Source organism: Gorilla gorilla, chromosome 2 (genome assembly GCF_029281585.2).
Source record: "Gorilla gorilla gorilla isolate KB3781 chromosome 2, NHGRI_mGorGor1-v2.1_pri, whole genome shotgun sequence".
Classification (NCBI taxonomy): Eukaryota; Metazoa; Chordata; class Mammalia; order Primates; family Hominidae; genus Gorilla; species Gorilla gorilla.
This window is the reverse complement of record NC_086017.1, coordinates 171,615,907-171,760,085: the sequence shown is the minus strand read 5'-3', so window position 1 is coordinate 171,760,085 and position 144,179 is coordinate 171,615,907. Positions and strand designations below refer to the sequence as shown.

Below are 144,179 nucleotides of genomic sequence, written 5' to 3'. Positions count from 1 at the left end.
AAAGTTCCAGGATATATGTGCAGGGCAGGGGGAACCACATAGCTGACATCAGGAGGGAAAATGAGGATGCCAGGAGCTACGAAGACACTCTCTGAAGCAGACACCCTAAGGGTTCTGTGAAGGGTCTGAAGCCTGGGGCCCCCATATGCAGGTTTCTTACATAGGTAAACATGTGCCATGGTGGTTTGCTGCATCTTTCAACCCATCACCTAGCTATTAAGCCCCATTGCCTAGGTATTAACTATTTATTCTGATGCTCTCCCTACCCCTGTGCCCTGACAACAGACCCCAGTGTGTGTTGTTCCCCTCCCTGTGCCTATGTGTTCTCATTGTTCAGCCCCCACTTGTAAGTGAGAACATGTGGTGTTTGGTTTTCTGTTCCTGTGTTAGTTTGCTGAGGATAATAGCTTCAAGCTCCATCCATGTCTCTGCAAAGGACATGATCTCATTCCTTTTTATGGCTGCATAGTATTCCATGCTGTATATGTACCACATTTTCTTTATCCAGCCTATCGTTGATGGGCATTTGGGTTGATTCCATGTCTTTGCTATTGCAAATAGTGCTGCAATGAACATATACATGCACGTATCTTTGTAATAGAATGATTTATTTATATTCCTTTGGGTTTATACCCAATAGTGGGATAGCTGGATCTAATGGTATTTCTGAAACCGCCTTTGCAAAATTATAGTTGAGGAAATTATGCCAGTGAAGGAAATCAGACCTAACCAACTCCTATCTTGCTTCTAACCTTTAAGCTGTCCTTGTTTATTCCTGGGCATAGGCCAAACTAACTTTGGGAAGGAATTCAGTTCATGGTTTGACTCTGAAACAAAATAGATAACAGTCCTTTCCCAAAAAGACCCCTTTCTCACCTGAGGACCAGTCTGCCTTTGCAGGACTAACAAATTAGCTACAGGATTAGAAATTACAGTTCAGGGGTCATGCAACTTCTGGCTCCAAGAGTCTGAACCTCCCCAGATTCCTTCTGGGGAGAAAATCACTATTGTAAAACCTCAGAACAGTGCTTGAGATATTTTTCAGACCCTGTACTTGATGGATCAGCTGAGACCACCTAGACCGGTAATCTGGCTCAACCAGTTCTGCCATCCCACCCAGAAACAGAACACAGCAAGAAAAACTCACTTCGACCCCCTATGATTCCACCTCCAACCTGACCAGTCAGCACTCCCCACTTCCCAAGCCCCTGTCCGCCAAATTATCTTTAAAAATTCTGACCCCGAATGCTTGGGGAGACTGATTTGAGTAATAATAAAATTCCAGTCTCCTGCACAACGGCTCTGTGTGAATTACTCTTTCTCCACTGCAATTCCCCTGTCTTGATAAATTGGCTCTGTCTAGGCAGCGGGCAAGGTGAACCCACTGGGCGGTTACCTTTCTGGTTCTAGGTCTTTGAGGAATCATCACACTGTCTTCCACAATGGTTGAATTAGTTTACAGTCCCACCAACAGTGTAAAAGCGTTCCTATTTCTCCACAGCCTCACCAGCATCTGTTGTTTCTTGACTTTTTAATAATCACCATTCTGACTGGTGTGAGATGGTATCTCATTATGGTTTTGATTTGCACTTATTTAATAATCAGTGACATTGAGCTTTTTTTCACGTTTCTTGGCCACATAAATGTCCTATTTTGAGAAGTGCCTGTCTATGTCTTGTTCTAACTTTTTAATGGGGTTGTTTTTTTCTTGTAAATTTGTTTAAGTTCCTGTCAGTGGTAGTTTAATGGGAATAGGATTGAATCTATAAATTACTTTGGACAGTATGGCCATTTTCATGATATTGATTCTTTCTATCCATATGCACGGAATGTTTTTCCATTTGTTTGTGTCTTCTCCAATTTCCTTGAGCAGTGGTTTATAGTTCTCCTTAAAGAGGTCCTTCACTTCCATTGTTAGCTGTGTTTCTAGGTATTTTATTCTCTTTGTAGCAACTGTGAATGGGAGTTCATTCATGATATGGCTCTCTGATTGTCTGTTGTTGGTGTATAGGAATGCTTGTGATTTTTGCGCATTGATTTTTTATCCTGAGACTATGCTGAAGTTTTTTAATCAGTTTAAGGAGCCTTTGGGCTGAGATGATGGGGTTTTCTAGATATAGGATCATGTCATCTGCAAACAGAGACAATTTGACTTCTCTTCCTATTTGAATACACTTTATTTCTCTTCCCTGATTGCCCTGGCCAGAACTTCCAACACAATGTTGAATAGGAGTGGTGAGAGAGGGTGTCCTTGTCTTGTGCTGGTTTTCAAGGGGAATGCTTCCAGCTTTTTAGCAATATATCTTAAGTGTTCAGAATCATGAAAAATAAGAAACTTACAGCATGATGTTCCAGATAATGGAAGCATGCAACTTCTCAGGTCCCCACTCCAGACCTACTGAATCAGAAAGTCTGGATGGAACACAGCAATCTGTTTTAATAGCACTCCAAGTGTTTAAGATTACAGTAATGTTAGAGAACCACTGCTTTAGAGCACTGGAACTTTTCTTAAAAAGTACTCATTATATGACACTATTTCTATAATAAATTACATACTTCCTTACCTTCTGGAACAGAATGTACTAAACATAAAGTGCTCTTTTCTCGTGGGGCCAGTCACCATGATGGACATCATTTCTCATCCAGTGCCATTGTAACAAGTAGCACCCCAGACAGAACACCCAGGCGCCATGCTGCCAGGGCCACAGTCCATCTGGGCAACTGACTGCAACTGTCAACGTGGGTCCACTCAGTGCTGATTGTTATCTATAACAATATTGGAGGAGTTCTTCGGTTGGGGCTTTATAAAAACAATTCAAGGATCAATTGAAACTGGCTGAACCATAGTATAAAATAAACCCAAGCAGTTCACGAATTATACCCACACCTAATACTACAACAAACACTGCGCAGAGGCATTCTGGTGTCATATTCCGTTGTCTCTTTGCAAAAGAAGTGGTGGAAATTCTTAGGTAATTCTTAGGAAATGTTTCTGTTCTTAACTGGATTTCACTTCCTAGATTATCCAGGCTTTACTGACTCAGCTCAAAGTAACACACTCTGTTCTTGTCACATATCAGTTTGCCCGACAATGAACGCTTTCTTACAACTCATTTAAAAGAATTCTCAAAATCGTCATCTACAGTTGCTCAAAAGTTCGAATTTTTAGCAAGACATCTCCCTGGTTCATAGGTTTAGCTTTTCTTGAATACATTGTGCTGAACCTGCAACCACCTTCTTATGCCTTGAGATGAGCACTGTTTTCCACATTCACAGCTCTTTGTCTATCAGTACTTCTGTGTTCTCCCATACTGAGGCTTTCAGTGAGATTTATATTCAGTTCCTTTTGGGAAGAAATAGCTTCCAGATTGAGTCCAACCTGAACAGGATTTCCATAGATCCATGGATCTGAGGGTAGATGCATATGAAAATTTCACAGATATTGCCAAAATGCCTCTCAGAGGAGTTACACCAATATTTCCCAGAATTGTAGAAGGTGCCTGTTTTCCTGTAGCCTCACTGACAGAGACGGAAATTTCTTTTTACTATAGATATCTTAGGGTCTTATGACACCCTCATATGACAGTCACCATTAGAACAATTTCTAGCTTCTCTCTTTAGATGTTGACCCTTTCTCTCCAGTGCAGTTTTCTTTTTCAATTTAATTCAAAGAATTGAATTGAGAACTTACTTTGAAACTAGTTCTCACAAGTGTAAAATCAAAGAACTTGCAACCTTGCTATGATATTTGTAATAAACTCTGTTCTTTTTTTACTTTGAAGACAAGTCAAGAGTTTTAAAACTGAGATTTTCAGAAGGAAAATCTCACCCATACCTGACTTACATGATATTGAAACGACACTTTGGAATTTGAGTTTAAACATTAGAGTTCATGCTGGAATTAGTTAAGACTTTTGAGGTTTTGGGGATGGGATAAATATATTTTACATGTGAGGACATGGATTTGGGGGGGCCAGAGGTTTTGGCTGAGTGTATGTCCCCCCAGATTCATATGTTGAAACCCTACCACTTAATGTGATGGTATTTGGAGGCCATGTCTCTGCTGATTAATAGGATTAGATGACATCATGAAGATGGAGGCCTCGTAATTGGGGCTAGTTTCCTGATACGAGTCCATAGAGAGCTAGCTTTGTCCTCCACCATGACAGGACACAGTGAGAAGATACCCTTCTTTGAATTAGGAAGCAGATCCTCACCAGAAACAGAGTCTGCCAGTGCTTTGATATTGGACTTCCCAGCCTCCCAAACCATAAGAAATAAATGTTTGTTGATTAAGCAAAATAAACCAAGCAATATCAGAAGGAAAAGAAAATTCTAAGTGATCCCACTCCTATTTGTTTTACAGAATTTGGAGTCCTACAGTATCTGTTTCCATATTCCAGGACATCTCTTTGTTTCCATTCACAGAAAAACACTGTTATTTATTGGGAGTCAAGAGGCTCCCTACCATGCAGCATAGTCTTATTCTTCATTTCCAAGACAGCTGATGTTCAAAAGTCAACTATCTAACACTATATGACCTGGAAATTTATTTGTTTAAAAATTACCTCTCATTCAAACATTACTTTGAAAGTCCACATCAACTAGACTCCCTTAATTATCAGGTTGAGTTCAGTTTCAAGGGTCTTAGAGTAGTACATTGATTGAAAGTCCTTCTCTTTATATTTATTCATAAAGTAAATCTGGGGTTTTTGTTTTTCATCATTTTACTTCTTAGACAAGAAGGGACTGTTTAAGTTATTTTAATTTCTGAAAACATTTATTAATTCAGATAATTACAGGTTAACTTGTATTCACTTTTTAGAAATAAAAAAATTACCTTATTATTGCAGTGGCCTCTTATATCAGAATTTAAAATATAATAAATCAGTCCTGGTACGATGGCTTACACCTGTAATCCCAGCATTTTGAGATGCCAAAGCAGGTGGATCACTTGAGCCTAAGATTTCGAGACCAGCCAGGGCAACATGGCAAAAACTCTGTCTCTACAAAAATACAAAAGTTAGCCAGGCACAGTGGGGCACACCTGTAGTCCCAGCTACTTGGGAGGCTGAGGTGGGAGGATCGCTTGAGCCCAGGAGGTAGAGGTTGCAATGAGCCAAGAGTGTGCCACTGAACTCCAGCATGGGTGACAGAGTAAGACCTTGTCTCAAAAAACAAAATAAGGTAAAATATAATAAATCAATGATTATTTGAGAAATACAAATTTAAGTCACAGTGGGATCTTTTACATCTATTAGACTGGCAAAAATCAGAAGGCTAGATAACGCAAGAGTGCAGAATGGTGCAGCCATACTGGCAAGCACTCTGCCACTTCTTGATTTGATTAAGTATGCTCCATAACTCAGTAGTTCCAATCTTGAGCATGAATCTAAAGAACTTTCATATAGATCCATAAGGGGACATGTATGAAGATATTTGCTTTAGCATTATTTGTGGTGACAAGAAGTTGGAGGCAAACTAGTGGTCTGTCACAGGGAAAGTGGACAGATGAACTTGCAGATGCACACTATGGAGGTCTACACAACAATTAAACCACGGATTAAATGGATACGTAGGAAAATAGATGGATCCTAAAAACATAATGCCTTACTACTTCATAAAAACATTAAGGAATATAATAGAAGATAGATCTAAATGTAAAACACAAGCTAAAAAAACTGGGTGGGAGGAAGTGGGGATGGTTAATAGGTACAAAATATAGTTAGATAAAATAAATAAGATCTGGTATTTGATAGTGCAAGGGGGTGAATACAGCCAACAATAATTTATTGCACATTTAAAAATAACTAAAAGAGTATAATTGAATTGTTTGTAATACAAAAAAAGGATAAATGCTTAAGTTGATGGAGACTTTACTTACCCCAATGTGATTATTATGCATTGTATGCCTATATGAAAATATCTCATGTATCCTATAAATATATACACCTACTGTGCACCCACAAAAATAGAAAATTAAAATAAATACATAATTAGAAGCTCTTTTTTGTTTTTGTTTGTTTGTTTGTTTGTTTTTTAGAGACAGAGTCTCGCCATGTTGCCCAGGCTGTTCTTGAACTCCTGGGCTCAAGTAATTCTCCCACCTCAACCTCCCAAAGTGCTGGGATTACAGGCATGAGCCACCCTGCCCAGCCAATTTCTCTTTTTTTTTTTTTTAACTGCTAAAAAATAACATAGGCAAGGACTGGACATGGTGGCTCACACCTATAATCCCATTTCAGGAGGCCAAGGCAGGAGCATTGCATGAAGCCTGGAGTTTAAGACCAGCCTAGGCAACATATTGAGACCCTGTTTCTACAAAAAAAATTTTAATTAGCCAGGTGTGATGGCACAAGCCTCTAGTCCCAGCTACTTGAGAGACTGAGGTGAGAGGATTGCTTGTGCCCAGAAGTTGGAGGCACCTCTACACTGCAACCTTGGCAACAGACTGAGACCCTATATCTATAAAAACTAAAATAAAATAAAAATTATGATAACAGGCAAAAATCTACTCAATCTTCTGTTTGCAATGACTTTTAGATATAACAAAAAAAGTAGAATCCATAAAAAAAATTGATAGGTAGGACTTCATTAAAATATAAAATTCTCTTCTCTGTGAAAGATGCTGTTAAAACAATGAAAAAACAAGCCACAGACTGGGAGAAAATATTTGCAAAACACATATCTGATACAGGACTTGTGTTCAAAATGTACAAAGGACTCTTAAATTCAACAATAAAAAACAAGCGACTCAGTTGAAAAATGGACAAACAATCTGAACAGACATCTCACCAAAGAATATATGCAGATGGCAAATAAGCATATGAAAAGATTCTCAGCAGTCTGTGTTATCAGGGAAATACAAATTAAAACAACAATGAGATAACACTACATACCTATTAGAATGGCTAAAATCCAAAACACTGACAACACCAAATGGTAGCAAGAATGTAGAGCAACAGAAACTCGTTCATTGCTAGTGGTAATGCAAAATGGTGCAGCAATTTTGGAAAACAGTTTAGAATTTCTTACAAAGGTAAATATACTCTTACCACACAATCCAACAATAGCACGCCTTGGTATTTACCCAAGTGAGTTGAAAACTTATGTTCCTACAAAAAACCTGCACACAAATGTTTATAGTAACTTTATTTATAATTGCCAAAACTTGGAAGCAATGGAAATATCCTTGAATAGGTGAATGGATAAACAAATTGTGGTACATCCACACAATAATATATTACTCAGTGATAAAAAGAAATGAGCTAACAAGCTATGCAAATATATGGAAGAATCTTAAACATACATTGCTAAGTGAAAGAAGCCAATCTAAAAGAATGATGTACGATATGATTCCAATTACAGCAGGTCCTCTAATAACATCATTTCATTCAAAAATGTTTGGCTACAATGTTGATGAGAAAAAAAAAAATTGATTCCTGGCCTAGGCCACTGTCCATGTGGAGTTTGCAAGGCTTCCCCATGTCTGAGTGGCTTTTCTCCATGTACTCTCATTTCCTCTCACATTCCAAAGACATGTACATTAGGTGAAATGTTGTGTCTGAATGGTCCCAATCTGAGTGAGTGTGGGTATGAGTGTGAGTGTGCCCTGTAATGGGATAGAGTTCTGTCCAGCATGGGCTCCTGCCTTGTGCCCTGAGCTGCTGGATTAAGTCCTGGCTACCTGCAACCCTGAACTGGAATGAGTGGGCTGGAAAGTAAATGAATGAACAAATGAATGAATGCAAATTATTGTCAAATAAAAATTTGTAAAGTATACAATAATTACACAAATGCACAACAATAAATGATTCAAGACAAAAGCTCTCAGTGAGCTATCATTTTTGCTGTTTGTTTTTGAACTGTGTGATGACAGGAGGTGCTCCTTACAGTTTTTGCTTTGCAAAATTATTTAATTTAGCCCATGACCACTATGACTGCCATCACTCATTGATTCACCAAAAATTGGATAAATAATTATCTTACTTGTTTTTATTACTCTGTCTTAAGTGTATATGTAGCTCACATTTCTTTCTATATTTAATATTAGAAGTGTTTGGAGTCTTTATTTAGAAGTTTAGTGATTTTTTGTGTGTGTGACCAGAAATACACCTTAGGAACTTAACTCTTGTAAATATCAATTACCCTATGGTAAAACTGGTTTCGGTATAGGTCATTTTGCTTAAAGTCACAGTTTCCAAGAGCCTCTTGACAACATTAAGTGGGGACTTAACTGTATACAACATTCTGGAAAAGGCAAAACTATGGAGACAATAAAAAGGTTAGTGGTTGTCAGGGCTTTAGAAGGGGGAAGAGAGATGAAAAAGTGGAAAAAGATTAGAGAGGGAGGAGCCAAGATGGCCAAATAGGAACAGCTCAGGTCTACAGCACCCAGCGAGACTGAGGCAGAAGATGGGTGATTTCTGCATTTCTATCTGAGGTACCGGGTTCATCTCACTAGGGAGTGCCAGACAGTGGGCACAGGTCAGTGGGTGCGTGCACCATGCGCGAGCCAAAGCAGGGCGAGGCGTTGCCTCACTCAGGAAGCGCAAGGGGTCAGGGAGTTCCCTTTCCTGGTCAAAGAAAGGGGTGACAGACGGCACCTGGAAAATCGGGTCACTCCCACCCGAATACTGCGCTTTTCCAACGGGCTTAAAAAACGGCACACCAGGAGATTATATCCCGCACCTGGCTCTGAGGGTCCTACACCCACGGAGTCTCGCTGATTGCTAGCATAGCAGTCTGAGATCAAACTGCAAGGTGGCAGCGAGGCTGGGGGAGGGGCACCCGCCATTGCCCAGGCTGGCTTAGGTAAACAAAGAAGCCAGGAAGCTCGAACTGGGAGGAGCCCACCACAGCTCAAGGAGGCCTGCCTGCCTCTGTAGGCTCCACCTCTGGGGGCAGGGCACAGACAAACAAAAAGACAGCAGTAACCTCTGCAGACTTAAATGTCCCTGTCTGACAGGTTTGAAGAGAGCAGTGGTTGTCCCAGCACGCAGCTGGAGATCTGAAGACGGGCAGACTGCCTCCTCAAGTGGGTCCCTGACCCCTGACTCCCGAGCAGCCTAACTGGGAGGCACCCCCCAGCAGGGGCAGACTGACACCTCACACGGCCGGGTACTCCAACAGACCTGCAGCTGAGGGTCCTGTCTGTTAGAAGGAAAACTAACAAACAGAAAGGACATCCACACCAAAAACCCATCTGTACATCACCATCATCAAAGACCAAAAGTAGATAAAACCACAAAGATGGGGAAAAAACAGAGCAGAAAATCTGGAAACTCTAAAAAGCAGAGCGCCTCTCCTCCTCCAAAGGAACACAGTTCCTCACCAGCAATGGAACAAAGCTGGATGGAGAACGACTTTGACGAGCTGAGAGAAGAAGGCTTCAGATGATCAAATTACTCCGAGCTACAGGAGGACATTCAAACCAAAGGCAAAGAAGTTAAAAACTTTGTAAAAAATTTAGAAGAATGTATAACTAGAATAACCAATACAGAGAAGTGCTTAAAGGAGGTGATGGAGCTGAAAACCAAGGCTCGAGAACTACATGAAGAATGCAGAAGCCTCAGGAGCCGACGGGATCAACTGGAAGAAAGGGTATCAGCAATGGAAGATGAAATGAATGAAATGAAGCAAGAAGGGAAGTTTAGAGAAAAAAGAATAAAAAGAAATGAGCAAAGCCTCCAAGAAATATGGGACTATGTGAAAAGACCAAATCTATGTCTGATTGGTGTACCTGAAAGTGATGGGGAGAATGCAACCAAGTTGGAAAACACTCTGCAGGATATTATCCAGGAGAACTTCCCCAATCTAGCAAGGCAGGCCAACATTCAGATTCAAGAAATACAGAGAACGCCACAAAGATACTCCTCGAGAAGAGCAACTCCAAGACACATAATTGTCAGATTCACCAAAGTTGAAAAGAAGGAAAAAATGTTAAGGGCAGCCAGAGAGAAAGGTCGGGTTACCCACAAAGGGAAGCCCATCAGACTAACAGCGGATCTCTCGGCAGAAACTCTACAAGCCAGAAGAGAGTGGGGACCAATAGTCAACATTCTTAAAGAAAAGAATTTTCAACCCAGAATTTCATATCCAGCCAAACTAAGCTTCATAAGTGAAGGAGAAATAAAATACTTTACAGACAAGCAAATGCTGAGAGATTTTGTCACCACCAGGCCTGCCCTAAAAGAGCTCCTGAAGGAAGCACTAAACATGGAAAGGAACAACTGGTACCAGCCACTGCAAAATCATGCCAAAATGTAAAGACCATCGAGACTAGGAAGAAACTGCATCAACTAACGAGCAAAATAACCAGCTAACATCATAATGACAGGATCAAATTCACACATAACAATATCAACTTTAAATGTAAATGGACTAAATGCTCCAATTAAAAGACACAGACTGGCAAATTGGATAAAGAGTCAAGACCCATCAGTGTGCTGTATTCAGGAAACCCATCTCACATGCAGAGACACACATAGGCTCAAAATAAAAGGATGGAGGAAGATCTACCAAGCAAATGGAAAACAAAAAAAGGCAGGGGTTGCAATCCTAGTCTTGGATAAAACAGACTTTCAACCAAAAAAGATCAAAAGAGACAAAGAAGGCCATTACATAATGGTCAAGGGATCAATTCAAGAAGAAGAGCTAACTATCCTAAATATATATGCACCCAATACAGGAGCACCCAGATTCATAAAGCAAGTCCTGAGTGACCTACAAAGAGACTTAGACTCCCACACATTAATAATGGGAGACTTTAACACCCCACTGTCAACATTAGACAGATCAATGAGACAGAAAGCCAACAAGGATACCCAGGAATTGAACTCAGCTCTGCACCAAGTGGACCTAATAGACATCTACAGAACTCTCCACCCCAAAGCAACAGAATATACATTTTTTTCAGCACCACACCACACCTATTCCAAAATTGACCACATACTTGGAAGTAAAGCACTCCTCAGCAAATGTAAAAGAACAGAAATGATAACAAACTATCTCTCAGACCACAGTGCAATCAAACTAGAACTCAGGATTAAGAATCTCACTCAAAACCACTCAACTACATGGAAACTGAACAATCTGCTCCTGAATGACTACTGGGTACATAACGAAATGAAGGCAGAAATAAAGATGTTCTTTGAAACCAATGAGAACAAAGACACAACATACCAGAATCTCTGGGACGCATTCAAAGCAGTGTGTAGAGGGAAATTTATAGCACTAAATGCCCACAACAGAAAGCAGGAAAGATCCAAAATTGACACCCTAACATCACAATTAAAAGAACTAGAAAAGCAAGAGCAAACACATTCAAAAGCTAGCAGAAGGCAAGAAATAACTAAAATCAGAGCAGAACTGAAGGAAATAGAGACAAAAAAAACCCTTCAAAAAATTAATGAATCCAGGAGTTGGTTTTTTGAAAGGATCAACAAAATTGATGAACCGCTAGCAAGACTAATAAAGAAAAAAAGAAAGAAGAATCAAATAGATGCAATAAAAAATGATAAAGGGGATATCACCACCGATCCCACAGAAATACAAACTACCATCAGAGAATACTACAAACACCTCTATGCAAATAAACTAGAAAATCTAGAAGAAATGGATAAATTCCTCAACACATACACTATCCCAAGACTAAACCAGGAAGAAGTTGAATCTCTGAATAGACCAATAACAGGATCTGAAATTGTGGCAATAATCAATAGCTTACCAACCAAAAAGAGTCAAGGACCAGATGGATTCACAGCCGAATTCTACCAGAGGTACAAGGAGGAACTGGTACCATTCCTTCTGAAACTATTCCAATCAATAGAAAAAGAGGGAATCCTCCCTAACTCATTTTATGAGGCCAGCATCATCCTGATACCAAAGCCTGGCAGAGACACAACCAAAAAAGAGAATTTTAGACCAATATCCTTGATGAACACTGATGCAAAAATCCTCAATAAAATACTGGCAAACCGAATCCAGCGGCACATCAAAAAGCTTATCCACCATGATCAAGTGGGCTTCATCCCTGGGATGCAAGGCTGGTTCAATATATGCAAATCAATAAATGTAATCCAGCATATAAACAGAACCAAAGACAAAAACCACATGATTATCTCAATAGATGAAGAAAAGGCCTTTGACAAAATTCAACAACCCTTCATGCTAAAAACTCTCAATAAATTAGGTATTGATGGGACGTATTTCAAAATAATAAGAGCTATCTACGACAAACCCACAGCCAATATCATACTGAATGGGCAAAAACTGGAAGCATTCCCTTTGAAAACGGGCACAGGACAGGGATGCCCTCTCTCACCACTGCTATTCAACATAGTGTTGGAAGTTCTGGCCAGGGCAATCAGGCAGGAGAAAGAAATAAAGGGTATTCAATTAGGAAAAGAGGAAGTCAAATTGTCTGTGTTTGCAGACGACATGATTTTATATCTAGAAAACCCCATTGTCTCAGCCCAAAATCTCCTTAAGCTGATAAGCAACTTCAGCAAAGTCTCAGGATACAAAATCAATGTACAAAAATCACAAGCATTCTTATACACCAACAACAGACAAACAGAGAGCCAAATCATGAGTGAACTCCCATTCACAATTGCTTCAAAGAGAATAAAATACCTAGGAATCCAACTTACAAGGGATGTGAAGGACCTCTTCAAGGAGAACTACAAACCACTGCTCAAGGAAATAAAAGAGGATACTAACAAATGGAAGAACATTCCATGCTCATGGGTAGGAAGAATCAATATCGTGAAAATGGCCTTACTGCCTAAGGTAATTTACAGATTCAATGCCATCCCCATCAAGCTACCAATGACTTTCTTCACAGAACTGGACAAAACTACTTTAAAGTTCATATGGAGCCAAAAAAGAGCCCACATCGCCAAGTCAATCCTAAGTCAAAAGAACAAAGCTGGAGGCATCACACTACCTGACTTCAAACTATACTACAAGGCTACAGTAACCAAAACAGCATGGTACTGGTACCAAAACAGAGATATAGATCAATGGAACAGAACAGAGCCCTCAGGAATAACGTCGCATATCTACAACTATCTGATCTTTGACAAACCTGAGAAAAACAAGCAATGGGGAAAGGATTCCCTATTTAATAAATGGTGCTTGGAAAACTGGGTAGCCATATGTAGAAAGCTGAAACTGGATCCCTTCCTTACACCTTATACAAAAATCAATTCAAGATGGATTAAAGACTTAAACGTTAGTCCTAAAACCATAAAAACCCTAGAGGAAAACCTAGGCTTTACCATTCAGAACATAGGCATGGGCAAGGACTTCATGTCTAAAACACCAAAAGCAATGGCAACAAAAGCCAAAATTGACAAATGGGATCTAATTAAATTAAAGAGCTTCTGCACAGCAAAAGAAACTATCATCAGAGTGAACAGGCAACCTATAAAATGGGAGAAAATTTTTGCAACCTACGTATCTGACAAAGGGCTAATATCCAGAATCTACAATGAACTCAAACAAATTTACAAGAAAAAAACAAACAACCCCATCAAAAATTGGGCGAGGGACATGAACAGACACTTCTCAAAAGAAGATATTTATGCAGGCAAAAAACACATGAAAAAATGCTCACCATCACTGGCCATCAGAGAAATGCAAATCAAAACCACAATGAGATACCATCTCACACCAGTTAGAATGGCAATCATTAAAAAGTTAGGAAACAAAAGGTGCTGGAGAGGATGTGGAGAAATAGGAACACTTTTACACTGTTGGTGGGACTGTAAACTAGTTCAACCATTGTGGAAGTCAGTGTGGCGATTCCTCAGGGATCTAGAACTACAAATACCATTTGACCCAGCCATCCCATTACTGGGTATATACCCAAAGGATTATAAATCATGCTGCTATAAAGACACATGCACATGTATGTTTATTGCGGCATTATTCACAATAGCAAAGACTTGGAACCAACCCAAATGTCCAACAATGATAGACTGGATTAAGAAAATGTGGCACATATACACCATGGAATACTATGCAGCCATAAAAAATGATGAGTTCATGTCCTTTGTAGGGACATGGATGAAATTGGAAATCATCATTCTCAGTAAACTATCGCAAGAACAGAAAACCAAACACCACATATTCTCACTCATAGGTGGGAATTGAACAATGAGAACACATGGACACAGGAAGGGGAACATCACACTCTGGGGCCTGTTGTGGGGTTGGGGGAGGGGGGAGGGATAGCATTGGGAGATATACCTAATGCTAGATGACGAGTTAGTGGGTGGAGCGCACCAGCATGGCACATGTATACATATGTAACTAACCTGCACATTGTGCACATGTACCCTAAAACTTAAAGTATAATAATAAAAAAAAAAAGAAAGAAAAAGTGGAACAAAAGGGGAATTTTAGGGCTGTGAAACTACTCTGTATAAAACTGTGATGGTAAATACAAGGTATACATTTGTCAAAACCCATTGAACTAAATAACACAGTGAGCCCTAACGTAAACTATGGACTTTAGTTAATAATAATTCATCAATATAGGTTCATCAACTATAACAAATTCACCATACTAATCCAAGATGTTAGCAATAAGGAAAATTGCCAGAGGGCCAGGGTGGTATATTATACAGGATCCTTCTGTGCTTTCTGCTCAATTTTTCTATAAACCTAAAACTGCAATAAAATATAAATATTAATTTTTTAGAAGTAAAAACAGAATGAACTATATAACAAAGTGCTGTTTTTATAACTGAGAAAGACATGCACAGAAAACAACAAAACATATTTTACAAAAACACATAAAAAAGAAGTTATTCATTAAATATACTAGAATTGTGGTCTTTAGGGAGGTGGAGTATGGCAATAAAATATATTTAGCAAAATAAGAGAGGAATGTTGACATTGCATGAACCAATAATGATAACATACCATGAACTGAATATGACCAAATTTGTCCTGTGAATTTGAAATCCAAAAAGAAAAAAAAAAAAAGCAATGGTTCTCAATTTGAGCCAGAATATAGAGCTTAGAGAAGCTTAAAAAGAATGCACATGCTTCAGCTGCATTTCATACCTACCACATCAGAAACTCCAGACTTGGAGGCCAAGTTTGTGCATTTTGCAAAAGTTCCTATATTAGCCAGGACACTTTGAGCTACAGAAACCCAACTTGAATAAGTATAAGCAATGAAAGCTCAGGACTATACTGGTTTTTTCAGCTTGGAAGTCTGGGGCATAGTCCAGCTTCAGGGACAGATGAATCCAGGAACTCAGGCAATGTCCTCATGCTCTCTCTCACAGCTGCCTGTCTCAATCTCTTCTACTGAAGGCAGGTTTTCATCCATGTAGAGAAGAAACTGTTTACTAACATTCCTGGTCATGTGGTCGTCTCTGTTCTCTGAGGGGAAAGAGAGGAGTGAAATGGAGTGCTGTAACTGACAACCGTCAAGAGCCAAGGGAATGCAGTAGGAGTTCCCCAAAAGAAAAGACAGATTAAGCACACCAAACTAGAGATAATCATCATATCCTCCCAATTTAATTCAGAATGACTCAAACATTCACTTGTAGGACACACTGGATCTTCATGATTTAAAAAAAAAAAAAAGAAAGAAAGAAAAATTGCTGGAAACATTTTTGTTTCCCACCCTCCTCTCTTGCTCAACCTGGGCTCTGCTGTCATGTTCTGTCTGGGAACTCACACCATCCCCTGCCCTAGGAATGTAAAACAAACATCTGTTTAAACTTGCTGTGTGTCTGGCTTACAGCTTTCTTTAGTAGGCTTGGAATTTTAAAAATGAAGGTATTTAGGACACCTGGGTGTGCTGTGCTTTTCCATATATATTATCTCATTTAATTTTCATGATACAGATAATGGTCTAAGACAAAGACCAGATAAGTTAACTTATCCAAGGTCAGAAAATATAAAAGTGAGAATTGGAATTTAAACCCAGGCTTTAAATCTCCAAATCTCATGCTTTGTCCAATGTGCAACAGCTTCACAGATAACATTAATAATAAAAATAATTATTATAATAAAAATTGCTAATAGTTTTTAAGTCCTTTCTATGTGCCAGGCAATGTTTTAGAAATATTATCTCACTAATCCTCACAATAGGCTATGAGGAAGATACTATTTCCCCCATTTTATAGCTGGGAAGACTGAAGCTCAGGTAAGTTATTATCCTAATCACATAGCTACCAGTGGTGGAGCAAGGAGGTAAAGCTAAGTGCATCTCAGAAAAAGGCCAATTTCAAAAGGTCACATGTTGTATGAGTTCATTTATATGGTATTCTTAAAATAACAAAGTTATTGAGATAGAGAACAAATTAGCAGTTGCCAGGAGTTAGGCATGGTAGAAGTGGAGGAGGAAGAGTGACTATACAGGGATGGCACAAGAGAGATCTTTGTGGCGATGGAATAGTCCTGTGTTTCGACTGTGGTAGTGGTTATATAAATCTACATGTGATGAAATGATATAGAATCCTGCACATACATAGCACCAATGTCAGTTCCCTGGCTTTGATATTGTATTATAAATACAAAAGATGTAATCAATGGCAATGAGGAAAACAAGATGGGACCTCTCAACACCAGGCGTCTCTATACTAACTTTGCAGCTTCCTGTGGATCTATACTTATTTCATTATTTGAAGCTGAGACTAACAGTTGAGCCAGATATAATCCCTTGGAAACTGACATGCCTATACAAAAGTAAGGAATTATTATTATTGATCATACTAATATGGAAGTGTCAGTTCTCTAAGAAGATAATTTCAAATATATTTTGCTTCCAGCTATTTATTTATTTATTTAGAGAGACATGGTCTCACTCTGTCACCCAGGCTGGAGTGAGTGCAGTGGCACAATTATAGGTCACTGTAACCTCTAACTCCCAGGCTCAAGCAATCCTCAGACTCAGTCTCCCAAATAGTTAGGACTACAGGCATGTTCCACCACACCCAGCTAGTTATTTTTTTTTTTTTATTTCTATAGAGACAAAATCTTGCTAATTGCTCAGGCTGGTCTTGAACTCCTGGACTTAAGCAATCCTCCCGCCTTGGCCTCCCAAGGTGCTGAGATTGTAGGCATAAGCCATCATGCCTGGCTGCTTCCAGTTTTTTAATGCATAATAAATGTAGGCAACTTGCTTTGCTCCATGTGTGTGTACTAGACTCACCGAAGCACCTCAGTAAATTTGCATGGCCCCACCTTCTACCCCCTACTTCTGCTACTTGAACTACCATCACCTATCTCCTAACACTACTTACTCAGCCTTCCTTGGGAATGAGGGTTGAACCTCAGCACAGTCTCCATTAGAAGGAGCCAACAGATAAATTTCTTCTCCAGCCATGGTTTACCCTGGCCCCAAGGATTTTGTATGTCTTCTCCAGAGAAGTTCCATGTAACTGAGCAAGTTGTGTTCTTTGAGAGTTTGTGGCCAGCTTGATAACATACCACGTTGTATTTTCTTTCCTTCCTTCTTTGACTCTTTTCCATTTTCTCTCACCTTTCCTACCCTGGAATTTTACTTTCAGTAAACTTTTAGCAGGTAAAGTTTGCCTCAGGTTTTGTTTTCTAGGGAACCTCGGCTGAAACAGTGTGTTACTGAAAAGATATGCGCAAATTAAATTTTGTTAAATTGAATTATATTTTAAGTGCACATAAAGAGATTTTCTGCTTAAGATTTTTTAATGGAATGAGAAGATTTTTGTTATTATAAATAAATTATCCTGTCATAGTTACTTTTTTTGTAAGGTTAGATTTTTTTTATCTAAACTTGCTAGATTATCTACCTCAGTTAGTTTTTCTTTTAAATGGGAAATTCATTTAACAGATAAATACTACACATATTAACAGTGTAATCTACACAGATTTTAACCCATAGAGTAAAATATATGGGATTCCATCAGGGTTACAGGTGACAGGCAAATGGCTGGTACTGAAACAAACACAATTTCTATATATACACATATATTTTAAATGCTCTTCCCAGTAAAAATGAACACACTCAATGCCCAAATTTTGAACCCTAATACCATTCTCTAGTAAATGGAATCAGGGCTCCTTAGAGAAATGGCTGATTCTAGGGCTGGGGCAGGGAAAATGCAAAATAGAACATCCTATAATGCTCAAAAAACAAATGTATGACGGCATTCAAAGAGATATGGGAGCAAATGTGAAAGTGCTCCCAAAACAAACCTGAAAAGATGTGAGGGCAAGACCAGCCTGACCAACATGGTGAAACCCCGTTTCTACTGAAATTACAAAAATTAGCTGGGCATGGTGGCACGCGCCTGTAATCCAAGCTACTCAGGAGGCTGAGGCAGGAAACTCACTTGAACCCGAGAGGCAGAGATTGCAGTGAGCTGAGATCGTGCCACTGCACTCCAGCACGGGCGACAGAGCAAGACTGCATCTCAAAAAAAAAAAACCAAAAACAAAAAACATAGTGTTGGATTATAACCCAAAGTATAGAATAAATGTCCAGAAGTTCATGCCGATTTAAAAAAATGATTAAATAAATAAATAAACAAACAAGGGAGAAGAGATAAATCTTCCTTCCACTAGAATTCCAAACAATTTTTGTAGATGCTTTTCTTCTAGGAGGCGAAGCTGAATCCCTTTTTCCCCACTTGAATATGGGCTGAATTTAGCAATTTGCTCCTAAAGAATGGAGTATGGACAAGGAAGGAGAGTTACTTTACAGTGGAGAAGTTGGACAGATACTGCCTTAAGCAAGTGATCAAAGTTAACACAACCAGTGTTGAGTCAAATTGGTAATATTTATTCATGCTTTGATACGATAAGGATGGTACTTCATCTCTGCGGTCATCCTCCCCAAAACCTATCTCCCCAGTCTAACCAGAGAAAAAATCAAACTGAGGGACATTCTACAAAATATCTCACTATTACTCCTCAAAACTGTCAAGGTCATGAAAAATAAGAAAAACCCCGATAAAGGCAGGCTAAGGAGGCATGACTACTAAATGTAATGTATCCTAGACAGGGTCCAGAACAGAAACAGGACACTTGTGGAAAAACTAATGAAATCCAAATAAAGCCTGGGGTTAATAACAACGTACCAATGTTAGTTTCTCCGTTGTGACAAATGTACTTTATAATGTAAGATGCTAAGATTACCCAAGAGGGAAAACTGGGTGAAAGTTATACGGGAACTCTTGGTATTTTCTTGCAACTTTCTTGTAAATCTAAAACTACTGTAAAATAAAAAGTTTAAAAAACAAAAAGGCTCAAACTTACCAGGTTCTCGTATCATTAAAAAAACAGAAACTAGAAAGGAGAAATGTTTCAACAGGTTCAGTAGGAGAGAAGAAAATATGTATTGCTTATTTTTCACTTTAATTGTTGTAAACTTCCTTTTTAAGAATAGTTCTATGATGGCATTAGTTAAATATTGTAAATGAGTAAAGAAGATAGAGAGGTAAAAGAGGATAAAAGCCACAGCCAGAGATTAGTGTGAAGGCTGAAGATGCCAGCATGAGGGTTCAGGGCTGCCGAGCAGGCATAGCAAGCTCAGGAAGCCCACGGTGGGGCTGAGCCAACAACCTGCTCAGCCTCCTTCTCTGTCAACATCAACCTTGCCCAACACTGTAACCCAGTTGGCATGAGCTCAGTGATCCAGAAAGAGACATTTTTATGTAGCAGAGAAGTCATTAAAATCTGGAAATGTGGTGTCTGCTTCCTCTCCATATCCCAGATTATCCAGAACTGCCCAGGTCAAAATCTAGCCATTGGTGAGTGGGGAGAAGCTAAGCCACTCAGGGAAAAGTTCTGGCAAGATTCTGTTTGCCCTTTCCTCCTCCAGGGGCTCACCATGGTGCCGTCCAATTTTCTCAGATGAAAGATAGTTAGAAACAGACAATTTGCAGCATAATTTTCCCTTCACGGATGGTGGTACTGATTCATATCCAAAACCTACCTGGGAAAAATAATTATTCCCACTGTTAACACTGATTTTAATAGATCCCTGTGGCTTAAGTGACACAAATTCTACTCTAAAGGCAAACATTAAATAAAAATTAAAAACATCGCTCACATTTACTTCCACATTAGAAACCAATAATTATATAAAGCCTTAATTTAAAAATATGTTAGCTGATTTAATTATATCAAGCCAGTGAGACAGAATAGATATTATTTCCATTTTACAAATCAGAAGAAGTGAAGAACTGAGTAATTCAGTAAATGGTTAAAGAGCATACAACTAGATAACCCAGGTTATCTAGCCTCAGTTCTTGACACTACCTGCCACTCCACCTGGCTTTCATGCTGGTCACTTCATACTTTCAGCCTGCCCGGCACTGTCAGGTCCCTTTATAAGCTCAAAGTCCAGCTTGAATAGGATGAAGGTAGATTGTGGGAATAAGCTGTGCCTTTCCCTCCAGCAGGAGAGCTTAACCTTACAGCTCTCACTGTCCTCATCATGTGTCGTTAAGCAATGGGAACTGGCCTTTTTTGCAACTTTACAAAAAACACTCCATTTACAAAAAGCACTGAGTTCCAGGTGCTGGAATTCCTCCAGGTGGAGGAGGTTTCTTACATGACGTTTAAAACTTTCCCCTAAAAATGATATGATGTTTGAGATTGTGAGATTTGCTTTAAAATAATCCATGAGGGAGCAGAGGAGGAAAGGGGTACCAATGAAACAGGGATGGCTGTATGTATGTAGATATGGCATATATACATAGGATATGGGAATGGCCCTATAACATAAATGCCAAAGCCAAATGATAGGTACATCAGGCTTCCTCTACTATGATATCTCTACTTTTGTATAATTGAAAATTTACAGAATAAAAAGTTAATAAATTAACAAGCAAACAAATGAATAAATAAATAACACCAAGACTAGACTCTGGGGAGAAAAAAATCAAGTATCTAAAATTTGAAGAACATAACTGCCATCAGTTAGGGTAGGCTGACCCATTTTAATAAACAGACTTTGAAAAATGATCACTCAAATGGAATAGAGGCTCATTTCTCTCTAACAAAATGGTTCAGAGTAGGTGTCCCAAACTAGTGGGGAAAGGCTGTGCTCCATGAAGTCATTCAGGGACACAATCAGACAGGGGTTATGCCATCTCAATATGTGGCTTCCGAGGTCACTTTGTTACCATCCTGGACCGTGAGGAGGAAAGGAGCACAATGCCCAGTCTCCTGAAAGCACAGTTTAGAAGGGCATGTATTATTTCTGTTCACATTCCATTAGCAAGAGCTGAGTCACATGAAACATTTAGCTGCAAAGCAAGCTGGCCAATGTGGCTCATGGCTTGACAGACTAGTTACAGCTGCAGTGGAAGAAAGCACAAATTTTGGTGGAGAACTAGCTGTCTCTGCTACAATAATCTAATAAATTTGCCTATTAACATAGGCAGAAATCAATTTATTATAAAGCTTATGAAATTTAAATTTCAGGGCCTCTCACTTATATGGGTCTCTTCCAAGGGCCTGTGAGGGGTCTGTATTAGTCACCAATTTTTGTATAACAAATTACTCTAAACATACCAGCTTAAAACAATAAATGTATTCTCTCACACTGTTTCTGAGAGTCAGTAATCTGGGAGCAACTTAGCTGAGTGGCTCTGGCTGAGGATGTCTCAAGAGATTACAGTCAGGTTGTCAGCCAGGGCTGCAGTTATCTGAAGGCTTGACCAGGACTGAAGGATCTGCTTCCAAAATGGTCCACTGACTTGGTTGTAAGCTGGAAGCCTTAGTTTCTCACCACACAGGCTTCTCCCCAGGGCTGTCTGAGGTTTCAGACAACATGTTAACTATGTTCTCCCAGAGTGGATGATCCAAGAAATGTAGAAGTCATCATGTCTTTTATAACCCAGCCTCAGAAGTGACATATCATCACTTCTACTGTATTCCATTGGTCTCACAGACCAACTGCAATACAATATGGAAGAAGAACCATACAAGGGTGTGAATATCAGGAGAGGGATAATTGGGGAAAAACTTTATAATTGGAGGCTGGAGTACATGGTCATATGTTTTTGTAACATTTGCAAATGTTAAGATATTTCTATAATATTTTTCTTAACAACTGTCTTGCCCAAATTGTTTAAGCTTTTGGTCCTACAAAACATGAATTCTATTCTTCTGTTGTCTTGCTTGACACTTTTCAAATGGCTTTAGAACTCAGTGAAACTATTCCACAAACCAAAGTTATAATAACTAAATTCTGAATGGAATGAAGCACTTTTTAAAAATGTTTGTTTGGGTTACTGTTAATATTATCCAGGTTGTGCACTGTTGATTTATTAACAATGCCAGATGAGAACTTAGGAGATCTGGATTCTAATCCAGATTCTATCTCTAATAAGCTAGGTGGTCTTCCTTTCATAAGATGCAGTCTGCTTTCCAGTCTGGCTTTTTTGTCAGTAATGAGGGTTTGCATTCACTGATCTATATAGGTCAGCTCTTTAAAACTCTGTGAATTAATAATATGTCTCTCTATGCCTCAAATTCCTCATCCATAAAATGAGGATAACAGTACCTACTTTATAGAGCTACAGTGATGATTGAATAAGGTAATCTACATGAAGTGTCTAGAATATGCCCAGCAAGCAACAAATGCTCAATCAATGTTAGCCATTCTTACTATTTTACCCCTGGAAACTCGCCAATCTCAGGAAGCCTATTTTGAATGCTTTTATAGTATCATAGTAATTTGTAATCTCGATTTTTATCTTGAATGATTGTGTACATTTTTGTAAGTTGGCAAAAGACAATAGGAAGCAATGTCAAGGATACAGAACATTTAGAACTCTCATACATTTATCAATAGAATAAATTGTTGTAATGACTTTGGTAAAACATTTGGCAGTGTATCTACTTAAGCTAAACATATGCGTAGCCTATGATAAAGCAAATTCTCTTCTTGCTACCAACCTGAAAGAAATTGGTGCTTACATCTACCAAAAGACATATATAAAAATATTTATAAATGCTTTATTCATAATAAGTGAAATTATTCATAAAAGGTGAAACAACCAAAATGTCCTTTTACAGTAAAATGGATAAAGTATAGTGTATTCATACAATGGAATGAATATAGCAATGAAAAAATACTAGTGTCACCAAAATGATGTTGAGTAAATGAAAAAAGCACAAAGAAATTGCATACTTTATAATTCCATTATGTAGAGTTCAAAATCAGGCAAACAAATCTGTGCTGATTGATAGAGGTCAAAATAACGATTACCTTCGGGAGGATACTCATTGGAAGAGGGAGCAAGGGAGCCTTCTAGGGTGCTGGAAGTGTTCTATACATTGATCTGACGGGGGTTATATAGGCATATACATAAGCAAAAATCAATCAAGCTTTAGATTTAAGATTTATACTTTTTATTGTAAGTTGTACCTCAATAAACCTTTTTTTAAGTTGATAATGGTATAAAGAAACACTGCTGGAGAGTGATTTAGATTTATTCAACTGTTGCATTTTAGCTAATGCTAAATTGTTACAATTATGGCTACTGGGCAGCAAGTACTGAACAATTATTTAACTATTACTCTCCTATCATATGCTACCCTATTAATTGTGTCAATTGTTCACTCATTTTACAAATACTTAAGTGCCAAGTACTCTGCTAGGTGATGGGACCATTAACAATGAACAAAATAGTCATAGCTCTTGCCTCCACAATGCTAGGTGCATTGAGATGAAATAGAAAAGTAAATCAAGCGTCACAATTGCATGTCACAAATGCGTTATAGGGAGAGTGGAAGGTACCTTGCCTGCTGTTTGAAGACAAAGCAGGAACAAAAGCCCAGAGGAGAAAGACTTGTTGAAGAAAATAATATCCAAGTTAAAATCAGTACCATTAGAGAGACATAGAGAATAATTTTATGGCACACTGTTCCACAGGCTCAAGAGAACATGGCATATTCTAGGACCTGAGAAAAGTTAAATATGGTGGACATAAAGCATGTTGGACAGGGAGCAAGGAATGCAATAAATGATGCTAGAGAAGCCAGCCCATGGAAGACACTGCAAGCCCTGTGAAAAGGGTAAAGGTATTCCATGGACAGGGAAAAGACATGACTCAACATGTAAACTGGATGTATTAGTCTGTCTTCAGTGTGAAGAATTAGCTAGAGGAAGGCAAGATTGAAGGAATAGAGACTGGTTGGCAGGCTGTGGCAGTAAACTAGACTGGAGATGACGGTATCTAAAACTAAGACAGTACAGGAAAATTGAGACATATTAATAGCTTGGAAGTAGAAACAGCAGGGCTTGAAGACTGACTAAGCAAAAAAGAGATTGACAGTTGATGTCCAGTTTTTGGCTTGAGCAACCCTATGGACAGTGGTGCCATTCACCAGTACAGGAAATACAATGTAAGAGAAGTTTGCTAATTTGAGATATTTTGAGGAGGTAAGAGTAGGAAGCTGATGAGTTCTGTTTCATCCATGCTGTGTTTAAAGTGCTTAGGAGCCATTGAGTTAGAGATACTTAGACTGCAGCTGGTGCTTAGGAGAGGTGACTATCCTGAAGAAATAAATTTGGAAGTCGGCACTGTGCAGGTATTAATTAAAGGCGCTTAAGTAGAGAAAATCTAAAATCACCCTGAATAATATGTAGAGTAAGAAGAGAAGCAGATTAATTATAGAACACTGAGGAATCCTCATTAAATGATCAGCAGCAGCGAAAGAGGGTCCCTTAAAGAATACTGAGGAGAAACACAGAGAACGAGGAAACCAGAAGACTATGTACACAGAAGCTAAAGGAAGAGAGAGTCTTCAAAAAAACAAAAGTATTAGGTGGGCAACAGGATCAAATGGTGCCAAGAGGTTACACAAGGAATGTCTTCGTGACCTTCACAAGAGCAGTAGCAGAGGATGTATATGCCAAATTTGAGTGGCTTAAGGACAGAATGTGAGATCAGGAGATCTGATTGTCAAACATCCACAACATCCACTCCTGCCCACCTCAAAACTGGGGGGTCCTATTCCCCCTGCTGTTGACTAGTTTAGAAACATGTTAATTAGAGCCCTAGTTTCAGACAGAGTACATTCTCACTAGTTTAAGTGGAAAGGGATTTATTACAGGGTATTGGTTAGCTTAGAGCATGTCTGAGGGAGCCCAGAAACCAAACTTGAATGTTGCATAGCCAACACAGCCAGAAGAAATGATCAACCACACCATGGGAACTTTCCAGCAGATACGTCCCTGCTGCCACCACCTGCTGCTTGATACCCATGAACCCAGGATCTGGTGGAACCTCTCCAACAGCTGCAGTAGAAAAAAGCCTCTATGACCATGCCTGCCAGAAGAACCATGTGGCCTCTGCCTTGTGATGTTCGCTTCTGCCTGCCAAGTCTGTTGGAGGATGGGGGTCTGCCAGCAGAAACCATGAGCAACCCCAGCTACACTTCAAGAGAGTCTTGGAAATATAGTCTAGTTTTCCAGCTTCTAAAGCCCAGGAAGCCATGTAACAATGGGATTGGAAAGGTGTGGAATGAGCCAATCAGTAATATTTGCTGCTGTCTATCCCTTTGACTCACCATCCATTCACCCTTCTTCCCATGTTAAAATTTCAAACCACAAATTGCAACAACATGTTCTTGCTTTTCATAATTTAAATATTTCTTATACAAAAGAAGCTACATTCATTGTCTCCCTTTGAGATACAGAATCTCATCAATTACTCCATGTATCTTTGGGTAATGTTTTTTCCTTTTCATGCTAAGTCACAACTCAGTGTTGATATTCTGAAATCTGTAGACTAAATTGTAAAGTTAAACACAAATGAAAAGAGCAAGGGAAAAAAAGAACGCAGCAAGGAAGGAAATAAGGTAGGTACTACAGATCATGAGACCATAGCTAGGATTTATAACTTCCTTCCTCAACTACTTATTCTATGCTCCCTTTGCCTTCAGCCAAAAGCTTACATGAATCATTTACCTGATGAGATTATCTAAACTTCCTTCCTAAAAGGCCTTTTATGACTCTGACATATAGATTCCTAAGATTTTGCATTGGCTTTTGCCACTAGACATGGTAGTAGCAGAAGGCAAATGATGCCCTAGATTCCAAATATACTCCTCCTGGCATTCATTGTCTGGTAGAAAGTCTTCCCATTTAAAATAAGAATCAAGCACCCTAGCCAACATATGCAATCTTTTTCTTCCCTTGTTCATGAAGCATGATGAGTCCAAAAAGATCAGGTGTCAGTCTCAACCTCCAGTTCAATGTAACCACTTTTGTGTCTCCTGATGGACCCATTCTTCCCTTGAAAAATAAGACTGTTAGACAAGCAGAATTAAAAGTTACAGGGACAGGAAACAAGAATTTAGTGGGAGATGTCACTCCTACTTCACATCCATTTGCTCCTGAACCAATATATTGTGGCCATGGAAGATGATATGCATTTGCTGCATCCGGAGTGCTAGCACTACAACCCTGCAAGGTCATATTTCCCGGCTGGTACCTAAACTGGGTCTCCCAATTTACCTTCTATCTTTCTAAATGCCTTTCCACTTCTGGGTGATGGGATACATGGTGAGATTGGTGAATTTCAACAGAATTAATTAGCTCAATGCTTTACTTCATTTGCCAATAAATAAATTACCAGGTCAAAAGCAATCATTAATGGGATATCAATGAATTAGTTAGTAGATCTATGGATAATGACGCAGGTAAGAATTTTGCATGCAGGGAAAAGAAACCTGTATCTATAGTATACACATGTTGCAGTAAGAAAAAACTGCTGCGCTCTCCATGATGGAAGAAGACCTGTGTAATCAACCTGCCACTAGATGGCTGGTTCCTATTCTGGGTCTTGGGATTGGACCAGGGCCTCGGATATTCATCACTGCAGCAGTTATCATTGGTACTCAGGAGTTGAACTAGCCGTATAAGCCCTAATGGGGGAAGTCAATGTTGAATCTATGCATAAACTCCTTCCCTGCTACTGTAGAAACTTTTTAAATGAGCCTATTGAACACTTAGATGTCTGAGGAAAAGCCTTTTGTCCACTTAGTCATTGAGAATCTCCTCTACTGAAGGAGTCGTTTGACAAGTATCCCCATGGTACCCTGTTATTTTCATACTGTGGGCACAATTTAAAAACGTCCATCTATGCACTTCTTCCCCTGTATCTTCTTATCACAATCTTTCAATCTTGTTCATTCTGTGACCTGACTTAACTCAGCCCATGAATCAACATAAATCCATGCCTCAGACCATCTCCTTTCATACAAAATCAACCACAAGATGTTCCTTCCAAAACTCACATGTGCATCTGCTTACCAGAAGCCTGTTCCGTGAGAAAACCCTTACAATGATTTCTTTTTCCCTGAGAAGAGGAAGCATGGTCATCTGCTGGAAGTGCAGAGGAAGGTGACAGGATCAGAGATTTGAGAATTCAGGTTTAAATTAGCCACTCATGAGAGTGGTTGATTTGGAAAACAAAAAAAGGATTGGTGGGGGCAGTTTTGAAGGTGCCAAATTATATGGTTATATGATTTTTCTCCAGAAGCCTACTGTAAGTCACTGAAGACACAAAAACCACCACAACAAACAAATGCAACATGTTTATTGCAACCTCAAGACGAGTCATTCACCTGAGTTTAAAAATAATCACTCGAGGCCGGGCGTGGTGGCTCACGCCTGTAATCCCAACACTTTGGGAAGCCAAGGTGGGCGGATCACGAGGTCAGCAGATCGAGACCATCCTGGCTAACACGGTGAAACCCCGTCTCTACCAAAAATACAAAAAATTAGGCGGGCGTGGTGGCGGGCGCGGTGGCGGGCGCCTGTAGTCCCAGCTACTTGGGAGGCTGAGGCAGGAGAATGGCGTGAACCCCGGAGGCGGAGCTTGCAGTAGCCAAGATCGCGCCACCACACTCCAGCCTGGGCGACAGAGCGAGACTCTGTCTCAGAAAAACAGAACAAAACAAAACAAAACAAAACAAAAAAAACTCATTTACAAAGCAATTTACTGGTAATTCTTGCTAAATCAAAGTTATTATTTAGATGTTAGATTTTTAATAGCAGTTTTTTGTCTAAGGTATAATAGTAATGTATAAAAATTATTTTTCCAAGTAAGTGCTATTTGAAATAATCATTGTCTTAGCCTGTTTGTGCAGGTATCACAAATTACCTGAGGCTGGGTCCTTTATTTTTTAAAAATTTATTTCTTTACAATTCTGGAGACTGAGAGGCACAAGGTCAAGATGCTGGCAGGATCGCTGTCCCGTGAAAGATGGTTCCTCATAGATGGCGCTGTCTGGGTGCTGTCACATGGCGAAAGAGTGGATGAGAACAAACCCACTCCCTCAAGCCCTTTCATAGGGCCCCAATCACATACATGAGAGCTCTGCCCTTATGACTTAGTCACCCCCTGAAGGCTCCTTCTTTTAATACTATCATATTGGTGATTAAGTTTCAACATATGAGCTTTGGAGGACATATTATTTATTCAGACCATAGCAACTATCTTACAAAATCAATAAAATCTCTTGATAACAATAGTTGCCTGTAGGGAGGGAAACTAAGTGACTGAAGGACAAGAGTGGAAGGAGATTACTTTCACTAAATACCCCTTTGTAACTTTTGAATTTTATGCCTATACATAAAAATACCTATAAATAATAAAATAATATCTATAAAAAGCCCCTTGATGTGTCCTGCTTTACCCACAAGTACACCCCTCTACCAGGTGCTGACAGGGCAAGGCTCTATGCAACTGTCATCCACCCTATACCTACACCAAATGACACCTAATTGGTGATTTTCTAAGCCATTTGCTCAGCATCAGCTAACCAGAAAGATATTTTCCAAAATATCTATGGTAAGAATACAGATTACTTATTTTTTCCTTGTATTTTCCAAACTTTTGATGATGCTCATAGTCAGGGAAAATGCATCATAAATCTTTTGTCATGTGTTTGTTCATTCATCTTCCCATGTATTTGACCAAATTTTATTGAGTGTTGTGTGTGGATGTGTTATAGAAATTCATACGTTCTGTGTTCTAGGAAATGCAGAGCTAAAAAGAGGAAGCCTCTCATTGTCTTGGTCTCTTTTGAATGAAGCAGAGTGTAAATAAGGAATGATTCCTGCCCTCCAGGTATTTCAGACAGATATATGGAAAAGCACCTAATAAAACAGAATGATTTAAAAGCTATACGCAGCTAGCAATGTGCTATGGGAGTAAGAAGAAGAAACAATCCTATGCATATCAGAAAATGTTTCACTGGACAAAAAGCCATCTGAATTAAGTTTTGAAGGAGGATTAGAATTTTAGAGAAGAGAACAGGATGGAAAGTGCATTTTGCATTGAGGAAACAGCATGGGCAAAGGCATGAAAATGCATGGCAAGTGCCTGAGTCTGTTCAGGGTGCTATAACAAAATATCACAGACTGAGAGGCTCATAATCAACAGAAATGTATTTCTCACAGTTCTAGAGACTGGGAAGTCCAAGATCAAAGCACTGGCAGATGCAGAGTCTGATGAGGGCCCACTTTCTTATTCATAGAAGACACCTTTCACTATGTCCTCACATAGTGAAAAGGGTGGCTAGCTCTGTGGGGTCTTATCTTTAAGGGCCCTAATTGCAATCATGAGGGCTCCACCTTCATTACTTAATCAACCCCCAAATGCCCCACTTCCTAATACCATCACCTAGTTAGGATTTTTATATATTAATTTTGGGGAGATTTAAGCATTGCAGCAAGTTTGGGAAGATGGTTGCTACCCAGTGAGATAAGAATGCAGTGTGCAGCCTGGCATGGTGGCTTACGCCTGTAATCCCAGCACTTTGGGAGGCCAAGGTGGGTGGATCACCTGGGTTCAGGAGTCCGAGACCAGCCTAGCCAACATGGTGAAACCCTGTCTCTACTAAAAAGACAAAAATTAGCCTGGCATGGTGGCAGGCGCTTGTAATCCCAGCTACTCAGGAGGCTGAGGCAGTAGAATCGCTTGAACCCAGGAGGCAGAGGTTGCAGTGAGGCAAGATCGTGCCATTGCACTCCAGCCTGGGGGACAAGAGCAAGACTTCACCTCAAAAAAAAAAAAATGCAGTGTGCATGGAAATATTTACGGGAAAGGATGCCAGAAAGGAATGGATGAATCATGTTGCCTTGAAGAGTGAGGCATGTACTGGGAAGACCCTGAAAGTTTGTGAAAAGAAAGAAACAACTTCCACTTATGTTTCAGGACAATGTCATGTTTTAGGCAGTATGATGGCATTAAGATCATTGGCTTTAAAGTTAAGCATACCTAAATTTTAATCTTTTCTTGTACTTGCTAACAGTGTCATTTGGGGCAAGTCACTTAACTTTTCTGTTTCTTAATTTCATCAGGTCAGACTACAGTTGACAAATGAAAGTAATCAATACTCAAATAGCACACAGTAGATGTTAAATAAATTATAGGTATCACTCTTTCTATGGCAATGTGGAGGGTGTATTATCAAGGTAAGAGATTGAATGCACAGACTATTCCATGGACTGATGTGGAGTCTTGGTGAGAGGTGTTGAGGGCCCAAAATAAATAATGACTGTGGGAATAGAAATGAGAGAACAACCATAAGACATTGGCATCTAGTGGACAGAGCTAGGGATCCTACAATATATAGGACAGCCCTCAACAACAAAGAATTACCCAGCCAAAAATGGCAGTAATACCAAGATTGAGAATCCCTTTATTAATGGAAAGAGGTCAGAGAACAAGTTGTATGACCTTTCTTTCCTTAGGAAAATTGTTTTTTTGAGACAGGGTCTCACTCTGTTGCCCAGGCTGGGGTGCTGTGGCTCAATCTCGGCTCACTGCAACCTCCACCTCCTGGGCCCAAGTGATCCTCTCACCTCAGCCTCCAGAGTATCTGGGACTACAGGTGCACACCACCACATCCAAATAAGTTTTTGTATTTTTTGTAGAGATGGGGTTTTGCCACATCGCACAGGCTGGTCTGAAACTCCTGAGCTCAAGTAATCCACCCGCCTCAGCCTCCCAAAGTGCTGGGATTTACAAGCATGAGCCACTGCATCCAGTCCAATAATTGTTTTAAATTATGAAATATTTAAAACATATTTGCAATATAATAAACAGACACCTACATGCTTACCACCAAAATTCAATGCATATTCATAACATAGTTCTTCTACATCAAGGAGAAAGAAATGGAGCTGTGAGTTTGGATAATCCTTGAGAAGCACTCCAGCCCTCTGTGACTGAGAATCAACTGTATCTGATGGAAGAGTACTTACATATCCTCAGGTAAAGATCTTTCATTTCTCCTTCACAGAACCTTAAAATGTAAATTTTCTGAAAGGAATAATTTGTTAAGAGTAAGAATTTTCTATTCAGCTCTTTAAACAACAATATTAACAAATATTATTAAGATAGCATAATATCTAGGAAAGAAAGAAAAATTGAAGTTTTCTATGACAAAAGCTTTCAATCAAAGGGGCTTAACACTTCATAGGGACTCCATGGTTTTTAATTAAATGGAAGCAGAGATGAGAACCCAGTCTACTCTCACAAGCCTTTCATAGCTCCATCAAAATCTGACATTGGGCTAGGCATGGTGGCTCACACCTGAAATCCCAGCACTTTGGGAGGCCGAGGCAGGCCGATCACTTGAGGTCAGGAGTTCAAGACTGGCCTGGCCAACATGGTGAAACTCCATCTCTACTAAAAATATAAAAATTAGCTGGGCATGGTGGTGTGCACCTGTCATCCCAGCTACTCAGGAGGCTGAGGCAGGAGAATCGCTTGAACCAGGAAGCAGAGGTTGCAGTGAGCTGAGATCACACCACTGCACTGCAGCCTGGACCACAGAATGAGACTCTGTCTCAAAAAAGAAAAAAGAAAAATCTGACATTGGCAAATGATTCAGTTTCAGTGCCTGCAGTCTGTATATTTTGCCATGCATGTTATTTCCCCCATAAGATGCCACAAACATAAATGAAAAAATTAAGTGGCTCCTTCAGGCTTTTAGTGACCATTACCACTTATGAGATAAGTAGAGATGTACAGACACAGGGAGGTCAGACAGACTTACACACCAGCCAAGGCATTGTTCCTGTACTAGGCTGCTTCAAATTCACACCACAGCCCAGTTACAAGACCTACATATCAAGATCCTTTGAGTCACTCTTGGGCAGATGGTACTACAGATGTAAAATCTGCATAAGCCAAGGATTCTTTGTGTCTTTATTAAATCGTAGCACCTACCGTGACTTCTGTGATGGGTAATTTTATGTGTCAATCTGACTGGGCTAAGGGATACCCAGATAGCTGGTAAAACATTTCTGGGTTTATCTGTGAGGATTTCTGGACGAAGGGCATTTGAATCAGTGGATTGAGTAAGAAAGATCCACACTCACTGATGTGAGCAGGTATCATCCAATCCATTGAGGGCCCAAATAGAACAAAAAGGCAGAGGTATTAGGCTGGCCGCAGTGGCTCATGCTCACATATAATCCCAATGGGAGGCCAAGGCAGGAGGATTGCTTGAGGCCAGAGTTCAAGACTAGTATGAGCAACATAAAGAGACCCCTGTCTCTACAAAAAAATTGAAAAAATTAGCTACTTGGGTGGCTGAGGCAGGAGGATTGCTGGAGTCCAGGAGTTCAAGGTTGCAGTGAGCTATGATCACACCACTGCACTTCAACCTCAGTGACAGAGTGAGGTAGAGTGTCTCTAAAAAAATTTTTTTTTAAAGAAAAGCAGAGGTAGAACAAACTCACTGTCTTTAGTTGAGACATCCATCTTCTCCTGTCCTTGGACACTGGGCCTTTGGACTCTGACTGAGACTTGTGCCATTGACTTCCCTGGTTTTCAGATCTTTGGGCTGAGATAGAGCACCACCAGCTTTCCTGGACCTCCAGTTTGCAGATAGCAGATTATGGGACTTCTCAGCCTTCATAAGTCAATCCCTTATAATAAATTTCTTTCTATACATCTATATGTATACTATTTGTTCTATTTCTCTGAAGAACTGTAATAAAGCTTCCTTCTTTGATCCACGTCTGCCTAGGTACTCAGATCTTCTATTTACATGTGTATTTGTGATATGCATTTTCAATCAGCTGCCTCAAGCAGATTTTTTTGTGGATTATTTTATATCTGTGGTTTAACATGCTCATGTAACTATCTAAAGCTGTACTGTCCACTACACTTGTCAATAACCCACATATGATTACTGAGCATGTGAGACATGGCTAATCTAAATCAAAGTGTGCTCTAAGTATAAAAAAAATAGGATTTTGAAGACCCAGGGGGAAAAAGGAAAAAATATCTCATTAATTTTATTACATTGATTACATGTTGAAATTATTTTTGGTATCTTCAATTAAATAAAATATACTACTAAAATCTGTCTCATCTGGCTTTGTTATTTTTTAAATGTAGCTTGAACTTGCATTATATTTCTATCTGTAGAGCTTACCCTCCACACTTAGGCATTTTAGGATCAGATACACTCCATTTCAGACATACCTCTGATATGATATACATGGTGTGGAACTGAACATTCAGACAACATTTTTTAGAGAAATATCTTTAGCTATTACATTATTAACAGATGATATTGTGTTAGATTACCCTGTGCTAGAATGGGAGATGTCCTATTCATGAGAGAGGTTCTATCAAGGAAGAAGTAGTTGTAGCCATATTTCCCTAGCCAGGAACTGATGGAATCAATTATTAAAGGTCTTACTTCTGAATGTGTACATACATATGACCCCTGGAGGTAGAAGGGATAATCATAAGGATTCTTAAGATAAAAGTCATACTCGATTGATTTTTTTTTTGTAGGTAAATAATTACATGTAAGAAGAGGATGCCATAATATCTACTTTTTCACAAAGCTTTGACCAAGTTTTGTGCTGAAAGTTTTCTCATCCATAAATGGTTGGGAAAAGAGTGTGAGATAAAAGCACTTCAGTTAAGAATAGATAACTTGGAATCAACCCAAATGTCCATCAATGAAAGACTGGATAAAGAAAATGTGGCACATATATACGATGGAATACTATGTAGCCATAAAAAAGGATGAGTTCATGTCCTTTGCAGAGACACGGATGAAGCTGGAAACCATCATTCTCAGCAAACTAACACAAGAACAGAAAACCAAACACCATGTGTTCTCACCCATAAGTGGGAATTGAACAATGAGAACACATGGACACAAGAAGAGGAACATCACACACCAGGGCTGTTTGGGGGTGGGGAGGTAAGGGAGGGATAGTAGGTGATGGGTTGATAGATGCAGCAAACCACTATGGCACGTGTATCACTATGTAACAAAACTGCATATTCTGCACATGTACCCCAGAACTTAAAGTATAATTAAAAAAAAGATGCATTCGTTATCTATTGCTGCATAACAATATTACTATAAACTTAGTGACTTGAAACAACACACATTTATTATCTCAGTATCTGTGAGTCAAGCATTCAAGTACAACTTAGCTGGGTTCTCTGCAGGACTAAAATCAAGATGTTGGCCAAGGCTGGATTCTCATCTGAGTTTGACTGGGGGAAGATCCACTTCCATACTCACATGGTTATTGGCAGTATTCAGTGCTTTTTAGGATGACAGACTAAGGTTCTCAGTTTTTTACTAGATGTTGGCTGGAGGCTGCCTTCAGTTTCCTTGTTACATGTCCTCTCCACAGGGAAGCTCACAACACAGCAGCTTGCTTCTTTAAAGGCAGCAAGAGAGAAAGCCTCTCAGCAAGAAGGATGTTACAGTCTTAATTAACACAATCACATACATGTAACCAAGTATATTCTATCACCTTTCTGTATTTTATTGGTTAAAAGCAAGTCGCGGGTCACATACACACACACTCAAGGGAAGGGGAAAGTGTGAAGGCCATGGGGTAGAGAGAATGAGGCCCTGTTAGAGTCTGTTCTACAGATAGAGAACTGGTTTAGGGATAAAAATTAGGCGAAAATGTCATGGTGGTGTCCGAAGTATCTGTGTTAGGGTCATTTTAATTAATATTTTTCAAATGATTTGGGGAAGAAGAAAAATAACAAGATTTCCCAGTTTCCCAACAGAAATAATTTTCTAAATAGTGACATGTTGTGACAATGGGAATAAGCAAAGACTGGTCAATGGAAATCATGAGCTGTGGCAGTAGCAACACCATTGACAAGTGGGAAGTGGACTTATGTCCGAGAACCAAGACACAGAAGCAATAACTAGAACTGCACAACCACCTTGGTGGAGTCAAAGTTAAGGTGCGTCAGGGACTGGGGGCATTCAGGAAATGCTACCCAATAGAGTTTAAGAATAGCAGAGAAAAACATGCTGGCCAGCCCTGAAGCAAAAGGAAAGTGGGTGCATGGTAAAGGTTCTCTTCTTACAGAGATTCAAAAAACCTTCCAGTGAAAGGCCAGAGAAGATATGTAGACTCTGTGACTGTCTTAAAAGAGAGAGAAAGGGAAAAACTTGCTAAACCATAGTATATGGTGTCAATGCTCAGAAAAGATAACTCATTAATCTTTTACAGGTTCTGAATTAATTAAAGATATTTTAATACCCAAGATCTCACACATTAAAACTAAACCATTCTATGTTTTAGTGAGTAGCTGCCCTCATTTGCTTTCAACAATTATTTACTGAGCAGTTATTGTGCTTGGAAACACACTAGAAGCTTCAAATACAGCATGAGCAAAAACAGGTGAGGTCTCTGCTCTCACAGAGCTTACAGTAATGGGAAAGATGAACACTGGATGAATAATTATACAAATAATGACATAATTATTACTGGTAAGTATTATAAAAAAATGAGAATAGAGTGCTTTGAGGAAAACATATTAGGGGGATCCAGGACTGAAGGCACAGTGACATTCAAGCTAAAACTTGAAGGATAAGTTTCCTGCCCAGAGATGGAGAAAGCAGAGGCCAGCAGAGGAAATGTGTTAGAAGACCCCAAGAGAAAAGAGTTTGAGGTTCACTGAAGGAGGAGGGAGGGTGACATGGCTGGGTCATGGAGAGCAAGAGCTCAAAATGACAGTAGCAATCACATAGAGCCATGTCAAGGATGTTTGAATTTCTCTTAAGAGCACTGAGAAGCCACTGAAAGTTTTAAGCAGAGAAATGACATAATATGATGTTTCCTTTAAACTGTCATTCTCGTAGTTACTGGGGACTAGACGGAAGAAAGGGCAACTGTGGACACAGAACAGCCAGTAAAGTTTTCACAGTCATCCAGAGAGATACAAGGGTGGTTTGGATTAGGCAAATGACAATGAAGATGGAGAGAAGTAGATACATTTAATAAATATTTTAAGGTAGAAAGGTCATTGATTGGACGTGAAGTACCTTTCACAGGGAGATGGAATTTTCAAGGATGACAGCCAGGTTTCTGGCATGAACAATTGGGGAACAGTTACCATTTATTGATAAAAGGAAAAAGTAGATGGGAATAGATTTGGGGAGAAATTCAAGAGGCTTCAGTTAAAAGATGAAAGATGCTTCTTTCTCTTGCTTATGGTAGTAAAAGAATGTTGTAATTAGGTAATAATTGCACTATATGACCTTTGTTTTTCCATAAAAATACACATCAAGCATTAGGAGGTAGAATACATTTGGTACAGAAACAGACCAGGATGTTACAGGGCTAGCTTTGGACTTTTCCTACTACTTACGAATAAAAATGCTAATGACATCAATTTATTTTGGCAATGTTCTCTCATAATCAATTCCAGCAAGTTAGTGCTAAGCAAACCAAGCATTCTCAGTTGACCAATCTTACCCAATTCAGTAGCTGCCAAAAAGTAAAACCTTTGGTACCAGGACCAAACAACTCTTTTAGAGTTTGTAGAACACAAATTAAAATCATGAACAACCAAACATTCTGAACTCCTGTCCAATAATTAATACCTGTGGATAACAGGCAACTGTTTTTTATGCAAGAATAAAGCCTATTCTGTCAATGTTATTACTGCAATATTTTACCATCAAGGGGATGTTCAGATTATGAATGTATTTTCTGTATTAACATTTTATAAAACTGATTTGTCCAAGGGTATATATATATATATATATATATATATATATATATATATTTTTTTTTTTTTGCTTTTCCATGTTGTTTGGCCTCTCAGATCTAACACTATGAGACTGTAAGAAACTGTGCTGTGTCTTATCCACCTTTGACCTGCAGTGGATATTCACTGAATATTTGCTGGTTAGAGAAATGAATGTTTATTGTGTGGATTGTAAACTACCATTGAGATTAACAATGACTCTAAAAACGTAAAAATTAGACAGATGAATTCAATATAAGTATGTCAAGATAAATGAATCGGAAGAAAATAATTCAGATCACACTAATAAAATATTGGGTTCTGAGCTATTCAAATACAACCAAAAATAATCCAGAACATAAATAACTTTTTCACAGAAAATATCTATCCTACGTTCTAAGATAGTAGCTTAATGCAATGAACTGTAAAGGGAGATTGATTTTAGAATTTAGTATTCAAATATCAAAGACAAGTGGGTATTGACCATGAGAAGACAAGGAATTTCTTATATGAAAAAAAAATCAGATAACAGTGAATACAAAGATAAACATTTACAATTAGGTTTATAAAACTAGGAAATGAATTTCTCTGGTAATACATCTATCTCTGAAAAATCCTATTTAACCAAAGACAATTACTTTAAACAGTCATTCAAATTATATGACATTGAGGGAAAAGGAATATTCCATAAACTATAAATTAAACTCAAATTGTTTCAAATCTCTAATGATCGTTATACTTATTACCATTTGTTTCCATAGTTTGGTTTCTTTAGTTTGGTTAAATTGTAACCTGAGTGGTACCTATTCAATGATCCACAACAGAGAATTCTAATTTTTATTGTGCAATCATTTCTAAACCTTGGATCCTATCCATTTTACATGCAACATCAGTGAAGACTCTTAGGAAACCAATGCTATGTGACCCTTTCCAACAGTGCAGAGGTTTATAGCCCAATTTGTTTTGTTTTGTTTTGTCTAATCTTTAAAGACTAAGATTGAGTTGCAAAAAGGATTAATTCGTCACCTCCTTATCAACCTTAGCCACAGAAACTGTGATAGTCTCTTCAGAAGGAAACTTGCAGATTTAGGAATAGGTCTGAATAGGTCTGAAAGGAAGATTTACTTTTCACTGGATAATCTTGTTTTCTGTTTGCTTGTTTGAGATGAAGTCTCACTCTGTTGCCCAGGCTGGAGTGCAGTGGTGCAATCTCGGCTCCCTGCAACTTCCACCACCCGGGTTCAAGCAATTCTCCTGCCTCAACCTCCTGAATAGCTGGGATTACAGGCACTCACCATGACATCAGGCTACTTTTTGTATTCTTAGTAGAGATGGGTTTCCCCATGTTGGCCAGGCTGGTCTCAAACTCCTGACCTCAAGTGATCCACCCACTTCTGCCTCCCAAAGTGCTGGGATTACCGGCATGAGCCACCACGCCTGGCCTGTTTGATTTTCTTTATGTATTTATTTTTACCACATGCATGTACTACCTTACAATCACCATAAATCACAATTTAAAAACAATAACAACAACAGAATTAGTTACATGAAAAACACCCAAAATTACATAAACAGTTTTTTGTATCTCTTTTGGAGATAGTCCGTGTTTTTTCCAAAGTTCTACAGAATGTACTGATATTCTAACTATAAAATTCTCTGTTACGTCATCTAAAAACAAAGCTGAATGTCTATATAGTCAACAGAAACAAGTTAATTCTCTGCATTCCCAGGGTCATGATGCCAAAAATAAACTAAACTCTCCAAAATTCAAATCTCTTTAATCAAAAGTTTTGATTCTACCCTAACGACTCTTTGTTCAAACTGCTAACAAAAATAAAATGGGCTGAGTTGAATTGAGTTAAATTGTCTCTTCTCATCTCAAACTCCAAAGAATGTACCATGAGTTGGGAAAATGCATGTTTTTTAAAAAGCAGAGAATCTAAACAAGTCATGAAAGGATTGAGTCACCAGGTAAGAAAGGATGGCTACGTGTAACACTGAAGTTAATGTGCTAGGAAAACAAAGCAGGTGAAACTCACCCTGGGTCTAGAGTCCAAATTCACCCAGAAATGAGCCTCAGACAAATTGGCTAATGCTATCTGCACTCATCTGTGGCTCGGTTGTACTAGCAAATTACCTTATTAATAAATAATAAGCAAACAGATCTAGGTCACCTACATTTCCTTTCTTGGTGAAGTAGGTCCACTTTAGGGTTCCAAAGTCCAGATCAGAAATTGTTTTGAAGATGTCTGAGTCAGGACCTAGGACTCACACGGCCATCAAAATCTGGTTTAAAAATGTCCTATCAGCTCGATGTTGGCTCAAAGAAATGGCACAAGTTATGAAAAATTTTAAAACAACTTGCTGACAAAGCCACCGTTTTTCCCTTAAGATTTTTCAGCATTCATTTAACTTGATATTTTCTGCAAAAAATTTTAGGGATAGGAGAGTTTTCTGAGACTATCTATAGCACAGCCTCTGCACATAGCTCAAATCTCTCACCGATTGGGCTTAATATCCCGTATTTGTGGCTTTCAACCAGGATTGGATGGGCTTGGCCTGAGTACTATAGTTTGGAAAATCTGCCACAGTGATTTGAATACATGGAGTCGGCACCTATTTACCTCCAGTGTGCACACTCACAGATGCACACACACTCAGGATTTATGTCACTATATCTCAGGTTTTATCCTATTCCATTGTAGTGCCTTCTCACAATAGAATAACATATCCACCATGGAACAGACTTTATCGAGCTTGAATTTCTTTCTGAAAAAAGTCAAGATAGGACCTTTCTTTCTGTTGCCTAGGCTGAAGTGCTGTGGTGCCATCATGGCTCACTGCAGCCTAAAACTCCTGCGGACAGTCCTCCCACCTCAGCCTCGAGAGTAGCTGGGACTACAGGTGTGTGCCAACCAAGCCCAGCTAATTTTTTTAATATTTTGTAGAGAAGGGTCTCACTATGTTGCCCAGGCTGTTCTCAAACTCTGACCTCAAGCAATCCTCCCACCTCTGCCTCCCAAAGTGCTTGAATTACAGGCATGAGTACAATGCCCTGCCAAGCTGAATTTTCTTGGTTTGTAAAACAAGTCATATTGAATAGGCTTTTTAAAATTACACATGCTCTCTCACCTTGAGAATGATTTGCTGTAAGTTTACCATTCAGTGTTTCTGCTAACAGCATCCTTTCTGTCACCCAAGCTGGAGTGCAGTGGCATGATCTCGGCTCACCATAACCTCTGCTTCTCAAGCTCAAGCTATTCTCCCACCTCAGCCTCCAAAGTAACTGGGACCACAGGTATGTGCCACCATACCCAGCTCATTTTTGTATATTTTTTAGAGACTGTGTTTCGCCATGTTGCCCAGGCTGGTCTCAAACCCCTGAGCTCAAACGATCCACCAGCCTCGGCCTCCCAAAGTTCTGGAATTACAGGCGTGGGTCACCGTGCCTGGCCTGCTAACAGCATCCTTTTCTTAAACGTATTCCTCACATCTTTACGATGCCAAAATTCCAATTTATAATAATGTATATGTGACATTACAAAAGGTTGTTCTGTCTACTAAATTTGGGGTAAGTTTCTACATAAGCATAATGTCTCCATAATACATTGTGACATTTGTTGCCCCATATTAAATTCACTTTTTTGGTTTTGGCTTCCAAAAAATTGTATTCACTTTGCACCAAATCACATTTAACGTAGTAAGGAGCCACAGTCTTTGGATTAAAAGTACAGGGCTTGAGATTTAAATTTTAATTTTCTACTGAAGCAGCCACAACATTCTAAAATTAATTTTTCATATTTTATTTAGTTATCTTTACTACAATCAATCAACAATATTTATTATTTTAAAATATTTTAAAGCCACTTTTAAAAGTAAAGAAACTCAGCTCCTTCATTAATAACACTGGAGGCAGCTCCAGTAGGGCCTGAGGTGTGGTTCTCAGTAGAGCCGGCCCCTCGAGTGGGAACCCAAATTCTGCTACTGTAATTTTTAATCCGTTCTTGATTTCTGCCACTTCATTTTTGAATTTGAATTAATTTTATTCTTTCATTCATTATATAATTTTCTTAATGTCTTTTACTTCATTTTGAAATAATGCAGTACTTTGGACCCGTTTTTTGAGTATGTATTTTTGGCATACTTTTATTGTATGTATAGATGTTATTTTACTCTTTATTCTTTTTTTCTTATACATCCCTAATCCAAAAATCTGAAATCCAAAATGCTCCAATATCCAGAACTTTTTGTGTGCCAACCTGATGCCACAAGTAGAAAATTCTATACATAAGTACTTACCACACAAACTTTGTTACCTGCACAAACTCATTTAAAATATTGTTTAAAATCACTTTCGGGTGATGTGCCTAAGGCATATATGAAACATAAATAAATTTTGTGTTGAAACTTGGGTCCCATTCCCAAGATATCTCATTATGTATATGCGAATATTCCAAAATCCAAAAGAACTCTAAATCTGAAACACTTCTAATTCCAAGCATTTCGGATAAGACATACTCAGCCTTAACAACTTTGTATGGAATCCGACCTCAATATTTCTCTGTTGTTCATTTTCATGTGAATTTAGTTTTCCAGAACTTTAAGGAGGAAGGTTGATTCAGACAGCTTTTATAACCTCGATTGTTTAAAATATGACAGTTCACTCTCAGAGATTCCCTGACTCTATTCCCCTCTCCCACTTTAGTCTGGGCTTCTCTTTCCTTCCTCATTGTTCCTATCCTGCTACATTTTGACTGCAATCTCATCCATTTCTTCTCACTATGAGGTCCTAGCCTGGAAGTGAGACTGGTGGGTCAGTTTCCAAAGTTCATGAGATTAAGCCACTCGGGATCCTATAGGCCTTACCTGAAGATTCCCCCAGTTCCTTAGCTCTTCCATCCACTAACTATGTGACCTTGGAAAAATTATTCTACCTCTCTGGGCCTCTATTTCCTCATTTGTAAAGTGGAGCTCAAATAATAAGATAATGAATTTTCATTTGAGATGCTTAAAACATTGTTCACATTAAGCGAGCACTTTCTGAAGGTTTGTTTAATAAGCAAAATATTCGTCTAATCCTTATCTATTAATTCACCTTGAAGTTGTAGAAGCTCTCAGGTAAACTGATCTAAACCATCTGCCTCCTCAGTGCCTCAAGGAGCCTACTCAGGTGTTAGCCATAGTTAAAGCTTTAATTTACCCTATCAACATGTTTCACATTATTGGGAGGATTATTTTTTATTAATAATTAAAATTTTTGTTTGTACCATACTATGAGATTGAGGCTAGAGATTGGGGCTATGGGGGTGTGTAGGTGTTTTTTGTTTATTTGTATGTTTTTAAATTTTTGTCTGTTTTTATTTTATTAATAACAGCAAAATTTAAGTGTATGATATAGTATTGTTAACTATAGGCATAAAGTGTATTTTTTTTTTGTTTTATTGATGCATAACAGATGTACATAGTTTGAGGGTACATGTGACAATTTAATACATTCATACAGTTTGTAAAGATTATATCAGTGTATTTGGGATATTGATCACTTTAAATATTTGTCTTTTATGTATGCTAGAAACATTCAAATTATTCTTTTCTAGCTATTTTAAAATATACAATAGATTATCGTAGACTATAGTCACCCTACTGATCCCCTAACACTAGGTCTTATTTCTTCTATCAACCTATATATTTGTACAGTTTTACCATTTATCAACTTCTCTTCATCCCCCCCCCCATTACCCTTCCCAGCCTCTAGTAACCATCAATCTACACTCTATCTTCATGAGATCCACTTTGTTAGCTCTAACATATGAGTGACCACATGCAATATTTGTCTTTCTGTGCCTGGCTTATTTCACTTAACATATGACCTCCAGTTCCATCCATGTTGCTGCAGATGAAAGGATTTCACTCTTTTTTATGACTAATATTCCATTGTGTATATATAGCACATTTTCTTTATCCATTTATCCATTGATGGGCACTTAAGTTGATTCTGAATACTGCCGCAATAAACATGGGAGTGCAGATGTCTCTTTGATATGTTGATCTCCTTTCTTTTGGATATATACTCATCAGTGGAATTGCTGGATCATATGGTAGTTCTATTTTTAGTTTTTTGGGGAACCTCTATACTGTCTTCCACAGTGGCTGCACAAATTTACATTTCCGCCAACAATGTATGTGGGTTCCCCTTTCTCCACATCCTCAACAGCATCCATTATTCCCTGTCTTTTGGATAAAAGCCATTTTAAGTGTGGTGAGATGATATCTCATTGTGGTTTTGCATTGCATTTCCTTGATTATTAATGATGTTGAGTATTTTTTCATATGCCTGTTTGCCATTTGTATGTCTTTGGAGAAAGTCTATTCAGATCTTTTGCTCATTTTTCAATCAGATTATTTGGATTTTTGCTAGTAAGTTGTTTAAGCTCCTTATATATTTTGATTATTAATGTCTTGTCAGATAGGTGGCTTGCAAATATTTTCTCTTATTCTGTGTATTGTCTCTTCACTTTGCTGATTGCTTCCTTTGCTGTGCAGAAGATTTTTAGCTTGAAGCCATCCAATTTGTCCATCTAATTAAATTTAAATGCTTCGGCACAGCAAAAGGAACTATCAACAGAGTAAACAGGCAACCTACAGAATGGGAGAAAATTTTTGCAATCTATGCATCTGACAAAGATCTAATATCCAGCATCTACAAGTAACTTAAAAAACAAACAACCCATTAAAAAGTGGGCAAAGGACATGAACAGACACTTCTCAAAAGAAGATGTACATTCCCCCAACAAGCACATGAAAAAAAGCTCAACATTACTGGTCATTAGATAAATGCAAATCCAAACCACAGTGAGATACCATCTCATACCAGTCAGAATGGCAATTATTAAAAAGCCAAAAAATGACACATGCTGGCGAGGTTGTGGAGAAAAAGAAACACTTTTACACAGTTGGTGGGAGTGTAAATTAGTTCAACCATTGTGGAAGACAGTGTGGCAATTCCTCAAAGACCTAGAACTAAAAATACCATTCGACCCAGCAATCCCATTACTGGGTATATACCCAAAGGAATATAAATCATTCTATTATAAAGACACATGCATGTGTGTGTTCATTGCAGCACTGTTCATAATAGCAAATACGCGGAATCAACCTAAATGCCCATCAATGATACACTGAATAAAGAAAATGTAGTACATACACTGTTCTACAATAGCAGCACTGTTCACAATAGCAAATATGTGGAATCAACCTAAATGCCCATTATTATACACTGAATAAAGAAAATGTAGTACATATACACCATGGAACACTATGCAGCCACTAAAAGAAATGAGATCATGTCCTTTGCAGAGACATGGATGGAGCTCGAAGCTATTATCCTTAATAGGTACTTAATCTTTTTTTTATATACTTTAAGTTCTAGGGTACATGTGCACAACGTGAAGGTTTGTTACATATGTATACATGTGCCATGTTGGTGTGCTGCACCCATTAACTCATCATTTACATTATGTATGTCTCCTAATGCTTTCCCTTTTTAAGGAACCTCCAAACTATTCTCCATAGTGCTTGTACTAATTTGTATTCCCACCCACAGAGTACAAGTTTTCCTTCTTCTCCACATCCTTGCCAGCATTTGTTATTGCCTGTCTTTTGGATATAAGCCATTTTAACTGGGATGAGATAATATTTCATTGAAGTTTTGATTTGTATTTCTATGATCATCAATGATGTTGAGCACGTTTTCATATACATGGTGTCAGTTGTATGTCTTCTTTTGAGAAATGTCTATTCAGGTCTTTTGCTCATTTTAAAATCAGATTATTAGATTTTTTTCTATAGAGTTGTTTGAGCTAATTATATACCCTAGTTATAAATCCCTTGTCAGATGGGTAGTTTGCAGATATTTTCTCCCATTCTATGGGTTGTCTCTTCACTTCGTTGATTGTTTCCCTTGCTGTGTAGAAGCTTTTTAACTTGACATGATCCCATTTGTCCAATTTGGCTTTGGTTGCCTGTGCCTGTGGGGCAACCAAATACTCAAGAAGTATTTGCCCACTCTAATGTCCTGGAGAGTTCCACCAATGTTTTCTTTTAGTACTTTCATCATTAGATGTCTTAGATTTAATTATCTAATACATTTTTATTTGATTTTTATAGACAGCAAGATATAGGGATCTAGTTTCATTCTTTGTGTATGAATATCTAGTTTCCCCAGCACCACTTATTGAAGAGACCATCCTTTCCCAATGTATGCTCTTGGAAACTTTGTCAAAAATTAGTTCACCATAGATGCATGTATGTATTTCTCAGTTCTCTATTATTTCCCACTGGTCTATGTGTCTGTTTTTATGCCAGTACCATGCTGTTTTGGTTATTATCCTTCTGTAGCATAATTTGAAGTCAGGTAATGTGATTCCTCCAGTTTTGTTCTTTTTACTCAGGACAGCTTTGGCTATTCTGGGTCTTTTGTCCTTCCACATAAATTTTAGGATTTTGTTTCTATCTCTGTGAAGAATGCATTGGTATTTTGATAGGAATTGCATTAAATCATTAGATTGCTTTGGGTAGTATGAACATTTTAACAATATTGATTCTTCCAATTCATGAACATGGAATGTCTTTCCACTTTTTTGTGTCCTCTTCAATTTCTTACATCAATGTTTTACAGTTTTCATTCTAGAGATCTTTCACTTCTTTGGTTAAGTTAATTCCTAGGTATTTTATTTTATTCGTAGTATTTGTAAATGGGATTACTTTCTTGATTTCTTTTCCAGATTGTTTGTTATTGGCATATAAAATGCTACTGATTTTTGTATGTTGATTTTATATCTTGTAACTTAACTGAATTTTTTTTATCAGCTCTAATAGTTTTTTGGTAGAGTCTTTAGGCTTTTCCAATGCAAGATCATGGCTATTTGCAAACAAGGATAATTCAACTCCTTCTTTTCCAGTTTGGATGCCTTTTATTTCTTTCTATCGTCTGATTGCTGTAGCTAGGACTTCTAGTACTATGTTGGATAACGGTGGTGAAAGTCAGCATCCTTGTCACGTTCCACAGGAAAAGCTTTCAGCTTTTTCCCTTCAATATGATGCTAGCTGTGGGTCCGTCGTATATGGCTTTTATTATGTTAGAAATACACTCCTCAGTATATATCCAATATACCCTGTTTTTTTTAGAGTTTTTATCATCAAGGGATGTTAAATTTTATCAACTGCTTTTCAGCATCAATTGAAATAATCATATGGTTTTTGTGCTTCATTCTGCTGATATGATGTATCACATTGAGTGATCATATGTTGAACCATCCTTGCATCCCTGAGATAAATCCCACTTGGTCATGATGAATGATCTTTTTAATGTTGTTGAATTCAGTTTGCTAGTATTTTGTTGAGGACTTTTGCATCAATATTCAACATAGATATTGGACTGCAGTTTTCTTTTTTTTGATGTGTCTTTGTTTGGTTTTGCTATCAGGGTAATACTACCTTGTAGAATGTGTTTGGAAATATTCCCTCCTCCTCTATTTTTTGGAATAGTTTGAGTAGGATTGGTATTAGTTATTCTTTAAACGTTTAGTAGAATTCAGCAGTGAAACCATTGGGTCCTGGGGTTTTCTTTGCTTAAAGACTTTTTATTATGGCTTCAATCTCATTGCTTATCATTGATCTCTTCAGGTTTTGAATTTCTTTATGGTTCAATCTTGGTAGGTTTTATATGTGTAGGAATTTATGCATTTCTTCTAGATTTTCCAGTGTATTGGCATATAGTTGCCCATAGTAGCCATTAATGATCCTTGGAATTTCTGTGGTATCAGTTGAAACATCCCCTTTTTCATCTCTGATTTATTTGGATCTGCTTTTTTTCGTAGTCTGGCTAAAGATTTGTCAATTTAGTTGAACTTTTCAAAAAAGTTTCCTTTTTGTGTTGAAAAGTTGTTTCATTTATTTTTGTATTGTTTTCTTCATTCAAATTTCATTTATTTCTGCTCTGATCTTTATTATTTCTTTTCTTGTACTAATTTTGGACTTGGTTTACTGTTGCTTCTCTAGTTCCCTAAGATGCATTATTAGGTGGTTTATTTCAAGTTTTTCTTCTTTTTTGATGTAGACATTCATAGCTATAAACTGCCCTCTTAGTACTCCTTTCACTGTATCTCATAGGTATGTTGTGTTTTCATTATCATTTGTTTCAAAAAATTTTTCAATTTCATTCTAAATTTCTTCATTGACCCACTGATCATTCAGGAGCATATTGTTTAATTTCCATGTATTTGCATATTTTCCAAAATTCCTCATTATTAATTTCTAGTTTTATTCCATTGTGGTCAGAGAAGATGCTTGATATTATTTCAATTTTTTGAATGTTTTAAGACTTGTTTTGTGACCTAACATATGGTCTATCTTTGAGAATGATTCATGTGCTAAGGAAAGCAATGTGCATTCTGCAGTTATTGGATAAAATGTTCTGTAAATATTGATTAGGTCCATTTGGTCTATAGTGCAGATTAAGTCTGAAGTTTCTTTGTTGATTTTCTGTCTGGAAGATCTGTCCAATGCTGAAAGTGGGGTGTTGAAGTCTCCAGCTATTATTGTATTAGAGTCTATCTCTCTCTTTAACTCTAATAAGAGCTAAAGCGAGCTTTATATATCTGGGTGCTCCAGTGTTGGGTGCATACTTACTTGCAATTGTTATAGTCTCTTCCTGAATTGACCCTTTCTCATCATATAATGATGTTTTTTGTCTCTTCTTATAGTTTTTGTCTTGAAATCTATTTTGCCTAATATAAATATAGCTACTCCTGCTCTTTTTTTTAGTTTCCATTGACAGGGAATACCTTTTTCCATCCATTTATTTTCAGTCTGTGTGTGTTTTTATAGGTGAACTGTGTTTCTTACAGGCACCAAGCCTATATTGCATCTGGTTTTCTGATCCATCCAGCTATTCTATATTTTTTGATTGGACAGTTTAGTCCATTTACATTCAATGTTATTATTGACAAGTAAGAACTTACTCCTGCCATTTTGTTATTTGATTTTTGCTTTGTGGCCTCTCTTCCTTATTTTATTCCTTCTTGTCTTCCTTTTAGTGAAGGTAATTTTCTCTTATGGTATGATTTCATTTCTTGCTTTTTATTTTTTGTGTATCTGTTGTGTGTTTTTTGGTTTGAGGTTACCATAAGACTTGCAAATACAATCTTATAATCCATTATTTTAAGCTGACAACAACTTAACACTGTTTACATAAACAAACAAACTAGCAAAAAGAAAGTAAAAGCTCTACACTTTTACTTCATCCCCATGCTTTTTAACTATTTGTTATTTCTATTTATTGTACTGTCTATGTCTTGAAAAGTTGATGTAGTTATTATTTTTAATTGATTCATCATTTAGTCTCTCTACTTAATAGTTGTTTACACACCACAGTTACGGCGTTATAATATTCTGTGTTTTTTCTGTATACTTAATACTACTAGTCACTTTTGCACCTTTATATTATTTCTTATTGTTCATTAACATCCTTTTCTTTCTGTTTGAAGTACTCCCTTTAGCATTTCTTATAGGACAGATCTGGTGTTGATAAAGTCCCTCATTCTTTTGTTTGTCTGGGAAACTATTTACTTCCCCTTCATGGTTGAAGGATATTTTCACCAGACATACTATTCTAGGGTAAAAGTTTTTTTCATTCAGCACTCTAAATGTGTCATGCCACTCTCTACTGGCCAGTAAGGCTTCCACTGGAAAGTCTGCTTCCAGATGTATTGGAGCTCCATTGCATGTTGTTTGTTTCTTTTCTCTTGTTGCTTTTAGGATCCTTTCTTTATCCTTGACCTTTAGGAGTCTGATTGTTAAATGCCTAGTAGTTTTCTTTGGGCTAAATCTGCTGGTGTTCTGTAACCTTCTTGTACTTGGATATTGATATCTTTCTCTAGGTTTGGGAAGTTCTCTTTTTCCTTTGAATAAGCTTTCTACCCCTATCTCGTTCTCAGTCTCCTCTTTAAAGCCAATAACTCTTAGATTTGCCCTTTTGAGGCTAATTTCTAGACCTTGTAGGTATGCTTCATTACTTTTTATTGTTTTTTCTTTTGTCTCCTCTGTGTATTTTCACATAGCCTGTCTTCAAGCTCGCTAATTCTTTCTTCTGTGTGATCAATTCTGCTATTAAATGACTCTGATGTGTTCTTCAGTATATCAATTGCATTTTTCAACTCCAGAATTTTTGCCTGATTATTTTTAATTATTTCAATATCTTTGTTAAATTTATCTTATAGGATTCTGAATTTTTTCTCTGTGTTATCTTGAATTTCTTTGAGTTTACTAAACACAGCTATTTTGAATTCTTTGTTTAAAATGTCACATATCTCTGTCTCTCCAGGATTGGTCTTTGGTGCCTTATTTAGTTTGTTTGGTGAGGTCATGTTTTCTTGGATGGTGTTGATGCTTGTAGATGTTTGTCAGTATCTGGGCATTGAAAAGTTGGGTATTTATTGTAGTCTTCCCAGTCTGGGTTTGTTTGTGTCTGTCCTTCTTGGAAAGGCTTTCCAGGTATTTGAAACAACTTGGGTGTTGTGATCTAAGTTGTATCTGTATTAGGGGAAACTCAAAGCCCAGTAATGCTGTGGTTCTTGAATACTCATAGAAGTACCACCTTGGTGGTCTTGAATAAGATCTGGAAGAATTATCTGGATTAACCAGGCAAAGACTCTTGTTCTCTTCCCTTTATCCCAAACAGAGTCTCTCTCTCTCTCTCTCTGTGCCAAGCCTCCTGGAGCTGGGGGTGGGGTGACACAAGAAACCCCTGTGGCCACCACCACTGGGACTATGTTGGGTCAGACCTGAAGCCAGCACAGCACTGGATCTTGCTCACGGCCTGCTGTTACCACTACCTGGCTACTACCTATGTTTGCTCAAGCACCTAGAACTGTACAATCAGCAGGTGGTGAAGCCAGACAGGCTTGTGTCTCTCAAACCATGACACCCTTCCCAGTCCTCCCTCTGCTTTCCATAGGCAGAGGAGTCTCACTCTGTGGCCACCACTACCACAGGCCCACAGGGAATACTGCCAGGCTTCCACCAATGTTCACTTAAGGCCCAAAGACTCTTCAGTCAGCTTGTGGTGAATGTTGCCAAGCCTGGGACTCACCCTTCAGGAAAGTAGGCTCCCCTGTGGCCCAGGTCAGGCCAGAAATGCCATCCAAGAGCCACACCTGGAATTAGTGTCCCCAAGAGCCTGCCTGGTGCTCTACCCTCCTGTGGCTCAACTGGTATCTAAGGTGTGAGACAAAGTTCCCTTTTACTTTTTTCCCTCTGCTTTTCTCAAGCAGAGGGAGTCTCTCATTATAGCCACTACAGCTGGGAATGTGCTATGTCTCATCTGAAGCTGGCAATTCTCAGTCTCAACCACAGCCCAGAATACCTGGATATTGCTACTAGTTATTCAGGGCCCAAGTGCTCTTTAGTCAGCAAATGATGATGGGTCCTGCCATGGCTAGGTCCTTTTCTTCAAGGCAGCAGGTTCTCTTCTGGCCCAAGGTGTGTCTAGAAATGCTGTCCAGGAGCTAGGGCCTGGAACGGTGCTCTCATGACTATGCCCATTACCCTATCCTACTGTGGCTGAGCTGTTATCCAAGATGTAAGACAAAGTCCTCTTTGTTCTTCCCTCTCCTTTCCTCAAGTGGAAAGAAGGGATCTCTATCAGACCTGCAAGTTGTTCAGCCTGGGGTTGGGGGAGGAGTGGTGCAAGCATTCCTTTAGCTGCCCTGGCTGGTGTCTCAGTAGGTCATGTGCCCCCACCAGTCCACTGGCTCTGAGCCCAGCTTGGCACTAAGACCCACCTAGGAGTTGTATTCCTTATGGCCTAGAATGTCTTTCAAGTTTATTTAGAGCCCCAGAACACTCCAACACTCAATGAAAAGGCTTACCAGAACTGAGTTCAATGAAAAGTCTCACAATCACTGCATTCTCCCTCCCCAAGCACACAGATTCTCCACACCATGCAGCCACTGCTGGGGGACCAGGAAACAGCAATTAAAGACTGTTAAAGACTGTTTTTCCTGATCTTTTCAGTGCCTCTTTCAGTAATGTGAAGTTAATACAAGGTACTGTGAGTGCTCACCTAATTTTTTGGTTCTTATGAAAGTGTTGTGTGTGTGTGTGTGTCTGTGTGTGTAGATGTTAAATTTGGTCTTCCCATGCGGGGTGGGCAAGACAATTATTGCAACCTTCTCTTCTGCCATCTCACTCCATCCTTCTGCCAGTAGTAAGTGTTAGAGTCGGACATGTGATGCCTCTAGTTTTGTTATTTTTGCTCAGGAGCGTTTTGGCTATTTGGAGTGTTTTGTGGTTCCATATAAATTTTAGAAGTTTTTTCTATTTTGTGAAGAATGTCACTGGTATTTTGATAGAGATTGCATTGAATCTGTAAATTGTTTGGGTAGTATTGTCGTTTTAACAATATTAATTCTTCCAATCCACAAGCATGGAATATCTTTTGTTTGTGTCCTCTTCAACTGTTTTTATCAGTGTTTTATAGTTTTCTTTGTATAGATCTTTCATTTCTTTGATTAAGTTGATTCTTAGGTATTTTATTTTATTTGTAGCTATTTTAAATGGGATTGCTTTCTTGATTTCTTTTTCAGATTGTTCACTGTTGCCGTATATAAATGCTACAGATTTTTGTGTGTTGATTTTGTATCCTGCAACTTTATTGAGTTTTGTAATAACTTCTAACAGGTTTTTGGTGGCATCTTGAGGTTTCTCTAAGTATAAGATTATGTTATCTGTGAACAAGAGTAATTCAACTTCTTCCTTTCTAATCTGGATGCCCTTTATTTCTTTCTCTTCTCTATTGATCTGGCCAGGACTTCCATTACTATGTTGAATAAAAGTAGTGAAAGTGGCAATTCCTGTCTTACTCCAAATCTTAGAGGAAAGGCCTTCAGTTTTTTCCATACTAATGTTAGCTGTAGGTTTGTCATACATGACCTTTATTATTTTGAGCTATGTTTCTTCTATGCCCAGTTTGTGAAGGCTTTTGTCATAAAGGAATACTGAATTTTATCAAATATTTTTTCAGCATTTATTAAAATAATCATATGGTTTTTGTTCTTGGTTCTGTTAATGTGACGTGTCACATTTATTGATTTGTGTATGTTGAACCATCCATGCATCCATGGGATGAATCTCACTTGATAATGGTGAATTACCTTTTTGATGTGTTGCTGATTTTTTTAGTGTATTTACAGATACATTTTAGAAAACTAGAAAGTCAAATTCAACAACACATCAAAAAATTAATTAGATTCTTCTTAAGATATTTAGAACACCAATTTTTGAGAATAAATTTCATTTATCTGGGAAAACACAGATCATAGGTAGCCCTGGAGCTAAGGAATCGCTTTGATTTTTAGTAAAATTTGCAAGTCCACTGCTTTCTGATCAACCTTGCACTGCTCTGTAATCTCCTTTTCTTTTTCCTTTGTTGATGATCTCACCTTCCCAGTGTCTGGGCTTCCACAGCTTCTTCTTCTTGAAGTAAGTATGAGTAAGATGTTTTAGGATTTTCACATTGCTGATAACAATTTTTGTGGAGGTGGCAATGACAAATTTCTTGTGTGTTCTTCATAGAAGAACTCAATTGAGAACCAAAGATCCAGTCACAAGTGAGAAGCCACTGCCCAGCTGCTTCACGAAAACCACCCTCTTGCCTCTGTGGTGCCCAGGGGGGATGGACAGAATGGTCCTGGGAGTGATGCTGCCTCGCAGTTTTCTCCGTGCTGACTGAAAGATTTTTGGCTGTGGCTCAACAGCGTTCAGGGCACATCTTCAGTAGGATAATAGCTATGCATTTTGCAAAGTGTAACCACCTGAGTACCTTTAACTTTGTCACCACCAACTGCTTTTGTATTAAACCAGTTGCAAAAACCTTCTCCTTTTTCTTTTCAATCTTTGATTTACCGGCTGAATACTTCCTCTTGTACATAACCTTTCCACAATACATAGCAGATTGGGAATATCTGCCAATTTCTCTGATGAAGACAGGACTTCAGTTGCAATGAGGCTTCCCCTTTTTGGCCTTTTTTTACCCTTTTTCACCTTGCCATTAGTAACAGCCTTCTTGGCTTCAGGTTTCTTCTACTTAGTATCCAGCTTCTCAACTTTTTCACCCATCGTCTTGCAAGATGGGAAAGAGAACTTGCTAGTACTTTCTTGAGGACTTTTTTTCCTGTGTCGATTTTCATAAGGGATATTGGCCTGTAGTTTTCTTTTTGTTGTGTCCTTCTCTGATTTGGTATCAGGGTAATGCTGGCCTCATAGAATGAGTTTGGAAGTATTCCCTTGTCTTCCTTTTTTTTTGAAGAGTTTGAGTGGAATTGGTATTAGTTCTTTAAATGTTTAGTAGAATTCAATAGTGAAGCTATGAGGTCCTAGGCATTTCTTTGATGGTACACTTTTTATTACAGCTTTGTTCTCATTACTCATTATCGGTTTGTTGAGGTTTTCTATTTTTTCATGGTTCAATCTTGGTAGGTTGCTGTATCCAGGAATGTATCCATTTCTTCTAGGTTTTCAAATTTGTTGGCATATAGTTGTTCATAATAATCTCTAATGATCCTTTGCATTTCTGTAGTCTCAGTTGTTTCTGATTATTTATTTAGCTCTTCACTCTTATTTCTTCTTAGTCTAGCTAATGGTTTGGTGATTTTGTTTATCTTTTCAAAAAAATCCTTTTTGTTTCATTGATCTTCCATAATTTTTTTAGTTTCAATTTCATTTATTTCTGCTCTAATCTTTATTACTTCCTTCCTTCTACTAATTTTGACTTGTTTTTGCTATTCTAGTTCCTTGAGGTGCATCATTAAGTTGTTTATTTGAGGTTGTTCTACTGTTTTGATATAGGTGTTTATTGCTATAAACTTCCCTCTTAGTACTGCTTTGTTTTATCCCACAGATTTTGGCATACTGTATTCTCCTTTTCATTAACTTCAAAAATTTTTAATTTCCTTCTTAATTTATTCGTTGATCCATTTGTCATTCAGGAGCATGTTGTTTAATTTCCACTTGTTTGTGAAGTTTTTGAGGTTTATCTTATTATTGATTTCTAGTTTTATTCCACTGTGATCAGAAAAAGGTAATTTTTAAAATTATTTTTATTTATTATTTTTTTTTAGAGACAGGGTCTTGCTCTGTTGCCCAGGCTGGAGTGCAGTGGTATGATCATGGCTCACTGCTGCCTGAAGCTCCCAGGCTCAAGTGATCCTCCCACTTCAGCCTCTCAAGTAGCTGGGACTACAGGCAGGTGCCATCATTCCTAGCTAATTTTGTTTATTTTTTGTAGAGATGGAGTCTCACTATGTTGCCCAGGCTGCTCTGAAACCCCTAGGCTCAAGTGATCCTCCCATCTCAGGTTCCCAAAGTATTGGGATTGTAGGGATGAGTCACCTCACCTGGCCAGGAAAGATACTTGATATGATTTCTACTGTTTAAAATTTGTTCAGACTTGTTTTGTGGCCTAAGATATGGTCTGTTCTGGAAACTGTTCCATGTGCTGATAAACAGAATATGTATTCTGCAGCAGTTGGGTAAAATATTTGGTAAATAAGTTAGGCCTATTAGGTCTAGTGTGTAGTTTAACTCCAATGTTTCTTTGTTGATTTTCTGTCTGGATAATCTGTTCATTACTCACAGTAGAGTATTAAAGTCCCCACTATTATTGTATTGTGATCTATCTCTCCCTTTAGATATATTAATGTTTGTTTTATATACTTGGGATCTCCTGTTTTGGGTGCATAGATATTTATAATTGTTAAATCCTCTTGCCGATTTGACTCCTTTATTATTATATAGTGACCTGCTTTGTTTCTTCTTACAGTCTTTGATTTGTAGTCTGTTCCATCTGATATAAGTATAGCTACTCCTGTTCTTTTTTTGTTTCCAGTTGCATAGAATCTCTTTTTCCACCTCTTCACTTTCAGTCTATGTGCATCTTTATAGGCAAAATTGGTTTCTTGTAGGTAGCATGTAGCCAAGTCTTGGTTCTTTATCCATTCAGCCACCCTGTGCCTTTTAATCAGAGAATTGAGTCAATTTATATTCAGTGTTATTATCGGTAAGCAAAGACTTACTAATGCCATTTTGATTCTTATTTTCTGGTGGTTTTGTACCTTCTCTCCTCTTACTTCCTTTCTTGCTGTCTTCTTTCATGGCTAAGTGATTTTCGCTGGTAGTATTTTTAATTCATTGTTTTTTATTTTTAGTGTATCTATTATAGGTTTTTGTGTTGTGGTTACCTTGAGGATTATAAAAAGCATCTTGCAGATGTAAGAAATTATTTTATAGAGATGGCAACTTATCTTAGATCACAAAAAATAGAATAAAAACAAAGAAAATAATTTTTAAAAAATTTACATATTAACTCCATCCCCCTCCCCCTCTTGACTTTTAGTTGTCTCAATTTATGTGTTTTAAATTATCTATCTCTTGACAGGTTACTGTAGCTATTATTGTTTTTGACAGATTTGTCTTTTGGGCTTCATACTAGAATTATGAGTAGAATGCATACCACAATTACAGTATGAGAGTATTCTGAGTTTGTTCATGTACTTAGATTCACCAGTGGGTTTTATAGTTTCAAATTTTTTTTAGTTTTCTTTTCTTTTTGTTTTGTACATTAGTACAAACAAATTGTTTCAGGTTGAAGAGCTCCCTTTCATATGTCTTGTAAGGTAAATCTGATGGTGGTGAGTTCTCTCAGCTTTTGTTTGTCTGGGAAAGACTTTTGTCTCCTTCATGGTTGAAGGATAAATTTGCTGGAGACAGTATCCTTGGATGGCAGCTTAAAAAAAAAACTCCCTCACTTTAAAAATGTTATTCCACTCCCTCCTGGCCTATGTGATTTCCATTGAGAAGTCTGTTGCCAGATAAACTGGAGCTCCTTTATATGTTATCTGCTTATTTTCTCTTGCCACTTTCAGCATTTTTCCTTTGTCGTTGTCCTTTGAGTGTTATTATATGCCTTGGGGTAGTTTTATTTTAATCAAATCTGTTTGGTGTTCTCTGACCTTCCTGTACCTGAATACTTATGTCTTTCTCAAGTTTTGGAAAGTTTCATTTTATTATTGCTTTGAATAAGCTTTCCACCCCATGCTATTGCTCAACTCCCTCTTGAACACCAATAATTCTTAGATTTGGTCTTTTGAGGCAATTTTCTATATCTTGTAGATGATCTTTGTTGGTTTCCTTTTTTTCTCCTTTCATTGTGTATTTTCAAATAGCTTGTCTTTGAGAGCACTGATTTTTTTCCTCTGCTTGATCCATTTGGCTGTTGAGAGCTTCTAATGAACTTTTCAGTTCAGCAAATGTATTTCTGAGTTCCAAGACTTCTGTTTGATTTTTTTTATTATTTCAATCTCTTTGTTAAATTTCTCTGATAAACTTCTGAACTGCTTTTCTGTGTTATCTTGGAAATCACTGAGTTCCTTAAAACTGCTGTTTTAAATTATTGGTCAGAGAGTTCACATATTACCATCTCACTGGGGTCAGTTACTGGTTCCTTGCTTTGTCCATTTGGGGAGATCATCTTTCCCCATTTGCTGTTGTTTCTTGTGGATGTACATCTGTGTCTTTGCATTGAAAGATTATTTATTCCAGTCTTCTTTGACTAGCTTATTTTGGTTTTTATTAGATATATTTGCTCAGAGGTTCTTAACCACTAGGTTGCTTCTTCCTTTTCAGTTCTATGTGGCTCCTTAAGCCCAGCTTCACCTCAGTTATAGTAAACAATCACAGCACTGCCCTTCCCAAACTGGGGAAGTCCTAAAGAAGATATTTTGGCAGTGTGGAAGGCTGGCTAGTGGTTTGTGCCCAGGGGACCTGTGGAACAAATCTCCTACAGCATGTTGCTGCTGAGCAATCATTCTCATCTGGTGTCCCCTTTAGCTGAGTTACACAGCAGAGTTTTCAGGGCTGCATGGTAGTACTGCCTCCTCCCTTTGTCTCTGCCTATTCTCAGGGATATTTCTCCCTTTAGGCACTCACAATGTGCCCTGTGGTTAAAGCAGGCACAAGTCTCCTGCCAGGGAACCCAAATTGATGAGGAAGCTGGTTGTCCACTTCAGTCTCACTTTTTCCAGTGTAGAAACTGTGTCGGGGAAGAATTTTCGCACCCTTATTGCTGGGCCAAATGTGGGGCGGGACATCATAGATGTGGAAGTTCTATTCTCTCTCTTCTCAGACTTTTTTCACTTTTCTGTGGGCGCAGGAACTGTCTCATCTTCATATTTGAGTTCTGGGATATTGCTAGTGATAATCTTGGAGCTGTACATTTGTTTTTAGTTTTCTGTGGGGGAGAGTGAAGCCAGCTTGCTGCTATGCCACCATTTTGGATCTACGCATTATGTTGGTCTTTAACAAAAGATTCGAGAGAAAGGAAAGCTGTTTAGTGTTATCTTATTAAGAACACAAATGCTGTTCATCTCCAATGTTGAGTGGGAAGAGGTATTTCTCATTATATCTGTTCAATTTTCCCTTTTCTCTAGGCTTTCTAGGGACTTAGAGGTAACTTTATTTGCATGTAATCAAATAAAACTTCTCAACATCTGATACTATTAGCAACGGTGGCAAACAATCCGTTTAGAAAGTCTCTGGAAAACCTTTTCTTAAAGGTTCAGAGTATTGTTAAAGGTTTCTGATATTTTAATTTTTTACAACTTATGATTCAATGCTGCAAATTTCTATTATCTATGGTCGGAATACACCACCTCTCTAACCTGTTGGATCTCGTCATTTCCTTTTTTTTTTTTTTTTTTGAGACAGAGTCTTACTCTGTCACCCAGGCTGGAGTGCAGTGGCGTGATCTCAGCTCACTGCAATCTCCGCCTCCCGGGTTCAAGCAATTCTCCTTTCTCAGCCTCCCGAGTAGCTGTGATTACAGAAGCATGCCACTACGCCCGGCTAATTTTTGTATTTTTAGTAGAGATGGGGTTTCCCCATGTTGGCCAGGCTGGTCTCGAACTCCTGGCCTCAAGTGATCCACCCACCTCGGCCTCCCAAAGTGCTGGGATTACAGGCGTGAGCCACCGCACCCGGCCTTGTCTTTTCCTTTTTAAGCATTTTTTCTCTGTTTTAGAACATATAGATACAAAAAAACTAACCAACCATATTTTTAGTATTTAGGTTGCCAAAAAGTATTTATCTATATCATCCTGGGATTTGTCTGGAAAAAAATATGATCAAAAAAAGAAAGGAGGTATTCATGACAACTAAATGTAATGTGTGATGTTGGTTTGAATCCTGAACTTGAAATTTTTTTTTCTTCTTTTTCTATAAAGAATATTTTTGGGAAAATTGATGAAATTTAAATGATGTCTATAGATAAGAATTTCATGTCAATTTTCCTGATTTAGATAATTAGACTGTGATTATGGAAGAGAATGAACTTGAAGCATTTGGGGTAGAAACATCATGTCTGCAACTCAACTCTGAGAGTTCAGAGAAACAGAGAGAGGATGCAAGAGTAAATGTGTAAAATGTTAACATTTGGGGAACTTGGATGAAAGGTATATGGGAATTCTTTGTACTATTCTTTTACAACTTTTTTGAAAGTCTGAACTTGTTTTAAAATAATTTTTTTAAATAGTCAGGGATTAAGAGCAGAAAGTAAGGTCAGTGTCCTGAAGATCTCTTTGAGCACTTACAGGATCCCTAAATGGTACACATGGAAAGTAAAAACCTTATTAGCTTAAAAGAAAAGTTGGGAGCTTAGAGTACCTCATATTTGGCTAAAAAGGCCAATCCAAAATTACTACCTAAAAGGTACTCACTTTGATAGGTACAATGATGTTTAATTTAATACACTGCCATTCCATATTAGCAGAATCAGTGATATCCCAGTGAGCTAATAACACAGGCCAAGACCATTAAAAATTGCAGGGACTATCAGATTAGCAGAGATGCAATTGAGTTATTATGCTCAGTTAGCATGTGGGGCAACAAACATGCTTGTACACTACTGGTGGGATTTAGATAGGTATAATCTGGTATAATCATTCTGAGGAGCAACCCAAAAGTATTATCGCATTTTAAAATGTTCATAAAATGTTCTTACCCTTTGACTCAGCAATTCTACTTCTAGAAACTTATTCTAAGGAAATAATAGGGCAAATCCACAAACAAGTATATTCAAATATGTTCACTCTTTGTCACAGCAAAGAACAGGAAACAATATATGTCCATCAGTAGGAGACTGGTTAAATAAATTATGGTTTATCTATACCAGACAATATTCTTCAGAAATCACAAAGTATGAGATAAATTAACAGGAAGCAATGTCCCTAATGTGTTAAATGAAAAAAACAGGTTTCAGAATGGCATATGTACTATGATTCTATTTACATTTACCTTACTTGTTATATTAGTCTGTTTTCATGCTGCTGATAAAAACATAACTGAGACTGGACAATTTACAAAAAAATAAAAAGAGGTTTTTGGGACTTACAGTTTCACATGGCTGAGGAGGCCTCACAATTATGGCAGAAGGCAAGGAGGAGCAAGTTACATCTTACGTGGGTGGCAGCAGGCAAAGAGAGAGCTTGCGCAGAGAAACTCATTTTTTAAACCACCAGATCTCATGAGATCCGTTCACTATCATGAGAACAGCACGGGAAAGACCCGCCCCCATGATTCAGCCATCTCCCACTGGGTCCCTCCCACAACACGTGGAAATTATGGGAGCTGCAAGATGAGATTTGGGGGGCGACACAGAGCAAAACCATATCACTTGTTTACATTTAAACTGGAAATATTATATAGACAGTTTTAAGGAAAAAACTGAAGGAATGCATGTGAAAAAAGAATTGTGGGTAGGTAAGGAGTACAAGATACATATGCTACACTATAGGTACACTGATACATGGTACTACGTATATGCTACACTAAATATGGCAGACTACATATTTGTAAGGACCAGTGCAAAATGAAAATGTTGAGCCACCAATTTAAAAACAGAATTTCTAAGACAGTGACAGCAGAGTTTTAAGCCATGCATGGAGCTCTGTTTGGCTGTATGAGTCACATGTCCATAAAGCCAGGCCTGACTATACACAACACTATACCCTTAGATATATGCTGTACTATATATTACACTATAAATTACACTCAGTATATACTAAGATATACACTACAGTAAGGGGTTGCATATGAGTGGTGGGTAGAAACACACATGTGGTTTATCCTTCCCTTTCCTTCTTTGTTATTATCTTGAGTAATAAAGTCAACACAAATTGTATTTAAATTATCCCTAAAAGGAGTTAGCATTTTAAGGGTGCCAAGATCAACGATTTGCCAGAGTACCCTTTGGATCACTTCACATATCACAAGAGTGCCTCCAAGAGGACTGACTGAAATCCAACGAGGAGACAGAGATATATGGCTCTGCTCACATTTCAAAACAGAGTCTATAATCCTGGTGTGTGGTATTACTAAAGACTTCTGTGGCAAAATTTAACTACTCTTAAAGAGTTTTCCGTTCTAATGACTATCTCAACAATAAATGGAGGGTAATTTTTTCCTCTTTTCGTGTCACAAGTAGAAGCATAAGAAAAAAGTGAGAAGATAAATATAAAACAGCAGGTATTTCTTATCTCTAGAAATTAAATAGTTCTTCTAGGTCACTTGGGTACTGATATTTTTCTACTGCTCTAAATGGCTCTATGATATTCTTGACTTAACCAAATAGTAGTGTTACTAGTTGTTAATTGACTTGATCTGTCTACAAGTTAAACGTTTCCTCTGATGCTTCTATTTATAAGCAGAACTAAAAACCTGGGAAGTCTAATTTGGGATCAGTATGGTAGCTATGTTCTGCCATGTAGAACATCAAGTTTGATTAGGCAGATCTTAGGTTTGTAGCCAAAAACAAGGGCATAAGACATTCTAATATCTAATGGGCTCTAAAGATGATCTAACACTTACCAGGCTCTTATTCTCATTAGTTATATGAATAGCAACCTTTAACAGGCCCTAATGAAAGTGTTGGGATAAGCATGTAGGTGAAAGACAAGTGTTTCCAGGATTCAACACTGTGGGAAAGCAGGAAGAAAAACATTAAAAGATTTGTTGTTAAAGATTTTGTCTGAAGTCCATCATAAGGTAACCAGTGGTAACTAAGCATAAATGGCACAGCAGGAACTATAAAACTTTGACTTCATAGGCATCTGGAGAATCTGTTGAAATTCTATTTGAGAAGTTCTCCAAGAGACTTCAGGGTTTTTTATAACATGGTGACAGACTATAAATAGAAATCTGATAAATCCTATGAGGTGTGTATTTCAAGACTAAATCCCATGCCCTAGAAGTGTTCAATCTTACACTATCTTTTAATTCATGTTACACAATTATAATCATGTGTGTATACATGGTACCATATATTACATATAATCTATGCTCAGTAATAAAGAAAAACAACTAATAAACACATCAGAATCCTACTTATATGAGATTATCCAAGGCAATCATCTGTTTTAGGACATTAGTCTGTCTTCATTAAAATTATTAAAGACACTTATATTCATGAGAATTAATTTTCACCAGTCTGATTAGCACTCTAATTATTCTCACATTTCGAAACAGAACCCATAATTCAGGTGTGTGGTATTACTGAAGATAGAATTATATCATTTTCACAAATACAAAAAAGAGCTCTACTTAATGCATTTGCCCTTTGTTATTTCCATAGATATTTAACTGCTTTTACTCTAAATATCTAAATATTACAATTACTTTTTGTTTTAGATGATTAGATGCACATGTGTCTTTCAAGAAAAATGTTCTAACGGTATCCTCTAAAGGCTAATGGGCTATGACTCAAGAAGTATTGAGGTTGGAAAAACCACCTGATGGGAATATTGAAGTGAAAATTCAAGCACAAAATGGATGATTGATCTAGGTAATATTTATACTTTCTCCCAACTCTGAAATATCACGAATATGAAACAATTCTTACAAGTCTTGAACAGGGCAGAGGCATTGGGAATGAAAAGTAGGCAAATGTGAGAGACTCTGTGAAGATACTTAATCATTACAATTTGGCATTGATTGAGTGTGGGATGCAAAAGAAAAGGATGAAAAATCAAAGTTACTTAATGTTTTCAGCTCAAGTAAATGTGTAGCACCATTAGCAGAAATAAAAAAAGGATTAAAAATGAACAGTTTTCTTTTTTTCCTTGTTTTGATTGTAAAGGAATCCCCCTGAACAGGGTGACTAAAAACAGAGAAGCTAACCCAGTAGTTCCGTTTTGTTTGTTGGTGTCAGAGATAGTTCCAAAAGGTCAGTCCAGATGGGGCAGGAAACTCCAATCCTCCTGACTGGACCTCTAGGGGGAGAGCCCTGAAAAGGAGACTAGTAGAAGGGAAACAGAGAATCTGGCAAATGGGCTAAAATTCAGAAACAGAGGAAGAATAGTTAATGGAGACAATCTGCCTCTTTGAGAATTGATACAAGAATGAGGACAGGCTTGTTCCTTCAAGGAGCTAGGGAAGGCAGTGGCAGAGTATATGAGATTTAAGCTAACACCAAAAAACTCAGAATAGACTTTGCATGCTCAATGGAGCCAGTCTTGGTGAAGAATGCCATAAAGAAAATAGCATTTGAGAAAACTCAAGAGGAAAACTAGAAGCAGAGAGAAACCCAGGAAAGTAGTACATACATCTATTCAGAAAGTAGTATGGAACTGGGTATTACTGGTTTGTTAAATGCTGTCCTTGAAACACTAATCGTTTGGTACATTTTTTCAAGCAAGAAATCTATAACAATGAATTTACACACTCATTACTTTTTTTTTTTTTTTTTGATGCAGGGTCTCACTCGTGTCACCCAGGCTGGAGTGCAGTGGTGTGATCATGGCTCACTGCAGCCTCAACTTCCCAGGCCCAAGTGATCCTCCCACCTCAGCCTCCCGAGTAGCTAGGACTACAGGCTCATGCCACCATGCCACCATTCCACCATACCCGGCTAATTTTTTCTTGTTTTTTCTTTCCTTTTTTTTTTTTTTTCATAGAGACAGGGTTTCACCATGTTGCCCAGGCTGGTCTCAAACTCCTGGGCCCAAGCGACCCACTTGCCTCGGCCTCCCAAAGTGCTGGGATTACAGTTGTGAACCACCATGCCCAGCTGACATGCGGTATTTTGAAGTGTTGCGTGATATATGATCTATTACTATGATGCCTAATTAACCCTTATTTTAACTCTGTTCTTATCTTAATGCGGAAACTATCTTATAATGAGCTCTGTTGGGCCAGATTTAGTAGTTGTCAAAGTATACTCTAGGAACTGAAACATCATTAGCATCCTCTGAGCTCTTGTTAGAAATTCACATCTTCAAAGGCTGTCCCAAATTTACTGAAACAGAAACCCTGAGGATAAAGGCCACCAATCTGGTTTTTAACCTTCCAGGTGATTCTAAGGCATTCTGAAGTTTGCAAACCATTCCCTTGGGCATTTCAGAACTAGACCTCTTCAGAGATCCAGCTGAGATCAGTGTGATAGGCCAGGGTCTATCTAGAATGGTCCACTAGAAATCACAGGGGTTTACAGCTAGGCAGGGCTGGACTCCAACTAGGGTTCCAGTGAGAGGTGACAGCGTGCTGGCAGTCCTCACAGCCCTCGCTTGCTCTCCCCACCTCCTCTGCCTGGGCTCCCACTTTGGCGGCACTTGAGGAGCCCTTCAACTCGCCGCTGCACTGTGGGAGCCCCTTTCTGGGCTGGCCAAGGCCGGAGCCGGCTCCCTCAGCTTGCGGGGAGGGGTGGAGGGAGAGGTGCGGGCAGGAACCGGGGCTGCGTGAGGTGCTTGCGGGCCAGCGCGAGTTCTGGGTGGGCGTGGGCTCGGTGGACCCCGCACTCGAAGCGGCCGGCCGGCCCCACCGGCCCCAGCAGTGAGGGGCTTAGCACCTGGGCCAGCAGCTGCTGTGCTCAATTTCTCCCGGGCCTTAGCTGCCTTCCCGCGGGGCAGGGCTCGGGACCTGAAGCCTGCCATGCCTGAGCCTCCCCCCGGCTCCATGGGCTCCTGTGCAGCCCGAGCCTCCCCGACGAGTGCCGCCCCCTGCTCCACGGCGCCCAGTCCCATCGACCACCCAAGGGCTGAGGAGTGTGGGCACACGGCGTGGGACAGGCAGGCTGCTCCACCTGCAGCCCGGGTGCGGGATCCACTGGGGGAAGCCAGCTGGGCTCCTGAGTCTGGTGGGGATGTGGAGAACCTTTATGTTTAGCTCAGGGATTGTAAATACACCAATCCGCACTCTGTATCTAGCTCAAGGTTTGTAAACACACCAATCAGCACCCTGTGTCTACCTCAGGGTTTGTGAATGCACCAATTGACACTCTGTATCTAGCTACTCTGGTGGGGACTTGGAGAACCTTTGTGTTCACACTCTGTATCTAGCTAATCTGGTGGGGACATGGAGAACCTTTGGGTCTAGCTCAGGGATTGTAAACGCACCAATCAGTGCCCTGTCAAAACAGACCACTTGGCTCTACCAATCAGCAGGATGTGAGTGGGGCCAGATAAGAGAATAAAAGCAGGCTGTCCAAGCCAGCAGCGGCAACCCGCTGGGGTCCCTTTCCACACTGTAGCAGCTTAGTTCTTTCTCTCTTTGCAATAAATCTTGCTGCTGCTGACTCTGGGTCCACAGTGCCTTTATGAGCTGTAACACTCACCGCGAAGGTCTGCAGCTTCACTGCTGAGCCAGCGAGACCACGAATCCACCAGAAGGAAGAAACTCCGAACACATCCGAACATCAAAAGGAACAAACTCCAGACATGCTGCCTTTAAGAACTGTAACACTCACCGCGAGGGTCCACGGCTTCATTCTTGAAGTCAGTGAGACCAAGAACCCACCAATTCCAGACACACTAGCACCTGTTAGTTGTGTAGGGTCTTGAGCAAATTACTTCCCTTCTTTGAACCTCAGGTTCCTCATACAGAAAATGGAAATGTCTACCTTTAAAGGTTGCTATGCACAGTGAAGTTTATGTATCTCCATGGTAATTAAGAGTGCCAGCTCTGGTGTCATGCCCAGTTCAAATGCACGCTACTGTGTGATCTTGGGCAAATTACTAAACTTCTTTGTTCTTCAATTTTCTCATCTGTCAAGTGACTATACTTAACTCATATCGTGGTGGTGAGAATTCAATGAGTTAACATACATATATTGCATACATACATTATCTATATAAAGTATTTTTTATTATTATTTGTATTTCCGCTATTATAGGCAGGTAATAGTTATTGAGCACTTACGTGGCAGTCAGCCTTTTTTTTTTTTTTTTTTTGAGACAGAGTCTTGCTCTGTTGCCCAGGCTGGAGTGCAGTGGCGTGATCTCGGCTCACTGCAACCTCCCCCTCTCCGGTTCAAGTGATTCTCCTTCTGCCTCAGCCTCCCGAGTAGCTGGGATTACAGGTGCTTTTTATGCCTGCCAGCCTGGGTGCAGTGGCCCACGCCTGTAATCCCAAAACTTTGGGAGGCCGAGGCAGGCGGATCACTTGAGGTCAGGAGTTTGAGACCAGCCTGGCCAACATGGTGAAACCCCGTCTCTGCTAAAATACAAAAATTAGCTGGGTGTGGCGGCTCGCGCCCACTCGGGAGGCTGAGGCAGGAGGAAAATCACTTGAACCCAGGAGGCGGAAGTTGCAGTGAGCCGAGATTGCACCACTGCACTCCAGCCTGGGCAACAGAGCAAAACTCCATCTCTAAAAAAAAAAAGACTGACTGCCACGAAAGTGCTCATTAACTATTACCTGCCTATAATAGCAGAAATACAAAATAAATACAAATAACGATAATAAAATACCTAAACCTAGAATACAGTAGGTGTTCCATATTTGGTAACAACTGTCATCACTGTCATTATAGAATTTTTTCCTGTAAAGTATAAGGTTATAAAAGGTTCCAATACATGGATATTGCCTCATGCTTTCATATATTCTTTACATTCTAATGTCTTGCCTCCCCTCTGAATAACCTCTGTGGATTATATCAATATCAATTTCCTTGTTTTGATAATGTACTACAGTTATACAAGATGATACCATTGGGAGAGACTCAGTAGAGGACATATGGGATCTCCTTGTACATTTTTTTGGAACTCCTGTGAATCTGTAATTAGTTTAAAATAAAAAGTTTAAACAACAAAAATAGATAGGGGTAGGGAGCTTGTCTGAAATGAGACTATTGGGCCTGGAGGCTGGGCCTATAATTCTGTTTTTCTCCAATTAAATAGTTAAAATTGTTTAAAAAAAAAAAACCTAAAGAAAAACTAGATTCATCCCTCTCAATCAAATTATCATCAATGGTCAGGGGCAGCAGCTCACGCCTGTAATCCTAGCACTTTGGGAGGCCAAGGCAGGCGGGTCACTTGAGGTCAGGAGTTTGAAACCAGGCTGGCCAACCTGGTGAAACCATGTCTCCACTAAAAATACAAAAAAGTTAGCTGGGCATGGTGGCAGGCGCCTGTAATCCCAGCTACTCGGGAGGCTGAGGCAGGAGAATCGCTTGAACTCGGGAGGTGGAGGTTGCAGTAAGCGGAGATCACCCCACTGTACTCCATCCTGGGCAACAGAGTGAGACTCTGTCTCAAAAATAATAATAATAATAACATCAATGGCTAGCCTTTTAATTTATCATCTTTTACCAGGGGCTTCAGTCAAAATTATCTGCCTATAATAGCAGAAATAGAAATAACAATAATAATTTTAAAAGAAAACACTTTGCATAGATAAAACACCTAGACTTAGAATATGGTAGGTGCTCAATATTTGGTAACAGTTGTTTCTCCAGGCTCCCCAAGTTATAAGTCAGAAAAGTCTGGCAATGAAAATGAATGAATGAAGTCCCTACTACCTGATCAACTTTGTTTTCCAGAGAAAATAAAGGTATATTACCAAAGGCTTAATATTTTTCTCTCAAAAAAGCAGCAGTCCAACTGTAACAAAAACAATTATATTTTAGTAAGATTTAGCAATATATAAAATTCCTGAGGCCGGGCGCAGTACCATGCCTGTAATCCTAGCACTTTGGGAGGCCGAGGTGGGCGGATCACAAGGTCAGGAGTTCAAGACCAGCCTGACCAACATGGTAAAACCCCGTCTCTACTAAAAATACAAAAATTAGCCGGGTGTGGTGGCGAGTGCCTGTAATCGCAGCTACGTGGGAGACTGAGGCAGGAGAATTGCTTGAACCCAGGAGGCAGAGGTTGCAGTAAGCCGAGATCGCACCACTGCACTCTAGCCTGGGAAACAGAGTGAAACCCTGTCTCAAAAAAAAAAAAAAAAGAAAAAAAAAAGTAAGAAATTCCTTCTTTTTTCAGCCAACACTACCCAGGCTTTTGCTCTGGAAATCAAACATAACAGGTATTCCCCCAAACAGTAACAGAAACCATAGGATCCATATTACAAAGAAAGATTCTATAATCTTCAGTTTAATGCATATATCATGCATATAACATAACAGGTATTCCCCCAAACAGTAACAGAAACCATAGGATCCATATTACAAAGAAAGATTCTATAATCTTCAGTTTAATGCATATATCATGAGAAGAGTCTAAACTGCTTAACAAGTATAATTATTTTTGAGATTGCATTTGATCAACCAAAATCCTATGTAAGTCTTCACAAATCCTTTCACAAATGTCTGTTGCAGAACAGAGTTTCTTTATTCAGAAAGTGACTCAAAGAGAATTTCATGACACACTGAAAGCAAGTATCTCTATAATATTTTAGACTTTCCCAATACCAAGAGTGATTATAAGTCAGAAGATCATTACCTAACACCAAATAGCCTATTGCAAAACAGGTCTCAGATAGAGAATAGGTTTTCTGGTGTTTGGTTATAACAACTATACTTCATATACATAAAAAAGCATCTTTGTTAAATAGTCTGTGTTAGTTATGTACTAAATGTTTGTGTTCCCCCAAAATTTATGTTGAAATCTTAACCCCCAATGTGATGGCATTAAGGGTGAGGTTTGAGGGAAGTAATTAGATCATGATGGTGAAGCCCTCATGAGTGGGATTAGTGCCCGTATAAGAGAAATGAGAGCTTGCTCCCTGGCTACTATCCAATATACAAGGATACAATAAGTAGATAGCCATCTCCAAACCAGGAAGTGAGTTCTCACCAGATACCAGATCGGCCTTAATAATGGACTTCATGTCCTCCCTGTGAGAAATAAATGTTTGTTGTTTAAGCCACCCAGTTTGTGGTAATTAATTATCACATCCCAAATTAAGATAATATTGAAATGGTTAATAATTCTGCATTTTACTTCCTTAGTTCAGCAAGTTAAATTGAAACCTCCTAATCAGTTAGATCTACCATATCTTGCTAATTCAATTACCAATCAGCATGTAGAGCTATTACCAACTCCCTGAAGGACTTCTTTGCCCATTTGATAAATTATGTATCTTCTATCTGGGAGGAACTGTTAAGTATACACACTAAACATGTAAACTTGGCAAACGAGTAGTGACAATTTCAAGTAATAAATTTAAGCCAATAGACTAAGAATTATAATTAAGGATAATTGTTTAACGAAGTGTGTCACAACTACTTTTAAATACGTAGGGGGTTTTGCCCTGAAATGTAAGTCTGATTTATTCCCTAAACTTTCACCCCAGAATGAGCTTGATATCAAATCAAGAATTTATATAAATAGAAGGAACTCAGTAAACTAGAAGCAATAACGACTCAATCCACAATTTTTTTTTTTTTTTTTTTTTTTGTGGTGGAGCTAGCTGAGGTTTTATTTTGGACCAAAAAAAAAAACCACAATTGTTTTCTAGCTGGAAGCATGGGCAAGGGGGGTCCCCAGACAGTAAACTCCCCCGCGGGTGGGTTGAGCCTCAGCGGGGCGTCTCCTGTTGTCTGTGCTTCCCCACACAGCAGCCTCCCTCCTGGAGTCTGTGGCAGCCACAGGAGCGGCAGACTAGGAGGGGCTGCCACAGTTGTTCACTTGGGCAGGAAGTCAGAGGACTCAGACACCAGCTTCCCATCGCGGGTCTCGATCTTCTTCACAACCACGGCCCTGGTGGAGCTGGTGCACCTGAAGGAGCTGAAGCCTGTGCCAGAGCCAAAGCTGGAGCCCAGGCCATAGCTGAGGTCACGAGTTGTGAGGCCCACATAGGCCGAGCTCAGATCACCTGCATAGCCGCTGGTGGTCTTCGTATGGATACTCATGTTCTGCATCCCAGACTCCAGCTGGCTCTCCTAGCTCTCCCGCAGCTTTCTGTAGGTGGCGACCTCCATTTCCAGGGCCAGCTTGACGTTCATCAGCTCCTGGTACTCACACGCTGCAGAGTGGCCTCCAGCTTGGACAGCTTGGCATTGGCATCCTTAACGGCCAGCTCCCCACGCTGCTCAGCATCTGGGACGGTGGCCTCCAGGGAAGCCCCCTGGCCTTGGAGGCCCTCAATCTCAGCCTGGAGCTGGCTGATGTTCCGGTTCATCTTGGAGATCTGAGTCTTTGTATGCCGCAGGTCATCCCTGTGCTTCCTAGCCAGCGTCTGCAGCTCCACATACTTGATCTGGTACGTGCTCTCAGCCTCAGCCCAGCTGCAGTTGGCAACCTCCTTGTACTGCCTCCTTACCTCAGCGACGATGCTGTCCATGTCCAGGAGTGGCTGCTGTCCATGGACAGCACCACAGACATGTTGGAGATCTGGGACTGCAGCTCCCGGATCTCCACTTCATACAGTCGGCCCTTCCAGGTGAGACTCCAGCTCTACGTTGTTCATGTAAGTTTCATCCACATCCTTCTTGATGAGGACAAATTAATTCTCCATCTCTGTACGCTTATTGATCTCATCCTCATATTTGTTCCTGAAGTCCTCCACCAGCCCCTGCATGTTGCCAAGCTCCGCTTCCAGCTTCAGCTTCTCCTGGCTCCAGCAGCCGCCTAAGGTTGTTGATATAGCTCCCGAACATGTTGTCCATGTTGCTCCCAGCCATCTTGTGCTGCTGCAGAAGGCTCCACTTGGTCTCCAGCACCTTGTTCTGCTGCTCCAGGAACCGTACCTTGTCTGTGAAGGAGGCAAACTTCTTGTTGAGGGTCTTGATCTGCTCCTTCTCCTGGGTGTATACAGCCTGGATGTTGGAGTCCACCTCCAGGTTAAGGGGGCTCAGCAGGCTCTGGTTGACCGTGATGGTGGTGATGCCTCGCATACTGCTGGCCCCACCATAGCCTCCGCCCAGGCCACCCCAGAAGCTGCACAGTGAAGCTCCCCACTAGGGAGAAGCTCAAGGAGCTGGTGCAGGCACTGGGCCCACTAGTGTAGGGGTGGCTGCTGAAAGCCTGGGGGCCAAAGGTGGACACCTTGTAGGACTTCTGGATCACCCTGATGGACATGGTGGAGGCAGGAGTGGAGGCAGCAGGCTAAACCAGGTGGAGATTCCAGAAGGAGCAGAGAAGCTGCTTCTTGATCTCAATCCACATTTTTATCAAGAGGGGTTAGCTTGCTTTTCAATTTAAGTGGAGGCCTGCGGCATTTCTGTAATACTTAAAGGCATTTTTTTCTGGTTTTCCTGACTCCTGCTTTAGGGGCATATGTTCTTGCATTTGACAAATAGTCCCTGAGTACTTATGTGCCAAGTACTATTAGGTGCTGAGTATACAGTAGTGAACAAAACAACTATGGTTCTTGACCTCAGAGAGCTTACTGTCTAGGGAGGAAGACAGATTTTAGATAAATAAAATTATAAATTGCGGTTATTTCCTATTTGTATTGCATCTTTCTCAGTTGGTAACTAATTACAACTCTTTTTTAGGAGTCTTCTGCAGAGAGAAAACTCGGGTTGTTGTTTAATCATCAGAGACACTCAGTTGTAGCTGGAGACACGAAGACATATAACAGACACGTCTATAAACTTCATCATGAAAGCTACCATGAAATGTATTCCAAGAAGTATAAAATGTTCATCTATTGATATGTTGACAAGATAACTTTTACTCATAGGGTGGGAATTCACTGGTAATTTGTTTTCTTGAACACTGCTTATGATAAAATCCATGATGGCGCAAAATACATACATACTCCAGCTTTTCAAGTGAATTTTCTTATCCTAAACTCATTTTGAAAAACACCAGTGCTCTGGTATGCAAATACAATGTTACTTCAGTTAAATGAGTCTTTGAAGAATAACAGTTTATAATGAACATCATCATTTGTATTTAAGATCTGTTCTAAATTTATATTCAAGTTAACCTTCAGTGTGAGTTATTTCCAGGCACAGCTTCGGTTGTCCATAGCCCAGTTGATGGTATATAAAGTACTGACGACTTTAAAGGTACTACTCTGCTTCCTAAGTTTTTACCTTCCTTTCCCCCACTACAATATCCTCTCCAAAGTGATCCCTAAAATACTCCGGCTCTTTTCATTGCCTCTCCCCCAAAGGAAACTCAGTTGTTCATATCTGTTAAACCCACTAACTTCTTCCATTTTAACTTAAAAAAAAAATTCCCCTGTTGCCTTTAAAAGTGTTTCCTTAAGGAAGATCTGCATTTTAAACACTTATCTGCACGTTGTTCTACTCAAAAAATATACTAGAAAGGACCGAGAGTCAACGATTCTGAAGGAGTTTGTATCAGGGTCTCTTCTCCCTACCTCGCCAAGTTTAAACACACCCAACGCCTCGATTCCTTGCTTCCGACCCGAGTTGCTGCTTTACATATCCCTGTACATTTGAAGTGTTATTCGTTGATATTTCAATATATTTTAAAATAATTTTCCATTTCTGTTTTGTGAAATTTTTGAATACGTTCTTTTGTATCTCGTGTCATTTCTGCCTCTGGTAATGTTGTCCTTGGTATCCTTGGAACTCATTTCCTTTCTCAACACACAATATTCCCTGTCAGCTGCCACGGGCCCCGCCCTCCAGAAGTTCATACTTTGTGGTCAAGCAGCTTCTTTAACTTTTTAAGACGAATTACCTAGGAAGTGCTATTGTCCCAGGATCACCAGCTCTGCCTAAATTCCTACCTGTTGCGGGTGCTTAGTCACAGAAGATGAATCAGATTCGTCTAATGGGCCCTTTCCTTTTCCACCCACCTTTCCTGTCGCTTTCCGCTGAGCCTCCTCAACTCACGTCATCCCAGCAGGTCCTGGCCCCCAGACCCGGCCCTGGACGGCAGGGAGCCCCAGCCCGGGAACGGAGCTGCGAGCGTCCGACCCGGGAGAGAGCGAAGCTCAGATCTCTCTGCAAAGAGAACGGAGAGCGCAAGGAATGCCCAGGAAGACAGGGCGCGCCCGGGGAGAAAAGAACGTTACTTTAACGCAGCCTCGACCCTGAACCCCCGGCATCTAGGGCTTCCTGGACGAGTGGAGCAAAACAACTCGCCCTGCTGCGTTCCCGGGCCTCTCCTTCCCCTTGCTGGTTTCCCCTTAAGTCTACTTCTCTGTTGCTTCCAACCCCTCTCTCCGAAGGCACGTGGTCCTTCCCCGCCTGCCCCCGCCGCACCCCTCCGGGCCCGGAGCCGGCTCCTCCCAGCGTCGTTCGCTTCCCCTTTCCGTTCGCTCTTTCCGCCCCGGCTCTCCATCGCCCCTTCTGATTGGTCGAACGCACCGGAGCCTGGTTAGCCAATGGGCGAGCTGGGCTGGAGGCGATGGGCGTGGCCGCAGCGCCAGGGCCCTCAGATCGAGGCTGCCTCCCCCTCTCAGCCGGCAGCACATTCCGTCGCCTTGCCGCCGCCCGGCCCCACAGTTGTCTTTGCCGGAGCTGCAGTCGCGCTGGGGTTAGGGCGGGGGGGGCGGGCGGGGAGAGGAGAAGGCCGCGGCGGAGGCAGGTGAGAGGAGGAAGGAAGCGGCGGCGCGGCGGGCACAGCAGCTCAGGCGGCGGCCCGGTTCCTGGGAGTGTCGGTGCGGCGCGGTGGTTGGGGCGGATCCCGCGGGGCCCGGGCGGGGGAAGGAGTCACCGGCCCGGCCATGGCGGACAACGAGAAACTGGACAACCAACGGCTCAAGAATTTCAAGAACAAAGGCCGCGACTTGGAGGTAAACTCGGGGACGACGCCGGAGGGGTGGGGGCTGTGGGCCTGGGGCCGGTCTCCGCCGGGACCCCGAGTGTGGGGAGTAGGGGCGGGAGCCGCCTCCAGGCCTCGGGGAATGGCGCTAGGGGCCGGCCCGTCTGTGACGCCTCTGCTAGCGCGCCGGGAAGTTTATGTCGGGCCTGCTCCGCCTCCGCCGGGGAGCGAGGTGCCCGGGTACGGCCGGCGCGGCCTAGGCCTGCCCGGCGGAGCCGGCCCCGCGCGGGTGCGAGGGGCCGGGCCGCGCGGCGGGGAGGCCGGGCGCGGCGCATGCGGAGGAGGCGTGCGTGTGCGGCCGGGCCGCGGCCCCCTCCCCGGCAGTGGCGGAGATTCCGGCTCTCGCTGGGGCACCGACGTCTGGCGCCGCGGGAAGGAGGGCGGTGGGGATGGGAGGGTGAGCGTGTGGCGACCGAGTGGGGCTCTGAACTTCCTCAGCGAGGCCCGAGGCGTCTCCACTTAAAGGCATTTTTTCTGGTCTTCCCGACTCCCGCTTTACCCCTGCCTCCCCCCAATATCCAAACTACAGGACAACTTCTCCGTTGAAAAAAACACCCCCGGCGTGAGAGGCCATCCTGGTGATGCTAACAGTGCCTTCCAGCGGCCTGTGTTTTACTCTGGATATAGCTGATTCAAGATGTGGCTCACGGTGTGCCCTCTTCCAGGCAAAGGATACCCCTTATTTCAGCTTGTCCACAAATCTCTTTACCCCCTCCTGAGAGGAGACCACCAGCTGCATTCTTACATATAAAGTCTAAAGGGTTATACAAAGCTGTCATCCTCTAGTCTACAGTATCCTTTCCCTCCACCTGCTGGTGGTGGTAGTGGGGGATGGGGTGGGCTAGGGAATGGCACCATCACGTTTGATTATTTAAAAAGGAAAAAAAAGCTTCATTGTCTTAGATACAGCTGCTCCCGAGATTGTCTACATAAGGTGTATGGGTTAAATACACACATGGACACACGCATACCCACACACCCCACTGAGATTTTTGATAGAAGACTTCTTCCCTTCAGCTTTTAAGAGTTTAGATAAATAGATTTAATACTTCCCTTCTGCATCTTAATCACGAGTTTAGCTTTTAGGGAAGGTGGTCAAGCAGTATTTTTTATGTTGTTCTCGGTACGTTTTCATAATGAAATCTTCAACTTCCCATGGCATTTCTGAACTTGAGAGTTTGCTTGACTGAGATATTTTTTGGGCTTTTTACAAAGCTGTTAATATTATCTTTAAAATAGTTTAAGCGTTTTAGTGGGTTTCATAATTTGAGGGACTACTAAGTGTCCAGGGCTGTTAATTCTGTGGTTCTTTTAAGGTTAACATATTACCATTGTGATCCCTTTTTTTAATGCAAAGATGTCACATCTTTATTGAGATAATTCTCATGCCATAAAAATGAGCTTCTTAAATAACAATGATTTTTCAGTAAATTTACTTGTTTATGAAAGAATGTGGTGAAAATGTTTTTTACTAATATGAATACTTAGAATGAGAAAAAATCACAAATGATAAAACTTAAAAACTGGTAAGTACCACAAAATTACAGAATCCAGAAAAATAGCAATTAGGTGCTTGACAGATCCCTATAACCCTTTTTTCCTCTACATTTCTGGCTTCATTTTTCTAGCAGCTTCATTGAGATGTAATTCGCATGCCATACAATTCACCCACTTAAAGTGGCTTTTAGTGTATTCGCAGTTTTGCAACCATCACCACAGTCAATCTTAGAACATTTTCACGGCCCCAAAAAGAAACCTGTACTCATTAACAGTCACTCTCTAATTCCCAACTACCCCAGCCCCAGGCAACCAGTTTTTGTCTTCTTAGATTTGCCTATCCTGGACATCCCATATAAATGGAATTGTACAATTTGTGCTCTTTTGTAACTGGCTTCTTTCACATAGTGTAATGTTTTCAAGGTTTATCCGTGTTGTAACAAGAATGTATCAGTGTTTCATGGCTGAATGATCCTTATGGCCGAATGATCCAATGATCCTCCAGCTCATGGATATACCACATTTTATTTATCTGTTCTTCAGTTAATGAACATTTTCATTGTTTACACTTTTTTAGCTATTTTACATAATACTACTAAGAACATTTTTGTGTGGATGTATGTTTTATTTCTCTTGGCTATATTCCTAGGAATAGAATTGCTAGATCATATGGAAACTTACTTTGAACCTTTGGTGGAATTGCCAGACTTTCTGAAGTTATCCTTATTTTTTAAATTGATGTTTCCTCCTATCTCATATCTTTTGGCACTTTAGTCAAAATCAGATTAAGTGCTGAGGCTGTATTAGAAGAATATTGTGATGTGTGACTTTTAAAAAATAAGTATATATTGACATTAGCCAGGTTTTTTTGTTTTGTTTTGTTTTAGAAATTCATAGTGCCTTATGGTTGTCCTCTGGTGACTTTGATATCCTTGTGCATACATTAGGGGTAGGAATATTTTCACTTCCACCTAAGGAAATAACATATGATTCTAATGGAAAGTCATACTTTGTCCACACTGTGACTTACTCAAAATCACATATGCTTGTAATGAGATAGAAACATTCTTTTTTATATTTAGAGAACAGTACAGTGGTCTTTTTTGTGTATTTGTTACTTACATATCTGCTCTATCTCTCTAAACACTTATCAGCCTACTTACATATATGCTGTATCTCTCTAAACACTTAATCACCCTTTAGATATGGTTACTACATTGTGTTACATAATGTATGTAGAATACAGCAAATTCTGAGAAAATAATTGCTTTTTGATTTGGATCTTATGATGACATCTATTTCATGGGAAGTCTTCGGAAAGAAGTATGGACCAGTGAATTTAACTTAATCCAGTATATCCAAAATGCCATGCAACATCTAATTTGTGTAAAATAATTGAGACGTTTCATATTATTCCTTTCATACGTTCAAAATCCAGTTTGTATTTTACAGTTATGGCATACCTCCACTTGGACTAGCTGCATTTCAAGTGCTTAATAGCCACATGTGGTTAGTGGCTACCTTATTGGAACAGCCCATGTACAGAGTATAGCATTTAGGGAGAGGTAATTGTAGCATATTTTGATCTAACAGTTTATTTGATTAGAAATGATGAAGAGTACAGAGTCCTAGAGTTCAGTTTAATTTGATCTCTAACTTTGTGTATGACCTTGGGGAAAATCGCTTAGTCTTACGGTTCTTTCATCTGTAAAACTAGAGGTACTTGACATCTGCTTCCTGAGTGTTGTGAAGATTAATAGGTAATGTTAGGAAGATGCCTGGCAATTCTCTGAGCGTTTTATCACCTTCAGCTTTTCTGTTTGGGGGGAGGGAAGGGATTTAACAAGATTCAGTATAATTGATTCTCTTACTCTCTTATTTTCAGTGGCTGTTTTTTCTCTCTGCTTGTATAACTTGTTACATTGAACAAGTAATAGGGAAAGGTTTTAATACAGAGACATGTAGCTGCTCATTGAAGGGCAGTTTAGACACACCAAATTAGTGATCCTTTTAAAGTTGTAATTTCTGAGTGTTAGAGTTGAAAGTTATTCATAGATTTCAATCTGATATTTGTTCCTACCTCTCTCTACCATTCTGGCTCCTAAAATGTGGTCATGTTAAGTTTCTTGAAACACAAACGCATCAAAGAAGGCATATGTTCAGTATCCATTTAAAATAATTATCAGGAACTATCAGATGATATTCACCATGGCGTGGCTGCTTCTTACAGTGTTGTAGAAGATCCCCAGTCTTAGTTTGAGAATAGTAACCATAGAAAAGAGGGTATACAGTGCAACACAGGAAATGGGTAGTGACCAAACTTGAAATAAAAAACTTGTCAGGATAAAGTAAATTAAGCTCATATAATTTATGTTTTTTAAAGTAGAGGGGAATTTTCCTGTAGATTTCCTAATAAACCTGCATACTTTTTATGAAAGTTCTGAGTGTCTAGGTTCAAATAGAGCATAAAATACAACTAGATCTTTTAAAAACACAACTTTAAGAAAACAACTTACCCTAAATATAAAAGAATATTAAAATGCTACATAATTAGAAACTTGTGATTATCCACACAAACATAAAGTATGAAGTCAGCTTGAACTTTAATAAAAGGTGCTTGGTTGGCAAGAGTTTAATAAATTGATCAGCTGTTTTGTTGTTTTGAAAGAGCCTCAGTGATTTGTTAAAGTGTACAGAGTGAAAAGCATTGTTAAGGTATTAAGTCTTGTTAACTTTTAGAGACTGATCTCTCTCACCACAAATCTTGGAACATATTTACTATACTTAAAATAACTACTGTCTAATTTTTCACATAATAGTCCAAGCATGTGACAATACGAAATATCTGATAGAAATATAGTTAGGAATTAAATGACTGTTTCTGTGCTTCTTGCCAACTTTCCTGGTTTACAAGGTAGCCAGTTTGAGAATTGCTTCATTGATAGTTTTCCTGGAGATACCAAGATGCCCTTATTTTTCATAGTCACTAAGTATGTCAAATGAATATACAAGATTGGGAAGAATTGTAGGAGTGATTTAGATTTCAAAGAATGAAGCTACTTTAGAAAAAAACAATGCAAAGGTAGTTTTTAAACATTGATTTCTAATACCTGATAGTGGTTGTGGGTCCTTAAAATATTTTTAAATCTTTTCTGGAGTAGCATTCATCTATTTGAGGCCTGTAATGATGAATGAAACAAGAGCATGTCATCAGATTTAACCTTGATCTCTGATTTTGGTACTTACTCGCTGATTTAGTTTTGGAACAGAAGAGAGGAATATGACTGAAGGGAACTTTTTGAGCACCTACTGTATATGCTTTTAACTGTATTCACATTTCTCTCAATCTTATACATATTGAATTTATTTTAAAGAAGAAATTTTAAAGAAGAAACTCGTGCTTTTGATTTAATAAGATAACATTCAAGGGAATGATTTTAATTCAGGTGTGTCAGAGTCTGTTCTTTTTGTACTTTACCATATTTCCTCCATTTGACTTCTTTCAGCCTTAATGCCAGTCTCAAATTTGATGAAAAGGTTCTATGTGAAAGCACTGAGCATAGTCCACGGGGTATAATAGGTATTCAGTAAATGTTTTCTTTTTTTCTCAGAGGGGTTTTTGGAAATTGTGGGTCACTTGTGGACTTTCAAACACTAGAAAACACAGTTTGTTTTCTGTGCTTTTCATTTAGGTTTGGTAAAAGACAGGGTTGGAGTTCTTCCTTTTTCTGTGGTTAATGTGAGAACTGTATATTGACACCTATAAAATAAGGACATTTTTCAAAACCAAAAATACATAGAAGAATGGCCGTGTTGAACCTTTTTTTCGGGTCTTAATGTTTGGCTTAAGACAGCTGAATTCTCATCTGTTTCTGCATTCAGTCTTTTGTGATACACTGTTTTGGTCGAAGTGTGTGAAGAATGTCCACCTTCACACAGACAGACAGTTGAAAAAGGAAAGTATGTATGTTTTCATAGGCTTTTCAGGATAATTATGGAGATTAAGTCATACTACACCATAATTCCACAAGAGGTAGTTTCTTAAAGATAGTTGCAATGTAGAATCTGAAGCCACATGAGTGAACTTTTCTTACGCTGTTACATTAAAATCTATTGGTCTGTCTTGCACTTCAGATGTAACTTTTACCCATCTTTTACTGATGCTTTTTGTAATACCATGCATTGGATTATTTGGAAAACATTATGTCACTGAGTTATGCACATCTTCCAAATGCTAACATATTTTATTCAATAAAAAATTCATGATTGTTAACCACACAATTCAGAAAAATCTTAAGTATTGAGAATCTGTCAGGTTCACAGAAGTGGATACAAGTTTTCTAAAATTCTAACTTTCTCTGGGAAGCTCAATTTTTTTTTTCTTTTTTTACCATGCCTCTGGGACAAGTTCAGAGGAAGCTGAAATTTTATCATTAGCAATAAATGCTATAAATGGTTATCCTTGAAGCCATAGACTCACTTTGCTCATTTTTGTGAAAACATCTTCCAACCATTAAGTCTGAATAACAATAATTTGTCTGTCAGTCGTTTTTTCAAGTAAAAATAGTGTTCCATGAAAAAAGTGGCTAGGTCAGTTCACAACTCAGTTGCACAAGTACTTTTTCCTTGAGACAGTCGTCCTTCAGTAGAAGTTGGTATGCAGCAGAAGTGGCTTATATGTAATCTTCATTTTTTTCACACAATTAGAAAAGGCCAATATTTAATAAAAGAAATCATTTTTTACTGTTTCCTCAAGGAATTCTTAAGTGAGCTGACTTTTAAACAAATTTTAGATGTGAAATCAGTGACTACTATTGCATCTTGATGTCATTGCCTTAATTCATTCTAAAGCACCAGCAGTCTTATCCCTATGGCATCAATTCAAATGTTAATAAAATTTTTTTTAAAAAAAAGTATTAGTATTATCATTAGGAAAATAGTTTTGACCCTGTGTACTCTCTGTAAAGGTCTCAGGACCCACATAGGGGCCCGTGGACCATACTTTGAGTGCCACTCTCTAGTTTACCATTGCTTCTTTTGCACATGAGTGTCACTTTTAATTAATACAGGCTCTTAAAGGACCTTATAGTATAGGGGTTAAAAGACATGGACTGTGGAGTCACTTAGGTCTGGGTTTGAACTCTGGTTTCTCCACTTAGTAATTATGGAGGCTAACTTAATTATATCTAAGCCTTTGAAATGTTTAACAGTGCCTAGCATAAAGTACATGCAGAGTAAATGGAACCTCTTACTATTTCTGCCAACTTACTTAGTCATACATTGCATCTAAGTAAACCCCTATGTTCCATATCAGAATAACATTTTGCTTACAAAATTCCTCTTGTACCGCTGTGTGCCATAATCCAAACCACATCATACAAATTGGGGAAGGCTTCTTATTCCCCTTATTTAACAGTCACCTGAAAACCTACTTTCTCCCACATACTTCAGCCAAATTGTCACATACATACTAGTTTATGACTTCATTTCTTTAATCCTATGTTGTAAGTGGGTTACTAAATGCTTTATGTAGATTTTGTCACTGTTTTCTCAAAAGATTGTAAATATAATCAGAAAACAACTATAATTCACACTATTTAGTACCCAGAATGAAAATGATTTAAGGTCATAGATATTTGTTGGTAATACAAGATTAAGTTGATTATTAAAGATGCTAAACTTTCCCAGGCACAGTGACTCATGCCTGTAATCCCATTGCTTTGAGAGGCTGAGGCAAGAGGATTGCTTGATACTGGGAGTTTGAGACCATCCTAGGCAATATGGTGAGACCTTGTCTCTACAAAAAATAAAAATAAAAAATTTAGCTGGGTGTGGTGGCACACACCTGTAGTCATACCTATTTAGGAGGCTGAGGCAGGAGGATCGCTTGAGCCCAGAAAGTGGAGGCTGCAACGAACTATGACCATGCCACTGCACTCCAGCCTGGGTGACAAGAATGAGATCTCATCTCAGATAGATAGAAATTTTTAAATGCTGACTTATTTTCTATTACTGTTTATTTACTACTCGGACAAAATTTGGTCACCAGTCATTTTTTCCCTAAATTTTTATTTACTTTAAACTTAATGTAAATTAGATTTTAATTAATGATGTATTTTGACAAACGTGGAATTTCATGAATTTTTTTACTAACAAAAGTCGGAATCCTAAAATAGTATGTTTTTTACTAGTTCAGTGATGGACATATTGTCTAATATTAGAAGGTAAATCATAGTCTATCTCAGTGTCCTGTTCTTTAATAAAAACTTTAGTTTGCACATATCTACTCTTTATGTTTTTTAAAGTATGTCTTTCTGGACCCTTGAGGTAAGTGTTACATAAATTTATTTAGTTGAGTAGTTTTATCCTGAAAGACCTATGTTAAGTGGTCTCTGCTTGGTTGTATTAAATGGCCCTGTCCTGTTTGCCACCTGTTCTGCCTCTTCACACTGGGTTTTTAGCCACTTTAAGCTGTTACTGGTCCAGAAAAACAAGCAAGATAATACCTTAAGGTTTTCAAATAATTGTTAACGTCACTCCTGGTTCTTTAGTAGGTGTGAAACCCAAATATTTTCCAGCTCTTTTTAAAATAGTGCAGAGGATTTGGTTCCTTGAGGCCGGGAGTTTGAGACCATCCTAGGCAGTATAGTGAGACCTCATCTCTACAAAAAATAAAAAATTTAGCTGGGTGTGGTGGCACACACCTATAGTCCTACCTATTTAGGGTAGGTTTGGTTCCTTATTTCACTTTTGAATATTATGTGGAGATGTTCATTTTTCTACAGATATATCTGTAGAATTGGGTTCATTGTTGATCAGCTGTTTCAAACACCTTAAATTTGTTCACTTTTTTTCTCCTAATGTTGTGAATAATTTTTCCCAATTCCCTTTTTATTCTCCAGCTTTAAAACAATGACAGTACAGGTTGAGTGTCCAAATCCAAAAATCTGAAATCCACAATGCTCCAAAATCTGAAACTTGAAGCACCTACGTGATGCTTAAAGGAAACGCTCCTTGGAGCATACCAGATTTTGGATTAGGGATGCTCAGTCTGTAAGTATTATGCAAACATTCTAAAATCCCAAAAAATCCAAAATCTGAAACACTTGTGTTCCCAAGCATTTCACATAAGCGATACTCAATGATGAAAAGTTTAATTAAGACCAATAAACAAATAAAAAATAGGATCCGCCTCATTAGTCATTAGGGAAACACAGCTCTAAAGCATGATGAGATACCACTTTACACCCACTAGGATGGCAGTATATAAAAAGAAAATAACAGGTGTTGGTGAGGATGTGGAGAAAGTGGAACCCTCATACATGCCTGATGGGAATGTAAAATGGTACGGCTGCTTTGGAATGCAGTTTGGCAGTTCCTCAAAAAGTTAAACAGTTAACATGTGACCTAGCAGTTCTACTAATTAGATATAAATCCAGGAGAATTGCAAACATAATGTCTGCACAAAAACTTGTAAATGAGTGTTCATAGCAGCATTATCCATAACAGCCAAAAGAGGGAAACAACTTGGCTGGGTGCAGTGGCTCACGCCTGTAATCCCAAGCACTTTGGGAGGCCAAGGCGGGCCGGATCACCTGAGGTTGGGAGTTGGGAAATCAGCACTACCAACATGGAGAAACCCCATCTCTACTAAAAATACAAAATTAGCCAGGCATGGTGGTGTATGCCTGTAATCCCAGCTACCTGGGAGGCTGAGGCAGGAGAATCACTTGAACCCAGGAGGTGGAGGTTGCAGTGAGCTGAGATTGGGCCATTACACTCCAGCCTGGGCAACAAAAGCAAAACTCCATCTCAAAAATAATAAATAAATAAAAATAAATAATTTAAATAAATAAAATAAAAGAAGGAAACAACCCAAATACCCATTAACTGATGAATGCACAAAGTATGGTATATACATACAATGGAGTATTGTTCCGCTATAAAATGAAGTATAATAGTTCACCCTTATCTGCAGTTTCAGTTACCTGCAGTCAACTGTGATCAGAAACTAGGTGAATATGTGATACAACAAGATATTAATATTTAGAGAGAAAGAGATCCCACATTCACATGACTTTTCTTACAATATATTGTTATAATTGTTCCATTTTATTATTAGTTATTAATCTCTTACTGTGCCTAATTGATAAAGTAAGTTTTATCATAGATATGTAGGCATAGAAAAAAACATACTACATGTAGAGTTCAGTACTATCTGCAGCTTCAGGCATCTACTGGGGGTCTTGGAACACACCCTGTGCAGATAAGGGAGGGACTATTGTACTGACACATGCAACGGTATGGATGAACCTTGAAAACATTATACTGCCTGAAAGAAGCTAGTCACAAAAGATCACATTCTATAATTCCAGTTATATTTGAGAGGATATAGTAAATAAATAAATAAAACTAAAAACTCTTTTTCCTACACTGTCCTTTCATACAGTCACTCAACACAATACTTCTGACACCAGATGTATGGGGGTTTTTCCCCACACACCAACTAAGCAGCCGGTTCTGCAACGGATACCTGCTGGGTATCCACTGATTCAATTTAATTCTGACACTGTCTACCTGGAGATAACATCAGATTTCAGGTTGAGAGCTCGGTCCCGTGGGAGTGTCCCCTGCTTCAGATGGAATCACAAGCACAGGTTATGTCTTCTGCCTCTGACTGACTGGCTATACATAGAGTTTGCACTACCCGCTCCTTGGGTTCAATTAGCTTGCTGGAATGGCTCACAGAACTCAGGGAAACACTCTCCTTATGTTTGCTGATTTTTTTTAAGTAAACTATATTACAAAGGATACAGATGAACAGCCAGATGTGGTATGCGGGAAGGGGCACTGAGTTTCCATGCCGTCTAGGCACCAGCATGTGTTCTGCTATCCAGAAGCTCTCAGAACCCATTTTGAGTTTTTATGGAAACTTCATAATGTAGGCATGATTGATTAAATCATTAACAATTGGTGATCAGCTTAACCTTCAGCCCCTTTTCCCTCCCCAGAGGTTGGAGGGTGGGGCTGAAAGTGCCAATTCTCTAGTCATGTCTTGGTCTTTCCAGTGATCAGCCCTCATCCTGAAACTATCTAGGGCCCCCCCAGTCACCAGTCATCTCATTAGACTTCAAAAGACACTCATCACTGCATAGATTTTAAGGATTTTAGAAGTTGTATGTCTGGAAATGGGATGAAGACCAAATATTTCACAGTATCACAATATGAAATGTCCAGGATAGGCAAGTCCATAGAGACAGAAAATAAATTAGTGGTTGCCAGGGGTTGGGACAGAGGGAAAAGGGGGAATGATTGCTAGTGGGTATGGGGCTGATTTTTGTGATGTTGAAAGTCATCTGGAGTTAGATAGTGGTGTTCAATGCATAACTTTGTGAATGTACTAAAATAACTGAATTGTATACTTTAAATGGGTGAACTATGTGGTATGTAAATTATATCTCAAAGCTGTTACATTAATATTAAAAACAACAATAGAAAACGTAAGAGATGAGTGGGAGTTGTGACAACTTTCCAGTATTTGGGGGTCACAGTTGAACTCTAAGCAGCTCTTTTTCACTGACTTTCCCTTCTACCCTTCCCTGTATTGAATTCATTTGTTAAGCAAATATTTATTCAGCATCTGTATTGGAGGTTCTACATAATGCAGGCTGAGTTCCTATTCTTATGAAGTTTACATTCTAATAGGTCCAGATCTCTAAGATCTCTCAGTCAGCCTTAAGCTGGCTCTGTGGGTAAATTCAATCAGTATGAGCTAGATTCTTTATGTTTCTTTCTTAAACTCAAATTTACAATGAGTATTACGCCTTAAGTTTGAAGAGAAAGAAAAGCCTAAATGTATTGTATCTGATATCTCCTTGAGATTTATGCAAAAGCTTAGTTTTTAATGTGGGAACACCTAGGATTGCATCTCTTTAGTTATTTGCCATTAGGTAAGTTTAATAATAATTTTTTTCAGCCTCCATTTCTGCATCTGTAGAATTAAAATCCTATCCTAGTGGGGACTTGTTTTGAACTAGGCTTTTAAGAATGCAAGGAACATATCCTTATTCAGACTAGGTCAAGTAGGGATGTTAGGGAAGTTCAGGGACCAGTTCTCATATTATCCAAGACATGTCAGGTAGGATTGTCTTGATGGTAGGTGTTCATGGATCTGCAAAGTTCTGCTCTGCCAGCTGCTAAGTTTTATTTTCCCTTGCTACTGACTGTCTTAGCTTTACGTAATTCTGTGTTAAATTACTAAGAGATAATCTGACTGAGCTAATAAGCTGTGCCCAAGCTGAAGCAGATTGTTTTTACTGCTGGCCTGCTTATGGATTGGCTTTTCCCGAGTCAGGTGCTTTCTTCCCAACTCCCACTACCAGTCTTCTGTGGTGTGAGGAGTATAGGGGTATCACATGAGAAGTAACATCATTTGACTGCTTCTTCAGGAGCACCCCTGGAAAGAGCAGTTTCTTTTAGACAAGGTGGTAAATATGACATTATGTTAGTTAATGTCTACCTCCGTTCTTACTTTCCTGTTAACTTTCTACTCACTGTCATAATCTGGGGCAAATCATTATTGTCTTATCTCCAGAGTGGTTACCATGTTTCTGCTATTGCCTTTCTCCAGTTCATAAAATAACCTGCATGTTTTTTAAAAAAAAATAATAATAATAACGTAAATCAATTCTCACCTCTCCTGCTTCATTAGCTTCTCACCACATTTAGCTTCCATACTCCTTACTGAGACCTTCAAGGCCATACCAAATTCGGTCCTTGTCTACTTCTCCGTCTCACTTTACTATCTCCTTTAGTTACTTATACTCTCATTCATTTATCTTCTTTTAATTCCAGTAACACATTAGTGGTGTTCTCCTCTTCACCCCTTCACACATGCTGCTCTGTCTGTGAGAATGCTTTCTCTGCGCCTCCAGTCCCCGTCTCTTTCCTTCATTTACATGGTTATTTCTCATCCTTTGAATCTCAACTTCAAAGTCATTTATTTACTCACAGAGGCCATTCCTGAAAAAGTTAATTGCAAGTTAAACCCCCCTGTTTTCCTTAAGAGCACTGATGATAATTTGTGTGTTTACTCAATGTTAGTTTCTCCCATCAGACTATAAGCTCCCTGAAACTTACCTATTTTGTACACCACTATATTCCTAAGTCTCATTACAGAGCCTGGTATGTAGTCAGCATTTAAGTAAATATTTGAGGAAATTAAATGAAAAATTTTTTTAAAGAAAACAGGAGGGTACTCTGATTAGAATTAGTAACTAAATTAGAATTTTTATTTTTAAGGTTATCTTGTGTATTATATAAATTTATGGAGTACAAGTGCAGTTTTGTTACATGTATAGATTGCGTAGTGATGAAGTCAGAATTTTTAAGTCTGTTTTTTCTCTTGATAGAAGTAATGCATGATCATTGTAAAAACACTTTTTGGAAAAATAAAAATAATCTTCCATATTCTCACTACTGTTAGTCTTTTGGATTGTTTCCTTTTTCATGTGTACATTTTTCCAAACATATTTGAACTTAATTTGAATTCTCATGAGAGTAACTCATATTAGAATACAGCAAAGGTTTTCATCCTTGGCACTATTGTTGTTTTAGGCCAGATAACTTGTTGGGGGATGGGGGAGTGTCCTGTACACTGTAGGATGTTTAGCAGCATCTGTGGCCTCTACTTACTAGATGTCAGTAGCACATCCCCCCCCACCCCCCAGTTGTGACAACCAAGAATAGTCTTCAGAAATTGCCAAATATCCCTTGTGTGGCAAACTCACCCCAGATGAGAACCGTTAGAATACAGTTACTTCAGTAAACTTCCCAGAACATCATTGCTGTTTTCACTTCTCAACCCAGAAACCTTCAGTGGCTTCCTATTATCTCTAACAGGCACTGAAAAGTTCTTAATTAGCTAGGCATTTCAGGCTCTCAATTTGGTTTAACAGATATTTGAGTGTTTGCTGCATAAATGCTAGTAAAGGTATAAAAGTGAAATAGCTTGTCCAAATTAATTCTTACCTTTTTAGTTGATAACTCCCCATCCAACTAACTTCATCTCTGACTCTCTACTTCAGGCAAGTGAACCCACCTCACATTTAACATTCAGTTCTGCTTATTCTGTATTTGCTTTTGTTGGGTCTCTCCTGGAAACACCTTCTAGTCTCCCCTTTACCTTGCCGTTTCTTATTTGTGCTTCCAGATAGAACTTAAACCTCCACAACTCAGTTAAGTTTTCACTAATCACATCAATTCATATGAATCTTCCCTTTCCTGAACTCTTAGAGCAGTTATTTATGTACCTATATTCTGATATTTTCTTCTGTAAGACAGTGTTTTTACTTTTCATATGTTTTTGTAGAGAAAAGAGTATTGCAAAAGGATATGTGTGGCTTGTATGCCAACAACTTGGATAACCTAGATGAAATGGATAAATTCCTAAAACACATAACCTGTCAATACTGAATCATGAAGAAATAGTAAATCTGACTAGACCTATAGGTAGTAAGGAGATTTAAAATCTCCCAACAAAGAAAAGCCCAGGATCATTGGCTTCACTGGTGAATTCTACCAAACATTTAAAGAAGAATTGATGCCAGTCCTGCTCAGACTCTTTCAAAAAATGGAAGAGTTCCAAACTCAAGGCCAGCCCTACTCTGATACTAAAACCAGAAAAAGACATTATAAGAAAAGAAAACTACAGGCCAGTATCCTTGAGGAAAATGGATGCAAAAATCCTCAACAGAATACTGGTGCACCAAATCCAATAGCACATTAAAAGGATCACATACCATGACGAAGTGGAATTTATGCCTGAGGTGCAAGGATGGTTCAACATACGAAAATCAGTATGATACACCACATTAACTGACTGAAGGACAAAAATGACACAGTCATACCAGTTGATGGAGGAAAAGTTCAGTACCAGACTTTGACAAAATTCAGTGCCCTTTCATGATAAAAACACTCAAACTAGGAATAGAAGAAAATTATCTCAACATAATAAGGGCCATATATGAAAAGCCCACAGCAAACAACATATTCAGTGATGAAAAACTGAAAGCTTTTCCTGTAAGATCAGAAATAAGGCAGTGGCGGTGTGTGCTGGCTCATGCATATAAGTCCAGTGCTTTGGTAGGAGGCCTCGGTGGGAGGATCACTTGAGCCCAGGAGTTTGAGAGCAGCCTAGGCAATATAGCAAGACCCTGTCTCTACAAAGAAAAAATAAAATAAAAACTATCCAGGCATGCAGGCGTGCACATGGAGTCCCAGCTACTTGGAAGGCTGAGGAGGGAAGATTGCTTGAGCCCAGGATTTTGAGACTGAAGTGACTGCCACTGCACTGCAGCCTGGGCAACAGAATAAGACTCTTTCAAAACAAAACAAACAAGGATGCTCACCCTTGGCATTTCTCTTCAACATAGTACTAGAAGCCCTAGCTAGAGCAGTTGGGCAAGAAAAAGAAATGAAAGACATCCAAATCTATAACAAAGATGTAAAATTATCTCTGTTCACAGATGACACAATCACCCTAAAGATTCCACAAAAATGATTAGAACTAATAAATTTAGCAAAGTTGCAGGATACAAAATCAACATACAAAAAAACAGCTGTTTCTATACACTAACAGTGAACAATCTGAAAAGGGAATTAAGAAAATCTCATTTCCAATAGTGTCAGAAAAAATACTTAGGAATAAACCTAACCAAATAAAAAGAAAGGCTTATATGCAAAACATTGCTGAAAGAAATAAACACAAATGGAAAACAATCCAATGTTCATGGAAAACTTAATATTGTTAAAATGTCCATGATACCCAAAGCAGTCTAAATATTCCATTGCAAGCCCTATCAAAATCATGGCAGCATTTTTTACAGAAATAGAAAAGCAGTCTTCATAAGGTACCACAAGGACTCTGAATATCCAAAACAATCTTGAGAAAGAACAAGCCTGGAGACCTCATGCTTCCAGACTGAAAGACATATTACAAAGCTACTGTAGTCAAATCAGTATGGTGTACTGGCATAAAGACATAAACAGTGGAACAGAATAGAGAGCCCAGAAATGAACCCCTGCATATTCGGGCAGATAATCTTTGACAGAGATACCAAGACTACACATTGGAGAAAGGATAGTCCTTTAACAAACGGTGCTGGGAAAACTTGATATCCACCATGCAAAAGACTGAAATTGTACCCTTGTACTATATACAAAAATCAACTCAAAATGGATAAAAGACTTAAACATAAGATCTGAAACTGGTAAACTAGAAGAAAATAGAGAAAGTTTTATAACTTTGGTCTTGGCACTGATTTCTTGGATAAGACTTAAAAGCAAAGCTATAAAAGCAAAAATAGACAAGTGGAACAACATCAAACTGAAAAGTTGATGTGCAGCCAAGGAAACAATCAAGAGTGAAAAGACAACCTGCAGAAATGTGAGAAAATATTTGCAAATGATGTATCTGATAAAGGATTAGTATCCAGAATATATAAAGAACTCCTAAAACTCAACAATAGCAAAAACCAGCAACCCTATTTTAAAATGCGCAAAAGGCTTGAAAAGATATTTCTCTAAGGAAGATAAACAAAATAGCCAGTAAGCACATGAAAAGATGCTCAACATCAGTAATCATTAGGGAAATGGAGATCAAAGCAACTATACCATCTCCCACCCATTAAGATGACTACTATTAAAACAACAAAAACAAAATAACTGTTGGTGAAGATGTGGAGAATTCAGAATCCTGTGCATTATTGGTGAGAATGTAAAATGGTGAAGCTACTATGAAAAACAGAATGGTGGTTCCCAAAAAGTGAAAAATAGAATTATTATATGACCCAGCAATTCCACTTCTGAGTATATATCCAGATGAATTGAAAGCAGGAACTAAGATACTTGTACACTCTAGTTTATAGTAGCAGCATTTGCAGTATCCAAAAGGTGGAAGCAAAAGGTTATTTAATGTATAAAATAGATAGATAAAATGTGTATGTACATACGGTGGAATATTATTTAGACTTAAAAAGGAAGGAAATTCTGACATATTACAACATGGATGAACCATAAGCATTATGCCAAGCGAAATATGCCAGTCACAAAAAAAAAAAAATACTGTATAATTCCACTTATACAAGATACCTAGAATAGGCAAATGCATAGAAACAGGAAAAGGAATGATAGTTGCCAGGGGATAGAGGGAAGGAGATAGGGAGTTGTTTAATGGATGTAGTGTTTCGTTTTTGCAAGACCAGGATAGTTTTGGGAGATGTGATGCACAACAATATGAACATTCTTAATGCTGCCGAACTCACTTTAAAATAGTTAAAATGGTAAAGCTTATGTTATGTGTTTTTTGCTACAGTTTTTCTGAAATTTTCTAAATTTTAAAGTGGTTAAGATAGTAAATTTTATTGTTATGTATATTTTACCACCACCACCACCAACAACAAAAAAAAACCCAGAGCACTAACAACACCACATGCCCGTGAGGATGTGGAGCAACAGGAACTCTGATTCATTGTTGGTTGGGAAGGCAAAATGGTACAATCACTTTGAGAGGCAGTACAAAACTGAACATACTCTTACCATATGACCCAAAAATAGCACGCCTTGGTAATTAACCAAATGAGTTCAAAACTTATGTCCACACAGAGCAGCTTTATTCATAATTGCCAAAACTTGGAAGCAACTAAGATGTCCTTCAGTAGGTAAATGGATAAATTGTGATATATCCAGACAATGGCATATTAGTCAGTGCTAAGAAGAAATGAGCTATTAAGCCATGAAAAGACATGGAGAATCTTAAATGCACATTGCTAAAAGAAACAAGACAATCCGAAAGACTATATACTCTATACTTCCAACTATATGACATTCTTTAAAAGGCAAAACTATAGAGACAGTAAAAAGATCAGTAATTGCCAGGGGTTGAGGGTGAGGGAGATGAATAAGGAGAGCACAGAGGATTTTAGGGCAGTGAAAATACTGTTTGATACTAATGGATGCATGTCATTATACATTTGTTAAAACCTGTAGAGTGTGCGACACCAAGAATGAACCCTAATGTAAATTATGGACTGTGGGTGATAGTACATGTAGGCTCATCAGTTGTAACAAATATACCATTCTGGTAACAGGATGTTGATGTAGGGGGAGGCTTTGCCTGTGTGGGGGCAGGGAATATATGGGAACTGTCTGTACTTTTTACTGTTTTCCTATAAACCTAAAACTGCTTGAAAAGTAGTCTTTTGTGTGGCATGGTGTCATTCCTGTAAAAATCCTAAATATATAAAATTGGTGATATGCAGTAGAAACACCAAAACACCCATGAGAATCTAATCAGGCAATTAATTAGGAAAATGGTTGCATTTGGCAGAGAAAAATAAGGGGAGGAGAGGATTGTGAATAAAGGGAGATTTTAGCAGTATTCATAACACTTTAAGATTTTTATTTCTTCAAAAAAAGGCAAATATGACAAGATAACATTAATACATTGGATGTCATGAAATTTTTTTGTATATTTGACATTTCATAGTTGGACTTTTTAAATTCATCTTACAGAATTGGTTAATTTGGGATTGCACATGTCACCTACGTACTCCACTGACTAGTTAGTTGAAGGGAACCATTATGGTCAGTTTACACAGATTTAGTCAAAAGCTCACCCTGGAAACATCACCAGAAATGGGAATCGCTTTGCAGTGTGGCTTAAGAGACCAAAGAAGGGCCGGAGAGTGAGTTTCATTTCCATTTTGAGAAAATTTAATGTTTTGTAGATACCAGGGCTCAGTTTTAGTTTTGTAACTTATTCAGTTCACTACTATACCACAATAAATGAGACGTGGGTTAGAAGCTCTAAGTCTTGAGTGGTATTTTAAGCATATTAAATAGTGTGCAGGGATGGGAATAAATGGTAGCAGAAACAGACCAGAATTCAGTAGATGAGGGGTGGGGAGCGATATCGGAACCTTTGTTTATCCAAACAAAAGTTGGTGATTAACCATATTAGTTTATAAAGTAAATGTACGTTTAGTAATCCTCATCTTATTTGACCTATCCCCAACACTGGATGTAGTTGATTGTGGTTCCTTAAAAAATAGTATTTTCACTTGGTTCCATATTCGCACAGATTCTTCTTTTTTTCTGAGATGGAGTCTTGCTCTATCACCCAGGCTGGAGTGCAGTGTTGCGATCTCGGCTCACTGCAACCTCCACCGCCTAGGTTCAAGCGATTCTCCTCCCTCAGCCTCCCAAGTAGCTGGGACTACAGGCATACACCTCCACGCCTAGCTAATTTTTGTGTTTATAGTAGAGTCAGGGTTTCGCCATGTTGCCCAGGCTGGTCTTCAACTCCTGACCTCAAGTGATCCACCCGCCTTAGCCTCCCAAAGTACTGGAATTACAGGTGTGAGCTGCCATGCCTGGCCTTGCTCAGATTCTTGACTGCCTTCTATCTCACTGATTTCTCTCTTAGTCTTGTACCTCTTATTTTGTGGTGCCTCAGGTTATGCTCATTTTGCAGATAATCTCATCTGGTGATCTGGTTTTAAATATTTGGACAGTGACAACTTTCCAAATTGATATTTTTAGTCTCAGCCTCTTTCTTGAACTCAAGATTCAACTGACTACTTGACATCTCATTCGATGCATTATAAATACCTTAAACTTAGATCTAAAAGTGATATTACCCCCCAAAACTTGCTAATCAGTCAGTCTGCCCCATCTCAGTAAATGGCAGTTCCATCCCTCAGTTGTTTGGATCAAAAACCGTAAAATCATTGTTTCCTCTCCTTGACAGTTCTATCCAGTCTGTTAGCAAATTTTGCAGGTTCTGTCTTCAAAATATATTCAGACTCATTATGTTTTATGATCCCCACTGCGACCACTCTGGTCCAAGATATTATCTCTTGCTGGGATTACTGCACTTGTGGTATATTCCCAACACAGCAGCTGGAGTAATTCTCTTTTAAATCAGAACATGTCTCTCCTCTCTCCTTTGCTCATCCCCCAGTGGCTTCCTAGCTCACTTAGAGTAAATGCCAAAATCTGTACAGTGGCTAGCCTCCATTTCCTACCCCTCTTTGTTCATTGCATGTCAGCTATCCACCTGGCTTGATCACTCTTCTCAAGGTCTTTATTTTAAAATGTCCTTCCTGGCTTTATATTTTTCTGTCTAATACCACTGAAACACTGTACATTTTAACTTTATTTACAATCTCTCACACTAAAATGCAATAAATGCCATGAAGACAGAGATTTTGTCATTTTGTTCTGTTTTCTCCTTAACACTCAGAACACTTGTGGTCAGTAAACGTGTTGGGTGAATGGTTTCCTATGCACATGCATACATCTGTTTAGTATGTGAACATAACTAGAGGGCTTTTAAAATAGTGCTTTGGCAAAGTAATTCAGTAATTTACCTTTCAATGAAGATTTTTCTGTTGCTAAGTTTAATGTCTTTGACATAAGTTCACAAAGAAAAAGAATATTTTGAAAGTAAACACTGAAGAGAAAAAGAGAAGGAAAAATAGCTTATTTGAAGGAATATGTAACAGAAGTAGACCTAGAATGAAAAAGTAATGTGATGTAGTGTAAAGAATATTGGACTGGATCCAGGATATCTAAGCTTTGGTATTCTTGAAGTCGCTGGGCCATAGTTCCTTTCTCCATAAAATGAAATAGTTTAAACGATTTCTATTCTCTCCAGTTACAAAATCCTATAATACTATTTGCTTAAATTTTTCCGTAAGAAAACCATGAGTTTGAGTTTATTATGTTCTTATAACATAGAAGGAAAATGTTCCTCAATCTCTCTTGCTTACACATTTGCTATTGTTTTGTAAATGGGAAAAAAAAACTATTTTTCCCATCTGAAAATGCACCAAATCAGCAGAGAAATCAGATTCCTTCAAGCAGTAATATAAAAGCTTGGGTTCTATTGACCTTCTTAATTTGGGTATATCTCATTTCTTCTCTTACTCTTCTTCGGTAATTTTTCCCAGTGTCTTTTCCCATGAGTTGAGTTTTCTTCAAGTCACTCAAACAGTTTGTGAAATTTTATTTCTTCTGTTAAGGATTCAAAGTTTTTTGTTTTTTGAGACAGAGTCTCTCTCTGTCACCCAAGCTGGCATGATCTTGGCAGGGAGTTTGAAGAGAAGTGATCATTCTTGGTAGCATTTGATCAATTCCCTTATAACCCATTAATCCTAGAGTACCTTCCTTTGTGCTCATATAAAACTTATATATGTGTTTGTTTACTAGAGTAGATTTATTTATAGGTTGTCCTCAGTCGCCTTCTATAAGTGATTCTGAAAGTTTATCTTGCAGTGTTTCCCATCCCTGAGAAGGTTATGTGTGTCTCACCAAACCTATGGTCATTTCTAACCTCTTTTCTTTCCCTGTTGAACACCATCTCTTTGCCAGTGCACACATACACACGAACACACACACACAGTTTGGTAACTGTCTCTGCTACCAAAACTAGCTATTGAAAGGTCAAGGAGGCCGGGCACAGTGGCTCATGCCTGTAATCCCAGCACTTTGGGAGGCCGAGGCAGGTGAATCACCTGAGGTCAGGAGTTCAGGACCAGTCTGGCCAATGTGATAAAACCCCGTCTCCACTAAAAATACCACGCCACACTGGGCGTGGTGGCGGGCACCTGTAATCCCAGATACTCGGGTGGCTGAGGCAAGAGAATCACTTGAACCCAGGAGGCGGAGGTTGCAGTGAGCTGAGATCGCGCCATTGCACTGCAGCCTGGGCAGCAAGAGCGAAACTCCATCTTTGGGGAAAAAAAAAGTCAAGGATTCCCATGTCCTTTTGGCATCACAGCATAACTTAAGGCAAGAGAAGTGCAAGATATGAAAACACCAAGCAACCGTACCAGAGCCACAAAGTAGCTCTTGTTTATAATTTTGAGTTATGACTTTTTCATGATTCTTAGCATAGAAACTACATTGCCATGCATAGTAACTACAAATGACAATTACATATTTTTTGACATTGTTTTCTAAAGTTGAAAAAATTGGCTGGGTATAGTGGCTCACACTTGTAATTCTAGCACTTTGGGAGGCCAAGGTGGGTGATTCACGTGAGGTCAGGAGTTCGAGACTAGCCTGGCCAACATGCTGAAACCCCGTCTCTGCCAGAAATACAAAAATTAGCCAGGCTTGGTGGTGCACACCTGTAGTCCCAGCTACTCCAGGCAGGAGGATCACTTGAACCCAGCAGGCTGAGGTTACAGTGAGCTGAAGTCACGCCACTGCACTCCAGCCTGGGCGACAGAGTGAGATTCTGTCTCGGGGAAAAAAAAAGATACAGTTTTTGAGGCATAAAAGATCTCAGAGATCCATTGAATTCTCTTTACAAGTGAAGGAATTAATACCCGTAAAGGACGTGACTTGCCTATGATTTCATTAAAGGTAGAGCTGGGACTAGTAGCCATATGCTAGTAGAGTAGTATAAGCATATACTAGGAAATCATCCTGGGAGGAGATGTATGCATTTATTTTCTCTTCTATCATATGTAACCTCGTGCAAAAGATAGAAGAATATAGAGAACTCTGGGAATTCAGATTTTTCCCTTCTTTATTTTGTGACTTTTCCAAATAGACATGTATAACTTTTTAATTTAATACATTTTCCTGTTGTTTGAATGTTGAAGAGATAGTGAAACTCTAATCCTTTTCTTTGGAGTTAACACCTAACAGTTTCTTACATTTTGGCAATTTTTAAAAATTATATTTATGTACTAATAAATTTTCAAAGCTTACAGTTTAGATATGGATCATTTTAAAGTATGGTATTTATAGACTAGAATTATTTCTTAATATTGCTCCAATAGCTTGCCTAGATTAAGTCTGACCTCCTACACTCAATGTATTTTCAGACTCCTCTTCACTTATGCTCAGTGTCCATTAATCTTATCACTTCTTAAAGAGATAAGAACTTGATTCTGCTTGAGAAGACTTTTGCCCATCACTAGTAGAACTTCAGGCCTTTAATACTAGTGTTAATAAGTGCTACCGCTGAGAAATAAATCTACAGATTGAAAATTTGAACTAAACTTACTGCTTAAATGAACTTTTCTAAATGAAGGATTGTAATATGGGTTTTTATCCTTAGGAGATATTAATTATTGACCGACTTGAGTAAGCATTTAACAGTGTTAGGCATTTAAACTTTCCCTTTTATTGTCATAATGTAATTTATTTGCTAATTACATGCAGTTTGCCAACATAAATACTATTTGACAAAGGCATGAATAAGCACCATGATGGCTGCTGCTGCAGAGAGAGAGAAATAAGAAATAGGAAAACATACTTTTCTAGTTATGCTGTTTTAGCTTTTGGTTCACCATGTAATCGGGTTGAACAACTGTTTTACCTACCAAATGTGTTTGGGTTGTGATGATAATTTGGGTTGAAATCACCAGTAACTCACTTTTCTCTAGAAAGTGTATCTTAGCTTTATGTTATGTGATTGATTTGTCTCCTTGCCTACCTGTTCATTTCTGGCTTCTGATATTCTTCAGCAGATTCCACACATGCCATCTTTCATAGTTCTCTCTTTTTGTACATGCTATATTTTCTACCTGGAATGCCTTTCTCTAAATGGATTGCCGTTCAGTCTTAAAAATTAAGCTTACATGTTATCTTTAGTAATTACCCTCTTTACTGTCAGAGTACGTTGTGTGCATGTTATTAATACATGTATTAAATAAGTACAGTCAAGTAACATGTTTAGAATGGTGTTTGGCACTTGCTGTTTGCTAAGTTTGGGCCTTATTACTATTTTACTAAGTTATATTTCTGTATCATAAGAGTGCTACCTCCTTAAGGGCATAGATATGCAGTGTCTGGTCCATCTTTGTATTTCTAATGCTTGGCAATTAGGTGATTAATAAATGTTTGAATGCTTTCCAGGAGGCTCTAAATTAGTAATACTGTTAACTCATGTTGGGGAGGGAAGGCGTGTGTTTGTGTGTGTGTGTGTGTGTGTGTGTGTGCGCGCGCGCGTGCGCGTATATAACTTTTAAAAACCGCTTTATTACCTCTCATAAAATTCACCAATTTTAAGTGTAGAATTCAATGATATTTAGAAAATTTTCATAGTTATGCAACCATTATCACAATTCAGTTTTAGAATATATCCTAGTCACCACACAGAAGATCTCTCGTGCCTGTACAAATTTTTTAATTCTTATTTTCTTTTTTTTTTTTTTTTTGGTAGTGCTGTTACCTAAGTATTAACCTTCCTAAGGTATCAATGAAAGTCAGGCTGGGTGAAATGAAATGAAGGCATTATATTTCTTATCTTTGTATTATTTAGAAAGAATTTTCTTTTAACATTTTTCTCTAGTGAGATTGAGTCCTAACTAAATCCTAACTTTGCTCAAGAAAATTTAAAATATCCAAAATTGTACAGTAATTACTATATCATATTTTAAATTAACAATTTTTAGGGCTTTAAAGAAAAACCATGTGTTGGTAAAACTGACTTGAAAATTAGCAGGAATCAAGTAGCCACTAATTGGAAATTAAGGAGCAATTAAGTGGAAAGAAAATACTAGAATCTACACCTCATTAAAGCAGGGAAAGTGTTTAATCCCTAGTGCTTAACACAGTGATGGATGCATAGTAAATGTTCATTAAATACACAAACTGCATTCCTTTTAAATAGAGCTAGCATTCTGTTTTGACTTGCTTAAAATTTTTTGTCAATTTCTTATCCCCTTTTGCCTGAATTTATAATTTTATAACTGTTTGACAAGCAAAGAAGTATAAAATACCTGAGTGATCTGCCTAAACTCTACCCACCTCCTCTGAGGAAATAGCAGCAGCAGTCCTCAACCTCCCCCACTTACAGTCTTTGTCCTTTATATAGCTCGCTGGCCTATACATAAGCCTTTGGCCAGTTTGTCAGCTTTCTGGAATTCTAATTGACACCACTGCTTACTGCATCAGTGTAAGTCATGTGAATTCACAACTAATATATTTTCATGTAGTATACAAAGCCTGCTCTTTAAGGACAGGCTTAGAAGTCTTATATATCCCTTTCATGGGGTCCCGAAGAACAACTATTGTTTGGAGTAAAAAACATGCCCAAATGCTGCCAGGCTGTGGCGCATAGGGTGTCTTTCTACCAGTTCATTCATTCTCTACCTTGGAGAGGAAAAGAAAACTCTTGCTCTATAATAAAGGGATTGTCAAATCTCTTATTTTGCAAAGTTTCTGTGAAAGTGGTAATAGCCTGGTCTTATGTTGTTACTACAGTGCTAAGTTGGTTTGATAAATACTTTATTAGTAGTTTCAAATTATCAAAAAACCTTCAGACTTTGTTGTAACAAATGAGTATCAAGTAAAAAGAAAATCTTTTGGGTCAGGCGCGGTGGCTCACGCTTGTAATCCAGCACTTTGGGAGGCCGAGGCGGGTGGATCATGAGGTCAGGAGTTCGAGACCAGCCTGGCTAACACGGTGAAACCCCATCTCTACTAAAAACACAAAAACTTAGCCGGGCGTGGTGGCATGAGCCTGTAGTCCCAGCTACTCAGGAGGCTGAGGCAGGAGAATTGCTTGAACCTGGGAGGCGGAGGTTGCAGTGAGCCGAGATCCCGTCACTGTACTCCAGCCTGGGCGACAAGGTGAGACTCCATCTCAAAAAAAAAAAAAAAAAGAAAAGAAAAAGAAAATTTTTCGTAAATCTCCGGATTTAATAAATAAGATGTAATATAATGGGAGAAAATTTTTTGGAGTAAACAAAACATTTATGTAAATATGCAGTATGTAGTTGTTTGGGATTTATTTAATAGTATGCTCTAATGAAAAGAAGTTAAAGCCCATTATACCTTAATCCTGCTACTTTAGATGAAGTGATTGCTAATAAAAACTTTCCTTAGACTGGAAATACCCAGTCCCTCAGAAGTCTACCTTATTTATTTGTTGAACAGTCTTAAGTAATGCATCCTACAGATATTATTTTCTGTGCCTGAGACATAGGTCATAGTTTTTTGTTACTAGAATTGCTTATTGATTTCATATTGTGATATTATGCAAAGCTCATTGTGTTGGTAATAGTACTTTTGCTTTAGTGTGAACCATTGGCTCTCCAATTCACTTGAACTCTGACTTCGAGAAGTGTGGAAAACAATATGGCTTAGTGGTTAAGGGGCTTTGTGTGAGACTGTCTGGGTTGTAATCCTAGTCACCTTTGGACAAACAATCTAACTTCTCTAAGCCTCAGTTTTCTTATTTTTAAAAAGAAATAAAGGGTTGTTTTATTCTTACCTCATAAGGCTATAATGATGATATGAGATAGATGTTAACACTTACTGTAGTGTTTAGCTAATTATTTTTACTCATTTTGCAGCCTATTTTATTATTTTAACATTGACTCCTGGTGTTTTAAAAAATCTATATCTGTACCAAATAAAGTTACATAGTGTATTAGAAAGTGATAAATGGTATAGAGATAAATAAGGCAGGGAAGAGAGAGAGAGAGAGAAAGTACCCAAATGGAGAGTTGGCAGATGTTCAGGAAGGGAAAAGCCTTCCCATAGAGGTAAGGAACTGAGCACTGCAGGTAGTAGGGGAAGAGCATTCCAAACTGAGGAAATAGCAGCAGCAGTAATACTAAGCTAACACATACACTGCTGTGTACCAGGGACAGTTTAAGTACTTTACATATTTTAGCTGATTTAATCCTTAACAGCAGTCCTGTGAAGAGGGTGTTTTTACTATCCCAATTTTATAGATAAGGAAAGTGAAGTGCAGAGAGCTAGTAAGTAGTATGGCTAAAAAAATTGAACCCAGGCAGTTTGACTTTGGAGTCCATCTTCTGAGAAGTTACTGTATAGTGTATTAGTTAAGGCCTTGCTACAAGAGACTTTCCAGTGTGTTCGAGAAATAGCAGAGTTGGTGTGAGTACAGCAGAATGAATGAAGATAATGGTAGGAGCTAAGGTCCAAGCAGTGGTATTTGGGGAAGGAATGAGGTGGGAAGATTTGACTGGACGTAAGCCACTTTAAAGACTGGGCTTTTAAGTCCGAAGTGGAGCGTGTGAGAGTCTTTGGATATTTTTGAACAGGAGGATGATATGATCTGACTTTTTACAAAATATTTTTTACTGAGTCCTTGGACCTTTCCTTCCTTGGAGTCTATGGGTAGAATTCAGGAGGGCCCCTGGAATTTAGAAGAAATTCCATCTTTATTTTCACTAACTTATAACTGAAGCAGTGTTTCCTTCACTCAATGTAGCCAGTTAACCATAGTTAAACATTAGAATTACCTGTGACTGTTACCACCAATAAAAATCACCTCTTTGTTGCATTTATGGTCATCATTACTTTGAAATTATAGTAGTTATTAGACCCACTGCTAGATCCCATTTAATGTGATAATAAAGAAGCACTTACATTACACTTTTTTATATTTACAGCTCTTTTTTTATATTTATGTATCAAGATAGTTTCCTTTGTAACTAAATATGTATATATATTTTATTTATATATATATATATATAGTGTGTGTGTGTGTGTATATTTAAAAACACTATCTGAGAAGGTATCCATTGATTATACCAAACTGCCAAAGGAGTCCATGGCACATAAAAATTAAGACTCCCTGTGAGGATTACTCTGGTTGCTGTCATTATAATAGACTCTGGAGGAAGATAGAGGGTAAGAGCAGGAGGGCTACATGATAGGAGACTTTTGCAGTTATCTAGTTGAGAGATAATGGTACGTTGGCCCAGAATAGTAGCAGAGGAGGCAGTGATATGTGTTTGGATTGTATGTCTTGAAGGTTGAACCAACAGGATTTGCTGACAGATTGAATATGTAATGTGAGAGAAAAATAATCAAGGATGGCTCCAAGGTTTTTGGTCTTTGCAGCTGCAAGGATGGATTTGCCATTTGCTGAGATGGCAGGTGGAGTGTATTAAAGATCAAAAGTTCAGTTTTGGATTTAAGTTTGTGATATTTAGTAGACATCTAGTATGACTTTCTGAGTTGTTACCTCTACGTAATACACAGTCATTAGAAAGAATAAGGTGAACCTGTATGTAAAAACAGATTGAACTTATGTTGTTTCTGAACATTTGAATGTTTTACAGTGAACACACATCCCTGTAATAAGTAACTTAAAAAATGAGAAAAACATGTTTAAAAGTAAAAGAATGGCCACGATGTGCCATAGAATAATTGGGTGGCCATGAAAAATAATAAAATAGGTCTTTATACACCACCATGGAATATCTCTAAGGTCTATAAACAAAGTAAACCAAAACAAGGTAAAAAACAGGATAGATAGACATGTGTCAGAATCATGGTAAATCTAACAGTGTTTTCTATGAGATAAGGAAATTGTGGGTGAGCAGGAGGGCTCCTTTGGCTTTTTTCGCTTTTTTTTTTTTTTAATAGTTGAATTTACTAATCTTGTACATGTGTTATTTTTTGTAATATCATCGGTTCATATGAGGGGTGAGATTATGGGCTCTTTTATTCTTTGTACCTCTGTATTTTTATGTTATAGTTTTTAAAATTGTGATATAGCCAATATTGTATTAATAATTTCAAAGAGATTTTTCATGTTTTGCAATATGAATGGGAAATGAAGATTGAAAATCATCTACATAGTATGATTTTTATTATGAGTAAGATTTGACTTTATATCCATATGGCTAAAAGATTAGAGGTGTATATTGAAATGTTAATAGTGGTTTTCTCTGGATAATGGAATTTGTGGTGATTTTAAAAATATTTTCCTTTAATTTTTTTGTAGACTATGAGAAGACAACGAAATGAAGTTGTAGTTGAGTTAAGGAAGGTGAGTCTGATTAATATTGGGTACTTCTAAGCATAATTCTAACAACATTATAGCATTATATACAAGATGCCAAATATATATTATGTTTTAGGTAAAATGTATAACCTATTGTATAACTAAATTTTATTTACTAAATTTAGTTAAACTTTTTAAAATCTCAACTGCTAAGCATTTTTCTTTAGAAAAAGGAGAGACTTTTACTAAATTTGACAAGCTTTTGAAGTTGAAAGGATACAACTTGTTACTTGTTCATTATGCAAAAACAGATATAAAGAACTTAAAGTATAAGTCATTGAGATACAGTTATATTAAATAGTTCTGCTATTAATGGGCAGTAGTAAGTCCCTGAAAAGAACTTGTTGCAAACTTCTTCAACTTTTAAGTATTATAGTTGAGAATATATTTATAAATTTGCTCCAAGCATTTTAAGTGAAGTTGAAATGGCCCTTGATTTTTGTAAGACATTGTTGGTTTTTGTCTAACTTTGAACTGCCCAACTTCTGCTTTGACTTTGCTTTTAGGTGGTAAAGAGGAGCTCCCAGATCATGTATAAAATGGTTTAGTACTTTTAAATAAATATTTGTGTTTGGTTCTGGCTTAAACTGTACACTATATTTTTTAGTCAAACTTTTGTTTTTGTTTTGTTTTGTTTGTTTTTACATAGTTCACGGTTCAATAAAAATGTAATATTTGGGAACTGGGACTCAAATTAGTGTTGCGTGAGTGGTTAATTCACAGTTTGGTTTAATTTTTTACATTTGAATTTTACTTTTAAAAGGCACTTCATATTTCAGTTTTTAGGCACAGGATTGCCTGAGCTTTGTATGAAAGTATTCAGGTTTTCTTTTTAACTCAAATTCTCTGTTTGATTTTTTTTTTTTTTTTTAAGAATAAAAGAGATGAACATCTCTTAAAGAGAAGGAATGTACCACATGAAGATATCTGTGAAGACTCTGATATAGATGGTGATTATAGAGTGGTAAGTTATTGTTATTGTTATTCTGGTAACTTAAAAGTACCAGTGAAAGATTTCACATTAATAAAAGAATTTTAAGGTGACTTTTTAACTGAGTTTTCTCTTTAACTTTTTTCCCAGCAAAATACCTCTCTAGAAGCTATTGTTCAAGTAAGTTGGATTTTTTCCCTCTCCTTATTTGCATTTCTTGTCCTCAACAGCTAATCGTGATATATTTACATCATAAATTATTTTATTTTTTATAGAATGCTTCAAGTGATAACCAAGGAATTCAATTAAGTGCAGTTCAAGCTGCTAGGTAAGTTGAATTTTGAAGACATGTTTAGATTTTACAACTTACACAGGGGTTCTATTTTGAATTTTTACTATTGAGTAGTCCCTGTTAATCAAATTTAACTTGATGACAAACAATAGTAAATAGTAATAGATCAACTAAATTTATTTTTTTTAATTCTGTGGTTTAGAATATTAAAATTGGTGACAGTTTTTTAAACAATTTTTATTTTTAGTTGAAAGTGTACACTGAAGCTTTAATATACATAATGCATACAGATGCCAGGGAAAGTTGATTTAACAAATTAATGCCATAGAGTAAGAGAAAAACATTATTTGTAAAGCTTTACCTTTTACTAATGAATAGGTTTAATTTTATAAAGTCAGATTCTTCAGATCCTTACCAGGTATCTTAATTCTTCTCACAATCCTCATATTGATCAAACAATAAATCCAGAATTATAATGTTACTATGTCAGTGTACATAGACAAGTAGATGTAGATTAAAATTAATGACGGCCGGGCAAGGTGGCTCACACCTGTAATCCCAGCACTTTGGGAGGCCGAGGTGGGCGGATCATGAGGTCAGAAGTTTGAGACCAGCCTGGCCAACATACTGAAACCCCGTCTCTACTAAAAATACAAAAATTAGCCCAGCATGGTGGTGGGCACCTGTAATTCCAGCTACTCGGGAGGCTGAGGCAGGAGAATCATAACTCCGTCTCAAAAAAAAAAGTGATTAATGACTGCATACACTCCCAGTGTCTTTCCAGGTAGGAAATACCAAGTTGTTTGAACATTTCTTTTTTTTTTTTTTTTCTGAGATGGAGTCTCGCTCTGTCGCCCAGGCGGGAGTCCAGTGGCGCAATCTCGGCTCACTGCAACCTCTGCCTCCCAGGTTCAAGCATTTCTCTGCCTCAGCCTCCCAAGTAGATGGGATTACAGGCGCCCGCCACCACGCCTGGCTAATTTTTGTATTTTTAGTAGAGACAGGGTTTCACCATCTTGGGCAGGCTGGTCTTGAACTCCTGACCTTGTGATCCACCTGCCTCAGCCTCCCAAAGTGCTGGGATTACAGGCGTGAACCACTGTACCCTGCCTGTTTTGCACATTTCTATTGTGAAACCTATGCTCTCATATTTTAAGGGAAAAGGCAGAAAAATCTATTACTGAGACCTTTGTATTAATAAATAGGTTGGGGAAGACATGGTTGTATCATAATGCAATTCAGTGGTTGCTTTGTATATTTATGAATATAAGAATAACACCCTATGTTGAGTTTATCAGTAGGAAAGAGACAAGTAAGAAACGGATCCTAGTTACAGAATTTGAAAGTGGAAAAAGTTTATAGGTCTATCCAATACCTTATCCAGTGCTGCACGAATCTGTTTTATATTTATTAGACTTTTCCAGTATTTGTTTATTCACCTTAAATAACTTAGAATTGATAGGGAAATTATAAAATTACAGTATTGTGTACCAGAGGTAAAAGAACTTCTTAGAGAGGAATTCTTTATGTAGGCAGAAAAATCTCAGAACCATTCACATTGCAAAATAGCAAATTAGTGTTTATAGGAAGAATGATTAAGAAATTGATTATGCTCACCATTGTCAGAGTTGAATATTGGATAGTTTTGGGACAGTTCTTCTCAACATGCAATCTGCAAGAAAATTAAAGCCCAGTGTACCCTAAGAGGTTTTCAAAGTATGATCTGTGGATCACTGGGAGATTCTAAGACAATTTCATGGGTATGCAAGAGCAAACTGATTTTCATAATAATTCTAAGACTTTATTTGCCTTTTTTTCACTGTGTTAATGTTTACACTGGTATTGCAAAGCAACTGTGAGTAAAATTGTGGGCTCCTTAATGCAAATCAAGACAGTGGCACCAAACTGGTTTTATATTATATTTTGTAAAAATTATATTATTCACCATTATGTAAAGAATAAAAGAGATTTCTCTTCTAAAATATCCTCAGTGAAGTGTAAAAAAAACTTTTTTAATTAAATTTTGACCCTTGATTTCATGAAACCTTGTTTGAGAAGGCTGGGTTAAGACTTCTTCGAAGTGGTTTTTTTTTTATTGTTGTTGTTGTTTTTAATTTCCACTTAATGCTAAGCACTGTGCCATGTGTTGAGGAAATAGCATGTGGTATAATTCTTTCTCTTTAAGAACTTTATAAGCTAATTGGAAAGGCAAAACTGTATTTTAAAAAATGGGGCTGGGCGCGGTGGCTTACGCCTGTAATCCCAGCAGTTTGGGAGGCCGAGGCCAGGGGATTACTTGAGGTCAGGAGTTTGAGACCAGCCTGGCCAGCATGGTGAAACCCCCATCTCTACTAAAAATATAAAAGTTGGCTGGGTGTAGTGTCACATGCCTGTAATCCCAGCTACTTGGGAGGCTGAGGTGGGAGAATTGCTCGAACCTGGGAAGCAGAGGTTGTAGTGAGCCGAGGTGGCACCACTGCACTCCAGCCTGAGTGACAGACTGAGACCCTGTCTCAAAAAAAATAAGTAGTGATAGCACCAAACATAGGGCTACGCTGTATAAATCCTCTTGAAATTCAAAGATGGTGTTATGTAAAACATAGAACTTGAAATGGACTTTGAATAGAGTTTGAATACATAGAAGACCGGGCATTTCAAGTGAGGGGTTTAGGATAGGTTCAGTCTTATTTCAGTTGAAATGCTGTGACAGACAACTAACCTATTGTTTAGTTACAGAGAATAAGATTAGTTATAAGATGGAGCCAACTTGTGAAGTAGTTTAAAGCTAGGTCAAGGAGTTTACATTGATAAAGGTAGTAAATAAGCAGCCATCACATAGTTTATATAGGGAAATGATTTGGTTAAGCTTTCATAAACATTGCTTTTATATAGTAATACAGGGTGTTCCAGTGGGTAAAGATATGATTAGGCCACACTGAGGACTTATCAGCTAAACCTGTAGTCTCCCACATGTGAAAATAGGCACTAGGTTTTGTTTTTATCTTATAAGCTCCATGAGAGCAGTGATGTGTCTGTCTTTTTTACCTCAGATTCTCTAGCATCTCTCTGGCTGTTTTCCTGTCAGTTGCTTTGCTTATTCCATTTCTCTTTAGTTGCTGAGATGAAAATGTTGTTGAACTTTTATGGCCTTTAATTTGGTGTGTAAAGTAGAAGGAAGAATTAGGGACTAATATCAGCTATAACATACTTCAGCAGACTACCTGCTTTTGTCATTTGACTCTATTGTGACCTAGTGTGAATAATTTTGGATATTTTGGTGACCTCTTAATTCCTTTCTTAGCAAGGTAAATGCTATGTTGAAGAAATCTGCCCATTTTTTTCTCTGAACTCAAAATTATGTCCAGAAGTAACATGTATTTTTTAAAAATTAGTTTTCTTTTTATAAGTCACAATCAGGACTTTACTGAGGGAATAATGTTGTACCATTAAAAGTAGTAAAGTGGCCAGGCTCCGTGGCTCACGCCGGTAATCCCAGCACTTTGGGAGGCCAAGACGGGTGGATCACCTGAGGTCAGGAGTTCAAGACCAGCCTGGCAAACATGATGAAACTCCGTCTCTACTAAAAATACAAAAATAGCTGGGTGTGGTGGCGCACGCCTGTAATCCCAGCTACTCGGGAGACTGAGGCAGGAGAATCACTGGAACCCAGAAGGCAGAGCTTGCAGTGAGCCAAGACTGTGCCACTGCACTCTAGCCTGGGCAACAGAGTGAGACTCCATCTCAAAAAAAAAAAAGGTAGTAAAGTGGTTCATATCTACATTCTTATTTTTCTAATTATTTGTCATCTCTATAAATTTAATTTGTATATCTTTTTATAAATTTAGAGAAAAGGTTGCATTATATAAATTGTTAATTTCAGAGAAGGCACTTGTACCAAATATTCAGATTTATGTTAATATTTGTCAAATATGAATTTAAATTTAATCATAATATTGTATGTTATTAAGTTTCACAAGAGTGTTTTTATCTCTTACAGGAAGCTTTTGTCCAGTGATCGAAATCCACCAATTGATGACTTAATAAAATCTGGAATATTGCCCATTTTAGTCCATTGTCTTGAAAGAGATGACAAGTGAGTACATTATTTATTTATTTTTTTTAATTTAGAATGTATCCTTTGGAGAAGACAAGACTCTCTAGTAATTAGTTTGATCTTTAAAGAAAGAAGAAAAGGGCTATGGGATGGAGTTGAAAAGTCAAAGTGAAAAGCAGTGCAAGGTTTGTTAACACCAAGAGATGAAGGTAGTAGCCAAAAAAGGAACTTGAGAATGATAAATTTAACTTTTATGCTTTGAAAATTGGCAAGAACTAGTTTGACCAGATAGGTACTTGAGAAAACTGTTTGGGGAGTAGTATGCAAGTATCTTAAAAAAGATTTCTTACTAAAAATAAGGATGCTGGAGGAGGCTGTATGCTTTTTATACTGAAGAGATGTTTTAAATAGTTGTTGAGGGTTAAAAAAATATGCTGGATGGATAGATAACTTTTGAAACAAAATATTTAATGCATTTTAAATGGTAGAAGGAAGAATGGTTAGATATTTGGCCCAATGTAAAAATCCCTGCTGTTTAAAAGTACTTGTTTTTTTTTGTAGTCCTTCTTTACAGTTTGAAGCTGCATGGGCTTTGACAAACATTGCATCTGGAACTTCTGAACAAACTCAAGCAGTAGTTCAGTCCAGTAAGTTGGTTATTAATAAACATAATTGTGATTTTTTTTAAAAGAAGTCAGTAAAAAATAGTGATTTTCCCAAAAGACTATGGCAATTTAAATTATAAAATAATAGCTACTACGTAGATATTGAAATAGGTCAACTTAACTATGTTACTTTAATCTTCTTATTCTGGTGACTGATGTTTTTTGTATTTCCAAAAATTCACTTGATTCCTTTCTAAATATGAGAACATTTCCTAATTATAGTAGCAGATTACATTATTATTGTTACACTTTATTTATAGGACATCAGTAGAAATAAAGGAGTTTTTCCTGTTGCCACATTGCCTCTCAGCGTCTCTTTTTTTGTTTTTGTTTTTTTTTGTTGTTGTTGTTGTTTTTCTTTCTCAGACAAGATCTTACTCTTTTTCCCAGGCTGGAATACAATGGCACAATCTCAGCTCACTGTAGCCTCGGCCTCCCGGGCTCAAGAGACCCTTCCACATCAGTCCACCAAGTAGCTGGGACTACAGGCATGTGCCACTGTGCCTAGCTAATTTTTGTGTTTTTTGTAGAGACAGGGTTTCACCATGTTGCCCAGGCTGGTCTCTAACTCTGGGCTGAAGTGATCAACCTGCTTTGGCCTCCCAGTGTGCTGAGATTATAGGCATGAGCCACCACACCGGGCCTCGGCCTCTCTTAATGAGATTTTTCTCTCTTTTTTTTTTTTTTTTTTTTGAGATGGAGTCTCACTCTATCGCCCAGGCTGGAGTGCGGTGATGCGATCTCAGCTCACTGCAAGCTCCACCTCCCGGGTTCATGCCATTCTCCTGCCTCTGTCTCCCAAGTACCTGGGGCTACAGGCGCCCACCACCATGCCTGGCTAGTTTTTTGTATTTTTAGTAGAGACGGGGTTTCACCGTGTTAGCCAGGAAGGTCTCGGTCTCGATCTCCTGACCTCATGATCCACCTGCCTCGGCCTCCCAAAGTGCTGGGATTACAGGTGTGAGCCACCACGCCCGGCCATATCATATATTTTAAAGAAATCTTCTATAAAGTAGTCCTAGTTGAAAGAATGGCTCGAATATTTTTTTCATTGTTATTATAATAGGATTGCTTTTTTTTGTTTCAAGAAATGTAAGTGGAAAATTACTATTGGAAGTAAGAAACCGACTGTATTGTCTTCATGAATAGTATTTGATTGTTCTACCAAACAAAGAAATTAACAATTTTAAAGAAGATACTTTTAAAATCCTCTTTAAATATGTAAGCAGCATACTTCTCTGAGCTTATTAAAAATGTAAGCACTAATTTGTACATTTTGAAGGGGAACAAAGATGTTATCCAAATAATCATTTTACTGTAGACACTTACGTTGTAATATTACTTAGAAAAGATAATTACCTCACATCCTATTAAAACTGGTTTAGTTTTGGGTTCAGGCGGTTTTTATTGTGGTTTTTTGGTTTTGTATAGCTGACTGTTAGGTAAATTTTTTGGTTTCATGACAATGTTTTATTCCCTCTCACACTTTTTCCTTTCTGTTATATATGCTCTCTAAAGATTAGAAAGAGGCTTAGAATTTTTTTTGACCCTGCTAGTCTGCTTTAATATACCAAAAATAATAAATAAATAAATAAATAAATGAGGTTGGGCATGGTGGCTCATGTCAGTAATTCTAGCATTTAGGGAGGCTGAGGCAGGCAGATCACTGGAATCCAGGAGCTAGAGACCAGCCTGGGCAACATGGTAAAACCCCATCTCTACAAAATGCAGGAAAAAAAAATTAGCTGGGCTTGGTGGCATGCACCTGTAGTCCCAACAACCCAGGAGGCTGAGGTAGGAGGATCACTTAAGCTAGGGGAGGTCAAGGCTGCAGTGACCTGTGTTGACACCACTGAACTCCAGTCTGGGCAGCAGAGTAAGGCACTATCCTCAAAAACAAACCCATAAGTGAATTACCTTTTATGATATTACAAGCATGATTGAGCTACATATACTTAAATAGTGCTTTTTAAAGTAATATCAGAAGGAAAGAAGAAGAATCATTTGTTCAGTGCAGTATTTTGTTCAGATACAGACCTATCTCTGTTTCCCATCCTGTTGAGTAACAGAATCACTTTCTGATTTGGAAGATCCCACATGGCCCAGGAATCACTGGCCTATCTTAAAGACCCACATGTTGTTAACATAAATTTGTGTTCAAAAGTTACTTCAGGCCGGGTGCAATGGCTCATGCCTGTAATCCCAGCACTTTGGGAGGCCAAGGCAGGCAGATCACTTGAGGTCATGAGTTTGAGACCAGCCTGGTCAATATGGTGAAACCCTGTCGCTACTAAAAATACAAAAATTAGCCAGGCATGGTGGCTCACACCTACAGTCCTAGCTACTTGGGAGGGTGAGGCAGGAGAATCACTGAAGCTTGGGAGGCAGAGGTTGCAGTGAGCCAAGATTCCACCGCTTCCCTCCAGCCTGGATGACAGAGTGAGACTCTGTCTCAAAAAAACAAAAAAAAAAGTTACTTCAATAATGTACTTTTTTTTTTTCAAATTACAGATAATCTATAAGGAATTAATCTTGAAATTAATTCCAGGTTTAATTGTTAATGAAATTTCACAAGCCTAATTTAACATTTGTCTGGATAACTCATTTTGATACTGAGTAACTAGTCACTGGTCAAAATTCTTCCAATAATGCTATTCCAATAAAATTCATTTAATGAGGCCATATTTTAAGTATATGTTTATAGGTTCCCTTTTTTTTGAGGTCTCAGCAAAAAAATAAAGATTGATTTTTGGTTTATGGTATCTTCAACCTTAAGTATTGTTATTTTTTCTTCCATCAGATGCTGTGCCACTTTTCCTGAGGCTTCTCCATTCACCCCATCAGAATGTCTGTGAGCAAGCAGTGTGGGCATTGGGAAATATCATAGGTTTGTATAAAACTTGTAATACTAGTCTAAAAATTGTTATCATATAGTAAGTAATAAAAATAGCTACTAGTAATCCAAAAGGGAAAACAGTTTGCCTTCAGTGCTAGTTTTTGTGAAATAGCTTACAGAAATTTGAACTGTATTACTGTAAAAGCATAAAGTCATAGTAAATAGAATTTTTGTTGCTTAAGATACCATTTTTTTTGGTATATAGTTAGCTCTTAATTATTTGAATAATTATGCAAGATGTATACAATTTAGACCTTCTGTCTCATGCTAGGATCCATTTTTTCTTCCCATAACCCCCATGTTGATCAGCGGGGTCCATTTTTATTTCTTAGCTTTCTCCATCAAAGAAAGTAACAAGAAAAAAGACAAAACTTAAACCAATAATTTTTCTCCGTAATGACAGTTCTGAGAAGAGTCTAAAATGAAATTTTTTCTCTCTTGCAGACTTCAGTACATTAGAATTTAGTAATGTATAAAATATAGTAATATTATTTCCTGTCACCATGAATCAACAAGACATAACCATAGCCTTTTGACAGTCTGGTTAAATATTTAACACTGTAATTACCATAACTTTCAGGTTCTCTCTGATAAATAATTGTAAGGAAAATAAAGACAATTCTGATATTTCAAGGATTTGTTTTCTTAACTAGAGCCTAAACTCAAAAATTCAAAGAACTATTCTCCAGTAAAGGATGGAAAAAATCTGAATTGTATTGTGCCCCAGTATAGCTCAGAGACCTAACAGTTATGAGTGGGGGCTGAGGTACTGTTTGTAGGGGTATTGCTAATCTAGTGAAGGAGAATGATTCTGAAGATTATTTTTGCCAAATTCTTTATTCTTGCATCGAAATAATCATTGTTGCTTTGATATGCCATCTCTTTATTGCCCTTATACAGGGCCAACATGAAAGTAAAGAGTGGTTATGAGTTTTTAAGGGAGAATTTCTCTGTAAACCATTCTTGACATTGGGTTTATACTATTAGGAATGCTATTGTTTCTATATCCAGACTCCCTCCCTCTTTTGCTTTTATACCAAATGTTAGATTTAGAGCTATTATACAGCATCTTGATCTTTCATTTTTTTATTCCAGTGACATTCCGTAATTAACATGAATATAAAGATGCAAAAAGAACAAACATTTTATCTCCAGATATTATAGTGCAAGGGAAGGTGCTTTCACTTATGGTAACATTTCAACATGGCTTCATATTAGAAACTGCAGTGATGCTTCAGATACAGAAATTAAACTTGGCAGTTCTCTGTAGCAGTGGTTCTCAAACCTTAGCATGCAATCAGGACTCCATGGGGTGCTTGTTAAAACACAGAATTCCAAACCCATAGAGTTTCTGCTTCAGGAGGCCTGAGCTAGAGCCCAATAATCACATTGAGAACCACTAACTATTCTAGCACTGGTTCACCCTTTTTTTCTGACATAGTTTTCTAAGTGTATAGAGTAATTTATAGTTCATAACCTTGATGCTCTGATATGGGATCATAAGTACAAATTCAACAAATATTTTCTTGATACATCTTTTTTATCACATGAAAGTTTGTTAAACCAAGAGTATTGTTGAGAGAGAAGTTAAAAGCAGCAGTTTAATTAAGTGAGCAGCAAAAAGCTGAAGATGGGAATAATGTGCAAAAGAATACCTTATCACCTTATGTTGCCTCTCTTGGCTCAGAGACCTTGAATGTGAGCCTGCTTGTTATTGTCTAAAACTGAACAGTGTATCTGGATAAAATACATGAAGCAGCATGTTCCCAGTGCTTTGTGTTTTCTGAAAATGCTTAACTGTCAGTATGTTTTATTGAGTAAATTAATCCTTTTTTTCTACAGGTGATGGGCCCCAGTGTAGAGATTATGTCATAAGTCTTGGAGTTGTGAAACCTTTACTTTCCTTCATAAGTCCATCTATTCCTATAACATTCTTAAGAAATGTTACTTGGGTTATGGTCAACTTATGTCGCCACAAAGACCCACCACCACCAATGGAAACCATTCAGGAGGTAAACACTTTTAAAAAAAAATTAAAAGAGATACCATTATATATATATATATTTTATCTGTGTATGTTTTTAAATCTACATATTTCTCTCCTCAGATTCTTCCAGCCCTTTGTGTGTTAATTCATCACACAGATGTAAATGTGAGTAAATGTGTCCTATTATATATTTATGTATGTATGTATGTATTTCTAGGGCTTCCCCTGTGACATAGGAGAGAAATATTATACTAACACATTGTGTCAGCATATTATCAGATTTTCCCATTTCAAGAGTTATTTTATATTAGATTAGTTATTTTATAATATTTTTATATTTACTCTATGTTTATCTGTATCCCAAAATATAATACCAGTTAAGAAATCAAGCATAACTGTTATTTTGGTGTGGGCAATATTGTATGTATGTATATATATTAGTGTTATAAAAACTGACATTAAAAGTTTTTAAAGTTGCCAGTTAGTGGTGATTTCTCTTACTAAGATCATGTCTTTAATTGTTCTTGTGCTTTTAATGGAAGCTCATTTTGACAGTTTGGCCAATGAAAGCACACACAAATAGTGCTATTTTTGTTTTTTGAAAGATGAAAAAGGAAAATGTTTGTGCATGGATTTGTATTCATATACACATACCAAACCATGGACATCAATTGCCCTTTAATTCCATTTTTATTCTATTTCTCAGTACAGTGACTGGCAGTGGCTTCATTTATCAAGATAACTCTTGATTATCCAAACAACAGGAAAAAAAAAATCAGTGCAGGCAAGATTTTAAACATAGCAAATATATTTTGCTTATTTTTACTAACACAGATGGCAGAGGAAAAAGCAACTCAGGGAGTATGAATGAGGTGGAAAACTGCCCTGAGTGCTTATAAAAGCCAGACCAGCCTTTGGTGTGTTAGAGAAACCAGGAATATAATGGGTAAGGGAAAACACATGAATGAAATGTTTAGCAACAATCAGGAACTCATGTGGTTCTTTAAAAACAGTTTGGCATGGTGACCAGTATTGGACAAGCTGCTTCATTTCTTTACAATTTAAAGGCCTATGCCTTTTGGCCAGAATTTAATTTGTATGGAACAAATTAAAATTAGAATTTTACTGTATCAAACAGTGACATAATATATAAAATTCATTAGATGAACATGATCTCTGTGGTAGAGTTTTTGTTTGTTTTTAGCCCCAGATAGTTTAGGATCTTAAGAAATGTGTAAGTAATTTTTGGTTTTGGCTCCTTAATAGCCAAGTTCTTTGATTAAATTGTAAATTTCAATATTTTGCTTTGAAAGATTTACAAGAGGCCAGGTGTGGTGGCTTATGCCTATAGTCCCAGCACTTTAGGAGGCTGAGGCAGGAGGATCACTTGAGTGCAGGAGTTCGAGACCAGCCTGGGCAACATGACAAAACCCTGTCTCTATAAAAAATACCAAAAAATTAGCCAGGCATGGCGATGTGCACCTGTAGTCTCAGCTACTCAGTGGCTGAGGCAGGAGGATCTCCTGAGCTGGGGAGGTCACGGCTGCAGTGAACTGTGAGCATGTCACTGCACTGCAGCCTGAGTGACAGAGCAAGACCCTGTCTCAAAAATAAATAAATAAATAAATAAAAAGATTGGCAAGAAAGATTTAACTTCAAAGTTTATACCTCTACTGGAAAACAAGACATCTTGGTTGACTTTATTTAGAGATAGATTGTGTTCTTTCCACCTATTTACTCCAATCTAGATGAGACTGTGACTCCATTTTCTTGCCTTTGATGTATCTTGAAGAATTTCTCAAGCCTGTTTACATTGTTCTTTTTAGTAACATGATTAACAAATAATACTGCTTACTAATGTGTTAGAAGTTTGATTTGAATTATGATTTTGATCTGAGCATATTAGTGACATGTCCTTTAAAAACATGTATCTAGCTTTTATATACAGTTATGAGCAAGTAACTTGAAATTTTTGGCCTATGTCAACAAATTTTAGCATATGTTGATATTCCAGAAAAGAAACTCAGTTACATTTGCAAATTGAAATTTAGGTTTTTTCGCATATATTGATACCATTTTTTTGTGTGAACTCTTTTTTTTCTTTTCTTTTTGAGACAGCGTCTCGCACTGTTTCCCAGGCTGGAGTGCAGTGGCATGATCTCCACTCACTGCAACCTCTGCCTCCTGGGTTCCAGCGATTCTCCTGCCTCAGCCTCCCGAGTAGCTGGGATTACAGATGCCCGCCACCACGCCTGGCTAATTTTTTTGCATTTTTTAGTGGAGACAGGGTTTCACTATGTTGGCCAGGCTGGTCTTGAACTCTTGACCTCGTGATCCACCCACCTTGGCCCCCCAAAGTGCTGGGATTGCAGGCGTGAGCCACCACACCCAGCCTGTGCGAACTCTCATTCGATGTCTTCTTTTTACATTAGAAATATCCTTAGAGCTTTCTTGAATTTCCTAAGAAACAATGGCAAAGCACTATTTTCACCTTTTAGGAGTTTTGGGATGTCTTTTTGTTTTTTTTTTTATCTTTTTTTATTTTTTTATTTTCTCTTGGGTGTCTTAAGCATAACATTAGTTTACAGTTTTACGATTTTTTTAAAGTCAGGGTCATAAAAACAAGAAAAAATAAACAATGCTGAATTGTTTCTGTTTTTCATAGAGACGGGGTTTCACCGTGTTGCCCAGGCTGGTCTCTAACTCCTGGGCTCAAGCAGTCCACCTGCCTTGGTCTCCCAAAGTGCTGGGATTACAGGCGTGAGCCACTACTCCCTGCCTGGTTTATTGTTTTAAAGGTTTTACACTTCTCCAGCTTGTCTTGACACAGAGTTCATCTTCTGGAAAGGCTTTGGAAGTAGTTTTAGGCACAATTATTATTCCCATGTCTTTGTCAATAATTTGTGTATTTATTTGCAGCAGTTACAGTTGTTTGTCATACTGCCCTTTGGTCATAACTTCTAATTAGGACCTAACATACTAGGAAAGATCAAACACATGGCCCGTTGTACTTAAAGATGTAATCGTTAAAAAAATAGTAGGCTACTTAGTAGAAGTTGATTACACAGGCTTTTTTTTTTTTTTTCATAAGTAGCAGCTGTAGTGAAGTACGTATTTTTTGTTTTAATTACAGGTCTCACAGATTGACCTATGATTATTTTAATGTCTTGATCTGCAGCTGTAGGGGACTTCCACTATTTAAGAAGTTGCTGGCCGGGCGCGGTGGCTTACGCCTGTAATCCCAGCACTTTGGGAGGCCGAGGCGGGCGGATCATGAGGTCAGGAGATCGAGACCATCTTGGCTAACACGGTGAAACCCCGTCTCTACTGAAAAAATGCCAAAACTTAGCCAGGCGTTGCGGCATGCGCCTGTAGTCCCAGCTACTCAGGAGGCTGAGGCAGGAGAATGGCATGAACCCGGGAGGCGGAGCTTGCAGTGAACCGAGATTGCGCTGCTGCACTCCAGCCAGGGCGACAGAGCGAGACTCCGTCTCAAAAAAAAAAAAAAAAAAAGTTGCCTCCAGTTCTGTAAGGCAAAACAAACTGGTTGGAAAAGATTAAAGTATTTTATAGTATAATACGAATACTTGGGTTATTGGCTTTAGGCATATCTACGTGGTACTTACAGTACTAGAGAACTCCTTGAATATATTCATCTAGCCCAGATGTTTTGAACAACTGTGCATGTTGGATACATGTAGTCTTTCCAGCTTTATACATGAGCCACAATGTTTTTGGACCTGTTATCCCTCAGCCTTTGGGAAAGAGAATGTCTTTTTCTCCTGTTTTATGAGCTGTGTAGTGTGCGTGTGTATCTTAGTGAACTAAGATTGGATGCTAATCTGGGATCAGAATCCTGAATATGGCTAAAAGATGTACGTCTTAGTACAGACATTTATAGATGATGATGTTTAATACCGTAGCAATCAGATCCCAATGAATTAAACTGAGAGAAGAAAAGAAGCAAGAAGGTAGTTGAACAATCTTAGAATGGTTGTTTGGTCAAGAATTACTAAAATGAGAAAATATTTAAAAGTTGTTTGAATTTTTATTTTATTCATTAGATATTGGTAGACACAGTCTGGGCGCTCTCTTACCTTACTGATGCTGGCAATGAACAAATACAGATGGTAATAGACTCTGGAATAGTTCCTCATTTGGTTCCTCTGCTCAGCCACCAGGAAGTTAAAGTTCAGGTAAGTTTGTTCTTAGTAAAATTATAAGTATTTCTTACCACTAATTGCTTTAAGCATGGCATTCAAAGATGGACAATTTCAGTAGTTTAAAGTATATTCTTAGCATAACAACAAATCTGTGATGGAAAGGGGAAAATAAATAATAAGAAGACGCCATTGTAGATTACTAATTTCTTTTTTTAAGATGGGGTCTCACTGTCACCCAGGCTGGAGTGAGGTGGCGTGATCTCAGCTCACTACAGCCTCCACTTCCTAGGTTCAAGGAACATTCTCCCACCTCAGCCTCTTGAGTGGTTGGGATCACAGGCACACACCATCATGTGTAGCTAATTTTTTTCTATTTTTGATACAGTCAGGGTTTTGCCGTGTTGGCCAGGCTGCTCTTGAACTCCTGGCCTCAAATGATCCTCCCACCCCAGCCTCCCAAAGTGCTGAGATTACAGGTGTGAACCACCATGCCTGGCCGGATTACTGATTTTTAATGTAGACCAGGGAAGTTCATTATAGCAACATGCATGGCATCTGAAACAAGTATTGACAGACACTTATTTTTTCCTACTCCTCTTCTTTTTGTTCTTCCTCTTTCACTTCCCTACTTTTTTTTTTTTCCTCCTTGCCAACCATCCTTATTTACTCACCTGGCAAGTTTAGTTAACTCTTAGCTTCATTGGTGCTGAAATAAGGGTACTGTACTGAAATGTGCTGTTTAGGGACTTTCTAAATTGTTGCTTTTCACTTATTTAAATTTATTTTTTATTGTTCAAATTCTTTCACATAATATTTATCCCAAAGAACTTGCATCTAGAAAGAGCCAAAAACAGAGTGTGAGAAGTTCTCAGAGATATAAGCAGTAGCTGTTAAGCTACAGTTGTAATGGGGGAGACGCAGCAAGCTCCCTCTACCTTTCTGAGGTAAATAGTATATTTTAATCTGCTAATGGCTTAGAATCTGTAAAGTACAATAATCGCATAAGAGAAACCGTTAGTCTGTAGCCTAAGTCATTATGCCTGAACATCAAAATCAACTGTGTGGAGCTGTTTTTAATTTCTCCTGCTCAACCCCTGGAGATTCTGTTTCAGAAAATATTTCTTAGAAACTTGAGCTTTAAAATGCTCTTCAGGTGATACTGATACATAGTCAGATTAGAGACCCAGTACCTTAAAATTAAAGCACTTTAAAGAAGGAACACTTAGCTAAATACAGAAAGAATTAATATAATTGGCCGGACATGGTGGCTCACTTCTGAAATCCCAGCACTTTGGGAGGCCGAGGTGGGCAGATCACAAGGTCAGGAGACTGAGACCATCCTGGCCAACATGGTGAAACCCTGTCTTTACTAAAATACAAAAAAAAAAAAAAATTAGCCAGGCATGGTGGCATGTGCCTGTAGACCTAGCTACTCGGGAGGCTGAGGCAGGGGAATCGCTTGAACCCAGGAGGCAGAGGTTGTAGTGAGCCAAGATTGCGTCACTACTCTCCTGCCTGGCAACTGAGCAAGACTCCATCTCAATAAAAAGAAAAAAGAAAAAACAATAATTTGTCATTTAAGGCTATTTATGACTTATCTTAAATATTCTTGCCATATGTTTATCCTGAAGTTTGTATTTATTTTGTGTGGTACTTATGTCTTGGTACAGAATTTTGGTTTGTATTTTGTTTTTTGTTTTTCCAGAAATAATCTTCAGTTTTCATAATGGACTTCATTAAGGATCTATAGGGCTTGGAATTTACTTTTAGCCAGTGCTCAAGGAAAGTTGAAATTCTCTACTCTACCTGACACCTTATAGAGATTTTCTTATGCTTTTCAACTTTCATGCCATAATTTCATAAAATAAAATAGTGTAATGGAACCCCATGTAGCTTTTTTCTCTGTACCTCTACTCCTCCAAATTTATTTTGATACAAATTCCAGATATCATTTTACACAGCTTGCAGCTCTAAAATTTAAGCCTATTTTTTTAACATAACCACAATACCATTAGTAGACTTTTTAAAACCTTAATGTTAAATATTCACTCAGTATCTGCATTTTATTTACTGCTTCATTATTTTTTCACAATTTTACCAAATCATTATCCAGATAAAGACCACACATTGCATCTGCTTGCTATATATTTTAAGCCTCTTTTACTGTGCAACTTTCTTCTCCTTTCTTTTATCTCTCCTCTTTTCAATTTATTTGTTAAAGAAGCTAGGCTACTACAAAACATTTTTGGAAAACATTAAAGAAGACCTAAATAAATGGAAAGACATTCATGTTCATGGATTGTCTAATATTGTTAGGATGACCGTGCTTCCCAAGTTTGTCTACAGATTAAACACAATCCCTATTAAAATCCCATGTGCTTTTGGTTTTTGGCAGAATTTTACAAACAGATCTTAAAATCCATATGGAAATATAAGGGGCCTAGAAATAGCCAAATGATCTTGAAGAGGAACAAAGTTTGAGGACTTCTCATTTTCAAAACACTGCAAAGCTACAGTAAATAAAATTTTGTGATACTGGCATAAATATAGCCATGCAGATCAATGAGATAGAATCGAGTTCAGAAATAAACCTATACATTTTATGATTAGTTGATTTACTTTTTGTGTGTGTGTGTGTGTGAGAGTCTTGCTCTGTTGCCCAGGCTGGAGTGCAATGGCACGATCTTGGCTCATTACAACCTCCTCCTCCCAGGTTCAAGCAGTTCTCCTGCCTCAGCCTCCCAAGCAGCTGGGATTACAGGTGCCTGCTACCACGCCCAGCTGATTTTTTGTATTTTTAGTAGAGGTGGGGTTTCACCGTGTTGGCCAGGCTGGTCTCGAACTCCTGACCTCAGGTGATCCACCCGCCTCGGCCTCCCAAAGTGCTGGGATTGCAGGCGTGAGCCACCGCGCCCGGCCAGTTGATTTTCAATAAGGAAGCCAAGCCAATTCATTGGGGAAAGAATAACCTTTTCAACAGATGGGCAAGAACGACTGGATATCCACAAGTAAAATAATGAAGTTGGACCCCACTTCATACTACATGCAAAAACTCAGAATAGATCAAACACCTAAATATAAAATCTATAAATGTAAACCTCTTAGAAGAAAAATACAGGCATAAATTTTTATGACCCTAGATTAGACAGTGGTTTCTAAGATGTGACACCACAAGCAACCAAAGAAAAAGAATTGATAAGTCAGGCTTCACAAAACTTAAAAACTTGTGTGTCCTTCAAAGAACACCATCAAGAAAGTGAAAAGACAACCCATAGAATAGAAGAGAATAGGTATTCGAAAATTATATATTGGCAAAGGGATTTACATCTAAAATATTTAATGTATAAAGAACTGTTACTACTCAAAAATAGACAACTCAGTTTTTAACTTGGCAAAATATTTGAGTAAACAGGCTTCTAAAGAAGATACAACAAATGGTCAGTAAGCACATGAAAAGAAGCTCAACATCATTAGTCATTAAGGAGAGGGAATTAAAGCCACAGTGAGATACTACTTCACACCCACCAGGATGGCTATAGTTAGGAAGACGATAACATACTTCTGGTGAGGGTGTGAGAAACTGGAATTCGTATATACTGCTGGTGAGAATATAAAATGGTACAGCCGCTTTGGAATATAGTTTTGGCAGTGCCTGAAAAAGTTAAACATAAGGTTACAATATGAACTGGCAATTAATTACTCTTAGGTACATACCCAAGAGAAATGAAAATGCATATCCACACAAAAATTTATACACAAGCATTCACAGCAGCGTTATTTGTAATAGCCAAAAAATGAAAACAATTTGAATATCAGCCAATGAATGGTTAAATAAAATATGATACATTCATACAGTGAAATATTATTTGGTCATGAAAAGGAACAAAGTACTGATGCATGCTGTAACACGAACTTTTAACAACATTATGTGAAATGAAAGAAGCTAGACAAAAAAGGCCAAATACATTTTGATTTTGTTAATATGAAGTGCCCAAGATAGCCAAAATCTTAGAGACAGGCATAGTGTCTTCCAGGGACCTAGGGATGAAGGCAGTGTGGAAGTGACCACTAATGGATACAGGTGTTCTTTTTGGGGTGATCAAAGTGTTCTGGAATTAGATACTAGTAATAGTTACACAACTCTGAATATACTAAGAACTACTGAATTGTACACTTTGAAAGGGTAAATTGTATGTTATATGAATTTTATTTCAATTTTTTCAAAAATTTGGATCATTTGTCATGTAGAAAGGAAAATTAGAGGAGTAAAAAGCTTTACTTAACAGGAAATGACCTCATGCAACCACAGAAAAATAAGTGATAATTCAAATTCATACCATAGTGAAATCTCATTTTAGGCAGGTGTCTTCTTTCCTTCAGAAAGGCACTATGTTTTTTGTCTTTTTGTTTTTGACAGGGTCTTACTGTGTTGTCCAGGTTAGAGTGCAGTGGTATGATCACAGCTTACTTCAGCCTGGACCTCCCAGGCTCAAGCAATCCTCCCACCTCAGTCTCCCGAGTAGCTGGGACTACAGGCTCGTGCCACCACACCCAGCTAATATTTTGTACAGACAGGGTTTTGTCATGTTGCCCAGCCTGGTGTCAAACTCCTGGGCTTAAGTGTTCCACCCACCTCAGTCTTCCAAAGTGGTGGAATTACAGGTGTGAGCCACTGCACCTAGCTGTTTTTATTTTTATATTTTCAACACTAAATCTAAAGTTCTGTCTTTTTTTTTTATGGCACCATCTAAAATTATCCTTCTTGTTTATTGACTCCTCTCTTACAATAATATAAGCTCTATAAGAGCTGGAACATGTGTCTTTCTTCACATCTCTGTTCCTACATCAGTGCCTGATGCTAAGTGCTCAAAAAGAACAGGTTTATTGGAGCAGGGTGCAGTGGCTCACGCCTGTAATCCCAGTACTTTGGGAGGCCAAGGCAGGCAGATCACCTAAAGTCAGGGGTTCGAGACCAGCCTGGCCAACGTGGCAAAACCCCATCTCTCCTAAAAAAAAAATTACAGAATTAGCCAGGTGTGGTGGCATGCGCCTGTGATCCCAGCTGCTCAGGAGGCTGAGCCAGGAGAATCGCTTGAACCTGGGAGGTAGAGGTTGCAGTGAGCCAAGATCGAGCCACTGCACTTCAGCCTGGGCGACAGAGTGAGACTCCGTCTCAAAAAATAATAGGTTTGTTGGAAGAAATAGTGAATGAATGCATTTATCTTTTATAAGGTGCCTAACATGCCTTTTAATAAGGAGTGTTTCAGCTGGGCACAATGGCTCATGCCTATAATCCCAGCACTTTTGGAGGCTGAGGCAGGCAGGTCCCTTGAGCCTAGGAGTTCGAGACCAGCCTGGGCAATATGGTGAAACTCTGTCTCTACAAAAAATACAAAAATTAGCCGGGCAGGGTCGTGCACTGCTGTAGTCCCAGCTACTCTGGAGGCTGGGGTGGGAGGATCACTTGAGCCTGAGAGGCAGAGGTTACAGTGAGCTGAGATCGCACCACTGCACTCTACCCTGGGTGACAGAGCAAGACCTTGCCTCAAAAAAAAAAAAAGGATTTCACATAGAATATCATCTCATTGTGCATTTCAGACTGCTGCACTTAGAGCTGTGGGCAACATTGTTACTGGAACTGATGAGCAAACACAAGTAGTTTTGAACTGTGATGCTCTTTCACACTTCCCAGCACTCCTGACACATCCCAAAGAGAAAATTAATAAAGTAAGTACTATTAAATACTACTTAATAGATAGCACTTAAAATGTTAACAGTTTTTATTTGTAAAATTAGAGTCTTAGAAATGTCTGTAATATTGATTCTTAATACAAACTGTCATTTAGACATCAAGAGAAAATAAAAATTTTACTCTCCGTAACAAGCATTAATAATTTTTTCATATATAAAACCAGTTATGAAAAGTGCAATTTTGGCTCTCTTGGAAATGATGAAATAGAGATAATTGGGTGTTGAATGTTGTATGACTGGAAGTTTTTAATATATATATTATGTAATTCTTATAAGTTTAGTGTTTTATAGGTACTTAATAGAGAGTGTGTATGCATGTGTGTGTGCTTGTGGTGGCTATGGAAAGGGGGCACTGACTGGTGATGCTGATATTGGAGTGCATCTGAGGCTGTTGTAGAAATAACATGGGTTGTTGATTACAACATTGCCAATGATTATAACCCAAGAACAGCTCACCTAACTAGCCTGGCACCCTAAAATCTCTAACAGGTTCATTAAAATAGTCCTGTGATCTGATCCAAAAGAGCCTAGTATACATTAGCTAATACTAATATTTTTTAGAGTAAAACTTACTAGTTATCTATGATTATAACGCTTAAGGCCACCATTATCTTGTCAAAAGTAGCACCAACTGTGATGTAAAGGGTAACATAAAAAGATTAAGATAGGCCAATAAAACAATCAAATATCTGGTTCCACTTTTCCTTGAGAGAAATTATGCAGTGAATGACTATTACAAATAAGTATACTAAAACAATGCACTATTTTGTTTTTTATGTCTCCATTATTGTGGATAATTGATATTTATCTACTTTGGCTGAGATTCTTCATCAGAATAGAATAGAGAATAAAGCACATTATGTGAGGGAAGGGCACTGAATCTTATTTACAGCTGTTTAGGATTTGTATTTGTATTATACTCATTATTCATATTTGCTCATTCATTATTTCATATTTGCTCATTCAAATTTGTTCAGCCAAGCTTCTTTTGAGCCACACTGTTTGGGAGCATTGTTTTCAATAATTCTTCCGAAGGGTTAGTTCATTGTGATTTGAATTAGGTCCATTAGCTATTTGTCCAAAGAAAATACGGAAAGGGGTGTAAAGGAATTGAGATTCCTGAGATTTTTATTATGGAGCTCATTTCATAATAAAATCATTGGGACAGTGTAGTGAATGCTTTTTTTCTTAGTTCAGATGCAGATTTTATTTTTTAATGAGAAATATTCAAATGCTCTTGTTCTACAGGAAGCAGTGTGGTTCCTCTCCAACATCACTGCAGGAAATCAGCAGCAGGTACAGGCAGTAATTGATGCCAATCTTGTACCAATGATAATACACCTTTTGGATAAGGTAAGAAAATCATGTTATATGTATCATTTATCTGATGTAAGGGGAAGGGGATTTAAATCTAAGACATTATGTGAATTTATACTTTCTGCTTAATTAGAAGCCATACAGTGGCATAAATATAGTAAAGTAATATTAACATTACGACTTTTGAACCTAGCCATTTTTATGTACAAGAAACTTTTTGGGGGGTGGGGGGCAAATCCTAGCCCTTTCTGTGTATCATTCTTTTACCAAAATTGCCATTATCCTAGGCCATACTAAACTTTCATATCGTTACTGTTGATAATAAATGCTTACATAGTATTCTAAGCACTTTACATACATTACCTCATTGAATGACATTAAGCCTATAAGATTAGGGATTATCCCCACTTGATAGATGAAGAAACCCTGGTATAGACAAATAAATTGTCCAAAATCAAATAGCAAATAAGTATGCTATTGTATGCCATATCATCTCTCATGCTCATATTAGCATTTGGGAGAAACAGTTTATCGCAATTACAGCATGAGGCTGGGTGCAGTGGCTCACACCTATAATCACAGCAGTCTGGGAGGCCAAAGCAGGAGGATCACTTGAGCGCAGGAGTTCAAGACCAGCCTGGGCAACACAGGGGGACTCCATCTCTACAAAAACATTTTAGAGAAAGAAATTAGCCTGGTGTGGTAGCATGCGCCTGTGGTTCTAGCTACTTGGGAAGCTACCGTGGGAGGATCATTTGAATCCGGGAGGTTGAGGCTGTGGTGAGCCATGGTCATGCCATTGCATTCCAGCCTGAGTGACAGAGCAAGACCCTGTCTCAAAAAAAAAAAAACCCACAAAGTAGAAGAAACAATCACAGCATGAGGGTTCTGAACACTGATCTGTAATTAAAGAGAAGATAAATCTGTTTCTCTGTGTTTCCTGTAAATCGAGTTCAGTTTTTTAGGCAAGAATATGTCATGCACAACTCTATTTCCTAATGATTCACATGAGGAGACACAGTCTGTCCTACATGTAGTGATATTAAGATTGTTGAGTGATCTGAGGTGTTACAGCCTATTTCAGCTGATGGTTATAAAGTTATCCATTAATCTTTCACCTATGGTTTTTAGGTAGCCATTGATGATCCTTGTTAGGATCCCTTGTTTTACTAGGAGTTGCAAAATGGTGACTTTCTAATTCCGTCATTCTTTGTGTATTGGCCATGATTCTTTAGTAAAGAACTTGTCTTGTGTTTTGTTTTGTTGTTTTTTTTTAGACGGTCTCGCTGTCACCCAGGCTAGAGTGCAGTGACACGATATCGGCTCACTGCAATCTCTACCTCCCGGGTTTAGGCGATTCTTGCGCCTCAGCCTCCCAAGTAGCTGGGACTATAGGCGTAGACCACTACACCCAGCTAATTTTTGTATTTTTAGTAGAGATGTGGTTTCACCATGTTGGCCAGGCTGGTCTCCAACTCCTGACCTCAAGTGATCAGGTGTGAGCCATCCATGCCCGGCCAAGAGCATTTCTTTATCAGCTATTGTTTATTAATACTTTGAAATACAGTTCATTTAGTTAGGATAGGCAAGATAAATGTTTGATTCTTTGTCCTTATCAGTCATTTTTTAGAATGACTCGTTCCCTAATAACCTTGAAAGCAGATCAGAGTAGTTTTTTTTTAGTGTCATTTGGAAATTATGAATTTTTAAAATATATTTTGCAAGTTTTAATCCATTTTAGTTGTTACTCTTTTTGACACTCTGTTTGTTCCTGACCAACAGGAACCTCTTAGAACTGGTGACCTGTATCTTTTATGTTATCACTAGTTTTTGAGAGCTACACCTTTTGGATATGACATGATTCCCAGGCCTATCTTACATGTTTTCTGATCTAGAACTGGAATTAACTATTTTTCTATGGTATCTTGATTTTGTTTTGTAGAGAATGGTGTTTAAGGATCATATTTCAGCTATAAAGGTGATCACTGTTACAATGTTGTCATTTTTTCTAGGCCTGAGTCAACAAAATAAATGATAGGCATTGTTGTAGAAAGTGAAAGATGATGAGTTCAGGAACATGAGAGTTCATAAAAAATGAATCATGAATGAAAGGGAGCTATTAAATATTATTGGATATTTAAGATAACAGGGTTTTTAATTTTTATTCCTCTGATTTTATATTTACATCTCTTTTATGCTGAAAATCTTCCTAAAAACATTAACATAATTACTTATTTTTCTTATATTTTGGTATGTATAGATCTGTGGATACATGTCAATATACATTATTTTTAAGTACATCATTGATGACATATATCCTAAAGACCATAAAAAACTCCTCTAATTTTCAGCATGAGACAAAAGAGATGCAAATATATTTTTTGATATATATATATATATATAACAAAGCTGTATTGCCCCTGACAACATAACTACTGAATGTACTTTTAAGATTTCTTTGACATTTGTTTGCCTTTAGCATATATTTCATCAGTAATGTACTTAAAAAAAGTCACTCCCATAGCACTATATAGAGAGCTTCTTTATTCCTTGTTTTTTTTTCTTATTCCTTGTTTTTCTTATTCCTTTCATAGCTACATAGTACTGCATTGTATGGATGCACTATAATGTATGAAGTCAATCTTATTAATGATGATATTTGAGATGTCTCCAGTGTTTGTTGTTAAATAGTACTTTAAAGAATAGTGGCCGGGCGCACTGGCTCACACCTGTAATCCCAGCACTTTGGGAGGCTGAGGCGGGCAGATCACGAGGTCAGGAGATCGAGACCATCCTGGCTAACACAGCAAAACCCCGTCTCTACTAAAAATACAAAAAATTAGCCAGGCATGGTGGTGGGCGCCTGTATTCCCAGCTACTCGAGAGGCTGAGGCAGGAGAATGGTGTGAACCCAGGAGGCAGAGCTTGCAGTGAGCCAAGATTGCGCCACTGCACTCCGGCCTGGGTGACAGAGCGAGACTCCATCTCAAAAAATAAATAAATAAATAAAAGAATAGCTTGTGGCTGGGCACAGTGGCTCACACCTGTAATCCCAGCACTTGGGAGGCTGAGGCGGGCAGATCACTTGAGGTCAGGAGTTCAAGACCAGCCTGGCCAACATGGGGAAACCGTGTCTCTACCAAAAAAAATTACAAAAACTAGCCAGGCGTGGTGCTGCATTCCTGTAGTCCCAGCTACTCAGGAGGCTGAGGTGGGAGAATCACTTGAACCCAGGAGGTGGAGGCTGCAGTGAGCTGAGATTGCACCACTGCACTCCAGCCTAGGCAACAGCAAGGTCCTCTCAAAAAAAAAAAAAAAAAAAAAAGAATAGCTTGTAAGTTTTTTTTTTTGATGTTTTTGCCCGATTATATTTGGGATTACTAGATCTACAGATAAACATATATGTAAATTTTGCTATTACAGGGCTAATTCCCCTATAAGAATTATGCCATTTTATACTACCAGCCTCACACACAAATATTTAGATTTTCTTATTCTGATAAATATGAAAGGAGATATGGATATTTTAATTTGCATTTCTTTTATTTATATGGTTTTTTAATACATCATAAGCATTTTTTCAGGTTGCCACTTGTCTTAATATTTAATAGTTGCTTATTCAGTAGATTTACCATAATTAGACAATTATGCTTATTGAGAATTTTAGTTGTTTTTACTTTTTGGCTATTATGGTGCTGTGATAACCATATATAGAAAGATATTATTACTCTGCTTTATATTATTTTCTTGGTAAATTCTCAAAAATGAGATTATGAAGTTTATGTATATGAATTTTTTAATGACTTTTAAATATTTCTTCGCTTCGTATTTGAAAAGGCAATGTATAACATCTTTATCATAGTTTCATTAATGGTGGGTATCATTTTTGTGTGTAAAAGCTTTGTGTGTAAAAGAATATGTTCCTTTACGTGACTCTTTGTAGTGAAATTGTAGATTTTTAATTTTTTCTTTACTATTTTTATTTCATTTTATCATCAACTTCATTTAATCTGATAATATTAGATAATAATATCAACTCAGTTTGTTTCCAGGAGAGTTCACAGAAAGGTGTCTCCATGTATTTAGGGTAGATTGGGAATAGTTCAAAGACCTGTCTTAATAAGAAAAAATGATATATACAGAAAGACTAAAAGGAGACCTTGGGAAATAAGCAGTTGAAAAATCATCACAGCAAACATTTTTTCCAGTTTACTCTATGTGGCAATTTTTATAGCCTTTGTTTTGCCTTTTTACAGGGGGATTTTGGCACTCAAAAAGAAGCTGCTTGGGCCATAAGTAACTTAACAATTAGTGGAAGGAAAGATCAAGTAAGTTGAGCTTTTTAAAATTTATTTCTCAAAACTGGTAAAAGTACAGGTAATGTTGATTTAGATTTGAGTAAGTTACAATTTAAGATAATAGCAACACCCTGGGAGGCCAAGGCTGGAGGATCACCCGAGGCCGGGGTTTTATGACTGGCCTGGGCAACACAGTGAGACCACATCTCTATTAAAAAAATAAAATAAGAGCAAGATAACAGATACTAACTTTTATATAACAGGTATATAACTTTCTTTGTCACATAGAAGTATCACCTTGACTTCCTTTCGTCATACTTCATAGAAGTGTTCTTTTTCCCAATTTATTGGCCTACAAGAATTTTTTAATCCATGGTAAAATTGAGGCCCCTATAGTCAGGAGTTTTTTGTTTTGTTTTTTTTTTTTAACAGTATTAGGAATGAACAGACTTCTTAAGTTAATGTGGAAGAAACTGCATCACAGATTCTCCTAACAAATGAACAACAACAGCAAAAAGTAAAAAGACAGCAACAATAACAAATTCATCAGCAGCAAACCAAACAAGGAATTAAAAGCTCAACCAGATGGCTAGGACTTAGGAACTAGGGTGAGGAATGTAAGATGCCTAGGAAAGAGGCACCCACTCTCAGGTCGTGCAGGTGACAAAGCTTAACATTGTGCCAACTGGCAAAGAAAAACAGTTTTAAAGAGGTTAGATCTGTTTCACAGAGTAGGTAAAAAGAACAAATTTAGAGCTGAATAGCAATAAATTGATAACTGTAACAAAAAAGCTGCAGACTGGTGGTTTTCAGTGAATTCACATAAATACAGAGCAGAACAGGAATATTAATATAATGCATGGAAATTATAACTAATGAAATACTGAAATCATTGGAAAATATTGTGAAATCAATAGAATAGTGAATTGAGAGGTAGCCAGGCACATGTGAGCCACTGGATGCTGTCACATTGAGCCATTGTAGTTTTTTGAAACTAGTATCCAGGCGGGATGCAGTGGCTCATGCATGTAATCCTAGCATTTTGTGAGGCCAAGGCAGGAGGATCTCTTGGGTTCAGGAGTTCAAGACCAGCCTTGGCAACATAGTGAGACCCCATCTCTATATATTAAATAAATAAATAAATCCTGCACAACATAGTGAGACCCCATCTCTCTATATTTAATTAATTAATTAATTAATTAAAAATAGCATACAGCCTCCATTAACAGCCTCCTTAACTGATTTCATAATTTCTTACTCTTAAAGGGAAAAATCTTTGAAGGAAGTATTTCTTATGGCAAAGAAATGTTTAATATGAAGTTGAGTGATTCCTTTATTTTAACTTTACGTTGTTTTTTTCTAAGTTCAGGAAAAAGGAAACTAAATTTAAAAGAAAAGGAGGTTAGATTAATAATGTAGGCACACTTAACATGAGAGAGATGAGGTCATATTTCTATACTCGAAATTTCAAAATCGGAATTATTCCAGTGAGATAACATGGCACACAAAGTTTACCTATATTGCATTATTTTATGTTGTTTTTATTCTTCAGGTGGCTTACCTTATCCAACAAAATGTTATCCCACCTTTTTGCAACTTGCTGACTGTAAAAGATGCACAAGTTGTGCAAGTAGTACTCGATGGACTAAGTAATATATTAAAAATGGCTGAAGATGAGGCAGAAACCATAGGCAATCTTATAGAAGAATGTGGAGGTAAGTTTATTATAAGCTCTTATTCCACATCTTAATGTTCTCTTTGTAACTACCTTTATTTGCCAACTAATACAGCACATCTATATTTTTCTGTCTTAGATATTCAAGTAACAGAATAAAGTAAATATTGTATTCTATATGTGCAGTCCTGCTCAGCCTCTTGCATATGCTTAGGTAACTGAATTGCTGCCATATATTGAACAGGCACTGTGATAAGTTACTGGGAAGACAGTGGTAAACAAGACACAGTCCTTGCCCTCAAGGCATGTAGTCTTGTCTTGTTAAATATGAACTGATTTAATGTGCTAATTACCCTAATAGAAATGTACAACAAAATGGGATGCCTACTCCATTCTGGAAGAAGCAGGAAGTGCACCTGAGCTGGATTTTGAGAGATGAATAAGGATTAATAAAGTAAAAAGGGATGAAAGGTGTTCCAGGCAGAGATAACACCATGAGCAAAGTCTGAGGTCAGAAATAGCATTCAGCAAATTATAAGTAGTTCAGTGTTGCTGAATCACACAGTATGGGGTAGAAACTACGAAGAGACAAAGCTGGAGAAGTAACCAGCCTCCTATGAAGGCTTTTTTTTTTTTTTTTTTTTTTTTTTTGAGACAGAGTCTTGCTCTGTTGCCCAGGCTGGAGTGCAATGGCACAATCTCGGCTCACTGCAAACTCTGTCTCCCAGGTTCAAGTGATTCTTCTGCCTCAGCCTCCTAAGTAGCTGGGATTACAGGCGCCTGCCACCACGCCCAGCTAATTTTTTGTATATTTAGTAGAGACAGGGTTTCATCATGTTGGTCAGGCTGCTGTTGAACTCCTGACCTCAGGTGATCCACTCGCCTTGGCCTCCCAGAGTGTTGAGATTACAGGTGTGAGCAACTGCACCCGACCTCCTGTGAATCTTAACAAGCTTTATGGCACAGCAGATGTTTTATTCTTTAGGGCAATAGTTTCCAAACATGGCCATGTACCAGAGCCTCCTGGAATGTAAACAATACATATTAGCTTTCAAGTCTTAGAGTTAATATATAGACAGAACATGAAAATTTCAAATGTGGCTTTGTAACACAGTGTAAGTGTTATCAATCTGGATAAGCATAAATATAAAGGTATTTCTGACAGAAGTTGAAAAGTGAATGAAAAGAGAGTTAACTGCAAAAGTAGGAGAACCCATAACTTCAACTAAATGGGAATGGTGAGCAGCTTCAAAATTAATGTAGTAAGAAATAGATATATTTAAAGTTACTAAAGTGACTCATAGAGCAACAACAATAAAAAAACCTATAACTGTCAAGTTAGGAACAAGAGATGGGGAATAGTGTTACAGAACTAATTAGGGATTAAGTAACAAAAAATAACAATAGGTATACTTAATTATTTTTACTACTTGATTTTTTTAACTTGTAAGCATTTTAATTACTAAAATATCTTTATACATTCAAGTAAAAATGTAAGTTCTTGAACATTGCCTACCTCACTGGAGGTAATAAGACCCAGGAATCCCCAGTGGATTGTGCCATAGGAGTGGCAGGCCATTGGTGATTCATCTAGGAGATGGGGTGCATTCAGGTGGAACATGGATATCTGGGGAATGAAGCCTTTGGAGAAAGGAGTCAGGAAGAGACCAGTTAAGAAAGTATTTATGGCTGGGCACAGTGGTTCACACCTGTAATCCCAGCACTTTGGGAGGCCCGAGGTGGGCAGATCACCTGAGGCCAGAAGTTCAAGACCAGCCTGGTCAGCATGATGAAACCCTGTCTCTACTAAAAATATAAAAAATTAGCCGGGCGTGGTAGCGCACACCTGTAATCCTAGCTGCTTGGGAGGCTGAGGCACGAGAATCATTTGAACCCAGGAGGCAGAGGCTGCAGTGAGCCAAGATCACGCCACTGCACTCCAGCCTGGGCAACAGAGTGAGACTCTGTCTCAAAAAAAAAAAAAAAAAAAAAAAAGAAAGTATATAGTGGCCAAGCCACAATAAATGAAGGCAGTAATAATAGAGACAAAGGGGAGATGAGGAGATTTAAAGTCCAGTGGATGGACTTTCAAGTTTTTGAGGTTTGATTGTGGGATATTGAGGGAAAGGGGAACTTGGGCTTTCTCTTAGATTTCAAGCTATTGTTGATTATCACCAAATAAGAATACAACTGTAGGACGAACTGTTTAAATGAGGAAGGCAAATAACAAATTGTGTTTTGGACAGTTTGAGTTTTAGGTAGCTATGAAATTTCCTGGTAGAATTACACAAGCATTTTAATTTTATGCATGTGAAGCTCAGAAAAGAAATGAAGCTATAGATTTGCAAGTCCTCAGCCTATGTGTAGTAGCCAGATTTTTTAATGGGAAGATCACCAGAATGAGTGTGTAGGTGAGAAGTGAGCCTAAGATAACTTTCTCCATTTAAGAAATGGATAGAGGAAGAACATTCATGAAGGGGCAATTTCACTTTTTTCAAAGACTTTAAAATTATTTTTCCTCTAAAGTAAAACAGGATCCAATTTGCGCATCAACAAGTGTATACTTTTTAATGTTTCTGCCTATAATTTAAACTCATTAATGTTTACAGGGAAAATTCTCTTTTCCCCTGAAATACTGTGTTAGATCTTCATCATTTTCCAGTAAACTTAACAGGTATCTTAAGCATCATATTTATTAATCACCAGTATTTTAAATTTATTTTCATACATGCTCACTAGAAAAACTTGGCAGGTGCTGGAAAGTAGGAAGATTCTGCTTTTTACTTAAACAAATGGAATTTTACATGTTATTGCTGGTTATAAACATTGGTTATGTATTCTGATGAATAGGCAGATGTCTCATTACTTATTTACACACTTATTTATACATTTACAAGCAGTTAGACACTCAGGTTGTTAATTTTAAGATAAATATGCTGTATCTTTGTGCATAAAATTTTTTTATATTTAAGATTCACCTTTAAATTCCCAAAAATTATAATTCAAAAAATTTGCAATTCAGAAATTGGATTATGTGTTCCAAAGATTATTCTAACTTGTCACTGCTCTTTAAATATTACTATTGTTTCACATTGCAAAATTTCTTGCAGGGCTGGAGAAAATTGAACAACTTCAAAATCATGAAAATGAAGACATCTACAAATTGGCCTATGAGATCATTGATCAGTTCTTCTCTTCAGATGATGTATTTAATAATTTTATAGTTTTCTTAATTTTATATATAAACATAGATCTGGATAAAGTAATATATATAGTAAGCTGGGGACATACATGTGTATTTGTTTGGAATGGAATTAAAATAGATGTATGACAGTAATGTCACCTGCTTTGAAAACATAAATATTTCAATATTTTAAGATCCCTTCAGGGCATATTAGCTCTAATGGCAAGAAATAAGGACTTTTTTGACCAAACGAGATGAGTCAAACTTCATTTTCACTTGGTGTCTTTATAGTTCTCATTTTTTAAAATTGTTAATAGCATACCATATTTATAAACAAAACAGTGATACCAGTATATCCTGTAATAAGTTCTTTATGACAGTACACTTGAATGGGTTGTCACTGTTTTTATTTCATGACCAAAAACAAATACGAAAATAAATAAGATGGAAATAAAAAGGTAAGGCACTATATAATGTAAGGTATAGTATACAAAAATATATTCAGATTGTTAGTAATAGTAGTGGAAATTAAAGTATTAACTTATTTTTAGTATTTCCTCTTTGGAAAAGTAAATCTAAAATTAAACCAGTTGCTCCTTAGAAAATTTTATAGTGGTTCAGTGCAGCCACCAGAAGATTTCTTTAATGATTTCTCAGCTTTTCAAAGAATAAGTCTTTTACTGCATGCCTTTCCATATTATCAAAAAGAATAGAACATTATTAAACATTTTGTTAAGTATGTATAGTTTGAACATTAACTTGACAAGGACAGTATTAGAAAAGAAAATTATAGACTATTTACTTAACAGTTGTTTAAGCTTAGTCCTATTTAGAATATAATGCCAGTTAAATAAACCAGAAATAAAATTAAGAAAAGTTTTTTTTTTTCTTTCTTTTTTTAAAGACGGGGCCCAGGCTGGAGTGCATTGGCGCAGTCACAGCTCACTGCAACCTCCCCCTCCCTGGCTCAGGTGATCCTCCCACCTCAGCCTCCCAAATAGCTGGGATTACAAGTGCATGCCACTATGCCCGGATAACTTTTTAAGTCTTTTGTACAGACAAGGTCTCCCTATGTTGCCCTGGCTGATCTTGAACTCCTGGACTCAAACAATTCTCCCATCTTGGCCTCCCAAAGTGCTGGGATTACAGGCATGAGCCACCACACCCAACCTGGCATATTCTTTTAAGAGTAACTTTGATCGTATGTCTTGAAGTTGGATTTTTGAAAATCATAATTTGCAATTTGGTGACTAATTGTAATAGCCTTATAATTTCTAATACCTCAACATGTAGTTTTCATTCTTGACTTAGATTGTGAAAAGAATAATTCAGATGATATACATAGTTATAGGAAGTACAGTACAGGTTTGTAATATTGTGGAATTTCCAAAAGGAGCCTTTAGATGCAAAGCATATAGAATAATGTATATAATAATAATAATAACCATTATTAGCAGAACTATTATAGGTGGAGTATCCCTTATCTGAAATGCATGTGACCAGAACAGTTTTGGATTTTGGATTTTTTTGAATTTTAGAATATTTGAATTATTTCTACCACTTGAGCATCTGAAATTCAAAATGTTCCAATGAGCATTTCCTTTGAGCATCATATTGGTGCCCAGAAAGTTTCAGATTTTGGAATATTTTTTGTTTTGGACTTTCAGATTAGGGATACTCAATCTGTATTTTACTATTTTAAGCCCAAATACCATTTGTCTCTAATTGCTATTGAAAGATATACCAAAGATTCACTTACTTTCCAAAAGTGGTGGCATTAGATTTTTTTTCAATGTGATTGTCTTTATGTACTTGCCCGGGGTTTTTTTGTTTTGTGATTTGTTTTGTTTTGTTTTGTTTTGTTTGAGACAGAGTTTTGCTCTGTCACCCAGGCTGGAGTACAGTGGCACAATCTTGGCTCACTGCAACCTCTGCCTCCCAAGTTCAAGGAATTCTCCACCCTCAGCCTCCCAAGTAGCTGGGACTATAGGCGCATGCCACCATGCCCAGCTAATTTTTGTATTTTTAGTAGAGATGGGGTTTCGCCACATTGGCCAGGCTGGTCTTGAACTCCTGACCTCAGGTGATCCACCCGTCTCAGCCTCCCAAAGTGCTGGGATTACAGGCGTGAGCCACCGCGCCTGGCTGTACTTGCCCAGGTTTAAGGGAAATTGTAATGAGACCAAATTTTGCATCCTCTCTTTGAGACTTAGGGCCATCATTACTGTTCCTTCATTCTTTTGGAAAATGCCCGTCTTACATATTCTCTTTTTTCTCATTTTGGCATCCCTTAAGAAAAAGTCTTGGGTGGGCACAGGGGCTCACACCTGTAATCTCAATACTTTGGGAGGTCAAGACAGGCAGATTGCTTGAGCTTAGGAGTTTGAGACCAGCCTGGGCAATATGGTGAAACTCCGTCTCTACAAAAAATACAAAAATTAGCCAGGCGTGGTGGTGCACACCTGTAGTCCCAGCTACTCGGGAGGCTGAGGTGGGAGGATCGCTTGAGCCCAAGAGGTTGAGGCTGCAATGAGCTATGTTTGTGCTACTCATCTCCAGCCTGGGTGACAGAGTGAGACCCCATCTCAAAAAAGAAAGAAAGAAAAAAAAAACCTTTTATAAACTGTTTCAATTTTCTAAAGGATGGTAAGACAGTGTTGGCATTCATCATCTCTCCAGACCTTTTTTTAAGGGTAATGGGATTAGTACTATAATACTGTTTATATATATTTTAAAACTAATTATCACATTCTTTTTCTTTTTTTTCGCCTAGATTGATGAAGACCCTAGCCTTGTTCCAGAGGCAATTCAAGGCGGAACATTTGGTTTCAATTCATCTGCCAATGTACCAACAGAAGGGTTCCAGTTTTAGAAAGATGTTGTGGAAGTTAGGTACAATGCAGCACTGAGATATATATATATGTATATATATATATATACATATATATAAAAAGGTTTGATCCATCAAGCTTGGCTCATGGGATCTGCTGCTGCATTAAATCGGGAAAGAAAATGTGAAGATTTCATTTGGAATCACAGAAAATGCCCAAATGAGGTCAAGATGGCGAGTGGGTGCGAGTGAGAATGAGTGGCAAAATGTAATGAAAACTTTACATGAATGCTTATTTAGGTTGTTCAAAGTAAAAAGGGCTACAGGTCACAGATCGTCAGTGCCTGAGAAAGAACATTGACTTACTCTATATCAATTGAGGGGAAAGTGCAGTACTGTCATCTTCAAGCCTTGTAAGCATAAAAGAGAATAGGCTGCCCATATAAGTCAAAGGAAAATGAGCCCAGGCCTTGCTATGAAGCAGTGTGTGAATGGACAATGTTGAATGAATGTCTGGCTCAGTGATGGAGAGCCAGGTTCATCTTTGAAATCTAGGGCTCTTCACTCATGAAGCAGACTCCTAGTCCTGGAGTGACTGTGTACGAGAGCGTGGTTGTGGTGCTGTATGTGAACGCATGCAAGCTTGATTCACCTTCAGGGGGCTGATAACAAACCTAGTAAATCATCAAAATGAGATCATAAGTGTTAATGTACACTGGACATGAAAACAAAGACTGGTTTAGCAGCAGACATTGGTTTACTCTGCAGCCTGTGTTTTCTATTTCCCCCTTTCCCACCTCCTTCCCCCCACCCCACTCCTTTTTTTTGCTTTTTTGCTTTTCTTTTCTTTTCTTTCTTTCTTTCTTTTTTTTTTTTTTTAGTTTTTATTTACTTTACCTAGTATGCCTTTTTTTAGTTGCTTCTCAAGTCAGAAAACTTTTCAGGAAGGTTTCCCTGTGCATTTGCACCAGATGAATGTTTGATGCTATGAAAAGCTTTCCATATCATCAAAACTAATTTGTGTAGATTTTTGCATGAAAAAAATCATAAATTTCCCTCAAAATAGACTGTGTTGCAGTACACAAGTTGCCATAATAGTATAAAACAGTAAAATGTGCTTAAAAGGCCATCCTTTTCATTTTCAGAGATAACATAAAGATCTTTGCATGAGGTAAATCTACAGCATAGTTCATTTTTAGATTTTGTTGAGTCCTGTAAAGAAGAAGAAGAAAAAAGTTTCAGTTGTGGTAGAATACCGTGCTGTGTTTAAATGTTACTTGTTTTCAAACTTTGTTTTCTATGAAAATGATATGGAAACTTCTAAAATGGAATTTGGTGCATATGTACTGCTGAATAAAGACCGATGAAGAGGTTTGAGTAGATGTACAAATCAAGTAATGGTTTGAACACCTTTAATAATATGCCTAATCTGTTCAATTGTTTTAGAATCTTTTTATCTTAGATGTAGGCAGCCATGAACAATCTATTTTGAGCCACTTTAGGGAGAAAACTTTGTATTTTTAAAACTTGCATAAAAGTTATGCAAGTGGTTTTTATAAATTGGAATAATACCTCAGTTTTGAGGTTATGCACACTAAATTAAATGTGACATAAATTAATTTGTACAAAAAGAACTCTTTATAAGGTGGCTCATTGTAGGAAATCCTGTGCCTTCCCCTTTGAGCACAAGTGTTGCATGAACAACAGTTTGCTATAAGAAACATACCAGATTAGCCACCATTAGCATCTATATCTACTTTGTGTTTAAAAATCAACTGGTAATTCTGAAACACTGTAGAATGGATAAAAATTATTTTGTGATCATAACTCTTTGTTGAACTAGAGTATTTTTGCAGCATTCCTTGTCATCAGAAACATGGTTAAAAGTTTAAAACTAGAAGCAGCAGAAAACTAGCTTGTAAAATTTATCCAAGTAGAGTGCAGGCTAGGCTGTCTTGGGGAAATAAACATTAAAACTTAAAGCAATGTTTTACATGGGGTGTGTGTGTGTGGTGTATGGATTTTTTTTTTTTTTTATAAAGTTAGAGTACAATTCAATGGCTTACATTAGCTTCCTGTCTTTTTACCTAGAACCAGCATAATAAGAAATTTCTTTGGTTCTGTCATTTCAGTATGGACATATTAATATTTTAGCCCACTGAGTTTGTCCAGTTGACACCATCAGTGCTTCAGTTTTCTCCCTATCCAAAGCAAGGTTTTAACTTTCCTTCATTCTCCAGTAAAACAGACCGAGACAACTTGAACTATATTTTGAGTATTGCTATATCTTCAACATATAGCTCCAAATGGTGGATTGTATACAAAGCATAGTACAGAACGTTTCAGTAATTGGAAGGTGAACACAGCAATACTTTACATAATTTGTGTTTTTTAGTAAAAAATATTGGATTCAAAGTAAGCCAATGAGCTTGTATACAAATTCTATATACAAATTATTGTATAGAATAGTGATATGGAAAATAGGTAAGGGTGATATTAATATCTCTGGGTATAAGGACTACCTTATCACTTAAATATTTTATTTCCATCTCTATAGCCTAATATAAAACATTGATTTTCTAGTAGAAATTCTGGGAAGGGCTTTTCTGTCTCTGAAATTGTTTCAGTACAGTTGACAGTTCATCACGGTTACCTGGTTAAACACTTTTTAATTCTCCAATGATCTAGGAAATTGTTTCATTTTTAACACAGGCTTATTTCTGATGGGGATGGGGGCATAGAATAATATGCCTAATAAGCTAAACGTTCTTAACGTTTCATGTCTTAAACTGTCTTTTTGAACATTGAGACCACCTCAAGTGCTGTAAAAATAAGAATATTATATTAGGGGTGTGTGAGACGCCCTAGTCTAAAATCTATCTTTAAATATATTTCCTTTGTAATTTTCAAAGACTTCAGTAATTGTGTGTTATGGTGGAAATAATGCTTTCCATTGGTCCACATTGTTCTGGACCAAACCTGGAGCATTTCTATAATTAGAGCTATCTATGAATCATTAAAAATGGATCTAGAATAATTTTGGGGAGAGGGAGTGTATCATTTAGTTTAGGCTTACCTCAGCAGCACTTGATAGGGTGAGGAGTTGTTTGTTTCTTTAAAGGTATAACTGCATTGTAAAATAACTGGGTTTATTGTAACAGTAATTTATGGGGGCACCCTTTTTGGATTCTCCATTGCCTCAGTTTCCTCAAGGAAAAAGTTACAGAGATTAAGCTAAATTTTGGCTTTAGAGAATAACTGCTGTGTAATTTTGGTATAGTTACCATAAATTTAGTGTCTTAAAACACAACATACGTTATTTCACAATTTCTGTAGGTCAAGAGTGTAGTTAGGTTTTCTGCTCTGGGTCTCACAAGGCTGCAATAAAGGTGTCAGCCAGAGCTGCAGTCTTATCTGAAGCTAGGGGGTACTCTTTTATGCACGTATGGCAAAATCCATTGCCTAGCAACTGAAGAAATCATGGCAACTTCTTCAAGGCCAGCAAGAGAATCTCTGATCTCAGGGAAGGCCTTAAGCGCTCTTTTAAAGGTTTCACCTGATTAGATCAGGCCACCTACCCACTAGGGTGATCTCCCTTTTGATTAACCCAAAGCCAAACTGATGAGGTACCTTCATTACCCCTGCAAAATCCCTTCACCTTTGCCCTGCATTGTAGTCCAATCACAGGGGTGATATGCATCATATTCAAAAATCCTGTTCACAGTCAAGGGAGGGGGTTATATGGAGTATGTATACCAGGGAATCTTGGGAGCCATCTTAGAGTTCTTCCTATGACAAGGACTCAACTATTTAGAACTGGAACAATTTAGAAGTGATAGCCTTATATAGTTATCATAGCAAGCTTATTTGGGGATCAAGGTTGCCTCTGAGAACCTAATGAAAACTGGACTAGCTTCCCCAAAAAGTGTATATACATGGTAGTTTTTCATACAGTTTTAGGGGATTCATAAGAGTCCACGAATTACAGTCTGTCCCAACCCTTCCCTTTAGATGATGAGTTGTTGAGGTGACTTGCCCAAGGTCACACAGCTACTAAGGGCCAAATAAAGCCCACATCTCCACTCCCATACTGCCCAGGGCTGCTAATTACTATTCTAAAAGTAATCTAAATTCATTTAAATTTGTGAACCAATGCAAAAAATGTGAATGTAGCTTTTTGGATCTTTTTTTGTTTACTAAGGAATGGGTAACATTGTTATAGAAGCTTGCCTAAGAGTTTTGAAATTAGTTGACCTTTTTGAGTTTCCAAAATTGAATCTTCCATTGTAGCTATTAAAGTGAACTATAAATAGGCCAACTTTAATTGTTAACTTCTCGGGTTTGGTGGATTATTTACCATTTATATATAAAATTTCAGTTAGAATCCACCGTTGGCTGTTTTGAAGGCCAAGATAGCTGAGTATCTTATCCTTCTTGTAACTTCTTGATTATTTTACTTATTGGCAAAATTCATTAACTGTCAGCCAATAATTTAATATTATGGGAGGAAAAAATTTTGCCCAGATACCTGAGGCAATACTCCCAAACACTAACAAACTGATGCCTAACAAACTTGACATTTTGAACACTTAAAGTTTTCCCTAAACTTTTTAATAAGCACATTAATAAAGTATGCTTTTAAATATATATGTACAATAATTTTTAAAAGTTGCTGCAAGATGCCTTCAAATCAATATGCACGTTGGTGGCGTTAGTGCAGTCTTTTATTTTTATTTTTTTTGAGACACAGTCTCGCTCTGTGGCCCAGGCTGGAGTGTAGTGGCGCAATCTCGGCTCACTGCAACCTCTGCCTCAAGGGTTCAAGCAATTCTGCCTCAGCCTCCTGAGTAGCTGGGATTACAGGAGTACGCTACCACGCCTGGCTAATTTTTGTATTTTTAGTAGAAATGGGGTTTCACCGTATTGGCCAGGCTGGTCTTGAACTCCTGACCGCAAATGATCTGCCCACCTCGGCTTCCCAAAGTGCTGGGATTACAGGCGTGAGCTACTGCGCCCAACCAGCCTTAATTCTTAATAAAGGAAGTTTAAAAATAATGAACATTGGTAAAACCTATATTCTAGTGTGATCAGAAGCAAATTTGGACTGTAGTGTCAAATTGATAAAAAACTAAGCACACCAATCATGTATAAGAAAAGTAGATTAACATTTTTTTCCCTAAACACTTAACCCAGAAGTTACAATAATCTTGAAAATTCCTTTTAAATCCAGGCCCTTTAGGTGATGGCAGTTTGACTCAGGATGTCCAAGTCCAGTGTATTTTCAATAAAATTGACTTGACAGCTACTGCTCTGGGTGTAAGAGCAGTTGACTGTGAGGAAAAGTAAATGGTTCTACAGATTCTTCATGATCTACCTCCCACCGGAGGACTGCAGTACTCCCTTGTTATTTATATTTTCTGCCCCAATTTTTGCCTTCTCCACAAATTTTATACCTTTTGTAGCTGCCTACTCCAGATTACTTCACCTTTCCAGACTATCAGTTCTTCCAGTTTTATTCTTTATAAAGAAAATTCCAATAACCTGTTTCACTTAGGTTTTTCTATTACTCTTCAAGCATGAATCTTAATTTCGCTGACTATATCTTACCTCTGATCTCCATAACTGATGGATTCCTATCCTAGACTATGTTACTCTAATTTTACCCAAGATTTTCTCCACCCTACGCTTACTTTGAAACAGCTGTTTAGAATGACTCGTAATCTGCTTAAATCTACATGCTTTTTGTGGTTCTCAATCCAGTTACCTACCTTCCAGATAATTCCCTCACTGTCCTGTCCTCTCCATTCCTCTGATGTTTAAGCCCTGTGAGCCACCTTTCCCCCATCCTTTGTGCAGTTACCATTTTACTCTTTCTTGTTGCCCAGGCAGGAATGTAGTGGTGCCATCTTGGCTCACTGCAACCTCCACCTCCTAGGTTCAAGCGATTCTCCTGCCTCAGCCTCCTGAGTAGCTGGGACCACAAGCGTGCACCACCACGCCCGGCTAATTTTTGTATTTTTAGTAGAGATGGGGTTTCACCACGTTGGCCAGGCTGGTCTCGAACTCCTGACCTCAGATGATCCACCCTCCTTGGCCTCCCAAAGTGCTGGGATTGCAGGCGTGAGCCACCACGCCTGGCCACCATTTTACTCTTTTTAGGTACAGTAATCTAATATCCAAAGTCTTGGACTCAGCTAAAGAGGGTATTTACCTTAAAAAAAAAAAAAAAAAAAAAGACTCCATGTTTTGATTCATAATTGTGGTGGGGGCAGGGAATCAAGACAACCTTAGTCACTTTGGTATTACCATAATTCTTGTCTTTTCAGGGTTGTCCTGTTCAGCTGCATAAAACATCATGTATTCTAGGTATTTCCTACCTCCACTTAGGTTTTTACTTGCCGATGTGCTGCCTTCATAAATGGGTATATTCTGCCACACATCTAGTAAGCCCCCAATGCAGTACACAATGTGTATCACTGATAAAACTCGCACTTCTGCCATGTCAGTATTATATTCAGTTGAGTGGTCTTTAGCATAGTGGCAGTCCTAGTCATCCTAACCTTTTAGTTAAGGTAAAATTATATATGTTTATAGAACTCATATAGACAAGCTAGTTTTTAAAATCTTTTTCCTTTTAACCAGTTTAGGATGATCTAGGATAGCTAAGTTACCTACATGGTGACTGTTCAGTCTAATGCAGAATCAGAAGTACTAAAAGAATACTAAAAAGTTTTTACCCATTATCTCTATCCCTGTTTTCTTTTTGCAATTCTCAGCTGCAGGGAGCAAGAAAAGACACAGCAGATAGGAAGTGTTTGTTTGCATCCTGGCTTTCTCAACTGCACTTTACGTCCTTGAATATTCTAGATATTTACTCCTTCAAGAAGTCAGGAGTATATCCAGGTCTACCTATCATCCTTGCCATCCCCATTAACCCTCATTTTTCAGTATGTGTTCTACATTTATGGTAATTTTTCAGTCTATAGTATCTGTTCACTCATTGCTCTATCACATCTGAGTTTCTCCGTCTTTCTTTCCACTAGATTGTAAGCTCCTTAAGGGCAAGGTCGGCATATAAGCAAAGTTCTGTAAACACCGTGAAGGTACCATGAGTTCTATGGGTACTCAATAAATGCTTGTGATAATGATGCAACTTCTCAGATGAACTGATTGTAGTGACTACCTCTAAAAGCCTTCAATCTACAGTTTTTAAATTTGTCTCATTGCATCTGAGTTTTAGAAAGCCTTCAATAGAAAGGGAAGATATTCATAGCTTGCCAGATGAATGCCCATTTCCTTATTTCCTTTTCCTCACTTTGGATATTTTGCCCGGTGTCTGGTCTGGATATCTGACATCCATAAGGGTATTGAAATGGATCCTTGTATGGTTTTCAGATACCAGTTATATATACTGTGAAGCAGAGGTAACCTAATATCGTCTAACACTATTGATACAGTTTATTTTTGGAAATACTGTATGGATGGTTTATTGAAATAACTTATAATAAGATTTTTTACAAGGAAATATGCAAACCACAAAGTTAAGTGATTGCTGTTTTGGTCAGTCAGCTATAGTATGAAATTATTAGAATGCTTTGGTTTATTTATGTATGTGAAGTTATTTTATCCCTATGTGCTTCAGTTTCTTCATCTGAAAAAATGGAAAATAGTAATAGTACCTACTTGTATGGCTTAAGTGAGTTAATTCATGTAAAGCATGCAAAATAATTATAGGTAGATAATAAACACTCATTTATAGCATCTAGGGGAAATTCCCTTTAAAGTTTGTTGCAAGTAAAGGCAGAAGCTTTATTCATTTCTACCTTTGTCAAATATCTGAGAACCTACATTGGGTTAGGCAGTAAACCAGGAGCTAGGGATAGCAAACCAATTAAATGTAGCAAGCGCTCTCAATTTAGTTTGCTGGGAGAGACACAGTCATAAATAGGCAAATAAAAAGAAGTGATAAATAAATGGTAAATGAAAGCATGATAAAAGCAATGATAGATGTGCATGATGCATTAAGCAAACTCCACTGCTTTGGTACTGCATCAGAGCATTTGATGGCACACACACGAAATTTAGACTTGGTATCTGTAAATTCATTACCTCCAAATTCAAACTTTCTTCAACTATTTAGAAGTCAATTTTTTCAAGCCTATAACTCCTTGCTTCCCCCTCTTAGTAGATGCCCTTTCCTATTTCAGTGGGGGGCAGTGGCAAAGAGAAACTTTATGAAAGGAACTCTGTTAGTTCACTTCCAGCTTAGAAACCCGTTTAGATATCACCCCACTCCTTACTGTTCCATTAGAGGAGCTTTCCTGATAACCAAGGCAGTCTTACTGTCTTGAATCCTATCTCCTGCTACTTAGGAATCTCACACTGTGAATTATGATTTTTCTCTCCTTTATATTCAACTATGCCCCTTCAATGTGATTGTACCCACTAACATTCAAACATGCTGAAACTTTTGTTATCTTAAAGCTCAGCACCCAGCTACTACATCCTCCCCTTACTATCACAGCCAAAGTTCATGTAAATTTGTTTGTTCTCTCCAGTTGCTCAAATTCCATTCACTTCTCAACCCATCCCAGTCTTTGATTTGCCCCCATCACTCCATAAAGCCCTTGAAAAATCACCAGCCTACATGTTACTTAATTAAATGAGCAGTTTTTGTCTTCAT

The 144,179-nt window shown here is 38.1% G+C and overlaps 1 protein-coding gene, 1 non-coding gene and 1 pseudogene across 2 annotated transcripts; 2 read left to right on the top strand and 1 right to left on the bottom strand.

Moving 5' to 3' along the window:
* Positions 1–52,354: 52,354 nt before the first annotated feature.
* On the bottom strand, positions 52,355–53,198 carry LOC101127592 (large ribosomal subunit protein eL6-like; annotated as a pseudogene).
* A 19,518-nt stretch (positions 53,199–72,716) lies between these two features.
* KPNA4 (karyopherin subunit alpha 4) lies at positions 72,717–137,489 on the top strand. The gene is made up of 17 exons (XM_031009316.3): positions 72,717–73,076; positions 101,394–101,438; positions 102,328–102,417; positions 102,535–102,564; positions 102,660–102,712; positions 106,674–106,769; positions 107,292–107,377; positions 110,196–110,282; positions 112,134–112,303; positions 112,399–112,443; positions 116,343–116,474; positions 122,040–122,168; positions 123,441–123,545; positions 127,766–127,837; positions 129,360–129,522; positions 132,593–132,687; positions 135,440–137,489. The coding sequence occupies exons 1-17, from the start codon at positions 73,008–73,010 to the stop codon at positions 135,536–135,538; spliced, it is 1,566 nt and encodes a 521-aa protein (XP_030865176.1). The 5' UTR covers positions 72,717–73,007; the 3' UTR covers positions 135,539–137,489.
* Positions 122,384–122,713, top strand: LOC115934246 (small Cajal body-specific RNA 7). The gene has a single exon (XR_004070063.2).
* Positions 137,490–144,179: the final 6,690 nt, after the last annotated feature.

What these genes read in the sequence shown, in the direction of transcription:
- KPNA4 (XM_031009316.3), top strand. Translation starts at nt 73,008, where the DNA reads ATGGCGGACAACGAGAAACTGGACAACCAACGGCTCAAGAATTTCAAG. An exon ending in TTGTAGTTGAGTTAAGGAAG is followed by an intron (nt 101,439 to 102,327) that starts GTGAGTCTGATT and finishes TTTTTTTTTAAG; the next exon opens with AATAAAAGAGATGAACATCT. An exon ending in TCAAGCAGTAGTTCAGTCCA is followed by an intron (nt 107,378 to 110,195) that starts GTAAGTTGGTTA and finishes TTCTTCCATCAG; the next exon opens with ATGCTGTGCCACTTTTCCTG.